We start from the raw sequence: 144,179 nt of genomic DNA, 5'->3' as shown, positions 1-144,179 counted from the left end.
ATAAAATGCCTTTCTAATGGAATGAGTATAAAGAGTTAATAAAGCTGTGACCGATTCTCACCCATCCAGTTGTAAGAGTTACATTATTGTATTGTCCATGAAAGGGGGGCGGTAGGGGGGCTGAGCGTCTGGGTTTGGTTGGGGGTCCCCACAGTCTGCCTAGGCTAGATTCATGTAAAAATTCTTATTAGATACACAGGCGGTGCAGCTTGCTTCGCAGCTGGGCTACTACGCCCAAAGTATTGCCTAGGCTAGATGCAGTTAAAAATTCTACGCTGACTAGCAGACACTGAAGATTTGGAGCAGACCTCTGAGTAAACAGCTCTTCAGACTCAACCATCTGTGTTACCCCAAGCCATAGTGTATGTAGTTTCTTACTGTTAAAAGGGGGGGGGGTGCGACCCAACCCACCTGGAATTGACGATGCCAACGTCACGTAAGACACAGCAAGGGGACTCCCAAAATTGTGGCACAGACACCACTTAACCCTAGAACGCATACCTGTGGCCTTGCAGGCCCGCCCAGTTAATTGTTTTCTATTTTCTGCAAGATTACTTTAGTTAGAATTTTGAAACTCTAGGTATTCTTCATGTATATAGTTGTTTGTCATTTGAGTTTGAGTTATTCCATGTTATTTGCACACGGGCTTAAAGGGCCCCAGGTATGTGAAAGTGTAGATTTTTATGGTCATGCGTTCTAGGGTTAAGTGGCATCAATTGCCCCACTGTTGCTTAAAACGGTTGGTGAGGTGATTTTACCAAATCCCCAAGCTTTTAGTCTCCCAAGGATGACACAGGAGTAGAAATGTCCTTGCGAATCCATGATTTGTTCATCTTTATGAACGTGAGTCTGTCTACATTCTCAGTGGACAGCCGCGTGCGCTTATCTGTCAGCACACCACCAGCAGCGCTGAACACACGTTCAGAGAGAACGCTGGCTGCATGGCATGACAAGATCTCCAAGGCGTGAGTGGCGAGCTCCGGCGATTATTCCTGATTGTAATACCAAAATGAGCAAGGGTCCAGTGACACAGTCATGGCTTCGATGTTCACTTGGAGATTCTCCTGTACCATCCTCTCTAGGCATTGACTATGTGTCAGACTTCTTGTCTCCTGTGGCCTTGCAAAGGATGGTCTAAAAAAGTGGTGAAACGATTTCACAAAATTGCTGTTACCAGCAGATACTGTGTTACTGTTACTGTTTGAGTGATGAAGACTCGACAGTCCCACCGTTGGCAAGTTAGAACTGTGAGATTCACTACGTGCACCACTGGTGTTTTGTGGAAAAGCACATGTAAGATTCTGCAACAGCGTCTGCAGATACTCCTGCATTCGTCAATACCTTTTTATGGCAGGAATTATTTCGGCAAATATACTTTTGTACCGGGGATCTAAGAGTGTGGCAACCCAGTAGTCGGGATTACTTCGAATTCTGACAATCCGGGGGTCATGTTGCAGGTAGTGCAGCAAGAAGGCACTCATGTGTCTTGCGCATCCAGAAGTACCAAGTCCTTGTTGTGTTGGTAGCGAGGTAAGAATCATGCTTCCTTTCTCTGCCCTCTCCCTCCAACCTCGCACAACAGAAATGTGATCAAGGTCTCCCTCATCTGATGAGTCTTCCATGCCCATCGCTAGTTCGTCCTCCACGTCTTCCTCGGCTCCTGCACCTTCCTCAACAGTTTGGCTGCTACCATGCGCCCTGGTTAATCCCTCTCCCCCACCCTCCCATGCCTGCCGCCTTGGTGCTGCCAACCGTCTGGACCTTGGAGATGTTATCCCTTCCGCATACGACTCCTCCTCTACTTCCTCCACCTCCTCTTGTCCCACCACCTGACTCTGAATTCTGTTTAATGTGTGCTCCAGCATGTAAATCACCGGAATAGTCATGCTGATAATGGCATCGTCGTCAGCACTAAACATCTTCGTCGCCATTTCAAAACTGTGGCGCCCCTGAGGGTTCAGTCGCCACAGAGTTACTGCATCTCACCCAGAGGTGTGGTATCTCACCCTCAGGTAAGGAAGGCATATGGCTCGGGACCCTGACTCCTGCATCCAACACATACCCGCAGTGGGGGTAGGGCGAGATTGCTCCTAAGGGAGAGCACAGTCCCAGGTCCCTAGCTGGTTTGAGGGTCCTATGTAGTGGGTGCTTAGGGGAGCAGCTTAGGGGAGCACATGACAAGGAGAGTATAAATAGGAAGCCATCTTAGAAAGAGCAAGCCAGACAGAGGACGAAAAGTGACAGGAGCAGAGACTAGGCATGAGCTCTGCTCCGGAGGCGGGCCTAGCCTGGGAGGCCCAGGACTGAAGGAGAGAAGAGAGGAGTGGGAGCTGGAAGGCTCCAGGAACCGAAGGGACCCTACGGCTACGGGCCGTGCAGAAGGCCACCCGTACTCCCGCTGCTACCAGGAGGTAGAGGGGTCAGGCCAGATAAGGGGAACCGGTCCCTCAACTAGCGGAGAAACAGCAAGGCTCAACTAGAAACCGGAGGCTGCTGCATTTCATGTACTGCAGGCCAAAGTCCACACCAGTCTCACTAAGAAGGTAGCCACATAGGACCCAGGGGACGGAACACACGTCACCCGCCAAGGCCTGAGGATACCGGATAGAAGTGTCACTGGGTGTGAGGTGCAGGGAGAAGGCCAGAGAAAGGACACACAGAAGGGGGTCCTGCTAAGTACTCCGGAGCTATCTGGGGGTGGACTGAGCCCCTCACTGAGTATGCACAGCACGACGGGGGAGATTGCTCTGGTACCTGTAATCTGGACTACAACAACTGTGAGTAATATCTTGAGACGGCATCACACGGACTCTGTGTTCATTACTGACTCCCTGCACTACAACCACCATCATCCACCCACACTGCCCTGAAGCTACACTCTTCCTGTGGTGAGTAATAATACCGTTGCTGCAAAACCACCAGCTTCAGAGGACTGTTCCGCAGCGACGGCCCCTTTGGCCGCACTCCACAGGTGGCGTAGTCAGACATTATAAAATCCATATATACAAATTACCCTTGGATTGACCGCCCTGGGTCACGGACTGGGTCACCGCCACAGTGACTACAAGCCCCAGCGTCTACCGGCCCGGCTCAGGGTACCCCATGGACCAGGGGGCGCGTCAACTTCATAGGTCCCTGATCTGAGACCACTCCTGCATCGTGATTTGCCCCACCTCTGGATCTCGTTGGCCCAGGCTATACGTCAGAACGTATTGCACCAGGGCTTGTCGGTGCTGCCACAGTCGCTGCAACATGTGCAGAGTTAAATTCCACCGTGTCGGCACATCGCATTTCAGCCGGTGAACTGGCAGGCCCAACGACTTCTGTAGAGATGTAAGTCGTTGAACTGCGGGATGCGAACGGCGGAAGTGAGCACACAGCGACCGTGCCCTCTGCAGAAGGCCATCTAGTCCAGGATAGTGGGCTAAAAATTGCTGGACAACCAGGTTCAACACGTGAGCCATACAAGGCACGTGTGTGACATTGCCCTGGCGAAGTGCCGCACCCAGGTTTGCAGCATTGTCGCACATGGCCTTCCCTGGTTGCAGGTCCAGTGGAGACAACCTTTCATGAAACTGGGTCTCCAGAGCTGACCACAACTCCTCAGCTGTGTGACTCACATTTCCCAGACATTTCAAAGTAAACACTGATGCCGTTGAGCCCTGCTGCCAGCATAGTAAGGAGGTGTGCAGGATTCCTTCTGCGCAGTTAGAAAGCAGGTGGCATTACCAGACAGGCTTTGGGTGCAGGTGGAGGACCGAGAGGAGGTTGAGGAGGTAGAAGCAGTGGAGGAACTTCGAAATAAAGAGGATTGACGCACAACTCGTGGGGACGGTAAGAGTTGGACAGCAGCCCCTTGTCCTGCTGTCACCATAGTTACCCAGTGCCCAGTCAGCGACATGTAACGCCCCTGTCCATGCCTTCTCGTCCAAGTGTCTGTGGTGAAGTGCACCCTGTCAAACACAGAGTTTCTCAAAGAAGCGGTGATGTTGTGTGTGACATGCTAGTGGAGCGCAGGCACACCTTTCTTTGAGAAGTAGTGCCGACTGGGCATCTGGTACTGGGGCACTGTGACGGACATAAGATCTTGAAAATCCTCTGTGTCCTCCAGGTGGAAAGGCAGCATTTCTGTAGCCAACAGCTTGCAGATGGTGAAATTCAACCTCTTAGCTTTCTCATGGCTAGGAGGAAATGGTCTTTTACTTTTCCACATCTGAGGGACCGAGGGCTGGCTGTTGTGCTTAGACGGTGTTGAGTAGGGTGTACCCGGCAAACTGCCGGTCTGTGAGGAAGATGCAGGCGGACATGTTAGGTTGCCTTGATCCAAAGGTGGTGATCTCGATGTCGGAGAGCGCTCAACACTAGCAGGTGTTTCCACTTCCCAATGAACTGACGACCTGCCAATCACACTGGCTGTTGCGGGTAAAGAGGTGGCAGGTCTGCGTCCAAAAATATGTGTGACTGCTGTCCCCCCAGTCACAGAGGATGAATAGGCTGCGGATGTACAAGATGGGGCAGACGGTGGTTGGCCCAGCCGGCTAGGCCGCATTGTAGCACAGTGAGCTTCCCACTGCAACTTATGCTTCATATCCATGTGACGGTACATGCATGAAGAACTCAAACTATGGATTTTTTGGCCTCTACTTAGCTTTTGCTGACAAATATTACAGATAACACGAGTTGGGTCATCCTTATCGATCTGAATAAATGCCCAGGCTATGCAAGGCTTAGAGCCCATGAGACCTGAAGAGCCACTACGACTTGTGGTCAGAGGCAGAGTTGTGGTTGAGGATGCAGTTGTTGACATGCTTCCAGTACTCCGTCTCTGTTCAGGAAGGCGCAACCTAACCTCGTCGTCAATAGCATCTGTGATGCCCCGCTGCACTTGGTATCACAGATCCTAGAAGAGTGCATTGATGGAATCCTCCACAAGAGGCCCCCATAAACATTCACACATCTCCACCTTCCACCTCAGACCAGCAGAGGGAGCCCGTTAGGGATATAAATAGGGAAGGTGGAGCTAGGCAGTTCAGTTCCTCTGAAGAGTTCCTGCAGTAGAGAAGCCTAAGAGAGGTCAGTCTGCAGTGGAGCTCAGTCTAGTCTAGAGAACGCAGTTAATAGTTCAGCAGTGGAGCACGAGGCTCCTGCTTGCTAGATTCAGGGAGCCAGATAGAGCTTAAGGTGTGCCGGTGCCGTAAGATCAATGAAGCGCGGCAAGCTGCCGTTAGTGTGTATAGCCTAGTGAGGGCCCGAGTAGGCCGAAGGCGAGTGGCGAGTTAGTACATAAGGGGCAGAGGAGCTTAACCAGCTCACCCCGAAGCATTTACCGGACACAGGATCCGAGCTTACCGGTATCTCTATGACCCACTAAGGCATAACCATAATCCCTGGAGAACTACAAGTCCCAGGATCGCTAAGGTACTGATATGTAACAGAGCCAGGAGACGCTTAGGCCCCGCATACTGGGAGCGTGAACTCCAAGAGAAAGCCCTACCACAAGGTCAGCCAGTGCAGGACAGAGACAAAGTTAGGCCTAGCTCCAGGCAGGTCAGAAACTTACTACGCAGAGGCAAGAAACAGGAGGCCCTACACCCGCTCATTGGGGAGGATCCTGATATGCACCCTTCACCCTACAGTGCTCCGGGATGTGCCTGAATTTCCACCAGTAAAAGGTACTGAAGTGACTACCGTGTCCGTTCCCGTTCTTGCTCTGACCCAGCTGGGTCTCGCCTGTCCTGCATTCCCCCTGCATACGCTGCCCTGAGACCTAGGTCCACCTGTGGGGAGCTATACCATCGAGCTGCCTTATCACCGGCCTCAGTGGACTGCTGCAGCGCTGGTGCTTGTCACCAGATACCACAGGTGGCGTCATGAACTCTTATAAAATTAACAATTATCCACCCTTTTAAAGAGAGACCCCAGGGTACGGGCCAGGGAGCCGACCACCGCGACATCCCCAAGGCCAGGCAAATGCCCGGGTACCGAGTCATCCCCATCCCCAGGGCTAGTCACATCCTCCTCCACCTCCTCTGCTGACCTCATCGACTGGCTGACTGTGGGTTGACAGTAAGTGGGATCTCCAACCTCGTCATCATCACCCTGTGTGTTATCACACCCGTCGTCCTCAGAGCCAACCTCTTCCTGCCCTGACCGAAAAGTCAAGTTGTCGCTCCAATCAGGTATTTGAGTCTCATCATCGTCTTCATCATTGTCTCCACCAACAGGAGTTACAGTTTGGGAACAAGGGTCTACATTATGCTCAGAACCTTCTTCATCTGGTCCTGGATCCGACTTATAAAGATTCTGGGCATCAGATCAGATCATTTCCTCATCTGGATTAACAGAAGCTCTGGAGCAGACCTCCGTTTCCCAGGCTATAGTATGAGTAAACAGCTGTGCAGACTCAACCATCTGTGCTACCCCATACTCAGACGGGCTGCTGGAGACTTGGGAGCTGTGAGGAAGCAAGTGCGATTGGGGTGACACCTCTGAGGACTGGAGTATTTGTGATGTTGAAATTGAGGTGATGGAGAGCCCACTTGAAGGAGCACTTGATATCCGTTGAAGCACCTGCTGTTTTTGTGCCTCATTTAGAATTTGTAGCGATGGGCATGTCCGTAAGAATGGGATCGTATCACATTGTCCACGAAAAGAAGTCGACATCTTAGTTTGGCTGGAAGATGGTCTTTCTTCTGCAGATGTTACCCCTCCCCCACCGTGGGGGGCCTCGACCCACCGGCGGACAGGCACCAGTATTGGGATAGGGGGGCTGGCTGTCAGGGTCCACCGCGGCTCTGGCACAAACCCGGCGACACAGAGGTGGCACGGGCAGGAACGGACTGGCCGTGTCGGCTTCTCACTTTTTGGATTTTAGAAGGGCATGACATGCCTATATCTGTGTCTCCCCCTCCTTTTACTCCTCCACCTCTTTTCTTTTCGCATGACTATATGTACTTGTCACTTTTCCATGTGTTAGTTGTGTCTTCTGAGCAGTTTGTCAGCTTTTGGACACCTTTGAAGGTGTTTTCTATGTGTTTCTATGTGTTTTTGTTTGCCTGCCATTGGTTTTAACGGTGTTCAAAGGTGTTCGACGAACAGTTCGACGAACAGTTCGGCGAACACACGGGTGTTCGACGAACCGAACCGAACACTACGGGGGTGGCTCAACACTAGTCATGATATCGATGACGTATCATGCTACATATTGAATGGTGCTATGCAGTGCAGCTCAATACATTCCGTACATCCAGCCACCAGCAGAACTGCTAGCTGCTGAATGGTGAAATGTCAGACTCCCACCGATCTGATACCGATGAACTATTCTGAGGATAGAAATAATAACAACATATTCTGAGTATAGGTCATGGATATAATATACCTGGATATGGATTAGCAGACCCGTTGTAGTTCAGGTTCTGGTACGCCATCCAAACTTTAGTCCAAAGTTTGGTTCAGGTACCAGAGCTGTACCCGAACTTGAACCAGAACTCTGAGCCCATTGGGAGCAATGGAGACCTGAACTTTGGATCTGGAGAAAATCTCTCTCTCTCTGCATTAGACTTCCCCCGGAACTCCGAACATTGCAACAGACTTCTGGGGGAAGTCTGTGTTCGGCGTTTAGCAGCGGACAGCAACTGTCCGGTATGCACCCCGGACTTGTGCGGTTTGCTCATCACTATACCTGGAGAACCCCTTTAAGGCATTTAAATATATTTATTCAGCAATATGTTATCTAATATTATCTAAATATTAATTTATAATTCTGTAGGTACTGTTTCTGAAACATTTGAAAAGCAATTTACATTCCGTAGATCTATTTTTAACGGCAAGTCATGATTTTTCAATTGCAACACATATATTACATTGGAATAGTTGATACACAATAGAATGAGCCATTATATGTAGCCACCATTTATTGTTGAAATGTGGCATTCCTGACACTATTGTACAGTACTTTATGCCAAATTTAGCAACTGCCAAGTCTAAATGGCAATTTGTAAATATCCATAGGTGTCCTAAGTTGTTAAAACCAGCAGTACGTCTTACAGCATTTATACAAAACGTCTTCTACGACTGAAATCATTCTTCATATTTCCTTCTTTACAATTCATTCAGTTCAGCAGGGAGCAATTCTTTAAATCTTATTGCACTTGAGACATAAAGTATATGTATTCCGTAAATAATCACATGACCGGAGAGTTATGGATATTGTGACTATACCGGTAAAGTGTTTCACATTTGTTTTTTAACTAGATCAAGTAAGAAAAAAAAATTGGAAGAAAGGAGAAAAAAAGATAAAAATAGTTTGGATGATCCCAGCTGTGATTAAATAATATTCTTTGTATTGGAACCCTAGATTTCCGTCTTTGATTTCTCTCTACAGTGAAGGATGCTATAAGTATTTAATCAGAGCAAAGAGAGTGACAGACCTGGTAACATCAAGAGGGCGAAGGTCAAAGCCATTTTCACACGCGTGATGCTGTTTTATCCTTTCGTGGAACAAAGATTAACGGGTCTTTTTTATATTTTTTTCCTTTCTGCTCACCAGAAAAGATGGTAACACTGTCCTATTTTTTTTATTATTATTATTTCTTTTTTTACAGGGATATAGCATGAAATTCTGTTGTTACAAGAAGGAAAGGAAAATAATTAGACACAATATTTGGCAAGTACATCAGATAGGAGAAAACAGTTAATGACATATCTGGGATTACATGTGCACTGTCATTAAATATTTTCCACATGTAAGCAGCAGCTCATCCATGTCACGTTAGGCCGTACTGGTATGAAGCTAAACAACTGTGTATGCTGCCAATGTGTATCCTCCTCGTGTCCCCGGTCTTCATAGCATCTTATCCTACATAGTTTCACATGATGAATATTTGTCTGACCTTTTAAATAAAGCTGCAGATTTATGATGAAAGGATGAAAGGCCATATTGTGAGCAGATAATAATAGGCCTTGTTTCTGTATGCTTTGAGATTAAAAGCACATTTGTTTTTATGTTATTTTTTTTCTCTTACATAGCAACATGAAGATTGCAATGGGTTTATAATATGATGGAATGGTACTTTCATTCCAACATATAACGGAATATTTCAGAAAATATATCTGCAATGTATCAAATGAAATAATTTTCTTAAACCTTCTGCCTTAATATGGTCAGTTATGGTATATATAATGTATTTATTATTTTGGATGGCTAATGATTGGAATTGAGGAAATCAATTCTAAAGTAATTGATTTCACTATAAACTTCCTCCAAACATTTGGGGTCTACAGAATCTGCACAATCCAAATTTTTGGGGACTTGATTTACTTGAATTCAGAAAAATGGCAGATAACTAACATTTTGCAGAATTCTGATGGCTGTATAGGGGTGGAGTTTACTCTTTTCTATATCCCCCCTTTCCCGACAAATTTGATTAGAATTTAATTTGTATAATGCAAATGGAATCTTACCCTCACACCCCAATTGAGCGAATCTGTCCAAATAAAATGTTGAGCGATTTGCTCAGCTCACTAATGATATTTAATGAATTAATAATGTTGGCTTATTACTGTGTTTTATAAGTGGACAATGGGGCAATTGTTTCAGGCCCAAAGAGGGATCTTGCTATTAAGTAAGTCTAAGTTTCTATACCTCAGTGGTGCCAGCTGATAAAAAGATGTGTACTTTATGCACCATTTTGGTGTCAATAGCCAGACCCAAAAAATCCTGGCAGCAACATTTCGGAATATCTACCATAGAAATCTATAGTATTCATTCTAGAATCAGTTTTCCTCCAGTTTTTCTGTACCATGCTATAGAAAGAAATACTGGGCAAATTAATAAATAGAAATATGGTATAATCAATCCTGGAGAAAATAGAATTAAACTGTTAAAGGTCATTAATTTTTGTTACTTTTTAGTTTAAGCTCTGATACCCAAGAGAAAGACTGTTTTGATGTTACAGACAAGTTTTAATTTTGTCATATAAATTTCAAAAATTGTCAAAAAGGTGAACTAGGATATAAAATATGAGTATCAGAAATTGAAAGAGAGGCCGCAAAGTCACTGTGTGGGATGAGAAGACTGAATTCTAAAGAGTTGAGAGCTAAAGATGAGTAAATCACCCACCACCTAACCGCGTGAGGATAATCTATCATTGGAATGGAACACTGGTAAAACCAAAGACCCTCACAGAGGGTAATGTAGAGGAAGCAGAGTCAGCGAAAATAAATGTAAAGGCCTAGGACATGTGAGTATAATGTATTTTATTATTTTAATCCCTTACAAGATCACAAAATAAAACAGAAAAATGGTTACCTCATGGAACCCATTTTGATGGATTCATTCCAATCAAATTTCAAAAACTTCAGATTTTTCACAGACATAGGTTAACTAGTATGCCAGCTGAGGTTCATAATAAAGAAGAACAAATCACTCCATAAAGAATCAAATAAGTTTAGAATTTTCACAAAATGTGTTACAAATTTTATTAGTAATGGATTTATTTGCTCATCTCTTCTGAAAATCTCAGTTGACAATCTAAATGACTAATTCTATGGCATCTCTAACAATATGTTGAGACAGTACTGTGCAAAAGTTTATTGGCAAGTGTGGTAAAAATGCTTCCAAGGCCGAATTCTTTCAACCATAGAAGTTTTAATAGTTTATTTTATCTATTAACCCAGCAGGAAGTATGGCGGCGTATAAAAATCATTAAAGTTTACAAATCCCCGGGCCAGGATGGGATACACCCGCAAGTACTGCAGGAATTAAGTAAAGTCATAGATAGACCATTACTTTTAATCTTTAAAGATTACATAATAACAGGGTCTGTACCACAGACCTGGCGTTGTTATGATCTGCTACAGGGACTAAGGAAAGACAGGAGAACTTTCCCTACAATAGAACTAAACCAGATCCCTACGATGTAACGGGGAACCTGATCATGCGATCAGACCCACTAAAGTCCTCGGCTAGTCTGTACGAAGACCTATAGATGTGAGGGAGGGATCCCTACAAGAACTAGGGACTGGGATAAGTTGGACACCTCCTAGCAGAAATAGTAGCAGTCAAAGTCAAACACACAACAAAAAGCATAGAGGTCAGAAGACCTAGCAAAACTAACAGAGAACGGCAACAGAGCACCAAGCTAGCTCAAGAGTAGTAAATACAATGAAGTCCAGCAAGACCAGGAGGGCGGAGCCGGATTAAATAGGCAAAAATGGTCATGTGACCAGCAAACTAAAAAAAAACTAACAGGAGAGTTCTAACAGTACCCCCTCTTCTAAGAGGATCCTCCGGATCCCCTAGGCCCAAACTTACCAGGAAACCTCCTGTGAAACGCTCTGACAACTCTGAAAGCAGAAACATCATCCGCCCTCACCCATGAGTTATCCTCAGGTCCGAAACCCTTCCAAGCGACGAGATACTGCAAACTCCCTCTATACAGTCTAGAATTTAGGATGCGGGAAATTTCATATTCCCCGTCCTCCACCACCGGAGGAACAGTGGCAGAGGCGTCACCATCCGACACATCAGCTTTTTTCAACAGAGAAACATGAAACACCGGGTTAATCTTCCAGGACGTAGGAACCTCCAACCTAACAGCAGATTGGTTAACTATCTGAAGCACCTTAAAGGGCCCTACGAACTTGGGACCCAATTTTTTAGAAGGAATCCTCAATTGCAGATTCTTAGAGGACAACCAAACCATGTCATCAACAGCAAAAAAACCTCTTGCCGTTTCCTATCAAAGTACCTCTTAGATTTTTTGTTAGCCTCCTGAAGATTACCACGCACATCCGTCCAAACTCTCTCCAAATCACCGGAAAAACTCTCCTCCTCAGGCACAGCCGAAACCAATTTCGAGAATGACCCAAAAGACGGATGTCTCCCAGAACAACAAAAAAAAGGCGAACACCCAGCAGAAGAGGATGTATGGTTGTTAAGAGCAAATTCAGCAAGTGGCAGAAACTCAGACCACCCCTCTTGATTGTCTGCCACAAAACAATGCAAGAACTGCTCAACATCCTAGTTCTTCCTTTCTGTCTGGTCATTAGACTCAGGATGATATCCTGATGAAAACGACAAATGAACTCTCAACCTGTCACAAAAGGCACGCCAAAAACGAGCCACGAACTGAGGTCCCCTATCAGAAACAATGTCAGTAGGAACACCATGTAGTCTGACAATTTCCTTGACAAAGGCCTTAGCGAGTGTCTTAGCGCAAGGCAGTTTGATGAAGGGAACCAAGTGACACATCTTGCTAAAACGGTCCACGACCACCCAGATGACCGTGAAACCTTCAGAGGGGGGAAGGTCAGTAATAAAGTCCATAGCCAGATGTGTCCAAGGTGCACTAGGAGCCTCCAGAGGGCAAAGCAACCCCGCAGCAGGAGCATGCGAAGACTTGGATCTAGCACACACAGTACATTGGCGCACCCACTTAATGACTTCCTTCTGCCATCCAGGCCACCAAAAACTGCGACCCACAAGTCTCTTGGTCTCAGAAATTCCTGGATGACCTGCCAACCGAGACTCATGACACTCAACAAACAAATCTCTCCTAAAGGTCCTAGGCACAAACAACCTCCCATGGGGAGTGCTAGATGGGGCATTCTCCTGAGCTTTAAGAATCTCATCCTCCAAAACGGAGTCCAAAGCAGCAATCACAACACCTTCTTGGAAAATGCTCTCCTCTTCCTCCACAACACCGACCATGGGAGAAAAGCTGCGAGACAAAGCATCCGCTTTAACATTCTTGGTAAAATTAAACCGCGAGAAAAAAAGTGCCCACCTAGCCTGACGGGCATTCAAGCGCTTGACAGCATCAAGGTAGATCAGATTTTTATGATCAGTGAAAACCTGAATGGGAAATTCAGCACCTTCCAAGAGGTGACGCCAGTGTTCAAATGCGAGTTTAATCGCCAGCAATTCCCGATTACCAATATCGTAATTAAGTTCAGTCTCAGAAAATTTTTTTGAAAAAAAGGCACAGGGATGTACTCCATCCTTGTTTTCCTGAGACAACACCGCACCGACCCCCACCGAAGAAGCATCAACCTCAACCAAAAACGGCTTAGTCACATCAGGCTGCATAAGGATGGGAGCAGAGGTGAACCTCTCCTTTAGAAACACAAAAGCTTCAATGGCCTCAGAAGTCCACTGAACCGCATCAGCACCTTTCCTGGTGCGATCGGTCAGCGGTTTGACAATAATAGAAAATTTTTTTATGAATTTTCTGTAATAATTGGCGAAACCCAAAAACCTCTGTATCGATTTCAAACCAATAGGCCTAGGCCATTCCTGCACAGCTTGAACTTTAACCGGGTCCATCTCAAAACCTTCACTGGAGATAATGTAGCCCAAAAAACTAATTCTCTGTACAGCGAACTCACATTTCTCCAGCTTAGCAAAAAGCGAATTGTCCATTAATAACTGTAATACCTCAAGTACGCTCCGCCAATGAGACTCCAGATCAGGCGAATAAATCAGAATGTCATCCAAATACACAACCACATTTTTGCCGATTACAGGTCTAAGGATGTCATTAATAAGATTCTGAAAAAATGCTGGAGCATTGGTAAGACCAAAAGGCATAACCAGATTCTCAAAATGACCCACAGGAGTGTTAAAAGCAGTCTTTCATTCATCACCCTCCTTCATGCGCAACAAATTGTATGCCCCCCGGAGATCAATTTTAGAGAACCACTTGGCCCCCACTAACTGGTTAAATAAATCAGGAATCAATGGCAGTGGGTAAGGATTGCGTACAGTAATTTTATTAATCTCACGAAAGTCCAGACAAGGACGTAAACCGCCATCTTTTTTTTTTACAAAAAAAAATCCAACAGCCACAGGAGACTTGGAAGGCCTAATGTGACCGGCGGCCAAGCTTGTCTGTATGTATTCCTCCAAAGCCTTTCTCTCAGGAATAGTAAGATTAAATAAACGACTTTTAGGAAGAGTCGCTCCAGGGACAAATTCAATGGTACAATCATAGTCTCTATGGGGAGGCAAAATTTGTGACTCCTCCTCAGAAAAAACTCTCCAAAAATCCTGAATAGGTACAGGCAATTCCCCTTTATCCACAGCAGCAATACGTCCGTTACAACACTTGTCATAACACTTAGGGCTCCAGGACTTAATTTCATTGGTAGACCAATCCAGTACAGGATTGTGCAATTTTAACCAGGGTAACCCCAATATTACTGGAGAAGGCAAATTATCCAATACCACCAAATCCAAATTTTCTTGGTGAATACCATTAATAGTGAGGGGAAATTCACAGACCTTATGAGTAACACTCTTCAAGGGAGAGCCATCAACAGAAACCACAGCAATAGGGTATGACAAAGTTTTTGGTTCTAATCTAAGTTTTTCCAAGAATCCCCCATCAATCACATTCAGAGTAGAACCACAATCCACAAATACCCGAAATTCAATTAATTCATCCTGAGCAGCAATAGTGGCAGATAGTAATACTCCCTTAGAATTTAAACAGGCAATACGGGCATAACTGACCATTTTTTTTTCTTTCTTCATACGAAGCACACAGTTCTTAATAAAATGACCAGAATTTCCGCAATAGAAGCACAAGCCTTCAGAAAGCCTGCGGTCTTTTTCCTGAGAGCGGGGTGTCATCGCCCCAATCTCCATCGGCTCTCCATTGTCAGCACAGACCCTCTCAGGACTCGGAGCTGACATAGCAGAGAATTTGCTCTCATTAACCCTTGCACGCAGTCTCCTGTCCACCCGTATAGCTAATTGCATTGCCTCCTGCAAGTTTCCAGGTGTGGGATAAGCAATCAGTAAATCCTTAACCCTTTCACCTAGCCCTGCAAGAAACAAGCTTTTCAAAGCTGAATCTTTCCACCCCATCTGGGCAGACCACCGACGGAAGTGAGAACAATATTTTTCCACATTACCTGATCCATGCCTCAAACGTCTCAATTCAGACTCAGCAGATGAGACACGATCAGGATCATCATACAACAAACCCAAAGCAGAAAAAAAACTATCCACTGATCTAAAGCACGGATCACTAGGTTGGAGAGAGCAGGCCCATCCCTGAGGATCTTTGCGCGAAAGTGACATTATGAACCCTATGCGCTGTGATTCATCACCAGAGGACCCGGGTCTCAAACGAAAATACAATAAACAAGCATTTTTAAAAGAAAAAAAATCTTGTTGTTCGCCAAAAAATAGATCAGGCAGACGTACCTTTGGTTCCACAAAATGCGCTCCAGAACAGCTACTCACGTGTTGTTGGAGCTCGGCCACCTCCAGAGAGAGTCCCTGCAAGCGTTGAGCCAAATCTTGAATCGAGACCATGATGGAAAACTGGAGGTCTTTCCTTAGAGAAAATTTTTTTTTTTTTCTTTTAGGGCTGGACTTACTGTTATGATCTGCTACAGGGACTAAGGAAAGACAGGAGAACTTTCCCTACAATAGAACTAAACTAGATCCCTACGATGTAACGGGGAACCTGATCCTGCGATCAGACCCGCTAAAGTCCTCGGCTAGTCTGTACGAAGACCTATAGATGTGAGGGAGGGATCCCTACAAGAACTAGGGACTGGGATAAGTTGGACACCTCCTAGCAGAAATAGTAGCAGTCAAAGACAAACACACAACAAAAAGCATAGAGGTCAGAAGACCTAGCAAAACTAACAGAGAACGGCAACAGAGCACCAAGCTAGCTCAAGAGTAGTAAATACAAAGAAGTCCAGCAAGACCAGGAGGGCGGAGCCGGATTAAATAGGCAAAAATGGTCATGTGACCAGCAAACTAAAAAAAAACTAACAGGAGAGTTCTAACAGGCGTATAGCAAATGTGGTGCTAATATTCATAAAGGGGACAAAAATCGAACTAGGAAATTATAGGCCAGTAAGCTTGACCTCTACTGTGGGTGAAATCCTGGAGGGTTTTCTAAGAGATGCCATACTAGAGTATCTGAAGAAGAATAACCTCATGACCCAATATCAACATGGGTTTACGAGCGACCGATCCTGTCAAACTAATCTGATCAGCTTTTATGAAGATGTAAGTTCTGGAATGGACCAAGGAAATGCAGTGGATGTTGTGTATATGGACTTTTCAAAAGCTTTTGATATGGTTCCACACAAAAGGTTGATACATAAAATGAGAACAATGGGGATAGGGGAAAATATATGTAAGTGGGTTAAGAACTGGCTCAGTGATAGGAAGCAAAGGGTGGTTATTAATAGAACACCCTCAGACTGGGTCACAGTTAACAGTGGGGTACCACAGGGGTCAGTATTGGGCCCCCCTTCTTTTTAACATATTTATTAATGACCTTGTAGGGGGCATACAGAGTAGTATTTCAATATTTACAGATGACACTAAACTCTGCAGGGTAATCAATACAGAGGAGGACAATTTTATATTACAGGAGTATCTATGTAAACTAGAAGCTTGGGCTGATAAATGGCAAATGAGCTTTAATGGGGATAAATGTAAGGTAATGCACATGGGCAGAGGAAATAAAATGTATAATTATATGCTTAATTGTAAAACACTGGTCAAAACTGTCGCTGAAAACGACTTGGGTTTATTGGTGGATGACAAGCTCACGTTTGGTGGCCAGTGTCAGGCAGCTGCTGCAAAGGCAAATAAAATAATGGGATGCATTAAAGAGGCATAGATGCTCATGATTTTACCTCTATACAAGTCACTAGTGCGACCACACTTAGAATACTGTGTACAGTTATGGTCTCCGTTGTATATGAAAGACATAGCTGAACTGCAGCAGGTGCAGAGAAAAGCGACCAAGGTTATTAGAGAACTGGGGGGTCTGCAATACCAAGACAGGTTATTACACTTGCGGCTATTTACTTTGGAAAAACGAAGGCTTAGGGGTGATCTTATTACTATATACAAATATATGAGGGGACAGTACAAAGACCTTTCTACTGATCTTTTTACTCTGAGGCCTGAAACGGGGACAAGGGGGCATCTTCTACGTCTGGAGGAAAGAAGGTTTAATCATAATAACAGGCGCGGATTCTTTACTGTAAGAGCAGTGAGACTATGGAACTCTTTGCCGCATGATATTGTAATGAGTGATTCACTACTAAAATTTAAGAAGGGCCTGGATGCCTTTCTTGAAAAGTATAATATTACAGGTTATATATACTAGGTTCCTTGATAGGGCATTGATCCAGGGAACTAGTCTGATTGCCGTATTTGGAGTCAGGAAGGAATTTTTTTCCCCAATGTGGAGCTTAGTGTTTGCCATATGTTTTTTTTGCCTTCCTCTGGATCAACATGTTAGGCTATGGGTTGAACTATATGGACTTAGTCTTCCTTCAACCCTAAAAACTATGTTTTACTATGTTACTATGTATTAACAAAATGGAAAGTGAATGACAAAATAAGAATAAAAATACCAAAAATTTTTGGTTTGAGCAACATTTGCCTTGAAAACTTCATTAATTCTTCTAGGTACACTTGCACACAATTTAAGGAATTCATGGAACTTGGCAGAAAAGTTGTTTCAAACATCCCAGAGAATTAACCACACATACAGTGGGTACGGAAAGTATTCAGACCCCTTTAAATTTTTCACTCTTTGTTTCATTGCAGTTAGGAGGATCACAAGGAAATGGACAACGTGTGACTTAAATATCAGTGTCTGAGCAAAGGGTCTGAATACTTATGACCATGTGATATTTCAGTTTTTCTTTTTTAATAAATTTGCAAAAATTTCCACATTTCTGCTTTTTTTCAATGAAGATGGGGTGCAGAGTGTACTTTCATGAGAAAAAAATGAACTTTTTAGAGTTTACCAAATGGCTGCAATGAAACAAAAAGTGAAAAATTTAAAGGGGTCTGAATACTTTCCGTACTCACTGTATGTGAATGTAGGCTTGTGCATTGTCTGTTGTGGATGTAGCCTCATCTCTGCATTTAATATAAACTTGATAATGTTGAGAACAAGGTTCTGTGGAGAACATATCATCTTTTCTGGGACTCATTGTTACTTTTTATGCAGATGATATTTCTTTATGACATTGGCTGTATGTTTAGGGTCGCTGTCTTGCTGCATAATAAATTTGTAGCCAGACACCTCCCTGATGGCATTACATTATGGATTAGAATCTATCTACCATTATTTCTCAGCATTAAAGGCACCATTTATTTTAACTTTACCCCCAACTCTGTTTGCTAAAATGCAGCCCCAAACTTTCAAGGTACCTCCACCCCGGTTCACTGTTAGCTGCAAACACTCACTATTGTATCGCTCTCTAGCATTTTGGTAAAAAAAAACTGCCTTCTGTTATAGCCAAATATTTCAAATTTAGATTCATCAGTCAAGTGCACCTGCTGTCATTTTTATGCACCCCACTCTCTATGTTTTCACGCATAGTTGAATCTCTTTGTCTTATTTCAATGTTGAAGGCATGGCTTTTTAAACACAATTTTTACATAAAAACCACTTCTGGACAGAATTCTCTGAACAATAGATGGATGTAGATGGATCCCACTGATTGCTGCTAGTTTTGAGCTGATGGCACTGCTTGATAGCTACCTATTTTAAAGGAAAACAAGCAGTATGTGTCTTTAATGTCCTGCATTCAGTTTCCTTGGTCCTCAATGTTACCCATTTCTGGGTGCTACTTCAAAAAAGCTCAAACATCTTATCTTGTAACCCAAATCTATTTTAAAATCTTTGCCTTGAAGAGACCTTACTTGTGCAGTATAACTACCATGTTTTTTGTTGCTGTGCTCAGACTTGGCATGGTGTATGACCTAGGACATGAAACTTCCCCAACATCACCTTTGTAGCAGAGTTAGGCTGTTCATCATGCAGTTTTAAGCATCCTACACACCAGATTCTGTTTCAATTAATGACTGTTTCAATATACATATGATTAAGAAGATCACCTGATTATAGTCCTATAAATTCTCTAACTTTGTGCCAGTTTACCAAGAAAAATGGAGGCTGCTTGACCTTAGTCATGCCAAATCGTGATTTGGTTCCTCTTTCATTCAATCATTTTGCATTTTCCTTTTGCTAATTGATAAAAATAAACTAGTAACAGTATTTTTTAACCTCTTCATGACATCTGCTGTACATTTACGTCATATGACATGTTCCTGACTTTGATGTGGGCTCACCAAGCCCACATCTTTCCTGGCAGATGATGTTTGGTTAAATCAGCCACCACGTGCCTCTAACTGCCGAAGTTGGAGCGGAGCTTTGCCCCCCAGCGGTTAACCTGTTGAATGACACTGCCAATCTCTGAAAGCAGAATTTTAAATGCACTGGCAGGAGGGCTTGTCATTCCATGCACCCATGATGTGATGGCAAGGCACCGATGGGTTGTCATGACAGCCAGGGGTTTGCTGAAGACCTCTGTGCTTGTCTTGAAGATTCTTCAGTGAAAGCCAGTGTTTGGCTGGCGTTTAAAGGAGATCGTGATTTTCACTATACATAGCAGTGTTGAAGTCCCCTAAGGGAATTATTAAATACAATAAAAAGTTAAGAAAAAATGTTTTTAAACATATTAAAAAAATACAAAAGTTAAAATCACCCCCCACACTTTTTGCCCCATTAAAAATATAACATTAAAAAATACACGTTTGGCAATGCTGCATTTGTAAAAGTCCAATTTATCAAAATATAAAATAAATTAATTTGATTAGTAAACGATGTAATGAGAAAAAAAGTCAAATTACTTTTTTTTTGGCCACCGCAACATTGCAAGAAAATGCAATAAGAGGCGATCAAAACATTGTATCCACCCAAAAATGGTATCAGTAAAAATATCTGCTCAGAGCGCCAAAATAAGCCATCACACAGCCCCATATTCTGAAGATTGAAAACATTATGGGTCTCAGAAAATGTAGACACAAGCAATTTTTTTTTCACCACTGAAAAAAAAACTATATGTTTGGTATCTGCGCAATTGTACATCAGCCTAAATCTTTAACACAGTACTGTATGTCTTTTATATCCCACTCAGTCAATAATGAAGATAAAGAGCAAAGAGTTATAGGGAGGTCTGGCCAACAATGAAATAGCTAACAGAGCGGCATATATCCACAATTAGAACTGACTTTATGTAACTCTAAAGCAGACAGGAAACAACTATAAAGAACAATATCTTGATAAAGAACACTTTACAAACAGAGACAAAGGACATTGATTTTCAGATACCTGTGTATTGTACTGAGCACTAGGGAATATTCAGAGAATCCTCAGGTATACTATCAGCAAGGATTAATTTCCTTTTCACTTGGCCCCATAGTAAAAGCTGAGGGAGATACTGGCTGTGAGCTTAACAAAGCAACCGGGGAACTGTGACACAAGGGAAACGTGTAAATGGCAGCTTATGGAAAATCTCCCTTTGGCCCTTTTAAAAGACCTTCTAATATGTGGGGATATCACCACAATATACAATTGAATGATTGATCAACCCAATGATAATTTCCTTGTAGAAAATCTAAATGAAATTAGAGAAAAATGAAGAGAAATATTCTAGTCAAAAACTATATCATGTCTTTGCTGAAGAGCCAGGTTTGGGGCTACTTTCTCTGCAGGAATCACTGGTAAAATACGAAGTTAGTGAAAAGCAGTAGGTGTCACACTCATAATATAGTGCCATGGATGATAAGGAAGAATATCTTGACCTGAAAGATGTCCAAAAAAAGGAAAACAACTTTAAAAGGCAGACAGAAAAAGAATCAGATCTGTTTTTTTTTCCGGTGTTTATTATTATTATTATTAATTTATATAGCACCATTGATTCCATGGCGCTGTACATAAGGGGTTACATACAAAATAAGAATATCACTACAGTAAACAAACTAACAATGATAGACTGGTACAGAGGGAAGAGGACCCTGCCCTTGCGGGCTTACATTCTACGGGAATGGGGAGGAGACAGTAGGTGGGGCTTAAGCACATTGTACTAATAAAATAAGCTTCATCATCCTTCTTTACATCAAGTGATTTTTTCTCCTTCAGTGCAGCCTTTTAAAGTAATTTTTCCTTTTTTTTGGACATTTTTACCTAGGACCTCTCCCCAGTCACAAGGCAGCAGCAGGTAGAATTTTAAATAAGAGAGGCTCCATACCATCCTCTAGGTGAACAGTACCAGTTTTTGTTTTTAACTTCCTCCTTAAAGAGGGTTACTCTATTGTGTGCGCTTTCCTCACAGCTCGTACTACTTATTGATCTAAAAGATGACATGTTACATCAAAGAGGAAGAGTTTTGTTCAGCAGCAGAGTTATGTCTCTCTGTTGGCATTCTGCATTTTTACCATTGTCCACCTGTATAAATGGAGTGGTCATACATATAACCATAAGGAGTATGGCCACAACCATAATGAGCCATATTCTAAAACTAACATGTTACTTATCCCATATGGTGAGCACCATTAACAAAAAGGAGGAATGCAAAAAAGAAAAAAGAAGAAAATCATCTCTCCCTATTAATGACCGCATGCACGGATCAACAGTGCCACATCGAAGTAAGACGAGCAGGCGAGATATCCAGCACAGGGGTCTTGAGTAAAAACATCACTTTATTATTCCATTTATAAACTTGTTTTGGATATTAATATTGAAATATTGCAATGAATAAGGATTAATATCCAAAACGTGTTTACTGCCAAACCACCTCCCTATGCTTGTCATGGTTGCGTTTTTGAATATTTATCTGGCTTGATGAAGAGTTTTTAAATGGATTAATAAAGTGATTTTTTACTCAAGACCTCTGTGCTGGATATCTCTCCTGCTTATCTTACTTCAAAAAGGAGGAATGGTATTTTTTTGATCAATCCTTAGTCACAGCCCCCCCCCCCCAAAAAAAAAACCAAAAACAAACAGAATTACAGAATTCAAGTTAATCCATAAGTCTTATATGCCAATGAAAACTATATTTCTTCCCAGAGAGTTGTGGCTCTCAGAATAGGATGATAGAAAACCAAAATGATATTATTTTTATTGAGCAGAAAAAAACTGTAGAACAAAGAAAAGATGATCAATTTTGTATCACCAGTATGATGATGAGTAGTGGTTAGGCAATATCATATACCACTAGAACCATACAAAATTATCATATCCAATTGTACCAGGTACTGTGCAGACCGACACAGTATATAGTGCATCAGTCTGTGTGTACTGTGTCTTTAAATCTATGGTGGTTACATGTCACATGACTTCCACATTATTAATGTCTTTCATGACCACAGTTGAGACACATTTTTGTTGGAGGGCCTCATTTTGCTGGGGGTTCCATTATATGCAATAAATACCACTCACGCTAGTTAGGTCAGTCCAATCTAGGCTGACCTAGCATTTGTATTTTTCCATTTAGTATACTGTGTGTCTTTTATGTGCTTTGTGTACATTTTTGTCCAGCACTAAGCTGTTTTAATTAAGGTTATAATAAAGAGACATTGTTTTTTCCTCTGCTAATCATATATAGTACAGACCAAAAGTTTGGACACACCTTCTCATTTATAGATTTTTCTGTATTTTCATGACTATGAAAATTGTACATTCACACTGAAGGCATCAAAACTATGAATTAACACATATGGAATTATATACTTAACAAAAATGTGTGAAACAACTGAAAATATGTGTTATATTCTAGGTTCTTCAAAGTAGCCACCTTTTGCTTTGATGACTGCTTTGCACACTCTTGGCATTCTCCTGATGAGCTTCAAAAGGTAGTCACCGGAAATGTTTTCACTTCACAGATGTGCCCTGTCAGGTTTAATAAGTGGGATTTCTTGCCTTATAAATGGGATTGGGACCATCAGTTGTGTTGTGCAGAAGTCTGGTGGATACACAGCTGATAGTCCTACTGAATAGACTGTTAGAATTTGTATTATGGCAAGAAAAAAACAGCTAAGTAAAGAAAAACGAGTGGCCATCATTATTTTAAGAAATGAAGGTCAGTCAGTCCGAAAAATTGGGAAAACTTTGAAAGTGCCCCCAAGTGCAGTTGCAAAGACCATCAAGCGCTACAAAGAAACTGGCTCACATGAAAGGAAGACCAAGAGTCACCTCTGCTTCTGAGGATAAGTTTAGCCGAGTCACCAGCCTCACAAATCGCAGGTTAACAGCAGCTCAGATTAGAGACCAGGTCAATGCCACAAGGAGTTCTAGCAGCAGACACATCTCTTCAAACACTGTTAAGAGGAGACTTTGTGCAGCAGGCCTTCATGGTAAAATAGCTGCTAGGAAACCACTACTAAGGACAGGCAACAAGCAGAAGAGACTTGTTTGGGCTAAAGAACACAAGGAATGGACATTAGACCAGTGGAAATCTGTGCTTTGGTCTCATGAGTCCAAATTTGAGATCTTTGTTTCCGTGTCTGTGTGCGACGCAGAAAAGGTGAACGGATGGACTCTACATGCCTGGTTCCCACCGTGAAGCATGGAGGAGGAGATGTGATGGTGTGGGGGTGCTTTGCTGGTGACACTGTTGAGGATTTATTCAAATTTGAAGGCATACTGAACCAGCATGGCTACCACAGCATCTTGCAGCGGCATGCTATTTCATCCGGTTTGCGTTTAGTTGGACCATCATTTATTTTTCAACAGGACAATGACCACAAACACACTTCCAGGCTGTGTAAGGGCTATTTGACCTAGAAGGAGAGTGATGGGGTGCTACGCCAGATGACCTGGCCTCCACAGTCATCAGACCTGAACCCAATCGATATGGTTTGGGGTGAGCTGGACCGCAGAGTGAAGGCAAAAGGGCCTACAAGTGCTAAGCATCTCTGAGAACTCCTTCAAGATTGTTGGAAGACCATTTCCGGTGACTACCTCTTGAAGCTCATCAAGAGAATGCCAAGAGTGTGCAAAGCAGTCATCAAAGCAAAAGGTGGCTACTTTGAAGAACCTAGAATATAAGACATATTTTCAGTTGTTTCACACTTTTTTGTTAAGTATATAATTCCACATGTGTTAATTCATAGTTTTGATGACTTCAGTGTGAATGTACTTGTTTGGATTAAGAAAAAGCCACCTCAGAGATTACCTTATTTCCATGTATAAATACATGTGTGGACAAAACTTGCACATGATTTTTTCCTTCCACAGAACATACAAAGGACTAGGGGACATTCATTCCCCATGGAGGAAAGCATATTCCAGGATCTAAATAGGATATAGTTCACATTTCAATTAGAGTAGTCAGACAAAGGCTAAATGTTTTTCTAATAACTAATGAAATTGTCGGTTATAAATAATCTAGGTATAAGTAATGTTTAATTGCATGAGATGATTGACTTTGATGGACCTGTGTTATTTTTAACTTATGTGACTATATAACTATGGAAAAATACCAATTAAAATACAGGAGGTGTCTTTATTTTATATGGATGTGCTAATATACTGTAGGTAGACCTTCTCTGCCCCGATTAGTTGAGACCTCAAATAAAGAACCCTCTTTATTACACAGAATGACCAAATAAGGCTTTGTAAAGTGGGATTTCTAAAATACATAGCCCTTCTTTTTGATTAATTGATTAATTATCAATTAATTTAATTGATAATTTGGCGCAGTGGTAAAAATAATTTCATTTCAGGTTTTATTTATAGAAGTTGGGAAATATTAAATAGAATATATTTGACTTTGCGAATCAAATCTACAAAGCTGAAACACAATACAGTCTGGATCAATACCATTTTACTATTCAATGTAATGAAATGCACTTGTAAGGGAAAGCATTGTGGCTATAGGTCAAGCTGCAAAACTTGTTCTCTTTTCACTAACATACTGCAGAAATCATTTTCCATATTCACATCATCTATTGTCTCGAATAAAGGAAAAACTAACATCTATGCTAACTCCATCAGAAATTAGTTCAATAAGTGGTTTCATGGGAAAATCAAAGCTGCTAGAAGAAAAAAAAGAAAGTAAATTAAAATCAATGTAAAAGTAATCAAGTGACAAATTAAACATAATTCTATAATAAGATTTTTTGGTAAACAAACTGTGAAAATTAAGTTTTTACATGATGAGCACCTATATGGTGTGATGTCATAAAAAATCTGATTATTTATGTAGAGAATTATTCTCTGTGATAAATACTATGATAGGACCCTACAAATGATGCATATATGCAAATAGACTGAGTGGTTTATTATGTCACTCACATAAGACACTGATGAATATACAAGTATCAGCAGAATTGGTAAGTCACAGAGCCACAGCATACAATGACAAAGTTTTTAACTTCAAAGGAGGAAATTAGGATACTTCCGTTTTTTTATAAATTGCTGAAATAATTTTTATGAAACACATTTTTTTGTGTTGTTAAGGCAAAAGTCACTTTCAAACATAGGTGGTGTGAGCCACACAGACTAATGTGATGTAGTTTTCCCTTTAGTGTTGCCTGTTAGTTTTACGGTTTTGACCCTGGTGCCTATTCTTTCCAAATTTCAGCCATTTGTGTTAGTGGGGCTTAAAATTCACATGTGGCTCATGAGTTTCTGGTTAAGGAGTATTGTTTTCATGATATATCAACAGTCCTGATTTTGTCTTGGCAGTCCTATGGCCATTCCTCAAATTTTAGGGATTTATAAAAACTACAAGCAAAAGTGGTTATTTTGAGGTGTTTCTAGGCTTTTGATTGAGAAGTTTCAGAAGTTCCTGGAGTTGAGGACATAAACATACTGACTTTTACAGTTCAATTATTGGCACTGTAAATGTAAAATTGTAATTAGCTGATTATTATTAGTTATTGGAGGATTGATGACAGTGTTAAGTGTGGTATGTGCCTTAAGCAATGCTCATGGCAGCTAGATTATTGAGATTCCGATGATGTCAGACTCACTTGCGCTAAAGTGTACTCTCCATTGTCATTCAGAGAAGATGGAAAGTGGTTACATTAAGAACTACCACAAGGTACAATAAGCAATGTATAACAAAAAGTAAATTAATAAGTGTAAATATTGTTTGTGATTGAAAATATTAATACACTATCTACAACAACTGAAATGTTCTTTTTAGGAAGCAAATTGCCTCTTTAGAGAAAAAGAGCACTTGAACTCTATTGCACCACCTATTGGAAGCAGCAATGATACAAGTCACAATCAACCCTTTAACGAGTAGTGCAATATGACTTAGGATAAAAGCCAAATCAGAATCTCAATTTGCAAACAGAGGAGCATTGCACGGCGAATAAGCCTTCTTACCTTGACGTGCCAGAGCCGGTAAGTCACTCTCCACAAGGAGAAACGTGACCCCTTAGACCTTTTTTAGGAAAAAAATTGACAAAATAAAAACCTCTTTGGATCCAGAAAATGGATTGATAAACTACCTTTTTTATTTGACTGAGTTTCCTTTGGCACATGGATAACTATAGTCTTTTCTATTTTGTCACCAGAGATGTGATAATAGTTGATTATTCAATGAAAATGTCTTTATTACATCCATAAAAATACCTAGGTTTTTGAGGAATGTTTGAATAAAATATTATGGAATGATTAAATTACATAGTCATAGCTGAATCCTGAAACACTGGCTCACTGTGTAGGAGCACTGTACAATTTTCATGTTCTAAAATTTCTATTGTTCTTCATTCGATATTTGAGTGCCACCCGACTCCAAAGTCTACTGCTTCTGACTCTAGCCACAGTAAGTGACCTCACTACGTTTTTCACCTACATGTGAGCTTGACTATGGCTTATTCTCTTTTATTCTAAGTTACAAGAACAATCTATCATATTATTGTCATTTCCACAATTAATCCTTAGAAGTATTTTGGAGGATTCGAGCATATTTGTTCCTCCATTAGAAGCATTGTAGTCTACATTGGTACTAGAGGTGAGTGAATATTTCAAGATTATAGTTTGCCGATTTAAACAATTTTTCCCCCAAAATTTGTTTTGTTGCAAATAAATTTGCCATTTCAATACTGTAATTGCCTGGAAAATACATGTGGGGAAGAGGAAATAGCGTGTGAACCTCGCTGATCATAAAACCTTACACTTTACAGATGAGAGAGTGATAGGACCTTTATGCCCATAGACCGCACACCTTACAGGTTAGAGAGAGACCTCTCTGAACTTTAGAACTTACACTTTACTGACAAGAGAGAGAGCGGACCCCACTAACCATAAGAAATTACACTCTCCAGATGAGAAAGAGAAACTATGCCACTGACCATAAGAGCTTACACTCTATAGGAGTGAGACTTACTCAGCCAAGCCATCAGATACAATCGGATATGTTCCAACCCTATGGATAGAGACAAACACCTTGATGACCTCAGGAAGACCTTTTTGAGTCAGTGCTACCCTCCAAGAACAATTGAGAACCAGATTACAAGAGCCACCAGAAAATCAAGGAATAATCTCCTACATTACAAAACCAAACAAGAAAGCAACCGGGTGCCTCTTGTAGTCACCTACAATCCAAATCTGAAGGTGCTAAGGAGAGCTGCATGGAAACTACAACCTTTACTACAAAAAGATGCCCAATTACTGTACATATTTCCAGAACCTCCACTTTTGTGTTTCAGGCAGCCCCCAAATCTGAGAAGCATCATTGTCAGAAGCTCCCTGTCATCTCCACCAGCTACAGGTACCTTTCCTTGCAACCAGAAAAAATGTAAAACCTGTCCATTTATAATGACCACAGACAAGATGAAGATCCCCAATTCACATCAGGACTATAAGATCCCAGGTACTTTCAGCTGTATCACATCTAATGTAGTATACTTAGTTATATGTACCAAATGTCCAGCTGGCAGTCTGTATGTAGGGGAGATGGGGCAAAACCTTAGGGCAAGGATGAATTCTCATCGCCACACAATAAAAGAATAAAAATTAGATCTACCAGTAGCCAAGCAATTTTGTTCCACTGATCACAGCATCAAAGACATGAAATTACTGGTATTAAAAGGTAACTTCAAATCTCAGAGAGAAAGGAGAGTCTCGGAATATAAACTAATGGTGACCTTTGACACTTTTATGCGGGAATGAATGTGTGGCATGGTTTATGTCATTCTACATGAACTGAGGAATGTGCCCATCAGACTTTTGGGGTCATCACAACATTGCACTAAACTATAAAACTTTCACAGTTCTTATCTATGAACTGCTAAAATATTTACAGCCAGAAAAATGTATCTCTCCCATAGTAATAGCTCTGCTTTTCATCACCTGTCTCATCTATTGCATTATTTCTGTGCCCTATTGTGTATAAATATGTGATTCTTCAGATGTTGGGTTATACTAGCCTGATGAAGAGACCTGAGTAGTCTCGAAAGCTTGCAATCTGTAACCATCTTTTCAGTTAGCCATTAAATGGTATCAACCACTGAGGACTCTCAAATCTAAATATTTTTCTATCACTGGCTAACACAGTAAAAAAAAAAATATATATATATATATATATATATATATATATATATACTGTATATATATTTTTTTTCTTTTTTCCCTGTATCAGTGACTTTGAAAATTGAAAATTCCTTGGGAGTACAAACTGTGCTCAGCTTGGAACTGTTGATCTGTGATGGCCCAGAAACTTTCCACCACTGTCATTGACCGTCACTCATAATGTTTGAATTCGCGTGAAACTAGGAATTTCAGGAAACTTGACTCAAATTCGATCCTCCTAGAATCGATCGGCTCATCTCTATTGGCTACCATTAGTAAAAGTTTCATGATAGGAATATTTTAGTCCAAGTCTCATGGCTTTATTATAACTGATCAAGGATCTAAAAATATAGTTGAGCTTACTTTACAGTAAGAAATGTATGGCTTTTATCTGATTGCTAGTTGGGAGTTGTGTTATACTCCATTCTAATGTTTCTCTAGAGTTAGCCCCTATCACCATATTTTTATGTGGACCCATTTGTTACAATGGCTAAACACAAGATAACAGATATGAGAATGATAAACAATAATATAGAAATCATATCAGTCATTAACTATTGAAAGAAATTGAATTATGTTTTAATCTCCATGGTTTGAAGTATTGTTTTCCTCCTGGTAGGTCCATAATTTATTATCTCTCAAATCTGTACACCTGATTTTCATTAAATCTCAGAATGAATCTGACTCATTTTACATCAGCAATACCGCACAATACACTAGCTCTACATTCATGTGGATTCAATTAGAGAATTACTGGTGCATTCCACTGCTTAAATACATTTGACACATTGCATAGAAAGTGTAACTCAAGTGGAAAGTATATTGTCCTCAATATTGAACAGAAGTGTCAATTTTTTCACCCAAGAGTCCTTATTTTAGCACTATGGTACTATTTAGTGCCATTGCATCAGTATTATGGAATTCAAGGAATTCTTGGTGTTGAATAATATGATATATCAGTATTTAAAATAAAAGATCATCGTAGTTAATCATCTTAAAATCTGAGCATTTATGTGTTATCAAAGATGTTTACCCCTGAGAAACAAACTACATTTATATCAATGTCTAAGCAAATTAAATTAACTGTCTTCTGTTTTATACCACTACTTTAAACATATTTTATCCAAGTATTATCTGAAAAAATTGAAAAATTAGGTCAGCTTCCAAAATGAGTTTATTATGCTACATATTTCAGCCATATTTACTAATATCTTGAGATACTTTTGTTTCTAGTTTCCCCATGCATCTCAGCCCACCTGTACCAGGCATTCAAAATATGCAGAATTGTGTTCACTTAAAAATATCAGTAGGTTTCTAAACATAATCAACTTTCATTAAGTTTACAAGAAATTATGTAAAAATGAGTCATTTTGAGTAGTGTTGAGCGAATTTGTTCGGCATTTCAAATTCGGGTTCATGTTCGGTATTCCGGCTTGGTCGCGCCAAAGAATCGGCTCCGCCCACAAACATCCCTGATTTGCCACGCTGTCACTCAACACTAATTTTAAGTTGGCAGCAGTTTTGAACTAATTTCTAATAGCCTATAATCCAATTTAATTGCAGTTATACTGGTTTCACACACAAACACCCGTATTTTATTGTCCGTGCTTGGACCATGATACAATGATGCACGGACGTGTGTCTCCAGACTGAACGCAACAGCTTCATATATGCCTCTAAGGTTATTGAGTTTGGATTCAGGAGTTGCGAGTCTAGTCCACACATTGTAGTTTATATTTATACCACGAAACACGGATGTGAAAAGATGGCTTTAGCAAATTATCTCCAAATGGAAAAAAAAAAGACACATCAAAATTTTCAGGAGAGGCAAGGCCAACAAAATGTATACAAAAGAGAGACCCAGCCATTTCCCGGTTAATAATATGCATAGTAAGGACTTTGTTTCAGTCTGAAAAGCATAGGATTTTTTCCTTAAAATTTTGTAGTTCCAGGATTGTCCATTTTTAACCTATTTTAGACAAAAAATAGATATGCACATCTGCATATTTTTGTCCAGTTTATGCTTTGATCTATCCTTTATATGCTGTTTCTCATCACACTAAAGCAGGAGAGGTGTTTATTCATACTTAGGATTGCTGGCTACTACAAACTCTGCGAGCTGGATTGTTCTTTTTACCCAACATAATGTGGCCAACTGTGGAATTCTTCAAAAAAAATATCTCAATGAACTACTGCACATGCTTTTCATATAATCTCCAATATAAAAGAGAGACTTACCCAAAAAATGAAATCATGGCAAATGTACAAACACTGATATTCAAAACAAGATCAATGCTTGTCCTAGTTTTGTGATATAGCGTGTTATTGCTTTTCTACTTCAAAACATTGACAAATTCTGCTGTCTATAAAATGGTTAGACGGTACCAAAATGAACATTTTGAATTGGCCTAGTAAGCATTTAGACTCACATAATAATGCCTGGAGCAGACTGGAATCAAGCAGAGGAAATAATAGTACCAAATTTTGTAATCCTTTCCTGTGGGGACACATAGGACCACATTTTTAAACAGAAGGTTACATGAACTTGACACTTTTACTCCTTTAACCACTTATGATAGAGGGTCCTGTTGCCTCCATCCTATTTTTAGGATATGAGCAACACTTCCTTGCTTGCAAAATTGCAGTACCTATTTAGGTTATCCACATCATCAGTAAATGAATCTCCTAAAATCTAATTTCAGCATATTTTTTACATTTTGGTGGGATGAGAGGGGGTAAAGGAGGGGTAATTCTATTAGCATTGAATACATTTGGTGCGAATTGAATTTGCCAGGAAGGTGTTAAAAAAAATTGACTTTAATACCTCTCCTTAGCCCTTCCCATACCAGTCCTGCCGCCACTTCCCCCAAGTCCAGTCCTACCTTAAACTCCTCTCTGATCTTCTCCCTTTTAGACATTAGGCAAGCTCCACCTTTGACTAGTCCACACAAATTCACATGGGACATTGTGCACATTATTAACATAAATGAAGTGAGTTGCACTCCACATTATTGCTCACTAAAGGGCCCTGAGGGATAATGATCCAGTAGAGGACCTTTTTTACTTTTTTAATCCTTCCCTAGCCCTCAAAATTCCACAAAATGTTTGCTGCCATTTTGCTTGAATCAAGTTGAGCCCACAAAAATTCAGATTGTTTAGAATTCAAATTTTGTGGAAATTTATAGTGAATTTGAATAATTTGGATCACCCATTATAAATAGGCTTAAAACCTTCCATTATTCAACTTCATGTGGGTCCATAGGTCTGATAACTGCTGCTGCTGTGAGATGAGCAAGTTGACCATGCCATTTCTCCATATTTTTCAACTTTTTTAACTTTCCACACTTGTTTACATGAGTTATGGCTCACTTGATGAGCAGCATAAAACAGAGGCGTTAGTGAAGCAAGGTACAAAGGAGTTGGAAATATTTGACATCACATGGAACAGAAGATACGTGTGCTGGTCAGTACCTTGTACTGACAGAGTCGAGTTGCAGTATAGTAGACATAAGTTTTTGGAGAAGTGGAACAATGTCCAGCACAGTTACCACCATGGGAATCCGAAGCGCATGGAAGCAGAAAAGTTAGCTGCTGAAGAAGGTCATGTGAAAAAAAATAAATTATATTTATGTTTTTGGCAGAAATCTAACACAGACTACTTGCCATATTAGAGCTAACTGTAATAGAAGTAGTATTATTAGAAGTAAGCATTTTCAGAAATATACCTAATTCTCCCATTTTTATTTCTACCAATTCTAACTGCTCGTGCTTTGTAGAAATTTAATATCGCTGTAGTAGTATTATTTTAAAAATATTTCAATACAATTATTTAATCTACATACAGACGTTTTGGGATAAAGTCTCTTTATTTAAACAGGAAATTTTGCCCTTTTGCGTTATATCACAAGCTGTATTGTAATTACACTAAAAAAGAATTTGAAAGAAATTGAGGTTGGATTCAAATCCCTGTTCTCATGTAGGAAAAACAAGTGCTGTGTTAAGGAAACTCATTCTGCTTCATCATGGTTTCCGCATTTGTTAAACAGCTAAGTCTCATTCAATGCTGGTTCCCCTTCTTTGTGTTACTTGTGAATGACATAGTGGCCTGAGGGGTTAGGTAGCTAATTTGGAATGCCCTAAAGATTTAGACCACTGGGGATAATGTGATTTACTGGATTTTTGAGAGTTAATTATTAAGTGCTTCTAAAGCACCTTAGAAAAGTGTTCACATAAAAGGCAGTCGCAAAGAAGTGTATTGCGCTTCCAGTATACATATTTTAATCAGGAAGGTTAATAGCAGCTGATGTATTAACAGAAGATGCATAATTACTTCAAAATGAAGTGCTACTTTGACCTACAGAGCAAATGTTGAATGATTCCTTGTTTTGCAGGTAGCACCTAAATAAGCATTATGTAACACTGTAGTTTATTCAACATGAATAGGCTTTTTTTTTATTTAAGATCCTTTTTAAAAAAGCTGATCCAGTACCCAATGCAACTGCTTGTGCAGCAGATCACGTGGTAAGATAAAAAATATCCTTTTAAATCTCATGTTCTCATGTGAAAATGTCCTAAACCGATTGAGTTTCCAACCCCTCTTTCCCATACTATCACTTATTTCGACCTATAAGCACAAATTTTGTAATATTAAATCATAAAATATAAATACACAGTAAAGATGTTAAAGAGAAGAACCTGCCAACTCAAATTTAGAATCTAAAGTAAAGACATGGCTGTAATGGTGCTGTAATACACATTAAATTGATAATTTTGTTGAAGGAATACGCTTTGTCATTTTTCTGAAATCACCATTTGAATTGTTATGCAAGTTAGGTTAAAGTGCATTGGGGCTGGACTTTACACTGGGTGCTTTGATGCCCGATCCTCTCTGTGTGCCTCTGGTCTTTGAATGACAGGTCTCTACTTTTTCACTGACCTGCCTCCGGTGTTTGTAAACTCATGCCTGTGCCGTCATTGAGCTCCAGGCAGTCATTGCCATGGACATTGCATGTGCTGTCATATCTAAAAGAAGTAATTGAGCCGGATACTCAATCTGCACATGCGCCACACATGGTAATGATGGTTCCAGCATGAGCTTTCAAACAAAGAAGCCAGGTCCCTAAAAAATAATGACCTATCATTCAAAGACCAGAGGGAAGCAGAGAGGATGGAGAATACACAAAGAGGCAGCAGAAGGTCCAGTGCACAGTTCAGCCCCGATGCACTTGAACTTAACTAGGGTAACACTTTAAATGGGGATTTCAGAAGAACAACAAAGCAGATTTCTTCAACAAAGGTATCAGTTTAATCTGTTTACAACACCATATCTTTACTTTAGATTCCAAATTTGTGCTGACAGGTCCTCCTTTTTAAACCAGACTGAGGTAACTATAAATTACAATTGCCTAATCTATGCAATATAGAGAAAAATGTCTTCACTTCCTTAACTTGTCCCATTGTTTCCCTACACAAATTGTGCCAATTACGTCTTCTCAAAAATAGTTAATTCTTTACCCCTTTTTTCTTTTGGAATTATTTATTTTTTATTCATATCAATAATCATCCTCAAATTTAAAGAATGGACAAATATCCTTACTGTTTGCTTCATAAACAAAATATACTTCAACATAATTTTTTGGATTAGTGCAATTATTACACTGTTCTACAGCAAAAATTGGTTCAGAGACGAAAACAGTTGAACCCAACTAATTTTGAGGTGCTGAAAATGAATATGATGTTTAAATTTGCTCATTGGCTCTAATTTTCAAGATCCAGAGGTGGTTGTAATTACTTATGACACCTTTCTTGCACATATATAGTAAAATAGTGTCTTTATTATTTCATAATCATTATTGCATTGTTAATAGCTAGTCTATTAGATCATCTATTTAGTCAATTGAGCCTTCAGTATTTTATCTTCTTAGGGTGACCAATCAAAAACCATCAGCTAAACTCCAATGATGTAATCCTAATTACAGTTGCATCACCTACTTTTATAAATGCTCTCTGAGTTATGTATACAGTTTTAGGATTTCTTAGCTTAGTTTCTTAGCATATAGACATGTTTCTTTAATTTTTTTTTACATGCCTCATTCTTGCATTAAAAAAGCAGATAGTTTTTGCCACATATGCGGAGAAGTTGCTCTTGCTTCACAAAGGTGAAACTTGACTACCATGATAAGGAAAGCCTACAACCTGTATTTTGGCTGCAGAATAGGAGATGAGGACAAGAGTTGGGCTCCACACATATGCTGTAATAGATGTGCATCACATCTTACCCAGTGATTGCATGGGAAGAGGCAATCTGTGTATTTTGTAGTCCCAATGATCACAAGAGACAACAATCTCACTACCTCTTGCTGTTTCTGCATAGTGCCCCCACATTAGGAAAGTAGTTTTGAAGAAGAAGTGGACTTTACAGTATCCAAAAATTCTATTGTCAATATGCCCACATACAGAAGAACTGATAGTTCCAAAAGTACTAGAAACATTTTCAGCAGAATCAAGTAGTGAGGAAAAAAAAGGGCGCTTGTTGTCATGAAGCATCCTCCTCTCACGACCCAGACACCATATAATACAAAGTGAACTAAATTATCTTGTTAGAGATTTGGATCTGACCAAGGGAAAGGCTAAGCTCTGAGATTCCAGGCTACAGCAGTGTAATCTCTTGCAGGGCGATGTTTGCATTTCTTTGTTCCGCAACCGTGATAAAGATCTTGTCCAATACATTTTCATGGAGGGCAATCTTGTATCATACAACAATATCAACATCTTAATAGAAGATCTGAAGATAAGTCATAATCCAGAGGAATCGAGGCTCTTCATCGATTCATCCAAAAGAAGCCTAAAAGCCGCCTTGCTGCATAATGGCAATGCGCTACTTTCAATTCCAGTTGGTTATGCAGTTCACATGAAAGCAACCTATGACAACATGAAACAGCTGTTGAGGTGCCTGAACTATGACCAATATTTGTGGCCTCTCTGTGGTGACGTATAGGTGGTTGCCCTCTTACTTGGTCTCCAGGGTGGATACACAAAGTACTGCTGCTTTTTGTGTTAGTGGGATAGTCGTGCAAGACAATATCACTACAATAAAAGAGACTGGCTTCTCTGACATTCACTTCAGCAATGGAAGAAAAAATGTCTTGCATCAAACACATGATGACCCACATAAGATTTTGTTACCATTGCATATGAAGTTGGGCCTAATGAAGAACTTTGTAAAGGCAATGGATAAAAATACAAAAGCATTCAAGATTCTCATTAATAAATTTCAAAGGTTGCGTGAAGTAAAGATAGAGGAAGGAGTCTTTATTGGACCGAAGATTTAAATACTTTTTCAAGATGAGGAGCCTCTCCATTTATTGCAGGGAAAAGAAAACACTGCATTGGAAGCATTCGCATTAGTGGCAGCAAATGTTTTGGGAAACTCATCAGTAGATAACTATGAAGAGTTGGTGGAAAATCTCCTCAAAACATATAAGGATTTTGGCTGTAACATATCCTTAAAGATTCATTTCTTACATTCGCACTTAGACTTTTTTCCACCAAACTGCAGAGCAGTGAGCGACGAGCACAGTGATAGATTTCACCAAGATATTGCGCTATAGGGAAATTACATCAAGGAAAACGGAATCCATCAATGATTGCAGATTACTGTTGGACAATTATAAGGCTAAGTGCCCACGATGCAGAAATGCTGCAGATTTTTTCTGCATCTCCCTGGCAGGAAAAAAGCATGCGGATTTTACATGCGTTTTTCCCGCCAGGTAGAAGCGTTTGTCAAGCGTTCTTCTCATGCATTTCTGCATGCGGGTTATCAAGCGCTTTTCCAAGTGATTTTAGCATCACTTGGAAAATTGCTTGACAACTTGTTCACACTATATAAATCCATGAAGTCGGCATGGATTTATAGTAGTGTCACCAAGTTAGTTAAAAAAAAAAGAAGAATGGTAAAGAATAAAAAAAAAGATTATACTTACCTTCCGGACTCTTGCACTGCTCGCGGTGGTGTGAAGGACCTGCGGTGATGTCATTGAGTCATGTGACAGGTCACAAGACTCAATGACGTCATGGCAGGTCCTTCACAACACCGCGACCCATAGAGCAGACCAGACGGAGCAGAGAAAACACAGGGAGGACAACGGAAGGTAAGTATATTCTTTATTTTTTATTTTAAATTCTTTTTTTTATAGTTTCTATGGTACACAGGTCTGGAAGAGAATCTCCTCTCCTCCAGACCTGGGTACCATCTGCACATTGATCCGTGTGATATCCGCTTGTGCACATGCAGTGATGCGGATGTCATGCTGTCCAATGCAAGTCAATGGCCGAGATTACGCTGCGTGTTCGCAAAATTAATGGACATGCTGCGGAAAAATACGCAGTATGGGCATTGACATTTTGGCTTGTCATTGAGGACCATGGGGGACGGATTACCAAGCATTTCCCAAGCCTTTATGCAGCATAAACGCTTGGAAAATGATTCGTGTGCATCCAGCCTCAAGCCCAGCTACTTAACTGGGCTGTTGATCCCAGACCTCTGCCAGACTTCAGCTAGGTATGGCTGGTTTACTCTGTGCCTAGTGTTTTGCTTGATGATCTTTTCTTGCCTGACTTTGAACCTTGTTCTTACCGTCTGTTTGTTTAACCCCTTTGTTCTAATCCACTATCTTACTGGTATTTTTCTCTCAGACTGTTACCTGACTATGCCTTTGTCTCTTCCCTCTGTTTATGACGTACCCTCCTGGCTTTTGTCCTCAGACTCCTTGGCTATCCCGATCCGTGTGAGTGACTCAGAGTCACAGCAACTGAAAATTTACATTGGCACATTTGAATTCAGGAGGTCAAAATCATGAAGAAATGTCTCATTTCATAACTGAACTTGATAACTTTTGAAAATAGGTAGAACAGTGTTATTTGCCTTTAACATATTTTTCTCACCTGTTTTTAAAAACTTGCTGTAACCACATGAAACTTTAGTGATTTTAACTCCTTCACAACCAATGACATATAGGTAACTCATCAGTCATGCCCCTGCCTTTGATGCGTGTTCCAGAGCTAAGCCCACCTCTTGCCTTGCACATGACAGATGATCTGATCAGCTGTCATTTACCTCTAACAGCCGCTTGTGGATCAGCGATTCACCCACAGCTGTTAACAAGTTAAATGCTGCTATCAATCTCTGACAGCGACATTTAATATGCATTGGTTGGAATTACGTCACAAGGTCTGCCCATTGGCCCCCCTGTTATGAGATCGTGGGGCACTGATGGGTTTTCATAGCAGTTGGAGGTCTGTAGAAGACCTACGCGCCCATCATTGCATATCTCCTATAACCGCCAGCAATCGTATGATCGCAGCTTCAAGTCTCCTAAGGGGACTATTGAAGCCAGTAGAAAGTAAAAAAAAAAAGAAAAGTTTTTAAAAATATAAAAAAAGAAAAAAAAACAAAAATTCAAATCACCCCCCTTTGTCACATTCAAAATAAAATAATGCAAAAAATATACATATATTTGGTATCGCTGTGTTCAGAAATGTCTGATCTATTGAAATATAAAGTAAACTAATCTGATCAGTAAATGGCGTAATGATAAAAAGTCAAATCTTTTTTTGGCTGCCACTACATTGTAATAAAATGCAATAACATGCAATCAAAACATCATATCTACCCAAAAATGGTATCAATAAAAATGTCAGCTCAGGGCGCAAAAAATAGTCCATCACCTGGCCCCAGATACCGATAAATGGAGATGCTACAGGTCTCGGAAAATGGTGACACAAGCAATTTTTTTTTTCTGACAAATTTCGGAATTTTCGGAACCTACACGTGTTTGGTATCTGCATTGTTGTAATGACCTGGAGAATCATAATGGCAGGTCAGTTTTAGCAGTTAGTGAACAAGCAAAATAAAAACCCCAAAAAAACAATTGTGCAATTGCATTTTTTTCAAAATTTCACCCTACTTGGATTTTTTTTTCCAGTTTTCCAGAAAGCTATATAATAAAATCAATGGTGTCATTCCAAAGTACAGTTTGTCCAGCAAAAAACAAGCACTCATTTGGCTATATTGACAGGAATATAAAAAGTTATGGCTCTTGTAAGAAGGGGAGGAAAAGATAAAAACAAAAAACAGAAAATCGCCCATGGGTGAAGGGGTTAAATAAGCTCTGCAAAAATACACCCATGTTGGCACATAACAGTTATATGCACATTTGAAACACATTGTAAGTTATTTTATTTTTATTTATATTTTGCATTTTGTTTGCTGATTAGCACCTTGCAAAATGAGGATGCAGATAGCAAGGGATGTTGTTTGTGGTGCAAAGGCTAGAGAAAAGCTGTTTGTGGTTTTTCCAATTCACATACAGTATTTTTTAAATTATCCTATTTTTTGCCATTTAAAATAAAACATTTGATATATTGGTGGTTATTTAAGTGTGTATTATTTAAAATACAGTACCAAAATGAGAAATTTACAGACCATCAAGTCAGCTAACTTGTAATTTTCTAGCATAGGCTGATCAATCCAAATCTTGGAAAGCCTTTGATGTTCAGTATATCAGGCAGTAACTACATGGAGAGCAGTGTTAGGCTGGGATAATATAGAACAGTTTTATCATGCTCAGATTTTTAGCCTGATATAATTCAACCAGATCACAACTAATATAAAGCTGATGCAAAAATGCGCTGGCCATTTCATGCACAGATGCACCTCTCAGCCGAATCATGGATCACAATGATGATGTTGATTCTTTGTTGGAAAAAGCCTGAGAACCAGACAGGGGTGACAACAAGTTGCGGTCATCAAAGCAGGAGGTTGCTGGCATAGGTAATATACAGCACAATCAGCGGGGGTCAAAAGCATCCTCCGGGGCTTCATCAGCTTTTCTTGCGGTACGCTCTGGAGCAAGTATTGCTGCATGTGCTGTTGGTGATGGACGCTCTATACGGCCTAAAAGGTTTGTGTTTCCTTAAATCATGAAGCTTTTGCACAGTGAACTATATGATTGACCAGGAGAACCCTTTTCAATATCTGCAAAGTCAATAATTCCCCACATGTGCAGCACCTGCATATGAGTTTTTTAGAAAGAGTAAATTAGTCAGGAAGGGTAAAATTGTTTACAATTATCAAACCATAATTTATTACTTTCATGACTGGAATTTTCTTTACCAAAATTATAATTTATTTCCAAACTTGTTACTACATTTTTGAAGTGGGAGAAATGAAATATAGACACAAAATGGGGATTATTTCTGGATGGCTTGCTAAAAATTTGTAATTGTCTAATCATTTTGTGATCATTGGCAAACCAGTTGTGTATTTCAAAAAAGGGATAATATTTTAACTGCTATTTGAGAGGTCATTACTTCTTCACATTCAAAACAGTACACCTTTTTTGTTTCCTAACTAAAGGTTTCATTTTTGGACAGCTTGTGAAAACCTTTTGCTTCTGTCATTTATCAAAGTGCAAAGGGCTTAATACTCCCCAAACAGGGCTTCTTCTATTTGCACAGCTGGTCTATAAACAATGAAAATGCACATATCTCCTGCTCCAAGGGATAATTTTTAGACAATTTATTCAACTTAGGTTACGTGAAAAGTCTGATACTGTAGTGTGTTGTTAAGTAGGCTTTTGTTTACCTCTAGGGGAAACCATCAGTTTTCCCTTAGCTGGATGGATTGAAGTGATTTGGACATAAAAATGGCTATGCTTGCATTACAGGGCTCAAAATGTGTTCAATTGACTCCAAGAGAAACTCACAGGATCCTACACATATTTTCCAAACAATTAGAAGTTTTAATTATGCAGTTAGCATGAATTTATTTGCTGCACATCAATATTGGGGGAAAATTCAGTGAACCCTGAGAATTAGAATTTTAAACAATTCACTCATCTCTACGTGTTGCATCAAATCAAGAACATTGTAGGTTCTTTTTCCATTGCAATAAAGTCATATTAATGAAATTGGCACTAATATTTATTTTCAGTCATTTCAAACATTTATGGAAAATAAATAATACAGGTTTGAATAGGTTCATTAATAATAAGCACAGAAAAATATTACAGAAAATATTTCTCTTGGCCCTGATTTTTATTATACAGCATATAATAAGTGTAAGGCAGCGGTGTTCGCACTGTGCAGTAACTGAGGCAGTGACCCAAGCAAGTCCAACATAAACAGCTTTATTCAGCAACTCACGGGTAAACAGGACAGTTCTCCGGTTCGCAGCCGGGTTAACACGAGTCTTTAAACAACGGTTGCCGTGGGCAACGGACGCGCCAGGGCCGCTCAGAGCCTGACAGGTGCAGAGCCTTCCCAAGCGTGAGTTCAGCCACCCTCAATGCTGCTGAGCTTTCCTGCTATGCTCCTAGCAGATTCCAACATAGAACAACACTAATCCTTAGTGCAGGGTTTTTAAAGGACCTGTGGCAGGAGCCACTGGAAAACCCGGGTTGGAGGGAGGAGGCCAGACCACTGCCTTCCTGTAACCTCCCCCAAGAAATGAAGGCCCTGCCGGGTTTTACTTAATCTGCCATAGCTAGATAGCCTGACCAGGTCAATGCTCACCTTCATTCCTGCATTGCAGCCGCAGGTGAGTTTGTGACTGCAATGCACTCCAATGGGTTTAATACGTCTCTGTACACATTCTCGGGAATATATACCGTCCCTCATATAAGATCCCGGTCACTGCCTCACATACGCCCCCCTCTATTGAAACTTGTGGGGTTGAACATTTGACACCATACAAGGTGCCCGGGACAAGGCATCCGCGTTTGCCTGCGACTTCCCAGGGTGATGTTCTACAGAGAAACTGAAATTTTGCAGTGACAGGAACCACCTGGTGACTCGCGCATTCCTCTCCTTGACATTTCTCATCCATACCAAGGGTGAGTGGTCTGTCACCAAGCGGAACTGACGACCGAGTAAATAATAACGTAGTGGTTCCAAGGACCACTTAATAGCCAAACACTCTTTCTCTACCACGCTATAGTTTTTCTCTGCCGGGACAAGTTTTCTACTCAAGTAGGTAACCGAGTGCTCTTCACCATTCACTTGTGAAAATACCGCCCCTAGGCCTACCTCTGAGGCATCTGTCTATACAATGAATGTTTCCTTGAAGTTGGGGCTGATGAGGACCGGCTGTCCACACAGGGCCAACTTCATGGACTGAAAGGCTTCTTCTGCCTGAGGGTTCCACCAAACCATTACCAATTTTTTCCCTTTCAAGAGATTGGTCAGGGCCGCCGTTCTCCCAGCAAAATTAGGTACAAACCGGTGGTAATACCCAAGGATGCCAAGGAACGCCCTCACCAGCTTTGTACTTGACAGTTTAGGCCAGTTTTTTATGGCCTCAACTTTATTGATTTGGGGCTTGATAACTCCTCGGCCAATGACATACCCCAAATATCGGGCTTCCTCCAGTCCTATCGCACATTTTTTGGGGTTTGCCGTTAACCCTGTGGCTCTGAGAGAATCCAGCACCACTTGTACCTGTGATAGGTGCGTATGCCAGTCGATGCTAAAGATGATAATATCATTTAGATACGCGGACGTGTACTCCTGATGAGGCTTGAGCACTATGTCCATCAACCTCTGAAATATAGCCGGGACCCCATGTAACCCAAAAGGTAAGACCACATTGTAATATAGACCTTCCGGAGTTATGAAGGCGGTCTTTTCCTTCGCTTATTCTGTGAGAGGTACTGGCCAGAAACCCTTGGTGAGATTAAGCTTGGTAAAGTACTGGGCCTGCCCCAGTCTCTCAATCAGCTCATCCACCCTGGGCATCAGATAAAGGTGAAACTTCGACACTTCATTTAGTTTTCGGAAATCGATACAGAAGCGTAACGATCCGTCTGGTTTCGGAATCAGTATGATGGGGCTAGCCCACTCACTCCGTGATTCCTCGATGACGCCTAACTGGAGCATCTGTTTTACCTCAGCCGTGATGGCTTGCCTCCGGGCTTCGGGTACCCGGTACGGCCTCATACGCACCCTTAACCCCGGTTCGGTGACAATGTCTTGTTGAAGAACCGTAGTCCTACCCAGTAGCTCTGAAAACACGTCGGTATTCTGCTGCTCCAGTGAGCAAGCCTCCCGTCGCTGCTGTTTAGTGAGAGCATCACTTATCCTGACCTCTCCGGACGCATCCCTGGCTGAAGGTAGAGAACTCCCTGGCGATACGCCCGGAGTGACGTCTGTAACTAAACACTCTCGATCTTTCCAAGGTTTTAGCTGGTTTACATGGTAAAGCTGCTCAGGTTTCCTCCTTCCGGGCTGATACTCCCAGAAATTTACATCCCCCACCTTTTCTCGAAACTCATATGGCCCTTGCCACTTGGCCATGAGCCTACTCTAGGCTGTGTGTACCAGTACTAACACCCGTTCACCCTTGTTAAAAAACCTGACCGTGGCTCTTTTATTATATATGCGCCTCTGGGCTGCCTGGGCATCTAACAGATGTTCTTTCACGATGGGCATGACCGCCACGATCCGGTCCTGCATACTAGCCATGCGTTCAATTATACTCCTATGTGGAGTTGGCTTTTGTTCCCATGTCTCTTTGGCTACGTCCTACAGACCCCTAGGGTGTCTGCCATACAATAACTCAAAGGGAGAGAACCTTGTGGAAACCTGGGGTACCTCACGGATGGCAAACATCAAATAGGGTAGCAACATACCCCAATCCCTTCCATCCTTAGAAACCACCATTTTAACATGGACTTGAGGGTTTTATTGAACCGTTCTACTAGCCCGTCGGTTTGAGGGTGGTACACCGAGGTGCGCAATTGTTTAATTTTTAGCAGTTTGCACAGTTCCCTTGTCACTTTGGACATAAAAGGGGTCCCCTGATCTGTCAGGATCTCCTTAGGTAGTCCAAGGTGACAGAACATGGCAAACAGCTCCCGTCCAATTAGTTTTGCCGAGGTGTGGCGTAGCGGTATAGCCTCCGGGAACCGGGTGGTATAGTCGACGACCATCAGTATATGTTGGTGGCCACGAGTGGATTTTACAATGGGCCCTACCAAGTCCATTGCAATCCGTTCAAAAGGTACTTCTATCACTGGCAGGGGTACCAATGGTCTACGGAAACTTGTGGTGGGTATGGTCAACTGACATGCGGGTCAGGATTTTCAGTATTTTTGGACCTCCGCGGAAATCCCCGGACAAAAGAACCTCTGCAAGATATGCTCTTGCATCTTTTTAACCCCTAAGTGTCCACCTAGCAGATGTGTGTGTGCCAACTCCAGAACCGCCCGACGGTACGACTTAGGTACCACTAACTATTCCACTGCCTCATCCCTGATTTTGTCTACCCTATAAAGCAAATCACCATTGACTACCATGCATGTAAATACAGTATTTGCACCGGGCTGTTAAGCTACGCCATTTACCTCTACCACCCTTTCCTGTTCCCGAGTCAGGGTGGGATCCTGAAGCTGTCCCGGGACACTTCTAGCTTGGGGATCGATGGGGTCTCCTCGACCTCTCCTGCCAGCACCTCTAAGAGAAACCTATTGGGGTCACACTCTGTCCCTAGGTTGGACACCCCTCCGGCAGGTACCCCTGACTCGGGTTCGTCAGGTACAGCACCTGTAATACATTTTACCGGGGGAGAGTGGATTTTGTTTTTCCTCTGAGTCCAGAACAGGGGCAAGTCTCTTCCCAACACAGTTCCATAGGGAAGAGTTTTTACCACCTCCACCACATGTTTTATGTCTCCACATGGCGTGGACAAAACTACCTCCGCTGTTGGGTACTCTCGGAGATCCCCATGGATACACACAACCCCGACTGTCCGTCCACTGGGGTTGTCTCCTGCCACCAGCGACCCATGTACCAAAGTCACTAGGCTCCCCGAGTCTAGGAGGGTCTCTGTAGGGTACCCATTAACCAGTACCTGGCACAGTTGAAGTTCACTGTCCCGGGGGTCGGCACTCACCGTGCAGACGGTCTGGGCATACATTTAGATCAGGCAGACCACCTGGTCGAGTGTGCCGGGGTCCCCTTGCCCCACCCAAAGTTGGATAGCGGCTGGCAGAGTCCTCACCAGCCGGTCATCCACCACCCTCTCCACCTTCTGGGCTGGAGACAAAGTCTCAGGCTGGAGCCACCTCTTTACCAGCTGCAGGATGTCATAAGCCTGAGACCAGGCAGGCCGGGTCTCCACATAGGCCCATGAAAATACACGCTGAGCCCTCACGTATGTATTGACCCCCAGTCAGGCAAGAATCTCACCTTTGAGCTTCTGGTAGTCCTGGGCGTCCTCTCGACTGAGGTCGAAGTAGGCCTTTTGTGCATCGCTGACCAGAAACGGAGCCACCATTCTGCCCACTGGCAGGCCGGCCGGTTTTCCCGCTCTGCTGTGCACTTATAAATGGTCAGGTAGGCTTCCACGTCGTCCTCCGGTCCCATCTTCCTCAATGTTGAGCGAACCTTGTCCCGGGCCTCTCGACGTTCCGGGGCTGGTGCCGTTGGCGTCTCCCACAGGGCAGCAATCTGTTGCAGCAACAGTTCATTTGTTTTTTTGCTGCTGCTGGTATAGTAGCTGTTGCTGCTGATTATGCTGCTGATTATGCTGCTGGGCGAAGCAATCCAGCGTGGGCCATCGGAGGGTAAGTATAGATTTATTTTTTTATTTTTTGACATTCTCTCGGGTCACAGTAAATAAATCCATGCCATTTGCATGGATTTATATAGTGTGACCAAGTTGTCCAGCACTTTCCAAGTGATGATAAAATCGCTTGGGAAGCGCTTGTCAACCCGCAAGTGGAAATGCAAGTGAAGAACGCTTTACTTCCGCATGTCCCTGGCAGGAAAAAGCATGTATAATCTGCATGCGTTTTTTTCTGCCAGGGAGATGCAGAAACGCTCAGGAAAAAATCCTGAGCATTTCTGCATCGTGGGCACATAGCCTTACAGGTACTTTACTATGATGATGGTATTTTGGGGGTCTAAAATCACACTAACAGGTTCCTTACAGGTGAGATTTTTCTTTAAATCATACAAGCTAAATGTTGTCCTTAATATATGTCTTCAGTTTTGCTTTCAGCTCCTCACAGAGTTTTACAAGTGTTTTTAAGATCTGATAGCTGGGTTGAGAGTTAACTGATAGAAAAAAAAGCGTTGTTAATGTTCAGAGATTTTTTTTAAATACGTTTTTGGTGATTTACCAGTAATTATGATAAGATAATCCAAACTTAGGACAAATAACTTTTAAACAATACGAAATTGGAGGTCCCTTACGGAAATCATGATAAGGGCCTACCATTTTTACAGAACATGTGCACAGCTACTTTTTTTGTATATACATGAAGAGTATATACTGTATTAATAAGGTCTCATAGGTTATTTATTAATCAAGCAATCAATTGTTTTTTGACACAGCTCCTAATGGGTTTATCTTCTGCATAGACCATTGGGGTCCAATATTATTATACTCATATGGGAGAATCAGGTAAGCCATCATTAGTATTAGCTCCTTTCTTTCAAAATCCCATGGTGATCTCTAGTGCACATTTCTTTGTTTCACACATTTATTTTTGTTTCATTCTGTGGCTATCAGTTCTTGTAGTCAAACTTAATCACTTGATACTATGAAAGAGTACTTAGTACATTTTAGCTATGAAAAAATCCAAAGTAACTAAGGTTTTGATTTAAAATACCAAATGTTCCTGCAACAGCTTCATTTTTTAATCTTATAAAATGCACATATCTAAAGAAATGTCTTTTTGGAGTCCACATCAAAAGGCTTTTAGAAGTCATCAAAGCATGTGAATTCTGTAGAATAGCATATGCTCTACTAACGACATTTTCATTTCTTAAAACATTGAACGCAATAACACTACAAAAACCGCATATTTCTTTATATGAATCATAAATGCAAAAATATTTGACAGCAACTCTGCAGGACAGAGCCCACATGTTTATTATAATAAGCTTTGTACTGAGATAAATGGATAGCCAGGACGATCATAATATTTGATTGAATTTGTGTCAGAAGAGATAACATGGCTTTGTGGGATTTTCCTTTTATTAAAGGGGAGTACAAGGTACTGAAAGCAAATTGCTGTATTTTTACTGTTCGGTTAAAATTTGAAGGACATATTCTTTTGGACAAATTTCCATATAGCAACCAAATACTTATAATACTTTGGTTCTTGTCTTTTTACTTTACTGGATTTCACAAATCCTTAACTGACTTGACTAATTGAAAACAGTCAAGGTATATTTTTCATTACTCTTATCATTATATCTAGAGATGAGTGAATCCTTTGAAATTTAAATTTGGAGACTTTGCCAAATTTTCCCCAAAAATTTTATTCTCGGTGAACAAATTTGTGCAGATTTCAATACTGGAAAGCTTGTAATTACTCATAAAATACACGAGGGGGTGAGGAGAGAGAACCTTGCTGACCAAAAGAGCTTACACTTTACAGGAGAGAAAAAGAAAAGCTTATGCATTAGGAGTAGAGAGAAAGAGAAAACCATACTAGCTTACACTCTACAGGAGATAGACCACTGACCATAAGAACCTTATGCTCTACAAAAGAGTGAGACTTACCCATTGACTCTGGAGATGGAAAATGACTTGTACAAACTGTTCTCCACTGGGAACCACTGATTTCTGATGGCCCAGTTACTGACCACCACTGTACTAGGTATGGTAATACGTAAGATGTTATAGCAGTAAGGCACTATGGGGAAGCCCGCATGGCAATGCAAAATACATTTGCCTTCTCCGTGATGTTTCAGCAGTGTGGGAAATGGTGCTGGGCAAGTTTTTTTTGCGAACCGTCAATCAAATCTCAAGATGTTTGAATTCACGAGAGAACGAACTGCTGTGAATCGATCTGCTCATCTCTATTTATATCAGCAAATAAAGAGATTATAATTATAAACATTTGCAGAATTTTCAATATTGATCTTAAAGTTTATTAGATCTCTGCTTGTCGTCATACAATAAGAACCTTTATAGGCTACTTCCAAATTTAAAAAATGTGTCCCTGTCAAAAAATGGACGAACAGATGCAAATAGCCTTTATTTATTAGACTTTAGTATAAAACGTTTTTAAAATATACTGTAGGTCAGATGAGGTTAACTTTTAAATTTATTTTACATCCAAGAATTTGTGCTCAGGTTAGTTACCACTTTCCTTTGAGGTGCATATTTTATGTGAAATAGGGTTCTCAAGTGATTTACATATTAATACTTCACCTTCTTCTTCATTGTAAGCTCCAGGAGGAATTATCTTGCTGTATTAGATCAATGGATTGTAGAACTGTTTATTGGGCAAATTAGTGCGTAATAGATTTATTTTTTGAAGACATCTAAAATATTCTCTAAGTGTAACATCCCTGGCAGTGTGCTTGCATGGCCTACGACCTCTCAACATGCAAGACCGCAATCTTACCTATCAGGCCAGGCTACACACTTTGCTCCAGTACCTGCTGTTTGTATGTCTCTTGTCTGCTGGCTTAGGGCGGCGGAATTGTTACTTCTTGATTCTTAAAGCTACAGTGTGCGCAGTCCTAATGCGTCCCAAGCCTATTGCTGTGAGTCACTGGATATTTAAACCCCCTCCACTCAGTAGGAGGCGCCTGAGCAACACTTTCCATCTGTGTGTTCCTTGTAACTGAGTTGCCAGGTCCTGTCCTGTATCTAGTCTGTTTCTGTCACCCTGGGGGCTGTATACCCAGGCCTTTTGCCTGTACCTGTGACTTCTAGTCAGTTTCCGCCACCCTGGGGGCTGAGTTCCCAGGCTCGTTCCTGTATCTTGTTCCTGGTTCAGATACTGTCTGAACAGTGTCCTAGTCCATTACTTGTTTGTCTCTATGTCTGTATCTTCCCTTTTTCCTGCAGTATCTGAACCTGCACCTAACTCCAACTCGTTGTCTCTGTACTTCTGTTTGTGAGTTTTGTGTCCACTCGCTACTTCATTGCAAGTACCTTGTGTGTATCTGGTTCTGCTCGTTCTGTTTCCCTGCCTCTGTGTCTGACTTCTGTATTGCAACAATCTTCTTGTGTTTTCCAGTCTGTTCCATGTGAACATAGCCCTGTCCTGTCTACCGCATCTGTGGGTTTTGCTCTGCTCTGCTTGTTCATCGCATCTGTGTGTTTTGCTCTGCTCTGCTTGTTCACTGCATCTGTGGGTTTTGCTCTGCTCTGCTTGTTCACCGCATCTGCGGTTTTGCTCTGCCCTACTTGTTCACCGCATCTGCGGGTTTTGCTCTGCTCTGCTTGTTCACCGCATCTGCAGTTTTGCTCTTCTCTGCTTGTCTACTGCACTAGCGGGTTTTGCTCTGCTCTGCTTGTCTACCGCACTTGTGGGTTTTACTTTGCTCTGCTTGTCTACTGCACCTGCGGTTTTTGCTCCGCTCTGCTTGTTTACCGCACCTGCGGCTCCGTTCCTGTATCCCAGTCTGTACTGGTCCCTTTCCTGCCTACGTTCCTACCTTCCAGTACCCACCTGTCTGCATTTCAGCCGTGCCTCCCTGTGCCCACCTGTCTGCATGCCAGCCATGCCTGCCAGTGCCCACCTGTCTGCATACCAGCTGTGCCTGTCAATATCCACCTGTCTGCATACTAGCCGTGCCTGCCAGTACCCACCTGTCAATATGCCAGTGTAACCTGCCTGTTCCTGCATTCCCCTGTGTGGGTCAACAGCTGTTACCGGGGTCTGACCTGGAGTAGCACCTGGTCCCTCTGCTCGGTTCCTCCCTGGTTCACGGAATCGACTGAGCCGCTGTGCGACCTTGGTCGGACCGGGTTGATACTTAGTTACGCCCCTCCAGGCACTCCTCGGTTCATGGTCCAGTAGGATCACTAATCAAGCTCACGCCAGTCAGTCCGGGCGCGAGCGTAACACTAAGATTCAGTAATCTGCTAAAAAAATAGTTATGCTGATGGTAGCAAAACATATAACAAGAGATAGAAACTGCTGGGCACAATGTCATAGCAAATTTTCTTTGACTTGTGTTCCGAGGCCAATATTCTGACTGTTAGCTGATTCCTTAGGAAAAAAAGTTGATCACCAAGTATTAGGAAGCTGAAGCCATTGAGATTAGATGATAACAGGACAAATTTCATTAAAGGAGGGATTGCAGCATGAGATTGTCCTTTAACCCCTTTCTTCAAAATGGCACAACTGTACGTGAAGATTGCAGGTGATCTCACAGGGCATGTGCACATGTTGAGTATTTGGTGAGCTTTTTACCTCAGTATATGTAGGCCAAAACCAGGAGTGAAACAAACAGAGGAAAAGTATAAAAGAAATGCGTGCACTTCTGCATTCTTTACCCACTCCTGATTTTGGCTTACAAATGCTGAGGTAAAAAACTCATCAAATACTCATCGTGTGCATGTGTCCACACAGTTCAACATACAGTTACATCGAAAGAATGGCATGGGCTCAGCAGTTGTGGCCTTACCATCGACACCTGCACACCTGGAATCACCTGTTATACTCAGCCAGGCTCTTGCAGCATATGCTGACACTGAACATTGCATCAGGGGTGGACATACCATTGGTGCAACCTGTGCAGCCGCACAGGGACCCAAGAGGAAGAGTTAAGGGGGCCCAGTTTGACCTTCAAAGTAGGTTCAATAGTGCATTATTATGAGCTATTCGACAGGAAAGGACCCTGTGGAGTTTCTACTCACTTGGGTGCGTTGGGAGGCAAAATAGGAAGCGTTTTCATTTAAATGTCCATGTCGGTTTATTCCTTCATAAAGAAAAAAAAAAAGCAAAAGGAAAGTAAACAGCCTTCAGTGCAGGCAAAACAAAGAAAACAGTTCTTTAGACAAAGTCTCTGGTGAGCCAGTCCTGGTCACATAGACTGGATAGCGTCCAGTATTCTGACTCAGTTTGGAGATAACAACACACAGGAGGCCTTCTTCTTCCATAGACAGACCATGTGCCAAACAACAGCCTCCATTTTAACTTGTTATCCACACCCAGAGGTGAGTTATGCGGGCACCCAGACCCGCTCATCTCTCAGGCTACCCGTAAAACTTGGCCTAGGTGCACCAAACAATGCTCTTAGTGCTTATGTGCACAAGAGCAATATTCCAGGATTACATCACAGATGACAACAATCTCTGTGACATATACCTCCCATCAACTATGTGTCCGTGAGCTACCTTACATACCTCCTCCTCTGCCTAAACCTGTGGGACTTGGCACCTTCTTCTACTAGACAGGGGATTGTCGAGAGGACATCAGCATTACCATGTAGCTTCCTGGCTCTATATTCCACATGGAAGCTGAAATTCTGTAGGGCTAAAAAACAGTGGGTTACCCTAGCATTTTTCCCTTTTTTCTCCCTCATCCACCTTAGTGGGCCTTGATTTGATACCAATTTAAACGCTTGTCCTAACAGATAGTACCGTAACGTGTCCACCACCCACTTTATGGCCAAGCATTCCTTTTCTATGATGGAATAATTATTTTCACATGCGGATACCTTCCTACTTAGGTAGATAACAGGGAGCTCCTCCCTGTGTATCTCCTGAGAAAGGACTACTCCTAAACCAACATCTGAGGCGTCTGTCTGGAGAATAAATTCCCTCTTGAAGTTGCGGGCAACCAGAACAGGTTGCTTACACAAAGCCACTTTCAGTTCTTGAAAGGCTGTCTCCGCCTCTACAATCCATTTGGCCATTGCTGATTTTGTCCCCTTAAGTAGGTCAGTCAGGGTGCGGCCATCATGGCAAAGTTTGGGATGAACCTCCTGTAGTATCACACAATTCCTATAAAGGCTCTAACTTGCTTCATTGAGAATGGTCATGGCCAGTTTTGGATTGCATCCACTTTACTGATTTGGGGTTTGATCTTGCCTCTACCTACTACATAACTCAGGTATTTGGCCTCTTCCTTCCCCATGTCACATGTTTTTGGCTTTATTGAAAACCCTGCCTTCCTAAGTGCATCAAACACTGACTGGACCTTTTTCAGATGACTTCCCCAGTCTGGGCTGAAGATTAAAATATCATCCAGGTATGCTGTGGCATACTTTTATGTGGTGCGAGGATAAGGTCCATGGCCCTCTGGAAGGTGGCCTGGGCTCCATGCAATCAAAATGTCATCCGGACATATTGGAAGCATTCGTCTGGCATAAAAAAGCAGTCTTCTCCTTGGCTCCCTCTGACATTGGGATTTGCCAATATCCCTTCGTTAAATCCAAGGTGGTTATGTACGTTGCCCACCCAAGTCTCTCAATTAGCTCATCGACACGTGTCATCGTATGTGAGTCAAACTTGGAGACTTCATTCAACTTCCTATAATCATTGCAGAATCTCCACTCACCATCTGGTTTTGGAACCACGGCAATTGGGCTCGACCATTCGCTCTTGGATTCCTCCATGACTCTGAGTTTTAACATACAACTCACTTCCATGGAGATCAGCTCTCTTCAGCTTCTTTCCTCGGGAATTACATAGGGCTTCAAGTTCACTCCCCCATGGGGTTCCATCAGAACCTCGTGTTCTATGACCTTTGCACACTCAGGAAATTCCTGGAACAGGTCCCTGTTCTGCTGCAGCAATTCCTGACACTGCTGCTTTTGGGCCTTCGACAGCATCTCCGTTATTGTGACTCATTTAACCTCGGCTTCTGGCTTGAGCAGCAAACATGGAGTTTTCTCAGCCTCTCTGTCTTGCCATGGCTTGATGAAATTGACCTGGTAGTTCTGGTATGGTTTACGTCTTCCAGTTGATGAATCTTATAATTCACTTCACCAAGCTTTTTCACCACCTCATAAGCCCCTTGTCACTTGGCCAAGAATTTACTCTCTATAGTGGGAATAAGTACGAGGACTCGGTCCCCAGGATTGAACTGCCTCACTGTGGATGACCGGTTGTAGACCCTAGCTTGAGCCTCGTGCTTGTAGGATATGTCTGGAGATGTCCTTTTATATGAGTGTGCAAAGCAGTCATCAAAGCAAAAGGTGGCTACTTTGAAGAACTTAGAATATAAGACATATTTTCAGTTGTTTCACGCTTTTTTAAGTATATAATTCCACATGTGTTAATTCATAGTTTTGATGCCTTCAGTGTGAAATCTTAAAATGAGAAGGTGTGTCCAAACTTTTGGTCTGTAGTGTATAGTAGACTTCACCCAGGACATGCAGTATGTCTTGTAGCTGTCACGCATCTTGGCCAGGAATGCTGTCCACATTCTCCACCAATTGTGGGGTTTCTACTCACTTAGGTGTGTTGGGAGGCAAAACAGGAAGCGTTTTCAATTAAATGTCCATGTCGGTGTATTCCTTCATAAACCATCCACAAGCAAAAGGAAAATAAACAACCTTCAGTGCATGCTAAACAAAGAAAACAGTTCTTTAGCAAAATCTCTGGTTAGCCAGTCCTGGTCACTAGTGTTGAGCCACCCCCGTAGTGTTCGAGTTCGGTTCGGTTCGTCGAACACCCGTGTGTTCGCCGAACTGTTCGTCGAACTGTTCCTCGAACACCTTCGAACACCGTTAAAACCAATGGCAGGCAAACAAAAACACATAGAAACACATAGAAAACACCTTCAAAGGTGTCCAAAAGCTGACAAACTGCTCAGAAGACATAACTAACACATGGAAAAGTGACAAGTACATATAGTCATGCGAAAATAAAAGAGGTGGAGGAGTAAAAGGAGGGGGAGACACAGATATAGGCATGTCATGCCCTTCTAAAATCCAAAAAGTGAGAAGCCGACACGGCCAGTCCGCTCCTGCCCGTGCCACCTCCGTGTCGCCGGGTTTGTGCCAGAGCCGCGGTGAACCCTGACGGCCAGCCCCCCTCTCCCAATACTGGTGCCTGTCCGCTGGTGGGTCGAGCGAGCCCCCCTGTGGTGGAGGCAGCTCTAAGCTTTTTAATTTAAATTGTCTCTCTAATTTGAATGAATACACTTTAAATCCATTTACAAGGATCTATTGGAGGGCAAGTCTCATGCCAGCAGCCGCGGTAATTCCAGCTCCAGTAGCGTCCACTAAAGCTGCTGCAGTTAAAAAGCTTTTATAAGGATCGAGCTCGGCTGTCCACCGCAAGGCATCCTACTGCCAGTCCCAGCCCCTATGCCTTGGGGTGCCTCCTGATGCTCTTCACTAAGTATCCCATGGTCCCGAAGCATTTCCTTTGAAAAAATTAAGTGTCTAAACTACAGGTGGTGTAGCTTGCTTAACAGCCGGGATAATCCGCTGACTAGCAGACACTGCTACTAGGCACAAAGTATTTCCTGGGCTAGATGCAGTTAAAAATTTGTAATTAGATACTCTCGTTGGATGCTGAGAAAGCATTCCATAGAGTCTCCTGGCACGCCATATATGATTCTCTTAAAGAGCTTGGGGTAGGGGTCTAGGGGACCCTTTTATAGCCAAAATCACGGCCCTGTATCGCAATACGTCACCTAGGCTGAAGATAAATGGAACTGTAGCACCCTGAGGGCTCGGTTGCTACAGACGTATTGCACCTCACCCAGAGGTGTGATATCTCACTCTCAGGTAAGGATGGAGTGTGGATCAGGACCCGACACCTGCATGCATTACACCACATTGCCGTGGGGCAGGGCGACCAATATGCCCCTGAGATGGGCACGACAGTCCCTGTCCCTGGCTGGAGTGGGGGGAGGGAACACTGAGGAAGGGGAACCCTGTAGTGCAGGAGCAGGGAGGAAGCAGTTCCTGGGTGCATTGAGAAGGGAGTATAAAAGGTGGGCACCATCTTAGTTCAGTGCAGAGAAGTCTGAGCCGAAGTGGCAGGGAGCAGGGGCTCTGCATGAGCTCTGCTCCGGAGGCGGGCCTAGTAACAGAGGCCCAGGCCTGCAAGAGGGAGAAGGAAGGAAGAGGAGCGGAGAAGGCTCCAGGAACGAGGAATGAAGGGATCCCAGGGGTGCGGACGGGCGAGTCGCCACCGCACGCCCGAATCCACCTGCGTGGAGGGGTCAGGCCAAAGGGGGAGACCGGTCCCCGAACTAGTGGAGGCAGGAAACGACCCTCAGCTAGAAACCAGAGGCTCTGACATTTTATGTGGCACAGCCCCTTGCTCCACCCGCTAGGAAGGCACCACATAGGGTCAGGGAAACTGGCGCCAAGTTTACCAAGAGGAGGCCCGAGGCAGCCGGACAGAAGTGTTGGTAAGAAAGGCCAGACAAAGGACACACAAAGGGGGTCCTGTGAAGCGCTCCAAAGTTATCTGGGAGTTGTCTGAGCCCCTCACCTGGTGAGCACAGTACGACGTGGGCAGCCGTTACCTGCAGACGTGGTCTGGATAATAAGAACTGTGAGTAAAGGCCCTGAACTGCATCACTGACTCCGTGTCGTTACTGCTGCTGCCCTGCACCATCACCCCCATCCTCCGCATACACTGCCCTGAGGCTATACTCCTCCCGTGGGGAGTTATGCTACGCTCTGCTGCACCCACAACACCAGCCTTAGCGGTCTGCCCTGTAGCGGCGGTTCACTCTGACCGCAATCCACGGGTGGCGTAGTCGGACATTTAAACATCAAAACCACATAAATAGTTCCGCCACTGGTTTGACCGCCCTGAGCCACGGAACCGGATCGCCGCCACGAAGACTACAACCACCAGCATCCACCAAAAAGGGTCCGGCTCCGGGTGTCCCAAGGCCCAGGGGGTGCGTCAGAACATTTTCATCACCTTTCACAATCACCAATGGGACAAGGCAGGGATGTCCTCTGTCCCCTCTCTTATACATCCTAGTGACGGAGCACCTGCTCTCATCAATTCGCCATAACCCCAATATTAGGTGGATTGAGGTGGGAGGCACCGAGTACAAGTGCTCTCTATTTGCTGATGATGTCCTAGTATATATCACTCAATCACATATATCCATCCCTGCTGTTATGGCTGAAATAGATCACTTTGTTACATGGTAAAATTTTAAAATCAATGCAGCGAAGTCTGAGGCCCTCGATGTCTCCCTCCCTAAATCCATATAGGATTCCATCCAGTCCAACTTTCCCTTTGCCTGGCCCTCACAGGGTATCAAATACTTAGGAATTCCTATTCATAGAGACCTCTCCCATCTATGTTATCTTAATTTTGGGCCCTTTATTGAACAATTCCATACAGACCACGGTTGGCAAGTTAGAAATGTAAGATTCACTACGTGAACCACTGGTGTTTTGTGGAAAAGCACATGTACACTGTGTTCCAAATTATTATGCAAAAAGTGATTAGGAGTGATAAGGGAAGAATTTGTTTGTTTGTCAGTTAAACTCATTGATGGTGATGTGTGTCAGGGCTCTTTATATCACTGTAAGCAATTGCAGACACCTGTGCTAATTAGTTTGGCAGGTGTGTCCAATGAAAGGCAAGACTACTTAAGAAGGCTCTCTCACATTATTAAGCAGCCTACATTTTCTGCCAAAATGGGAAAGAAAAAGGATGTGTCGGCTGCTGAGAAGCAACAAATTGTGGAGTGTTTAGGTCAAGGCATGACTACAATCAACATTGTGCGATGATCAGGATGAAGTGTCTTGGCAATCAAGAAGTATGTAGCTGATTCACAGTACACACGTGTGCGTGCTGATAAGGGCAAATTGAGGACTCTTTCCTACAGGCAATTACGTCAGGTTGAAAGAGCAGCGGCAAAAAAGCCTTGTCATAGCAGCAGACAAGTTTTTGAAGCTGCTTGTGCATCCAACGTCCCCCGAACAACAAGATGCAGGGTCCTTCAGAGGTTTGCAGCTGTGCATACGCCATCCTGTCGACCTCCTCTATCCACTTCACACAAGCAGAAATGGCTCCAGTGGGCCAAACATTACATGAAGACTGATTTCAAAACTGTTTTGTTCACGGATGAGTGCCGTGCAGCGCTCGATGGTCCAGATGAATGGAGTGGAGGATGGCTGGTTGATGGACACCCCACGCAAACACGGCTACAGCGCCAACAAGGAGGAGGTGGAGTAATGTTTTGGGCTGGAATCATGGGGAGAGAGATTGTCGGCCCCTTTAGGATCCCTGAAGGCGCTAAAGATGAACTCCATAATGTATGTGGATTTTCTCAAACAGCACTTCCTGCCATGGTTCAAGAAGAAGAACCGTGTATTTCACAGCAAGATCATTTTTCTGCATGATAATGCACCATCTCATGCTGCACATAAAACATCTGCATCTCTGGCTGATATGGGCATAAAAGGGGACAAACTTATGGTGTGACACCCATGCTCCCCTGACCTCTACCCCATTCAGAACCTTTGGAGCATCATTAAAAGGAGTGTCTATGATGGCGGGAGGCAGTTCACATCTAAGCAACAGCTCTGGGAGGGTATTCTGTCCTCATGCAAAACAATTGAAGCAGAAACCATCCAAAACCTGACAAATTCAATGGACGAGAGAGTTCAGAAGCTCCTTTCGAACAAGGGGTCCTATGTGAAAATGTAACATCACCTAGAATAAAGTTTTGAGTTGAAAACTGTTTGATTTCAGTTTCTAACAACCTGCTAATGCTTATAATTTCAAAAATGACCATTTTTTTGGTCTTTATTAAAATGAAAAGGTTGATCGAAAAGTTTGGGGGATCTAAGAGTGTGGCAACCCAGTAGTCATGATTACTTCGAATTCTGACAATATGAGGGTCATGCTGCAGGTAGTGCAGCAAGAAGGCACTTATGTGTCTTGCGCATCTCGGAGCCCCAAAATTATTTTCCGGGCTAGATGCAGCTAAAAATTATTTTTAATTTTAAATCTGGTGAAGCTTATTATAGATGGCCTAATAGGATCAGTGCTGCACACTGCTACAAAGCCCAAATTATTTTCCAGTCAAGATACAGATAAACATGATTAGTAATTTGAAAGCTTAAAACGGTTGGTAGGGTGATTTTAACCAATCATCAAGCTTTTACTCTCCCCAGGATGACACAGGGGTAGAAAAGTCGTTTCGGATCCATGATTTGTTCATCTTTATGAACGTGAGTCTGTCTACATTATCAGTGGAGAGCCGCGTGCGCTTATCTGTCAGCACACCACCAGCAGCGCTGAACACACGTTCAGACAGAACGCTGGCTGCGGGGCATGACAAGATCTCCAAGGCGTAAGTGGCTAGCTCCGGCCATTTATCCAGATTGGAAGCCCAAAAAGAGCAAGGGTCCAGTGACACAGTCGTGGCTTCAATGTTTACTTGGAGATACTCCTGTACCATCGTCTCTAGGCGTTGACTATGTGTCAGACTTCTTGTCTCCTGTGGCCTTGCAAAGGATGAGCTAAAAAAGTGGTGAAATGATTCCGCAAAATTGATGTTACCAGCAGATACTGTGGTTCTGTTACGGTTTGAGTGCTGAACACTTGACGGTCCCACGGTTGGCAAGTTGGAACTGTGAGATTCACTACGTGCACCACTGGTATTTTGTGGAAAAGCACATGTAAGATTCTGCAACAGTCTCTGCTGATACTCCTGCATGCGTGCATCCCTTTCTATGGCAGGAATAATTTCTGCAAATTTACTTTTGTACCGGGGATCTAACAGTGTGGCAACCCAGTAGTCAGGATTATTTCTAATTCTCACAATTCGAGGGTCATGTTGCAGGTAGTGCAGCAAGAAGGCACTCATGTGTGTTGCGCATCCAGGAGCACCAAGTCCCTGTTGTGTTGGTGGCGAGGTAACAATCATGCTTCCTTCCTCTGTCCTCTCCCCCCAACCTCGCACAACAGAAATGTGATCAAGGTCTCCCTCATCTGATGAGTCTTCCATCAGTTCGTCCTCCACTTCTTCCTGGGCTCCTGCACCTTCCTCACTAGTTTGGCTGCTACCATGCGCCCTGGTAAAATCATCTCCCCCACCCTCACATGCCTGCCGCCTTGGTGCTGCCGACCGTCTGGACCTTGCAGATGTTAGCCCTTCCGCATACAACTCCTCCTCCTCTACTTCCTCCACCTCCTCTTGTGCCACCACCTGACTCCGAATTCTGTTTAACATGTGCTCCAGCATGTAAATCACCGGAATAGTCATGCTGATAATGGCATCGTCAGCACTAAACATCTTCGTCGCCATTTCAAAACTGTGCAGAAGGGTGCATAGGTCCCTGATCTGAGACCACTCCTCCAGCGTGATTTGCCCCACCTCTGAATCTCGTTGGCCCAGGCTATACGTCAGAACGTATTGCACCAGGGCTTGTCGGTGCTGCCACAGTCGCTGCAACATGTGCAGAGTTGAATTCCACCGGGTAGGCACATCGCATTTTAGCCGGTGAAGTGGCAGGCCCAACGACTTCTGTAGAGATGTAAGTCGCTGAGCTGCGGGATGCGAACGGCGGAAGTGAGCACACAGCGACCGTGCCCTCTGCAGAAGGCCATCTAGTCTGGGATAGTGGGCTAAAAATTGCTGGACAACCAGGTTCAACACGTGAGCCATACAAGGCACGTGTGTGACATTGCCCCGGCGAAGGGCCGCACCCAGGTTTGCAGCATTGTCGCACACGGCCTTCCCTGGTTTCAGGTCCAGTGGAGACAACCATTCATGAAATTGGTTCTCCAGAGCTGACCACAACTCCTCAGCTGTGTGACTCACATTTCCCAGACATTTCAATGTAAAAACCGCCTGATGACGTTGAGCCCTACTGCCAGCATAGTAAGGAGGTGTGCAGGATCCCTTCTGCGCAGTTAGAAAGCTTGTGGCATGACCAGACAGGCTTTGGGTGCAGGTGGAAGACCGAGAGGAGGTTGAGGAGGCAGAAGCAGTGGAGGAACTTTGACATAAAGAGGATTGACGCACAACTCGTGGGGACGGCAAGACTTGGACAGCAGCCCCTTGTCCTGCTGTCACCATAGTTACCCAGTGCCCAGTCAGCGACATGTAACGCCCCTGTCCATGCCTACTCGTCCAAGTGTCTGTGGTGAAATGCACCCTGTCACACACAGAGTTTCTCAAAGAAGTGGTGATGTTGTGTGCGACATGCTGGTGGAGCGCAGGCACACCTTTCTTTGAGAAGTAGTGCCGACTGGGCATCTGGTACTGGGGCACTGCGACGGACATAAGGTCTCGAAAATCCTCTGTGTCCACCAGGCGGAAAGGCAGCATTTCTGTAGCCAAGAGCTTGCAGATGGTGAAATTCAACCTCTTAGCTTTCTCATGGCTAGGAGGAAATGGTCTTTTACTTGTCCACATCTGAGGGACCGAGGGCTGGCTATTGGTCTTAGACGGGGTTGATAAGGGTGTCCCCGGCAAACTGCCGGTCTGTGAGGAAGATGCAGGCGGACATGTTAGGTTGCCTTGATCCAAAGGTGGTGCTATCGATGTCGGACAGCGCTCAAGACCAGCTGGTGTTACCACCTCCAAAGAAAATGATGACCTGCCAATCACGCTGGCTGTTGCGGGTAAAGAGGTGGCAGGTCTGCGCCTCAAAACAGGTGTGACTGCTGTCCCCCCAGTCACAGAGGATGAAGAGGCCGCGGATGCACAAGATATGGCAGACGGTGGTTGGCCCGGCCGGCTAGGCCGCATTGTAGCACACTGAGCTTCCCACTGCAACTTATGCTTCATGTCCATGTGCCGGTTCATGCATGAAGTACTCAAACTATGTATTTTTTGGCCTCTACTTAGCTTTTGCTGACAAATGTTACAGATAACACAAGTTGGGTCATCTTTATCGATCTGAAAAAATGCCCAGGCTATGCAAGGCTTAGCACCCATGCGACCTGAAGAGCCACCACGACTTGTGGTGAGAGGCAGAGTTGTGTTTGAGGATGCAGTTGTTGACGTGCTTCCAGTACTACGTCTCTGTCCAGGAAGGCGCAACCTGACCTCGTCGTCACTAGCATCTTCCTCCACCTCCTCTGCTGACCTCATCTCTTGGCTGACTGTGGGTTGACAGTAAGTGGGATCTCCGACCTCATCATCATCACCCTGTGCGTTATCACACCCGTCGTCCTCAGAGCCAACCTGTTCCTGCCCTGACAAAAGACTAAAGTTGTCGCTCCAATCAGGTATTTGAGTCTTATCATTGTCTTCCTCATTGTCTCCACCAACAGGAGTTACAGTTTGGGAATGAGGGTCTACATTATGGTCAGAACCTTCTGCGTCTGGTCCTGGATCCGACTCATAAAGATTCTGGGCATCAGTGCAGATCATTTCCTCGTCTGGATTCACAGAAGCGCTGGAGTCGACCTCTGATTCCCAGGCTATAGTATGAGTAAACAGCTCTGCAGACTCAACCATCTGTTCTACCTCATACTCAGACGGGCAGCTGGAGATTTGGGAGCTGTGAGGAAGCAAGTGCGATTTGGGTGACACCTTTGAGGACTGGAGTATTTGTGATGTTGAAGTTGATGTGGAGGAGAGCCCACTTAAAGGAGCACTTGATATCCGTTGAAGCACCTGCTGTTTTTGTGCCTCATCTGGAATTTGTAGCGATTGGCGTGGCCGTAAGAAAGGGATCTTATCACATTGTCCGCTAAAAGAAGTAGACATTTTAGTTTGGCTGGAAGATGGTCTTTCTTCTGCACCTACCCCACGGACACAACCTTTTTTCCCCTTCCCAACACGCCTATTCCCCTTTCCACCAGCAGCAGGCCTTTTTCCACTCATTTTGGTGGTTAACTAATTCACAACTCTGGAGTTGTTTGCACAAAAAAACAATGGATGGTAACCGAGCAGAGCTGAGTGGCCAAACTGTGGTATTAGGCCAAAACTATTGGCTGGGTTAGATGCAGAAAAAAATTATTTTTAATTTGCAACCTGATGGAGGTCAGTATAGATGGACTAATAGACCAAGTCCCACACACCGCTAGAAGCCCAAATATTTTTTCAGAGCTAGATGCAGAAATTTTTTTTATTCAATTTGCAACCTGATGGAGGTCAGTATAGATGGACTAATAGACCAAGTCCCACACACTGCTAGAAGCCCAAATATTTTTTCAGAGCTAGATGCAGAAAAAAATTATTTTTAATTTGCAACCTGATGGAGGTCAGTATAGATGGACTAATAGACCAAGTCCCACACACTGCTAGAAGCCCAAATATTTTTTCAGAGCTAGATGCAGAAAAAAATAATTTTTAATTTGCAACCTGATGGAGGTCAGTATAGATGGACTAATAGACCAAGTCCCACACACCGCTAGAAGCCCAAATATGTTTTCAGAGCTAGATGCAGAAAAAAATTATATTCAATTTGCAACCTGCTGGAGGTCAGTATAGAAGGACTAATAGAAAAAGTCCCACACACTGCTAGAAGCCCAAATATTTTTTCAGAGCTAAATGAAGAAAAAAATTATTTTTAATTTGCAACCTGATGGAGGTCAGTATAGATGGACTAATAGACCAAGTCCCACACACTGCTAGAAGCCCAAATATTTTTTCAGAGCTAGATGCAGAAAAAAATTATTTTTAATTTGCAACCTGATGGAGGTCAGTATAGATGGACTAATAGACCAAGTCCCACACACCGCTAGAAGCCCAAATATTTTTTCAGAGCTAGATGCAGAAAATTTTTTTATTCAATTTGCAACCTGATGGAGGTCAGTATGGATGGACTAATAGACCAAGCCCCACACACTGCTAGAAGCCCAAATATTTTTTCAGAGCTAGATGCAGAAAAAAATTATTTTTAATTTGCAACCTGATGGAGGTCAGTATAGATGGACTAATAGACCAAGTCCCACACACTGCTAGAAGCCCAAATATTTTTTCAGAGCTAGATGCAGAAAAAAATTATTTTTAATTTGCAACCTGATGGAGGTCAGTATAGATGGACTAATAGACCAAGTCCCACACACTGCTAGAAGCCCAAATATTTTTTCAGAGCTAGATGCAGAAAAAAATTATTTTTAATTTGCAACCTGATGGAGGTCAGTATAGATGGACTAATAGAACAAGTCCCACACTCTGCTAGAAGCCCAAATATTTTTTCAGAGATAAATGAAGAAAAAAATTATTTTTAATTTGCAACCTGATGGAGGTCAGTATAGATGGACTAATAGACCAAGTCCCACACACTGCTAGAAGCCCAAATATTTTTTCAGAGCTAGATGCAGAAAAAAATTATTTTTAATTTGCAACCTGCTGGAGGTCAGTATAGAAGGACTAATAGAACAAGTCCCACACACTGATAGAAGCCCAAATATTTTTTCAGAGCTAAATGAAGAAAAAAATTATTTTTAATTTGCAACCTGATGGAGGTCAGTATAGATGGACTAATAGACCAAGTCCCACACACTGCTAGAAGCCCAAATATTTTTTCAGAGCTAGATGCAGAAAAAAATTATATTCAGTTTGCAACCTGATGGAGGTCAGTATAGATGGACTAATAGAATGATGCTATGCCCAAAAGATTTTACTTCACTAGGTGCAGTAAAAAAATTGGTATTCTATACACAGGTGGTATATCTTGCAACACAGATAGGCTACTCCACTGACTAACACACTCTGCAATAGGCCAAAAAGGATTAGCTTTGCTAGATTCAGCCAAATGCTGTGAAAAAAACTTGCACAGCACTGGCACAGACCTGCCTGGCAAAAACTGATAGGAACTGATGTAACCTAGTCCTGAAAAGGACTCCAATTACAATTAGTCTTTACTCCCACAATCTATCTATTTAAGAGCACAGACCTGCTTGATAAAAGTCGTAGGAAATGCTGTAACCTAGTCCTTAAAAGGACTGCAATCACAACTATTCCCTACTCCCAAGCTATCTGTATATTTGTGCGAAAATTGGCTTGAAATTAACAAGGTATAGCGCACACAGCAACAGCGGTGCCGTCTAACACGCAGCTGCAGCAGTGAGAAAATGGTGGCGACGGGGAAAATGGCTTGGTCTTATAGGGCAAGGACATGTGACATACACTGCCAATCACACATGCCCTTGCTTGTGTGAAAAAAAGCACTTCGCTCCGTGTGTGCGCTGCTGATAGGCTGACAGATTGCACCTCCCCACTGCAAATGCGGGAAAGAGAAAAAAAAATGGAGATCTTCATTGTTCCTGCAGAGATCCATCCCCTGCCCCTCCCCCCGCCCCGCTGTACACTCAAACTGCGTATTAACATTAATTTTCATCATTACTGAGAAAAAATCCAGTTATGATTTTGGTGCACGAACAGTTATCGAACATAACCTCGAACAGCCGAATTTTTCTCAAATTGTTCGTGTTCGCCGACCGGCTCGAACACCGCCCAAAACAGCTCGAATTTGAGATTGGCGAACAGTTCGAGTAGAACAACGCTCATCTCTACTGGTCACATAGGCTGTATACCGGCTCAGTCTAGAGATAACAGCACACGGGGGGGGTTGTCTCCCTCCAACATAGACTATGTGCCAAACAATGGTCTCCATTGTAACCACACCCAGAGGTGAGGTATATGGGCAGCCAGACTCGCCCATCTCTCAGGCTGCCTGTAAAACCTGACCTAGATGCACCAAACAATCCTCTTAGTGCTTATGAGCACTAGAGCAATATTCCAGGATTACATCACAGATGACAACCATGCCTGAGACACATGTATGTGTCCGTGAGCTAACTTACAGCCCATATACTTTTCTTACGCAGGGGCCCTCTTCTGTCTGTGTCCACTAGTGCATCACACCGATCCCAGCACTTTAACCTCTCAAATGCTGCTGTCAGTAATGGAGATCGCTCCTTTTGTCAGCCTATCAGGTGGAGCCTGATAGGCTGTCAGTAAAACACTGAAAGGAAAGATACTGCAATTTAGTACATAAGTGCTACAGTGTATTATCAATGCAATCAAATGATCGCCAATTCAAGTCCCCTTGTGAGACCAGTAAGTATAGTATAAAAATAGACATATATTTTTAAAGTATAAAAATTAAAATTTTTATAAAAATGGTTTAATTCTACAAAAGAACCCACAAAATAACACATATTTGACATATCAACGTTCGCAACAACTCATGCTATAAACTTATCGTATATGTATTGTTCACAGTAAATGCCTTAAAAATATGAAAATTTTTGCCAGAACTGCTGTTTCTGTTCATTTTGCTTCCCTATAATTTATATAAATAGTGATAAAAAATGTGTGCATCCCAAAGTGTTTCCAATGAAAACTATAGCTCGTTGCGAAAAAAAATTAGCCTGCACTCAGCTCTGTTTTACCAAAAATCAAATTAAAAAACATTAATGAAATTTAAAAACATTTTTTAAACAAAAGTGGAAAAACATTAAAAAGTATATATAAATTTCATTGTATCAATCCACAGAACAAATACAACATGGCAATTATACTGTGTAAGGCGGCGGTGTTCACACCATGCAGTAACTGAGGCAGTGACCCAAGCAAATCCAACATAAGCAGCTTTTATTCAGCAAACTCACAGGTAAAATAGAAAGTCCTCCGGTTCGCAGCCGGGTTAACACAAGTCCATAAACAACGGTTGCCGGGGGCAACGGCCTCGACGGGCCCCTCAGAGCTCGACAAGTGCAGAGCCTTCCCAGGCGTGGGTTCAGCTATAAACAGTCCTGCCATGCTCCTAGCAGGTCCCAATACTGAACACACCTAATCCTTAGTGCAGGGTTTTTAAAGGACCTGTGGCAAGAGCCACTGGAAAACCCAGGTTAGAGGGAGGAGGCCGCCCCACTGCCTTCCTGTAACCTCCCCCAAGAAATGAAGGCCCTGCCGGGTTTTACTTAATCTGCCTTAGCCAGATAGCCTGACCAGGTCAATGCTCACCTTCATTCCTGCATTGCAGCCGCAGGTGAGTTTGTGACTGCAATGCACTCCAATGGATTTAATAGGTCTCTGTACACATTCTGGAGGATATATAACATCCCTCGTATACGATCCCGGACACTGCTTCACAACTGTATAGGGATTAAAAAAAATAAAATAATTTAAAAATTTATTTTGTCTTTGTTCATTTAGACTACCAAAAGAATGTAATAAAAAGTGATAAAAAAGTTGCTTGTACCACAAAATTGTACCAATAAACACTATAGTTTTTTGTGTAAAAATAAGCTCTCAACAGCTCTCCTAGTGAAAAAATGTAAAACTTATTGCTCTCAGAATATATCGACCTAAAAACAAGTGATCTTTGAAATATGCATTTATTGTACAAAATAATGAAACATATAACTATATTAATTTGAAATTGCCATATTCATACTAACTTACAAAATAAAAGATAATTATTTATTTGTGCAGCAAGATGAATAGCATAAAATGTAAAAAGTAAAAAAAAAGAGTGTCAGAATTTGCTTTTATATTCCTTCCAATAAAGAGTTAATAAAAGTTTGTTAATAAATTATATGTAATATAATGATTCTGCTGACAAATGCAACTCATTGCTAAAAAAAACAGACACGTATATGCTGCCAAAAACATAAAAGTAATGGCTCCTGAAATGCGACAATAGAAAATGTAAAAAAAAATAATCATGCATAAAGGTCAAAATTAGTTGTGAGGTTGAAGAGTTAATAGAGGATGCAGTTAAAAGGAAATACAGGAATCATGTATGTTTGGTCAAATTATCACTTCATCTTGTTCAAGATGCAAGATGAATGCACTAAAACCTCATATATTATGTTATTAGACTCAAACCCCTATAGTTGTGGTCAAAGATATTTAAGCCCTTTACGACTTCATCAGTAATAGAACATAGCTGCACCCTGGGCCTTATGGACAGCGACTTACTATTACGCGAGCGGCGATAGCGCCCGCACACAAGCGGTGCGGGGAGATCGCCGCCGGGTGTCAACTGATTGTTACAGCTGACACCCGATGCTATGTGTCAGGAGCAGTCCCACACCGCTCCCGGCACATTAATCCCTGCAATGCTGCGATCGACTTCTACTGTGGAGGTAAGCGCGATACTCACCTCCTCCCCCGGTGTCCCGCGGCATCTGAGTCAGATCCCGGGTGTTGTCATGATGACCCAATGTCGTCATGACAACATCTGGGTCACCAGGAGGCAGGAAGTTACTTTGGTCATGCGCAGTGCATAATCAAATTAACTTCTCCCTGTGCAGCTGTGACAGCCTGTATAACACAGGGATAGTGCTGCATTCCTGTGCTATACAGGCGATCTGAAAGTTAAAAGTGAAAGTCTCATAGTGGGACATAGTGTAAAAGTAAAAAAAGAATCATAAAGTGAAAATTTTTTTAAAAAAAAAATTGTAAAAATATTTAAAAAAAAATGAAAAAAAATAATCCCCCAAAAATAAAAATATAATCTACCCATCAATAAATATTATTATGATAAAAACAACAACAAAATAATAAAAGTACACATATATGGTATCTCCGTGTCCGGAATGACCTGACCTATAAAACTGTCCCACTAGTTAACCCCTTTAGTGAACACGGTAAACAAAAAAAAAAAAACCGAAGCAAAAAACGATGCTTTATCCTCATACCGCCATACAAAAAATGGAATAAAACACAATAAAAATGAATGTAAATAAAAATGGTACCGCTGAAAAGTCATCTTGTCTCGCAAAAAAAAAAGCTGCCATACAGCTCCATCAGCCAAAAAATAAAAAAGTTATAGCTCTCAGAGTAAAGCAATGCAAAAACAATTTTATTTTCTATAAAATAGTTTTTATTGTGCAAAAGCGCCAAAACATTAAAAAAAATATAAATGTGGTACCGCTGTAAACGCACAGACCTGAAGAATAACGCTGCATTATCAATTTCACCACACGCGGAACGGCATAAAAAAAACCTCAAAAAAACAATTCCTGAATTGTTGGTTTTTGCTTATTCTGCCTCCCAAAAATCGGAAATCGGAATAGAAAGCGATCAAAAAATGTCACATGCATGAAAATGGTACCAATAAAAACGTCAACTTGTCCCACAAAACAAAAGCTGTCACATGACTCTGTCGGCCGAAATATGGAAAAATTATAGCTCTCAAAATATGGAGATGTAAAAACTAGTCTTTACAAAAAAAAGCGTCTTTTAGTGTGTGACAGCTGTCAATCATAAAATCCTGATATGAATCTGGTATCTCTGTAATCACCCGCTCCCGAAGAATAAAGTCGTCTAATCACTTATGCCGCACGAGGAACGGCATAAAAAATAAACTCTAGGGTTAGGGTTGTGCTAGGGTTAGGGTTGTGCTAGGGATAGCGTTGTGCTAGGGTCAGCGTTGTGTTAGGGTTATGGTTAGGGTTTTGCTAGGCTTAGGGTTGTGCCAGGATTGGGATTTTTTCAAAAGTAAAAAAAAAAAAAATGATGATGATGATGATATGACAACTAGTGTTGAGCGCAAGTACTCGCTACTTGAGTTTGCATTGGGTGCTTGGGTATGCACTGAGTATCGCGGGTGCTTGAGTGACATGCTCGAGTCTCCACCCCATATGCTTTGCAGCCCCAAAATACTCACGGGGATTGCCTGCCATGCACGAGCGATCCCCGCATGTATTTTTGGGGTGTCTAATAACCATGAAACAAGCGGGGTGGGGACTCGAGCATGTCACTCGAGCAGCCGCTATACATGGTGCATATCTGAGTACTCGATGCAAACTCAAATAGCGAGCACTTGAGCTCAAGACTAATGACAACTCCAAAATGGGGTCTCTTGTGGGGGGTTTCCACTATTTAGGCACATCAGGGACTCTCCAAACGTGACATGGTGTCTGCTCTCAATTCCAACCAATTTTGCGTTCAAAAAGTCACGCAGTGCTCTTTCCCTTCTGAACCCTGCCGTGTGCCCAAACACTGTATTTTCCCCACATATGGGGTATCGGCATACTCAGTACAAATTGCACAAAAGTTTTGGGGTCCATTTTCTCCTCTTACCCTTATGAAAATAAAAAAATTGGGGCTAAAACATAATTTTTGTGGAAAAAGTTTGATTTTTTTTATTTTTATGGCTCCATGTTATAAACTTCTGTGAAGCACTTGGGGGTTACGGGTGCTCACCACACATCTACATAAGTTCCCTGAGGGGTCTAATTTCCAAAATGGTTTCACTTGTGGGCGGTTTAAACTGTTTAGGCACATCAGGGGCTCCCCAAACGCAACATGGCGTCCGCTAATTATTCAAGCAAATTTTACAATCAAAAAGTCAAATGGCACTCCTTCCCTGCCAAACCCTGCCGTGCGCCCAAACAGTGGTTTTCTCCAACATATGAGGTATTGGCTTACTCAGGAGAAATGGAACAACAAATGGTATGGTGCAATTTCTCCTGTTGCCCTTATAAAAATGCAAAATTGGGGGCTGAAAAACAATTTTGTGGGAAAAATGGGAAAATTTTATTTTTACGGCTCAATTTTATAAACTTCTGTGAAGCACCTGGGGGTTCGAGGTGCTCACCACACATCTGGATAAGTTTCCTGATGGGTCTAGTTTCCAAAATGGTGTCATTTGTGGGGGTTTCCATTGTTTAGGCACATCAGGGGCTCTCCAAATGCAACATGGTGTCCATTAATTATTCAAGAAAATTTTGCATTCAAAAAGTCAAATGGCGCTCCTTCCCTTCCAAACCCATGCCGTGCACCCAAACAGTGTTTTTCCCCACATATAGGGTATCTGCTTGCTCAGGGGAAATTGCACAACAAATTTTGTAGTCCATTTTTTCCTGTTACCCCTGCAAAAAGAAAAAAATTGGGTCTAAAGTAACATTTTTATGAAAAAAGTTAAATGTTCATTTTTTTCTTCCACATTCCAGAAATTCCTGTGAAGCACCTGAAGGGTTAATAAACTTCTTAAATGTGGTTTAGAGCACCTTTAGAATGGTGTCACTTTTGGGTATTTTCTGTGATAGAGGCCCCTGAAAGTCACTTCAAATCTGATGTGGTCCCTAAAAAAATGGTTTTGTCAATTTTGTTGGAAAATGAGAAATCACTGATCAACTTTTAACCCTTATAGCTCCCTAATAAAAAAAATGTTACTTCCAAAATTGTGCTGATGTAAAGTAGACATGTGGGAAATGTTATTTATTAACTATTTTGTGTGACATATCTCTCTGACTTAGGGGCATAAACATTAAAATTTTCAAAATTTCCGATTTTTTCACAAATAAACGCAAGTGATATTGAAGAAATTTTACCACTATCATGAAGTACAGGAAAAAACAATCTCAGAATCAGGGGGATCCGTTGAAGCATTCCAGAGTAATTACCTCATAAAATGACAGTGGTCAGAATTGTAAAAATTGGCCTGGTCATTAACATGCAAACCACCCTGGGGGGTAAAGGGGTTAAAAATTAGCAAGAATAATTGAAAAGTTTATAAACCTGGATTAATTTTTAACTATCTGATAGCTCTGGTAGTTAGGACAGTGTCTGGTCTTCTAATTGCCAACTTGTAAAACCTGACAAGTAAGATTTAAAATTTGCAATAGAAACTTCTTAAACATGGGCGTCTTACAAGAGTGATACACAACAATTACAGCACAATTTACATTACAATGAAAGTGAGAAATGCAGGAAATTACACATGTGCCCAGGCTTCAATATCTGCTATACACATCTGCTGAGATATTGCGAAAAGGCTTGCTGATGTATATCAGGCTGGTGCCCCAGAAGATAAAACATCTGGCCCATCACGTCATATATACTATAGTTAACTGTAATAGAGGGTGTGCCCTGGTTATTTGTTATAGCTGCAGTCCTGGCACACATTGGGGAGTGTTGACTCTGCAGGGCTTATATAGTGGTCTCATGTGGTCAGTAGCCATCTGCTGTGCAAAAGCTTCACCAAGTGGGGAACACATATTATCCTGGTAATGCATCAAGTGAAATTGAAGAACTATTGTTTGATAATTGAAAATTTGATGCAATCTAAAAATGGAACCCAGTAGCTTATTATATGTTCCAACTGTATTTTACACTCAGAAGGGTAAACATTACTTTACAAAATTTGAATGTTGGATAGTATCTGTATTGGGGTAAAACAGCTCTGGTGCTGAAGTGTATCATATGTACTAATAGCATTTAAAAATATCACAAGAATCCTAAATATACTGTAAAGTTGTCAATATAGCCAAAGGTACACAAAACTAAATCAGTATAATTCAGTTTTTAAAAAATATATATATAAAAGTTTAATTAAAATGTACCAACTGTATATTAAAAAATAATTCCTGTTAGTGTACAGAATGTTTAATTATATTTTACATGTGCAGTTTAATCTAGAAAAAAACAATGAGTATATACCCTGCAGCAATTAAATAAATAAATAGTAAATGTAAATAGCGTACTGTACTTAGATTACTCTATTTTGATCAAAATAGCCTAAAAGCCATCACACCATGACAAGGTGCACCCAATCAGGAGGGTCCCGTCACTAGTATCTCACCCTGCTACATGCCAGCAGGCATCAAATAGATTGGAGCAGATCCAGACCAGCCCCAGACTGTTTTGCACCTGCTGGTGGAAAGCTAAGTAGATATGATACACAGCCCAGAAGAGAGTGGCCGCTCCATCAATTGTGCCAAGTACAATAAACTAAAACTACAATACAGTCAAGTTTAGTTCAAGCTCTGTACCTTTCTATTTTGAGGCCTGCTGGGACATAGCAAGGTGAGATGCTGGAGTTAGGAACCATCCTGATTGGGTACACCTTGACACGGTGGGATGGCTTTTACACTCTTTTGATGAATATGTTGTCAACTAAGTAAACAATGATATTTACATGTATGACTACTTTTTATTTGCTTATTTACTACAGGGTATCCACTCATTGTTTATATGAAAAAAGAGAGAACCACCGAATGATAGGTACAATTAGACAAAGGAATTTAATAAATAGCCTTTATTAGTGTTATGGTAAAAAGTGGCACTACATGCAGAAGGAGGGCCGCACTGTAGTATCCAAACACAATGATATACAACATCATAGTAGTTATATTTTGTGCTGCACTAAGAAATGTATACAAAATAATGGGACGACAGGTACATATACATAGCAGTATTAATGGATATATATCACATATGGTGAAGGTCACCTGAAAGTCCAGTATACATGGCAGACGAATGGCCAGCTAATATAAATAAAGAAAAAAGAATAATGCCATGTGCACAATGAAAATGACCATTCGTGTGCCAAGCACACCTGGACCGCTGGTGCTGTATGCCAAGAGTGACAACAAACAGTCAATCAGTAGATGAATTGCATACCTGTGTACTAAGCAACATAAGTGAGTGGCACCACGCGGCCAACCCTGACGAGCGTTTCGGACATGCGTCCTTCGCGTTTCTCATTGTTTATATGTACAGTACAGACCAAAAGTTTGGACTCACCTTCTCATTTAAAGATTTTTCTGTATTTTCATGACTATGAAAATTGTACATTCACACTGAAGGCATCAAAACTATGAATTAATACATGTGGAATTATATACTTAACAAAAAAGTGTGAAACAACTGAAAATGTCTTATATTCTAGGTTCTTCAAAGTAGCCACCTTTTGCTTTGATAACTGCTTTGCACACTCTTGGCATTCTCTTGATGAGCTTCAAGAGGTAGTCACTGGAAATGGTCTTCCAGCAATCTTGAAGGAGTTCCCAGAGATGCTTAGCACTTGTTGGCCCTTTTGCCTTCACTCTGCGGTCCAGCTCACCCCAAACCATCTCGATTGGGTTCAGGTCTGGTGACTGTGGAGGCCAGGTCATCTGGCGTAGCACCCCATCACTCTCCCTCTTGGACAAATAGCCCTTACACAGCCTGGAGGTGTGTTGGGGTCATTGTCCTGTTGAAAAATAAATGATGGTCCAACTAAACACAAACTGGATGGAATAGCATGCCGCTGCAAGATGCTGTGGTAGCCATGTTGGTTGAGTATGCCTTCAATTTTGAATAAATCCCCAACAGTGTCACCAGCAAAGCACCCCCACACCATCACACCTCCTCCTCCATGCTTCACGGTGGGAACCAGGCATGTAGAGTCCATCCAGTCACCTTTTCTGCGTCGCACAAAGACACAGTGGTTGAACCAAAGATCTCACATTTGGTCTCATCAGACCAAAGCACAGATTTCCACTGGTCTAATGTCCATTCCTTTTGTTCTTTAGCCCAAACAAGTCTCTTCTGCTTGTTGCCTGTCCTTAGCAGTGGTTTCCTAGCAGCTATTTTACTATGAAGGCCTGCTGCACAAAGTCTCCTCTTAACAGTTGTTGAAGAGATGTGTCTGCTGCTAGAACTCTGTGTGGCATTGATCTGGTCTCTAATCTGATCTGCGATTTCTGAGGCTGGTGACTCAGATAAACTTATCCTCAGAAGCAGAGGTGACTCTTGGTCTTCCTTTCCTGGGGCGGTCCTCATGGGAGCCCTTTTCTTTGTAGCGCTTGATAGTTTTTGCAACTGCACTTGGGGACACTTTCAAAGTTTTCCCAATTTTTCACACTGACTGACCTTCATTTCTTAAAGTAATGATGGCCACTCATTTTTCTTTACTTAGCTGCTTTTTTCTTGCCATAATACAAATTCTAACAGTCTATTCAGTAGGACTATCAGCTGTGCATCCACCTGACTACTGCACAACACAACTGATGGTCCCAACCCCATTTATAAGGCAAGAAATGCCACTTATTAAACCTGACAGGGCACACCGGTGAAGTGAAAACCATTTCCGGTGACTACCTCTTGAAGCTCATCAAGAGAATGCCAAGAGTGTGCAAAGCAGTCATCAAAGCAAAAGGTGGCTACTTTGAAGAACCTAGAATATAAGACATATTTTCAGTTGTTTCACACTTTTTTGTTAAGTATATAATTCCACATGTGTTAATTCATAGTTTTGATGCCTTCAGTGTGAATGTACTATTTTCATAGTTATGAAAATACAGAAAAATCTTTAAATGAGAAGGTGTGTCCAAACTTTTGGTCTGTACTGTAGCTTAATGTAACTTATTCCAATATTTTCAAGACTTTTAGATAATCATGTAATCCTGCAACCTTCAATAATTTATTTACATATTTCTTCTGCTTATCATGTAATCCCAAAGATCATTAAATATTGGTGATATGACTATTTGGACTTTGGTGCCCAGTGTTTGTATTCCTTGTTGTACTCTGACTCAATCAATGCTATTTTCATAAATACAATACAAAATTTGCAAAGAATTTCTGTTGCCCTTCACTTTTAGCTGTGGATAATCAGCCATATGGCTTTCCTATTTATGCCCCATTCATGAAGATAGTGACGAGATGCAAAAACCATGTGAGGCATGAAGAATACTTCACTGTTTCAAAGTTTTTTATATACTGTACATAGATATCATCCATGCATTTAGCTGAATATGAATTAATGTACAGTATATTTTTCTGCATATTCATAATAGCTGTAAAATGAATACACCCAACGGTTGCGTTAGTTTCATATTGTTCTTCAGTTTGCTTCCAACTTTACATGCAAAAACATTTTTTTTTGTACTGAATCCAAAAAATTGTGGCATTAAATGCTTTATTGTGGAGATATTCCTCTAGATAAAATACTTGTAGCAAACAATTGAGTGCTTTATACAGTAGATACAAAATTTGGCTGTACAAGCAATGCCTAGGAGTTCATATGACAGATCCATTTTCACCTCTACAGTCATGGCCAAAAGTTTTGAGAATGACACCAAAATTATATTTTCACATGATCTGCTGGCCTGTGGCTTTTATTAGTGTTTGTCTGATGTTTATATCACATACAGAAATATAATTGCAATCATATTATGAGTACCAATAGGTTATATTGACAGTTAGAATGAGTTAATGCAGCAAGTCAATATTTGCAGTGTTGCCCCTTATTCTTCAAGACCTCTGTAATTCTCCCAGGTATGCTCTCAATCAACTTTTAGACCAAATCCTGACTGATAGCAGTCCATTCTTGCATAATCAATGCTTGCATTTTGCCAGAATTTGTTGGTTTTTGTTTGTCCACCCGTCTCTTGATGATTGACCACAAGTTCTCAATGGGATTAAGATCTGGGGAGTTTCCAGGCCATGGACCCAAAATCTCTTATGTTTTGTTCCATGAGCCATTTAGTTATCTCCTTTGCTTTATGGCAAGGTGCTCCATCATGCTGGAAAAGGCATTGTTGGGCGCCAAACTGCTCTTGGAATGTTGGGAGAAGTTGCTCTTGGAGGACATTCTGGTACCATTCTTTATTCATGGCTGTGTTTTTAGGCAAGACTGTGAGTGAGCCGATTCCCTTGGCTCAGAAGCAACCCCACACATGAATGGTTTCAGGATGCTTTACAGTTGGCATGAGACAAGATTGGTGGTAGCGCTCACCTCTTCTTCTCCGAATAAGCTGTTTTCCAGATGTCCCAAACAATCGAAAAGGGGATTTATCAGAGAAAATGACTTTGTCCCAGTCCTCAGCAGTCCACTCCCTGTACCTTTTGCAGAATATCAGTCGGTCCCTAATGTTTTTTCTGGAGAGAAGTGGCTTCTTTGCTGCCCTCCTTGAAACAAGCCCTTGCTCAAATAGTCTCCACCTCACAGTGCGTGCAGAAGCACTCACACCAGCCTGCTGCCATTCCTGAGCAAGCTCGGCACTGCTGGTAGTCCGATCCCGCAGCTGAAACAGTTTTAAGATACGGTCCTGGTGCTTGCTGGTCTTTCTTGGGCGCCCTGGAGCCTTTTTGACAACAATGGAAGCTCTCTCCTTGAAGTTCTTGATGATGCGATAGATTGTTGACTGAGGTGCAATCATTGTAGCTGCGATACTCTTCCCTGTTAGGCAATTTTTGTGCAGTGCAATGATGGCTGCACGTGTTTCTTTAGAGATAACCATGGTTAACTGAAGAGAAACAATGATACCAAGAACCAGCCTCCTTTTAAAGTGTCCAGTGATGTCATTCTTACTTAATCATGACTGATTGATCGCCAGCCCTGTCCTCATCAACACCCACACCTGTGTTAATGGATCAATCACTAAAACGATGTTAGGTGCTCCTTTTAAGGCAGGACTGCAATGATGTTGAAATGTGTTTTGGGGGTTAAAGTTAATTTTCTGGGCAAATATTGACTTTGCAAGTACAGTAATTGCTGTTAAGCTGATCACTCTTTGACATTCAGGAGTATATGCAAATTGCCATTACAATAAATGAAGCAGTAAACTTTGGAAAAATTACTATTTGTCTCATTCTCAATACTTTTGGCCATGACTGTAGTTTAACTGTAATGGCATTAGTAATGATAAACCTCTAAATCTTAGCATTTATTCATTTAATTCTGACCGAATCATCAGCACAAAGGACACAATGTTACATTGTTATTATTATTACACTCCAACATTGAAATTGCAACAAGAAGGAAAAGTTGAAGAATTATGGAAATCACAGGATCAATAGATATGTTAATGAAATGCAAATGTTAAAAAAGGGTACAGAATTGTATTAATTTCTCAGTTTATTAGTTTTCAGTAAAATGCCAAACAGTATGTTTCTCTTGCTTTTGTGAGCATAAGGTGCCCCAGCGAGGTAGTCGTGGGCAAGTTGTAGCCCCTGCTCGCTTTGACACCCTACAGACAATTTGTGTCCTCCTTCTGATGTGTGGCTGGGTATGTGACATTCTTCACTTTATTCAAACCATCTGATCACGGCTGTCTCCAGGCATTTCTCTTCTGGGACCAGAGCAGCATTAAATTCAGAGGACACAAAGTTCTTAACCATAACTGGGATTTTACTTGGGGGAGAGGAGTGTATACAGTATTTACAGTCAGGTACATTGGATAAGGCCCAACAGGTTTTCATCTCCTGTATAGGTTCTAGAAACATCTTCAGCCCTGATGCCCTCTTTAGGTGAAGCATCTCTATCTCTATTCTCTAGCTTAAGAAAAGTTTCCTCACCAGCGACAGTGTATCCGGATCCTATATCTCCCTCACGCTTAGCCTGGAGTCCTGTCTTCCTCTGCTACCTGCAGACTATAAGTGCCCCGGGGTCCTCAATACCTCTGTTGAGTTTCTCCGGCCTGCTAATGGGACTCCAGTATGAGGAGATATTTACACTGCTTATCCACTGTCTGAGAGTAGGGAGCCCCCGTCTACCTTAGCAGCCAATTTCCCTGGCTGTCCACCGGTAAGGCTTCCTGTCACAACTCTGACAGGACTCCAACTGACACTTTCTGGAAAATTCTCCAGATGTTACCTAGGATGGCCCGCCCCCTGCGGCAGTTAATTCCTCACTGTCATTCTGGTAGCAGGCTCTCACTAACAGCTGCACCCGACAGAGGCATCTTGTGGCCGATTAAAAGTACTACAGCCCAACAAGGAAATATATCAAGAACTAGCTTTATACTAAATTTATGCTTGATCATGACACTAAGTTTCCCCTCTACTCTACTGGCTGGATCATCAAAGCTAACCCCTTAACTGGACCTAAAGGCACCTCAGTGAGATCTAACTATAGGAACGTGCTCTTTTAACTCTTTCAGTGCCAAAGGCAGACTACGTCCTTCCCCACTACTACATGAGCACCTTTATAGCCGTAATGTGCTGCCTGGCCTTCAGCATCTCTGGACTGGTCTACCATCGAGCACAACTGAGACATCATCTGTGGGCTACTGTAAAGTGAGCTGCCAGTTGTGGATCTTGATGATTTGATGAAGTACATTCATCATGGCAGAACATTTCTCAGACAATCATTAATATCCTGATTAGTAGCATGCCAAGGTGTGCAAGTGTGTGTATTTCTGCACATAGTGCTCAGACTCGATAAATAAATTAAGATTTTTTGAAAATGTTGTTTCCATTTTTTCGTCATTTGCATATTATTAATTTGTATTTATTCTGTCATTTTCAGAGCTCTTAGACTTGTCCTTCTTGGTGTTGCAATTTCAATGTTGATAAGTTTAATGAAATTATTATGCATGATAACAGTGTTTCTCCGATCTCAAAAGAAAAGCCTGCATTCACTCTGACTGAAGATTGCTAAATTTTGACAGTGTGTGATGCACACAATGTCATTAATTACCTGTAGAAAAAGTGTGTGGGTGGTCATGTAACTGCATTTATGTGATTTAGATACCTGTGGTCACATGCCTACTAGTCTCACCAAGTTTTTAACAATAAAAGAAGATTGAGAGAAGCAGCATGAGACTAGTCAGGATGTGACCACAAGTATGCAAATGTAATACATGCAATCAAGTTACCAGCCAGTCAGTACCTGGGCCATCACAGATCAGCGATTCCCAGTGGAGCACAGTTAGTATGGTAGAGTCATTTTCTATGTTCAGAGTCACTGGGTACGTCTCTTGTGTAGAGTATAATCACTTATGCTTAAATGTCTCCTTTCTTTTTCCTGTAGAGTGGAAGCTTTTATGGTCAGCTGGGTCCTCTCTCTCCTCTCCCTCAAATGTATTTTCCGAGCAGTTGCAAGCTTTCCAGTATTGAGCTTCACACAAATTTATTTTGGTGTGTTCTTATTTCTAAAGATCAAATCATCTCTAGTGTTCAGCCAATATATTGACTTCTAGTTCATTTAGAGGAATAAGATGAAAAAGGGAAAGAAGATGAAACTGCATGTGCCTTACATGAGATCTAACATAAACTACATAGGAAATACATTTTCTCATGTAATAAACTTGATACAGTGGATAGAAAATCATCATTTAAACAACATTTAGGCAAAAATGTATAAAAAAATATTTCACGGCAATTTAAGCTAGAGTTGCACTATAAAAAAGTAATTTCCATTAATTAAAAACATGGCACAGTTAGCAAAATATGCTGACTCCTGAAACACAATTAGTTGTTTCACAAAAATTATGTTGAAAAGGTGGTATGTGTTACATTGCTGAGCAAACACAACAAACTATTCAGCTGCTGGAAAGAAGGAAAATGTGCTAAATAAACTGACATGTTTGGCTGAGAGACATCTGTACAAATATCCATGTCAAGATTTGTAGAATGAATAAATGAAATCCAGGCAGAAATATAGGTTCTTCAAATGATAATTGAAAATGGTCTGGGAGTTCTATCTGGTTATTTAATCTGTTGCTTCAAAACAATTAGAAACTATGCAGTCAAAAATTTCCCACGTCCAACAGTTGTTTACTTTTTCACTTTAAAGTTGTGTTTACTTTAATGTGTAGCATAAAACTTGATGTTAAAGGTAATATGACTATTACATAAAAATAAGAAATGGTGCATCAACTAGAGATGGCAAAACAATGGTGGAAAGTGGTAATCTCTGCTCCACATTTTCCAAGAAATATGCTAGTGTATCTTTCAATAGCTATTCGGAGGAGGAGACTTATCAAGATATATGAGACAAAATTCTGGCATAATTTGTGCCAAAGAATGATCTTCGTGATTTGTACCATATTTATTATGTGTTTTAAGACTAGAGAAGAGCGAATGGTTTGAAATTCATATTCAACGGCTTCAACAAATTTTCCTGAAATATTAGATTCATGGTGAATACATTTGTGCAAATTGCATAAATAAAAAGCCTCTAATTGCTTGGAAAATATGTGTAGAACACCATGAGTTCCCCTTGGAGTCAAACGAACATGTTTTCAGCTCTGTAGTGCAAACACATACTTTTTAATGTCCAAATAACTTCAATCTATATGGCTAGGGGGAATGGATGGTAACCAGAGGTAACTAACAGCATATTTAACAACATACTGTATTACCAAACATTTTAGGTTTTAAATTGTATATATGGTCTTAAAATTATCTCTTTTGGAGGAGCAGATGCATGCAATGCTGTTGTTTATAGACAGTTCGTGAAAAAGCAGAAATCCGTGGTTGGATGCAATAATTATCCCTGTGTGTGGAGTATAAAGAGATTTGCACTTTACTAAATGAAGAAGCAATAACTTTTTCAAACAGACATCCCAAAATTATCCCTTTAATTAGAGAAACAAAATAGGTACACTACTTCAAATGTGAAGAAGTAATGACCTGTCAACTAGAAGTAAAATTCTTATCCTTTTTTGTCAGTTCGAAACTGGTTTGCTGATCACAAAATGAATAGACAATTACAAAGCGTTATACCAAGCCGTTAAAATTATTAACCCTTTTCTGGAGATAAAACAGCTGCACAGTTTTGAATCTGAATAAAATATGGCTTATTGTCACACAGCCTTTTCAAAAATTGGCCACATTTTGAGAACTGTTATTTGAGTGTACACAAACATGATAATACGTTTGCCACCTTAATTAGTACTGTCTAGCACTGTAAATCACAGTGTGAGACTGGTGTGGCTGTGCAGTGGCTGTGTCAGGAGTAACCCGGTGTAAAGTTTGAATGGGGTAGGCAAGGAGATGAGTATCAAGTTAGGAACAGCAATGGCAAACATTGTTATGATCTGCAACATGTATTAAGGAAAGATAGGGGAAAGCTGTCCCTACAGTAAGACTAAGCTGAATCCCTACGATGTAGTGGGCTGCCTGTTCCTAGTGAACAGACCCGCCTTAGTCCTCGGCTAGTCAGAACGAAGACCTATAGATTTAAGGGAGGGATCCCTAAAAGAACTAAGGACTGGGACTAAAATGGGACACCTCCTAAACAGAAGTTGTTGCAGAACACAAAAAGACAAACTGTCAAAAAGTACCAGAGGTCCCAGAGAAAGGCACAGACGCACCAGGCTAGAGAAAGAGTAAAACACTGAAGTCCAGCACAGCCAGAAGGGCGGAGCTGGAATATAAAGGCAGATGGTCGCGTGACCAAAAACCACAAGATAGAAAAAACAAACAGGAGGGTTCTAACAGTACCCCCTCTTTTATGAGGATCCTCCGGATCCTCCAGGCCCAGGCCTATCTGGAAACCTCCTGTGGAAAGCTTTAACAAGCCTAGGAGCAGAGACATCATCCGTTCTTACTCAGGAGTTGTCTTCGGGACCGAAACCCTTCCAGGAGACAAGATACTGTAATCTCCCTCTATGCCATCTAGAATTCAAGATACGAGAAATTTCATATTCGCCGTCTTCCACCACAGGAGGAACTGTGACAGTGGCGTCCCTATCAAATACGTCAGCCTTTTTCAACAAGGAAACATGAAACACAGGATTAATCTTCCAGGAAGTAGGGACATCCAACCTAACAGCAGACAGGATAACAACCTGAAGCACCTAAAATGGACCCACAAACTTAGGACTCAGTTTTTTAGAGGGAATCCTCAACCGCAGGTTATTCGAGGACAACCAAACCATGTCACCCACAGTAAACAAAACCTCTTTATGTTTCCTGTCAAAATACTTCTTGGACTTCTTGTTAGCCTCCTGAAGGTTACAACGTACATTAGTCCAGACTCTCTCCAAATCACCAGAAAAATTCTCCTCCTCCGGCACCGCCGACCCCAATTTGGAGAACGAACCAAAAGACGGATGTCTCCCAGTACAACAAAAAAAAGGAGAACACCCAGCAGAGGAGGATGTATGATTGTTAAGAGCAAATTCTGCGAGAGGCAGAAACTCAGACCACACCTCTTGCTGGTCCGCCACAAAACAATGCACAAAAAGTACTAGAGGTCCCAGAGGACCAAGCAAACTTGACAGAGAAAGGCACAGAAGCACCAGGCTAGAGAAACAGTAAAACACTGAAGTCCAGCACAGCCAGAAGGGCGGAGCTGGAATATAAAGGCAGATGGTCACGTGACCGAAAACTACATGATAGAAAAAACAAACAGGAGGGTTCTAAAAAACATAGCAGCAGCACAGTCTAGCACTACGAGACACTCTGCAGTGGCTGTGGAAGGAGCAGCACAAAAGAGTTAGGTAGGGGTAGGCAACAATATGCTTGCCAGTTTAGAGCCTGAAATGGGAGCAATGGCAGCATCAGAACTACAGTACACATAACATGATTGACAGGGAGAAAATGCGCAGCAGAGTGTTATACATAGACACTAACAGCAGCAGAATGGTGTAGATGACAGATGGTATGGCCGATTTAATCATTGGCATCAGATATTGGTGCATGAAAGTCTGCACTGATCAATGCACAGAGTGAAATTCCACATCTGGTCTTCGAGTCTTCACTAAAATTGCACCAGAGTTGGAACATGTGCAGATCGAGATCTGAACCGAAGACCAGATGTGGAATCTCACACTGTGCACGCGCCACCCACCCAATGATGGTGGTGGCACAAAATTTCAAAATGGAGGCAGGTCACTGAATAATCAGTGAAATGTATAAACACAGGAGGCAGACGGAGGGGCTGGAGCAGAAGAAGACCCAACCTCTCCAGGCCTGCCCTGAAAGATATCATCAGAAAAAAACTTAAAATCATAATCAAAAAAGAACCACTGGTCAGATTACTTCAACAAAAGTATTAATTTAATCAGTGTAATAGCGCCATTATGGCCATGCCTTTACTTTATAGTGATAAATCCTGCTGACAGGTTGTCTTTAAATGATCAATATGTGTCAATCACAGTGTACTTAGCTGAAAACTGTATATTTTTTCTTGTATACATTTATAAGAACTTTCAGTGCTCATCAGTGATCTGGCAGAGTATGGAGAGCTGCTGCTGAGTCAGGGAGAGATTTGCTTGTTTAGAGTCAGCATAGGTATTCCACAACATATATCTATATAACCATCTGAACTAACAGTCCTTCTGAGGACTAATCCAGGTGCATATTTTCAGTGGTGAAGGTGATAGCAGGAGTTAGGCAGGCAGGCAGTTTATGTGGCAGGCTGCAGTGCAAATAGTTCAAGAGGGTCCATAGTATGTTCCTGCTGCTACTGTTCTTACAGATATTTGTAGACATAGTCCCAGGTATCAGGGGCCAGGGACAATATTATTTAATCTTAATCCTGGTTATTTGCTTAAAAACTAAGACAGGCAGGGTATGTGACATACTGCAGTGCATGATACAGCACAAGAAGGTCCATTGCATGTTCAACTTCTGAGTGATCCTGCTGTGACAAATATTTGAAGACATAGCCCCAGGTATCAGGGTCAAGGGCTAATTTTTTTTATCTTAATCCTGGTTATTTGATTAAAAATCAATCCAGAGTACACCATTTTTCTGCTCCATTTGCTTGTTAGCACTGCAGAGTACAGCGAAAAAAATCCAGAAATTTGAACTGAACATGGAAAATATTGGCCTCCTTTTCCATTCTGTTGCAGTGTGCTGGTCAAGCTGTTCACACTAGGAGTCTGTGAATAGTAAGAGTAAATTACAGGCCTGCTATTTAAAACCGTGGTTCTTTGTCAGACATATCACCTATAATAGTGTTCCAAAATCAGCCATTTCTGCCTTCCATTTCATTGCAGTGTGTTGGTCAAGGTATTCACACTAGGTCTCTGTGTAGAATAATATTAGTAAATTACAGGCCTGCTATTTAAAACCGTGGTTCTCTGTCAGACGTATCACCTATAACAGTATTCCAAAATCAGCCATTTCTTCCATTTTCATTTCGTTGCAGTGTGTCTGTCAAGCTATTCACACTAGGTCTCTGTGTAGAATAATATTAGTAAATTACAGGCCTGCTATTTAATCCCTTTAAAGCCCAAGACGTACTAATACGTATCTGTGCCCTGGGACTTAAGAGCCTGATACGTATTAGTACGTCATATCATTAATGCGGCATATCTCTGGGTAGATGGCGCCATCATCCCGGGGGGTGTCACCCCCCCCCCGCCCCAGCGATCGTTGTGATTGGCTGTTCAAATCAGAACAGCCAATCACAGCATTTCTCACTGTTTCCGGCAATGTGATTGTCAGAAACAGTGATCTGCAGCCTAGGATCGGTGCTTACCAACCAGATGGCTGGGGCACAGCATGCACCACAGGGGGTCACAGGGAGGTGACACTTCCCTGTGACCGCCCGGTCACCTGTATTCAGGTACTCTCCTGGTCTCCGTCTCCTGCTCCGTGCTCCCGGTCTCCTGATCTCCTGCTCCGGGCTTCCGGTCACCAGCGCCGGGCTCCTGCTCCGGGCTCCAGGTCACCAGCACCGAGCTCCTGCTCCGGGCTCCCGGTCACCAGCGCCGGGCTCCCGCTCCAGTTTCTCGGTCACCAGCGCCAGGCTCCCGGTCACCAGCGCCGAGCTCTCGGTCTCCTGCTCCGGGCTCCGTCTCTTGTCTGGGTCTTCTGTTCCGGTCCTGCTGCTGATCCTGCGATTTGTCCATCTCTGATCTCCCTCATCCACCCCAATCCCCCTCTCCCCACTCCCCCGTCTTTTTACCCCCCTTTTTACCCCCCTTCCTACACCAATCCCCGTCACCACAGTGTCCCTGTTGATTCTCTTGGTTCTGGTTTCCAGCTCCAGTACCGATCTCCTGCTCTGGGCTCCTGGTCTCCAGCATCGGGCTCCCAGTCTCCTGCTCCGGGTCTTCTGTTCAGGTCCTGCTGCTGATACTGCTGACCCTTTGGTAAGTCCATCTCTGATCTCCCCTCATCCACCCCAATCCCCCTCTCCCCATTCCCCTGTCTTTTTACCCCCCTTCCCACCCCAATCCCCTAACCTCAATGTTCCTGTTAATTCTCTAGGTTCTGATCTCCAGCTCTGGGCTCCCAATCTCCTGCTCCGGGCTCCCGGTCTCCTGCTTCAGGTTCCTGGTCTCCTGCTCCGGGCTCCATCTCCTGGTCTCCGTCTCCTGCTCCGGGCTCCCGGTCTCCTGCTCCGGGCTTCTGGTCAACAGTGCCGGGCTCCCGGTCTCCTGCTCCAGGCTCCCGGTCACCAGCGCTGGGCTCCCAGTCACCAGCGCTGGGCTCATGGTCACCAGCGCCGGGCTCCTGGTCACCAGTGCCAGGCTTCTGGTCACCAGCGCCGGGCTCCCGGTCACCAGCGGCGGTCCTGCTTCTGAAAGAAGAACAGAGAAGGCTTTGGTAAGTCCATCTCTGATCTTCCCTCATCCACCCCAATTCTCCTCTTCCCACACATCCGTGCGCACATCCAGCAGCCGCCGATTGTTGATCGGTGACATAGTTCATTAATCCACACTCGTGCTCGCTGTTTGCACCACATACAGTATTTCATTTTTCCACACACTCTAAATAAAGTACAAACAAACACACACTCTAAATAAAAGTACTGACACACACGCACCACATACATAACAAAAAATGTCCCACTCATCCCAAAATCGCTATTCAGCGGAGGAGGCTTATGCTTTTCTTGCCTCCGACACTGTCAGCGAGGGTGAGGATCCCATATTTCTTTGTTTTTCCGACTCCTCGTCGTCTTCCTCCTCCTCCTCTTCTTCCTCCTCTTCCTCCTCAGGTGCTGCTGGACCGCCCCGTAGTCGTCACAGGAGAGAAGATGATCCAGCGCTCCCCACTACTGCTCCCATATGGACCTCGCCCCTCGAAAATTATGAGACACTGATTCCTGATTTCGTGGCGGAATCAGGAATCAAGTTTGACACCACCGGCCTCACAGAACTAGACTTTTTCAAAGTCTTTTTCTCTGAGGATTTGGTAAATCTCATGGTGGGCCAAACTAATTTATACGCTCATCAATTTTTGGAACAAAACCCCTCTTCATCATTTTCTAACTGGTCTGTAGACGCAGTAGAAATGATGAAGTTTTGCAGCCTGGTCATTTTTATGGGGATCCTGAAAAGCCAGAAGTTCAGCAATACTGGAGTTTTGACGTTTTGTATAACACTTCAGTGTTCTGAATGGTCATGATCCGGAAACGTTTTCAGGCCATACACAAGTTCTTGCATTACCAAGATAATGCGTGGTGTCCTGCACGCGATGACCCGAACTTTGATCATGTTTTCAAAGTTCGGCCGGTCATCGAACACTTCAACAACAAGTTTGCTGAAGTGTACCTGCCCGAAAGGGACATCTGTGTGGATGAGTCCTTAATTGTTTTTAGAGGGCGGCTTGGATTCCAGCAGTACCTGCCCAGTAAGAGGGCCAGGTATGGAATAAAGCTGTATAAACTTTGCGAGAGTACCTCAGGGTACACTCACAAGTTTAGAGTTTACGAAGGCAAAGACTCCCAGATTGAACCCCCTAAACACTCCCCTGTTCTGGGAGTGAGTGGGAAAATTATGCGGGACTTGGTGCACCCACTGCTGGATAAAGGTTATCACCTGTACGTGGAAAACTTTTATACAAGTATCCCACTCTTCAAGTCCCTCTCTGTGCAAGGTACCGCAGCCTGTGGTACTGTCCACAAAAATCAGAGAGGCCTCCCAAAGACGCTAATTGGGCAGCTGTTCAGAAGGGGTGAGAGCAGAGCCCAATGTAGTGACCACCTGCTGGTGGTCAAGTACAAGGGCAAGAGGGATGTCCTTTTCTTGACCACCATACATGGTGATGGCAGCACCCTCAACACTGTACGAGATTCCACTACACAGGTCGCCAAACCAGACTGTGTAGTGGGGTACAACAAGTACATGGGGGAGTTGATCTCTCTGATTAAGTCTTCCAGCTGTACAGTGCTTTGAGAAAGGCCAAGGTATGATATAAGAAGATGACCGTGCACATTGTACACATGGCAATGTACAACGCTTTCCTTCTGTCACAATGTGAAGGCCAGACTTCTGCGTCGTACCTTCACTTCCAGGAGACAGTTATCAAAGCCCTGATATTTGGCAGTGGTGATGGAGCGTGCCCCAGTACTTCCGGAACTGAAGGACCTCGATTTGTACCAGGCCAGAATTTCCCAGGGGAGATCCCTCACAGCGGAAAAAAAGGTAAGTCACAAAAGAGGTACCGAGTGTGTTATAAAAGGGGGAATACGCAAGGACACCATTTATCAATGTGACACCTGCCCGACAAACCTGGCCTGTGCATGAAAGACTGCTTCAAAAAGTACCATACTTCCATGAGCTATTAAATTAATTTCTGACGTATGACAACTAGAGATGAGCGTTGTTCTACTCGAACTGTTCGCCAATCTCAAATTCGAGCTGTTTTGGGCGGTGTTCGAGCCGTTCGGCAAACACGAACGATTTGAGAAAAGTTCGGCTGTTCGAGGTTATGTTCGATAACTGTTCGTGCACCAAAGTCATAACTGGATTTTTTCTCAGTAATGATGAAAATTAATGTTAATACGCAGTTTGAGTGTACAGCGGGGTGGGGGGAGGGGCAGGGGATGGATCTCTGCAGGAATAATGAAGATCTCCATTTTTTTTTCTCTTTCCCGCATTTGCAGTGGGGAGGTGCAGTCTGTCAGCCTATCAGCAGCACACACACGGAGCGAACTGCTGTTTTTCACACAAGCAAGGGCATATGTCATTGGCAGTGTATGTCACATGTCCTTGCCCTATAAGACCAAGCCATTTTCCCCGTCGCCACCATTTTCTCACTGCTGCAGCTGCGTGTTAGACGACACCGCTGTTGCTGTGTGCGCTATACCTAGTTAATTTCAAGCCAATTTTCGCACAAATCTACAGATAGCTTGGGAGTAGGGAATAGTTGTGATTGCAGTCCTTTTAAGGACTAGGTTACAGCATTTCCTATGACTTTTATCAGGCAGGTCTGTGCTCTTAAATAGATAGATTGTGGGAGTAAAGACTAATTGTAATTGCATTCCTTTTCAGGACTAGGTTACATCAGTTCCTATCAGTTTTTGCCAGGCAGGTCTGTGCCAGTGCTGTGCAAGTTTTTTTCACAGCATTTGGCTGAATCTAGCAAAGCTAATCCTTTTTGGCCTATTGCAGAGTGTGTTAGTCAGTGGAGTAGCCTATCTGTGTTGCAAGATATACCACCTGTGTATAGAATACCAATTTTTTTAATGCACCTAGTGAAGTAAAATCTTTTGGGCATAGCATCATTCTATTAGTCCATCTATACTGACCTCCATCAGGTTGCAAATTCAATATAATTTTTTTCTGCATCTAGCTCTGAAAAAATATTTGGGCTTCTAGCAGTGTGTGGGACTTGTTCTATTAGTCCATCTATACTGACCTCCATCAGGTTGCAAACTGAATATAATTTTTTTCTGCATCTAGCTCTGAAAAAATATTTGGCCTTCTAGCAGTGTGTGGGACTTTCTCTATTAGTCCATCTATACTGACCTCCATCAGGTTGCAAATTAAAAATAATTTTTATCTGCATCTAGATCTGAAAAAATATTTGGCCTTCTAGCAGTGTGTGGGACTTTCTCTATTAGTCCATCTATACTGACCTCCATCAGGTTGCAAATTAAAAATAATTTTTTTCTGCATCTAGCTCTGAAAAAATATTTGGCCTTCTAGCAGTGTGTGGGACTTTCTCTATTAGTCCATCTATACTGACCTCCATCAGGTTGCAAACTGAATATATTTTTTTTCTGCATCTACCTTTGAAAAAATATTGGGCTTCTAGCTGTGTGTGGGACTTGTTCTATTAATCCATCTATACAGACCTCCATCAGGTTGCAAACTGAATATATTTTTTTCTGCATCTACCTCTGAAAAAATATTGGGCTTCTAGCTGTGTGTGGGACTTGTTCTATTAATCCATCTATACAGACCTACATCAGGTTGCAAACTAAATATAATTTTTTTCTGCATCTAGCTCTGAAAAAATAGTTGGCCTTCTAGCAGTGTGTGGGACTTTCTCTATTAGTCCATCTATACTGACCTCCATCAGGTTGCAAATTAAAAATAATTTTTATCTGCATCTAGCTCTGAAAAATTATTTGGCCTTCTAGCAGTGTGTGGGACTTTCTCTATTAGTCCATCTATACTGACCTCCATCAGGTTGCAAATTAAAAATAATTCTTATCTGCATCTACCTCTGAAAAAATATTTGGGCTTCTAGCTGTGTGTGGGACTTGTTCTATTAGTCCATCTATACTGACCTCCATCAGGTCGCAAACTGAATATAATTTTTTTCTGCATCTAGCTCTGAAAAAATATTTGGCCTTCTAGTAGTGTGTGGGACTTTCTCTATTAGTCCATCTATACTGACCTCCATCAGGTTGCAAATTAAAAATAATTTTTATCTGCATCTAGCTCTGAAAAAATATTTGGCCTTCTAGCAGTGTGTGGGACTTTCTCTATTAGTCCATCTATACTGACCTCCATCAGGTTGCAAATTAAAAATAATTTTTATCTGCATCTACCTCTGAAAAAATATTTGGGCTTCTAGCTGTGTGTGGGACTTGTTCTATTAGTCCATCTATACTGACCTCCATCAGGTTGCAAACTGAATATAATTTTTTTCTGCATCTAGCTCTGAAAAAATATTTGGCCTTCTAGCAGTGTGTGGGACTTTCTCTATTAGTCCATCTATACTGACCTCCATCAGGTTGCAAATTAAAAATAATTTTTATCTGCATCTAGCTCTGAAAAAATATTTGGCCTTCTAGCAGTGTGTGGGACTTTCTCTATTAGTCCATCTATACTGACCTCCATCAGGTTGGAAATTAAAAATAATTTTTTTCTGCATCTAGCTCTGAAAAAATATTTGGCCTTCTAGCAGTGTGTGAGACTTTCTCTATTAGTCCATCTATACTGACCTCCATCAGGTTGCAAATTAAAAATAATTTTTATCTGCATCTACCTCTGAAAAAATATTTGGGCTTCTAGCTGTGTGTGGGACTTGTTCTATTAGTCCATCTATACTGACCTCCATCAGGTTGCAAACTGAATATAATTTTTTTCTGCATCTAGCTCTGAAAAAATATTTGGCCTACTAGTAGTGTGTGGGACTTTCTCTATTAGTCCATCTATACTGACCTCCATCAGGTTGCAAATTAAAAATAATTTTTATCTGCATCTACCTCTGAAAAAATATTTGGGCTTCTAGCTGTGTGTGGGACTTGTTCCATTAGTCCATCTATACTGACCTCCATCAGGTTGCAAACTGAATATAATTTTTTTCTGCATCTAGCTCTGAAAAAATATTTGGCCTTCTAGCAGTGTGTGGGACTTTCTCTATTAGTCCATCTATACTGACCTCCATCAGGTTGCAAATTAAAAATAATTTTTATCTGCATCTAGCTCTGAAAAAATATTTGGCCTTCTAGCAGTGTGTGGGACTTTCTCTATTAGTCCATCTATACTGACCTCCATCAGGTTGCAAATTAAAAATAATTTTTATCTGCATCTAGCTCTGAAAAAATATTTGGCCTTCTAGCAGTGTGTGGGACTTTCTCTATTAGTCCATCTATACTGACATCCATCAGGTTGCAAATTAAAAATAATTTTTATCTGCATCTACCTCTGAAAAGATATTTGGGCTTCTAGCTGTGTGTGGGACTTGTTCTATTAGTCCATCTATACTGACCTCCATCAGGTTGCAAACTGAATATAATTTTTTTCTGCATCTAGCTCTGAAAAAATATTTGGCCTTCTAACAGTGTGTGGGACTTGTTCTATTAGTCCACCTATACTGACCTCCATCAGGTTGCAAATTCAAAATAATTTTTTGTCTGCATCTAGCTCTGAAAAAATATTTGGCCTTCTTTCAGTGTGTGGGACTTTCTCTATTAGTCCATCTATACTGACCTCCATCAGGTTGCAAACTGAATATATTTTTTTTCTGCATCTACCTCTGAAAAAATATTTGGGCTTCTAGCTGTGTGTGGGACTTGTTCTATTAGTCCATCTATACTGACCTCCATCAGGTTGCAAATCGAATATAATTTTTTTCTCCATCTAACCCAGCCAATAGTTTTGGCCTAATACCACAGTTTGGCCACTCAGCTCTGCTCGGTTCCCATCCATTGCTTTTTTGTGCAAACAACTCCAGAGTTGTGAATTAGTTAACCACCAAAATGAGTGGAAAAAGGCCTGCTGCTGGTGGAAAGGGGAATAGGCGTGTTGGGAAGGGGAAAAAAGGTTGTGTCCGTGGGGTAGGTGTTAAAGCAACAGTAACATCTGCAGAAGAAAGACCATCTTCCAGCCAGACTAAAATGTCTACTTCTTTTAGCGGACAATGTGATAAGATCCCTTTCTTACGGCCACGCCAATCGCTACAAATTCCAGATGAGGCACAAAAACAGCAGGTGCTTCAACAGATATCAAGTGCTCCTTTAAGTGGGCTCTCCTCCACATCAACTTCAACATCACAAATACTCCAGCCCTCAAAGGTGTCACCCCAATCGCACTTGCTTCCTCACAGCTCCCAAATCTCCAGCTGCCCGTCTGAGTATGAGGTAGAACAGATGGTTGAGTCTGCAGAGCTGTTTACTCATACTATAGCCTGGGAATCAGAGGTCGACTCCAGCGCTTCTGTGAATCCAGACGAGGAAATGATCTGCACTGATGCCCAGAATCTTTATGAGTCGGATCCAGGACCAGACGCAGAAGATTCTGACCATAATGTAGACCCTCATTCCCAAACTGTAACTCCTGTTGGTGGAGACAATGATGAAGACGATGATGAGACTCAAATACCTGATTGGAGCGACAACTTGAGTTTTTTGTCAGGGCAGGAAGAGGTTGGCTCTGAGGACGACGGGTGTGATAACGCACAGGGTGATGATGATGAGGTTGGAGATCCCACTTACTGTCAACACACAGTCAGCCAAGAGATGAGGTCAGCAGAGGAGGTGGAGGAAGATGCTAGTGACGACGAGGTCAGGTTGCGCCTTCCTGGACAGAGACGTAGTACTGGAAGCACGTCAACAACTGAATCCTCAAACACAACTCTGCCTCTCACCACAAGTCGTGGTGGCTCTTCAGGTCGCATGGGTGCTAAGCCTTGCATAGCCTGGGCATTTTTTCAGATCGATAAAGATGACCCAACTCGTGTTATCTGTAACATTTGTCAGCAAAAGCTAAGTAGAGGCCAAAAAATACATAGTTTGAGTACTTCATGCATGAACCGGCACATGGACATGAAGCATAAGTTGCAGTGGGAAGCTCAGTGTGCTACAATGCGGCCTAGCCGGCCGGGCCAACCACCGTCTGCCATATCTTGTGCATCCGCGGCCTCTTCATCCTCTGTGACTGGGGGGACAGCAGTCACACCTGTTTTGGGGCACAGACCTGCCACCTCTTTACCCGCAACAGCCAGCGTGATTGGCAGGTCATCATTTTCTTTGGAGGTGGTAACACCAGCTGGTGTTGAGCGCTGTCCGACATCGATAGCACCACCTTTGGATGAAGGCAACCTAACATGTCTGCCTGCATCTTCCTCACAGACCGGCAGTTTGCCGGGGACACCCTTATCAACCCCGTCTAAGCACAATAGCCAGCCCTCGGTCCCTCAGATGTGGACAAGTAAAAGACCATTTCCTCCTAGCCATGAGAAAGCTAAGAGGTTGAATTCCACCATCTGCAAGCTCTTGGCTACAGAAATGCTGCCTTTCCGCCTGGTGGACACAGAGGATTTTCGAGACCTTATGTCCGTCGCAGTGCCCCAGTACCAGATGCCCAGTCGGCACTACTTCTCAAAGAAAGGTGTGCCTGCGCTCCACCAGCATGTCGCACACAACATCACCGCTTCTTTGAGAAACTCTGTGTGTGACAGGGTGCATTTCACCACAGACACTTGGACGGGTAGGCATGGACAGGGGCGTTACATGTCGCTGACTGGGCACTGGGTAACTATGGTGACAGCAGGACAAGGGGCTGCTGTCCAAGTCTTGCCGTCCCCACAAGTTGTGCGTCAATCCTCTTTATGTCAAAGTTCCTCCACTGCTTCTGCCTCCTCAACCTTCTCTCGGTCTTCCACCTGCACCCAAAGCCTGTCTGGTCATGCCACAAGCTTTCTAACTGCGCAGAAGGGATCCTGCACACCTCCTTACTATGCTGGCAGTAGGGCTCAACGTCATCAGGCGGTTTTTACTTTGAAATGTCTGGGAAATGTGAGTCACACAGCTGAGGAGTTGTGGTCAGCTCTGGAGAACCAATTTCATGAATGGTTGTCTCCACTGGACCTGAAACCAGGGAAGGCCGTGTGCGACAATGCTGCAAACCTGGGTGCGGTCCTTCGCCGGGGCAATGTCACACACGTGCCTTGTATGGCTCACGTGTTGAACCTGGTTGTCCAGCAATTTTTAGCCCACTATCCCAGACTAGATAGCCTTCTGCAGAGGGCACGGTCGCTGTGTGCTCACTTCCGCCGTTCGCATCCCGCAGCTCAGCGACTTACATCTCTACAGAAGTCGTTGGGCCTGCCACTTCACCGGCTAAAATGCGATGTGCCTACCCGGTGGAATTCAACTCTGCACATGTTGCAGCGACTGTGGCAGCACCGACAAGCCCTGGTGCAATATGTTCTGACGTATAGCCTGGGCCAACGAGATCCAGAGGTGGGGCAAATCACGCTGGAGGAGTGGTCTCAGATCAGGGACCTATGCACCCTTCTGCACAGTTTTGAAATGGCGACGAAGATGTTTAGTGCTGACGATGCCATTATCAGCATGACTTTTCCGGTGATTTACATGCTGGAGCACATGTTAAACAGAATTCGGAGTCAGGTGGTGGCACAAGAGGAGGTGGAGGAAGTAGAGGAGGAGGAGTTGTATGCGGAAGGGCTAACATCTGCAAGGTCCAGACGGTCGGCAGCACCAAGGCGGCAGGCATGTGAGGGTGGGGGAGATAGTTTTACCAGGGTGCATGGTAGCAGCCAAACTAGTGAGGAAGGTGCAGGAGCCCAGGAAGAAGTGGAGGACGAACTGATGGAAGACTCATCAGATGAGGGAGACCTTGATCACATTTCTGTTGTGCGAGGTTGGGGGGAGAGGACAGAGGAAGGAAGCATGATTGTTACCTCGCCACCAACACAACAGGGACTTGGTGCTCCTGGATGCGCAACACACATGAGTGCCTTCTTGCTGCACTACCTGCAACATGACCCTCGAATTGTGAGAATTAGAAATAATCCTGACTACTGGGTTGCCACACTGTTAGATCCCCGGTACAAAAGTAAATTTGCCGAAATTATTCCTGCCATAGAAAGGGATGCACGCATGCAGGAGTATCAGCAGAGACTGTTGCAGAATCTTACATGTGCTTTTCCACAAAACACCAGTGGTGCACGTAGTGAATCTCACAGTTCCAACTTGCCAACCGTGGGACCGTCAAGTGTTCAGCACTCAAACCGTAACAGAACCACAGTATCTGCTGGTAACATCAATTTTGCGGAATCATTTCACCACTTTTTTAGCCCATCCTTTGCAAGGCCACAGGAGACAAGAAGTCTGACACATAGTCAACGCCTAGAGACGATGGTACAGGAGTATCTCCAAGTAAACATTGAAGCCATGACTGTGTCACTGGACCCTTGCTCTTTTTGGGCTTCCAATCTGGATAAATGGCCGGAGCTAGCCACTTACGCCTTGGAGATCTTGTCATGCCCCGCAGCCAGCGTTCTGTCTGAACGTGTGTTCAGCGCTGCTGGTGGTGTGCTGACAGATAAGCGCACGCGGCTCTCCACTGATAATGTAGACAGACTCACGTTCATAAAGATGAACAAATCATGGATCCGAAACGACTTTTCTACCCCTGTGTCATCCTGGGGAGAGTAAAAGCTTGATGATTGGTTAAAATCACCCTAACAACCGTTTTAAGCTTTCAAATTACTAATCATGTTTATCTGTATCTTGGCTGGAAAATAATTTGGGCTTTGTAGCAGTGTGCAGCACTGATTCTATTAGGCCATCTATACTAAGCTCCACCAGATTTAAAATTAATAATAATTTTTAGCTGCATCTAGCCCGGAAAATAATTTTGGGGCTCCGAGATGCGCAAGACACATAAGTGCCTTCTTGCTACACTACCTGCACCATGACCCTCATATTGTCAGAATTCGAAGTAATCATGACTACTGGTTTGCCATACTCTTAGATCCCCCAAACTTTTCGATCAACCTTTTCATTTTAATAAAGACCAAAAAAATGGTAATTTTTGAAATTATAAGCATTAGCAGGTTATTACTGAAATCAAACAGTTTTCAACTCAAAACTTTATTCTAGGTGATGTTACATTTTAACATAGGACCCCTTGTTCGAAAGGAGCTTCTGAACTCTCTCGTCCATTGAATTTGTCAGGTTTGGATGGTTTCTGCTTCAATTGTTTTGCATGAGGACAGAATACCCTCCCAGAGGTGTTGCTTAGATGTGAACTGCCTCCCGCCATCATAGACACTCCTTTTGTTGATGCTCCAGAGGTTCTGAATGGGGTAGAGGTCAGGGGAGCATGGGGGTCACACCATAAGTTTGTCGTCTTTTATGCCCATATCAGCCAGAGATGCAGATGTTTTATGTGCAGCATGAGATGGTGCATCATCATGCAAAAAAATGATCTTGCTGTGAAATACACGGTTCTTCTTCTTGAACCATGGCAGGAAGTGCTGTTTGAGAAAATCCACATACATTAAGGAGTTCATCTTTAGCGCCTTCAGGGATCCTAAAGGGGCCGACAATCTCTCTCCCCATGATTCCAGCCCAAAACATTACTCCACCTCCTCCTTGTTGGCGCTGTAGCCGTGTATGCGTGGGGTGTCCATCAACCAGCCATCCTCCACTCCATCCATCTGGACCATCGAGCGCTGCACGGCACTCATCCGTGAACAAAACAGTTTTGAAATCAGTCTTCATGTAATGTTTAGCCCACTGGAGCTGTTTCTGCTTGTGTGAAGTGGATAGAGGAGGTCGACAGGATGGCGTATGCACAGCTGCAAACCTCTGAAGGACCCTGCATCTTGTTGTTCGGGGACGTTGGAGGCACCAGAAGCTTCAAAAACTTGTCTGCTACTATGACAAGGCTTTTTTGCCGCTGCTCTTTTAACCTGACGTAATTGCCTGTAGGAAAGAGTCCTCAATTTGCCCTTATCAGCACGCACACGTGTGTACTGTGAATCAGCTACATACTTCTTGATTGCCAAGACACTTCATCCTGATCATCGCACAATGTTGATTGTAGTCATGCCTTGACCTAAACACTCCACAATTTGTTGCTTCTCAGCAGCCGACACATCCTTTTTCTTTCCCATTTTGGCAGAAAATGTAGGCTGCTTAATAATGTGAGACAGCCTTCTTAAGTAGTCTTGCCTTTCATTGGACACACCTGCCAAACTAATTTGCACAGGTGTCTGCAATTGCTTACAGTGATATAAAGAGCCCTGACACACATCACCATCAATGAGTTTAACTGACAAACAAACAAATTCTTCCCTTATCACTCCTAAACACTTTTTGCATAATAATTTGGAACACAGTGTACATGTGCTTTTCCACAAAACACCAGTGGTTCACGTAGTGAATCTTACAGTTCTAACTTGCCAACCGTGGTCTGTATGGAGTTGTTCAATAAAGGGCCCAAAATTAAGATAACATAGATGGGAGAGGTCTCTATGAATAGGAATTCCTAAGTATTTGATACCCTGTGAGGGCCAGGCAAAGGGAAAGTTGGACTGGATGGAATCCTATATGGATTTGGGGAGGGAGACATCGAGGGCCTCAGACTTCGCTGCATTGATTTTAAAATTTGACCATGTAACAAAGTGATCTATTTCAGCCATAACAGCATGGATGGATATATGTGATTGAGTGATATATACTAGGACATCATCAGCAAATAGAGAGCACTTGTAGTCGGTGCCTCCCACCTCAATCCACCTAATATTGGGGTTATGGCGAATTGATGAGAGCAGGTGCTCCGTCACTAGGATGTATAAGAGAGGGGACAGAGGACATCCCTGCCTTGTCCCATTGGTGATTGTGAAAGGTGATGAAAATGTTCTGATGCACCCCCTGGGCCTTGGGACACCCGGAGCCGGACCCTTTTTGGTGGATGCTGGTGGTTGTAGTCTTCGTGGCGGCGACCCGGTTCCTTGGCTCAGGGTGGCCAAACCAGTGGCGGAACAATTTATGTGGTTTTGATGTTTAAATGTCCGACTACGCCACCCGTGTATTGCGGTCAGAGTGAACCGCCGCTGCAGGGCAGACCGCTGAGGCTGGTGTTGTGGGTGCAGCAGAGCGTAGCATAACTCCCCACGGGAGGAGTATAGCCTCAGGGCAGTGTATGCGTAGGATGGGGGTGATGGTGCAGGGCAGCAGCAGTAATGACACGGAGTCAGTGATGCAGTCCATGGCCTTTACTCACAGTTCTTATTATCCAGACCACGTCTGCAGGTAACGGCTGCCCACTTCGTACTGTGCTCACCAGGTGAGGGGCTCAGACAACTCCCAGATAACTATGGAGCGCTTCACAGGACCCCCTTTGTGTGTCCTTTGTCTGGCCTTTCTTACCAACCCTTCTGTCCGGCTGCCTCAGGCCTCCTCTTGGTAAACTTGGCGCCAGTTTCCCTGACCCTATGTGGTGCCTTCCTAGCGGGTGTAGAGAGGGGCTGCACCACATAAAATGTCAGAGCCTCCGGTTTCTAGCTGAGGGTCGTTTCCTGCCTCCACTAGTTTCGGGGACCGGTCTCCCCCTTTGGCCTGACCCCTCCACGCAGGTGGATTCGGGCGTGCGGTGGCGACTCGCCCGTCCGCACCCCTGGGATCCCTTCATTCCTCGTTCCTGGAGCCTTCTCCGCTCCTCTTCCTTCCTTCTCCCTCTTCCAGCCCTGGGCCTCTGTTACTAGGCCCGCCTCCGGAGCAGAGCTCATGCAGAGCCCCTGCTCCCTGCCACTTCTGCTCAGACTTCTCTGCACTGAACTAAGATGGTGCCCACCTTTTATACTCCCTTCTCAATGCACCCAGGAAATGCTTCCTCCCTGCTCCTGCACTACAGGGTTCCCCTTCCTCAGTGTTCCCTCCCCCCACTCCAGCCAGGGACAGGGACTGTCGTGCCTATCTCAGAGGCATATTGGTCGCCCTGCCCCACGTCAATGTGGTGTAATGCATGCAGGTGTCGGGTCCTGATCCACACTCCATCCTTACCTGAGAGTGAGATATCACACCTCTGGGTGAGGTGCAATACCTCTGTAGCAACCGAGCCCTCAGGGTGCTACATTTCCATTTATCTTCAGCCTAGGTGACGTATTGTGATACAGGGCCGTGATTTTGGCTATAAAAGGGTCCCCTAGACCCCTACCCCAAGCTTTTTAAGAGAATCATATATGGTGTGCCAGGAGACTCTATGGAATGCTTTCTCAGCATCCAACGAGAGTATCTAATTACAAATTTTTAACTGCATCTAGCCCAGGAAATACTTTGTGCCCAGTAGCAGTGTCTGCTAGTCAGCGGATTATCCTGGCTGTTAAGCAAGCTACACCACCTGTAGTTTGGACACTTAATTTTTTCAAAGAAAATGCTTCGGGACCACGGGATACTCAGTGAAGAGCATCAGGAGGCACCCCAAGGCATAGGGGCTGGGACTGGCAGTAGGATGCCTTGCGGTGGACAGCCGAGCTCGATCCTTATAAAAGCTTTTTAACTGCAGCAGCTTTAGTGGACGCTACTGGAGCTGGAATTACGCGGCTGCTGGCATGAGACTTGCCCTCCAATAGATCCTTGTGAATGGATTTAAAGTGTATTCATTCAAATTAGAGAAACAATTTAAATTAAAAAGCTTAGAGCTGCCTCCACCACAGGGGGGCTCGCTCGACCCACCAGCGGACAGGCACCAGTATTGGGAGAGGGGGGCTGGCCGTCAGGGTTCACCGCGGCTCTGGCACAAACCCGGCGACACGGAGGTGGCACGGGCAGGAGCGGACTGAACGTGTCGGCTTCTCACTTTTTGGATTTTAGAAGGGCATGACATGCCTATATTTGTGTCTCCCCCTCCTTTTACTCCTCCACCTCTTTTCTTTTCGCATGACTATATGTACTTGTCACTTTTCCATGTGTTAGTTGTGTCTTCTGAGCAGTTTGTCAGCTTTTGGACTTTAGGTGTTTTCTATGTGTTTCTATGTGTTTTTGTTTGCCTGCCATTGGTTTTAACGGTGTTCGAAGGTGTTCAACGAACAGTTTGATGAACAGTTCGGCGAACACACGGGTGTTCGACGAACCGAACCGAACTCGAACACTACGGGGGTGGCTCAACACTAATGACAACCTGACGAACACTACACAGCTGACGTAGCGTTCGTCAGGTTGTCATACGTCAGTTGTGTAGTGTTCATCAGGTTGTCCTACACAACTGACGTATGACACTACATAATACAATTCAAAAATCAGCTACCACTTCCAAAAAGGGGGCACTTGTTGGGAATTTCCACTGTTTAGGCACATATGGGGCTCTGAGAACGTGACATGACGCTCGCAGACCGTTCCATCAAAATCTGTATTCAAAAGCGTCACTCCTTCCCTCCTGATCCCTGACATGCGCCCAAACAGTAGTTTTGTCCAACACATGGGGTATGAGCATACTCAGGAGAAATTGCACAACAACATTTGGAGTCCAATTTCTAATAATACCCTTGTGAAAATAAAAATATTGCGGCTAAAAGATTGTTTTTGAGGAAAAAATGTTTTTTTTTCATGGCTCTACTTCATAAACCTTTGCAAAAAACTTGGGGTTCAAAGTGCTCACCACACATCTAAATAATTTCCCTGAGGGGTCTATTTTTCAAAATGGGGTCACTTGTGGGGGGTTTCCACTGTTTAAGCACATCAGGGGCTCTCCAAAGGCAACATGGGGCCCGCTGTCAATTCCAGCGAGTTTTACATTGAAAACGTCAATTGGCGCTCCTTCCCTTCCGAGCCCTGCGGTGCGCCCAAACAATGGCTTACCCCCACATATGAATTATTGGCGTACTAAGGAAAAATTGCACAACAACATTTGAGGTCCAATTTCTCCTAGTACCCTCAAGAAAATAAAAATATTGCAGCTAAAATATTGTTTTTGTGGAAAAAAAATATTATTTTTTTAAGGGCTCTACATCATAAATCTTTTAAAAACACTTGGGGGTTGAAAGTGCTCACCACACATCTAAATAAGTTCCCTGAGGGGTCTAGTTTCCAAAATGGGGTCACTTATGGGGGGTTTCCACTGTTTAAGCACATCAAGGGCTCTCCAAACGCGACATGGAGTCCGCTGTCAATTCCAGTGAATTTTACATTGAAAACGTCAATTGGCGCTCCTTCCCTTCCAAGCCCTGCTGTGTGCCCAAGCAATGGTTTAACCCCACATATGAGGTATCAGCATACTCAGTAGAAATTGTTCAACAACGATTGGTGTCCAATTTCTCCTATTACCCTAGTGAAAATAAAAATATTGTGGTAAAATATCGTTTTCGTGAAAAAAAAATATTTTTTTTTTTCACGGCTCTACGTCATAAACCTTTGAAAAACACTTAGGGGTTCAAAGTGCTCACAACACAGCTAAATAAGTTCCCTGAGATGTCTACTTTTCAAAGTGGGGTCACTTGTTGGGGGTTTCTTCTGTTTAGGCACAACAGGGGCTTTCCAAAGGCGACATGGGGTCCACTGTCAATTCCAGTGAGTTTTACATTGAAAACGTCAAATGGCTCTCCATCCCTTCTGAGCCCTGCAGTGCGCCCAAACAATGGCTTACACCCACATATGAGGTATTGGCATACTCAGTAGAAATTGCACAACAACTTTGGTGTCCAATTTCTCCTAGTACCCTCGTAAAAATAAAAATATTGCAGCTAAAAGATCTTTTTTTCTGGGAAAAAAATGATTTTTTTTTTCACGGCTCTACGTCATAATCCTTTGGAAAAGACTTGGGGGTTCAAAGTGCTCACCACACATCTAAATAAGTTCCCTGAGGGGTCTAGTTTACAAAATGGTGTCACTTGTGGGGGGTTTCCACTGTTTAGGTACATCAGGGGCTCTCCTAAGGCGACATGGGGTCCTCTGTCAATTCCAGCGAGTTTTACATTGAAAACGTCAATTGGCGCTCAATCCCTTCCGAGCCCTGCCGTGCGCCCAAACAATGGCTTACCCCCACATATGAGGTATCAGCTTACTCAGTAGAAATTGCACAACAAACTTTGGTGTCCAATTTCTCCTAGTACCCTCATAAAAATAAAAATATTGCGGCTAACATATCATTTTTGTGGAAAAAAAATGATTTTGGCTCTACGTCATAAGCTTTTGCAAAACATTTGGGAGTTCAAAGTGCTCACCACACATCTAAATAATTTACCTGAGGGGTCTAGTTTCCAAAATGGGGTCACTTGTGGGGGGTTTCCACTGTTTACGCACATCAGGGGCTCTCCAAACGCAACATGGGGTCCGCTGTCAATTCCAGCGAGTTTTGCATTGAAAACGTCAAATGGCGCTCCTTCGCTTCCGAGCCCTGCCGTGCGCCCAAACAATGGCTTTCCCCCACATATGAGGTATCAGCATACTCAGGAGAAATTTCAAAACAACTTTTGGTGTTCATTTTTTCCTAGTGCCCTTGTGAAAATAAAAATATTGCGGCTAAAATATCATTTTTGTGGAAAAAAAATGATTTTGGCTCTATGTCATAATCTTTTGCAAAAGACTTGGGGCTTCAAAGTGCTCACCATACATCTAAATAAGTTCCTTAAGGGGTATAGTTTCCAAAATGGGGTCACTTTTGGGGGGTTTCCACTGTTTAAGCACATCAGGGGCTCTCCAAAGGCGACATGTGGTCCGCTGTCAATTCCAGTGACTTTTACATTGAAAACGTCAATTGGCGCTCCGTCCCTTCCAAGCCCTGCTGTGCGCCCCAACAATGGCTTTCCCCCACATATGAGATATCAACATACTCAGTAGAAATTGCACAACAACTTTTGGGGTCCAATTTCTCCTGGTACTCTTGGTGTCTAAAATAACATTTTAGTGAAAAAAAGTTAAATGTTCATTTTTTCCTTTCACGTTCAATTAATTGGTGTGAAGCACGTGAAGGGTGAATAAACCTCTTGAATGTGATTTTGAGCACCTTGAGGGGTGCAGTTTTTAGAATGGTGTCACTTTTGGGTATTTTCTGTCATAAAGACCCATCAAAGTGACTTCAAATGTCCCTAAAAAAAATGGTTTTGTAAATTTTGTTGGAAAAATGAGAAATCGCTGGTCAAATTTTAACCCTTATAGCTCCTAATAAAACAAAAATTTGGTTCCAAAATTGTGCTGATGTAAAATAGACATATGGGAAATATTATTTATTAACTATTTTGTGTGACATATCTCTCTGATTTAAGGGCATAAAAATTCAAATTTTGAAAATTGCAAAATTTTCAAAATTTTTGCCAAATTTCCATCTTTTTCACAAATAAACGCAAGTGATATCGATTTTTTTTTACCACAGTCATGAAGTATAATATATCATCAAAAAACATTCTCAGAATCATGGGTATCCGTTGAATCGTTCCAGAGTAATTACCTCACAAATTGACAGTGGTCAGAATTGTAAAAATTGGCCTGGTCATTAACGTGCAAACCACCTTATTTTGTAAAGGGGTTAAAACCGTGGTTCTTTGTCAGACATATCACCTATAACAGTGTTTCAAAATCAGCCATTTCTTTCATTTTCATTTCGTTGCAGTGTGTCAGTCAAGCTATTCACACTAGGTCTCTGTGTAGAATAATATTAGTAAATTACAGGCCTGCTATTTAAAACCGTGATTCTCTGTCAGACGTATCACATATAACTGCAGTCCAAAATCAGCCGTTTCTAGTGAACGTGGAAAATATTGTCCTCCATTTAAAATGGGCAAGGTGCGTGACAAGGAAAGGGGAAGTGGACGTGATGGTGATGGTGCATGCAGAGGCCAAGGCTATATACGTGGTCAAGGTAAAATTGTGCCACAAGAAACACCCACATCTTGTCGTCCGACCTTCCAGTCCCAATTGCTAGGGGACTGCAGCACACCATTATTGTGGAAATAATTTAAACCTCTCCATTTTCATATAACCCCGACTATATACAGGATAATAAGGGGTCTATAGTCTTATATTCTGCAGAGGGCAAAGTGCAATAATAATTCCATGTTCCCCCTGTGGAAATAACTGATATTCGTCTAAGGGTTGGCAATTTAGGATAGAGATATATTGAGAGTAGTCTAGAAATCAGTTTATTACACATTGGGTGATTGGTTTTAGGGAATATTAATATCCTGAGTATGACCCGTGTGAGAAAAGAGGGGACATACAGGATAGACTGCATTTAGTACGGTGGTTTTGTTCATCATATTTTAATATTTAGAATAAAGTATCATTTTTTAATTATTGCTATTCCACCTCAGTCAGTGATTTTTGTGTATGTTTGTGGTTATAATATATTTTGAGTTATTGGTCCTCAGTCAGTGAATCCACACCATTATTGAACCCAGAGCAATGTCAAAAGGTTGTTGGTTTGATAGCAGATAATGCTTCCAGTCACTTTGCCACCACCACTACCACGCTGTCTTCCAAACGATCAAGTCTCAGTTGCCATGAGTCTGGACCACATATTCCTCACCCCGATCCTCTTTCCTCCCACCATACCGAGTGCCTAGAGACAACTGATCCCACACTTGGACACTCCAAAGAGATGTTCACTTTTCCATTTTGTAGATTTGGTCCTCTCGCCCAGCCAGCTTCAAGCGAGTCAATAGGAGAACGCATGTAGCGATTCCCAAATATTGGAGCAGCCACGGTCAGACAAAGGCAATGGTGTGGAAAGTGCAATTACTGTCGCAAGAGGTGGATGATGATGATGAGACACAACTGCCAGAAAGTCAGGAGGAAGACCAGGGAGCGGAAGTGGAAGACGAGGTGGTGGATGATATAGTAACTGACCCAACCTGGCAGGGGGACATGCAGAGCAAGGAAAGCAGCACACAGGGAGAGGGAGGCATAGCACCACAACAGGCAGGAAGAAGCAGCGTGGTAGCCACAGACACAAGGCGGGAAAGCGTTCCTCGTAACACCAACACGGCAGAAGTTGCCAAAACTGTTAGGTATTCCCGAGTCTAGTTGTTTTTTTAAGACTCTCTGCAGCCAACCCCAAAAAGGCCATTTGCACTACCTGACAGGCAAGCATCAGCAGGGGTAACAAAACTAGCAGCCTAACCAACACCAGCATGATCAGGCACATGGCAGCAAAGCACCCCACTAAATGGGCCGAACCCCAGGATACAGCAGTGTCTGCGGGTGACACCACTGCTTCTTCTGCTGTTGTGTGTGCATGCCAATCCCCTACCCATGGCACATGCTAAGATATCTCCCGCCCTGCACTGTCGTTGCACAATCTCAACTAGCACCATCAGCAAGCAGGTCCACTTCCTTGTCCCAGCGCATCGTTCAGTTTTCCCTACCCCAGTGCTTGGAACGCAAGAGCAAATACACAGCCAATGCCCCACAGGCCACACTACTAAATTCACACATTTTGCGACTGCTTGTGCGCGAAATGTTGCCTTTTAGGCTTGTGGAGACGGAAGCTTTCCGCAACATGATGGCGGCGGCCATCCCTCGGTACTCGGTCCCCAGCCGCCACTATTTCTCCCAGTGTGAAGTTACCGCATTACACGAGCATGTGTACCAAAACATTAGCCGTGCCCTCAACAACGCAGTTGCTGGGAAAGTCCACCTAACCACGGAGACGTGGACAAGTGTTTGTGAGCCGGGACGGTACATCTTGCTGATGGCATACTGGGTTAATATAGTTGAAGCCGGGACCCAGTAGGACCCTGGGACAGAACACGTTCTCCAAACACTGAGGATTGCAAGCCCTGGGTGAATCAGGGTTGCCCTCACATTCTACAGCATGCGGACCTCCTCCACCTCCTCTTCAGCCTCCATCTCTGAAATGAGCACATCAGTCTGAAGCTGGAAGCACTGCAGCACTGTCTTGGCCAAGCGGCAACTGGCTGTGATAAAGCTAATATGCTTTGGTGACAAACCGCACATCGCAGAAAGAGCAGGTAGATCTGTGGCTGACACCACTGAACCTACAGCCAGGCATGGTCATGTGTGACAACGGCCGGAACATCTGCTTGTCAAAGTATGCCACATGGGTGCCCATTCTAGAAAGTCAACTACAGCTTCCCTCGCCCTTGCCGTGCTTCAGCAGCATTTGCAGCTTCCAGCTCACCGACTGGTGTGCGATGTCCCCACACATTGAAACTTTACATTGCAGAAGTTGGGAAGGATTTGTGAGCAGAAGAGGGCAGTTGTTGACTACCAGCATCAACACGGCCATTGATATTCAAGTCAGACTCCACACATAAGACCTCAGGAGTGTACATGGATGTCAGACATCTGTACCATACTCCAAAACTTTGAGGAGTCCACCAAGATGCTGAGCGGCGATGACGCCATAATTAGCGTCACCTTCCTGCTTCTCAGTCTTCGGAAATGCTCAATGCTCACAATTCAAGAGGATTCATTGCAGGCGGAGCACGATGAGATGGAGCAAGGAACGATAAAGGGTAATTCCACACAGCCCAGCCTCATGTCATCCCAATGTGGATTGGGTGACAATCAGGAGGAGGAAGAACAGGAGCTAGTTTCCTGTGCAATAGATGATACTACCTGCACAGCTGTCATACCGTCTGTTCAGCGTGGATGGCCTGAGAACAGGGAGGAGGAGGAAGAGGAGGAAAGCATGGTCAGTCATCCTCTTGGTGAGGACACAGAAGTCTTGCCTCTTTGCAGTCAGGCACACATGGCTGAGCTTATGTTACACTGCCTTTCCAGTGACCCGTGCGTTGTCCAAATTTTGGGTGACAGTCACTACTGGTTGGTGACACTTCTAGACCCATGCTTAAAGGAAAACTTTCTGTCTCTTATACCCCAAAAAATTCCCATCTGAAAACGCTGGTGGCTAAGGTCACAGTTCATTGGCTAACCAAAGGAGTACAGGTGAGAGAGACACAAATGCAATCCAGCAGAGGCAGGGGAACACTGTCAAAGTTGCACAGGCCCTGAGGCACGGGGTACTCTCCCAAGGAGGAAAAGTTTCGGAAAATGCTGAGGGAGTACCTTGCCGACCATACCAATGTCCTCCGTGATTCCTCTGTGCCTTATAATTATTGGGTATCCAAGATAGACACATGGCATGAACTGGCTCTCTACGCCTTGGAGGTTCTGACCTGCCCTGCTGCTAGTGTTTTGTCAGAGCGTGTTTATAGTGCTGCTGGTGGAATTATAACCGATAAACGCATCCGCCTGTCAACTGAAAATGCTGACAGGCTGACTCTTATAAAAATGAACAAGGACTGGATTGAGCCAAACTTCTCAACACCACCGAATGATAGCAGCATAACACAAACTCAAATATAGTGTCTTTTTTTTTGTGAGATCCAACTCTATTCTCATGCACCTCTGTCTTCAAACTCAGACATGGGAAAAGGGCTCCCTGATTTTGTCTATTTGCTCTTGTCCTCCTCCTTCTCCTCATCCTCATCCTCCACTACAATATCATCAACATATGTACCATATCAACATATCTACATTTCTTGCAAAGGGACTTTGGAGTTCCTCCAAAATTTTGGCAGCCGTTGCATTCACTGCATAGTCAAAGAGTATGGGAGACCCACTCCTTTCTAATGGGAACATGTCATTACTGTGGCCCTGCTCTATGTGTCTTTAAATTGATATTGTTTTTTTTCTCAAATTTTGGCAGCTGTTGGATTCACTGCATACCCTATAACTGCATAGCAGACTCGCTCCTTTCTAATGGTAACATGTCATTACTGTGGCCCGGCTCTATGTGTCTTTAGATTGGTATTGGGGTTTTTCTCAAATTTTGGCAGCTGTTGGACTCACTGCATACCCTATAACTGTACAAAACACTACTCCAATAGCATAGATAATGCATGCTGGCTAGAGAAAGAATATATCATATCTTCCCATCTGATCAAAATGGACAACAATATGCAGTGGGTCCCCCAATCATAATACCTAAGCTTGGAAAAAATTCCAAATACTACTTGCAATTATAAAATACCAATTCTTTATTAGCAACAAATAGTAACTAAAAGATCATTAGCAAATAGTCACAGAAATTTTTTTTAAAAATCATTTTCAAGAGGAAAAGGATGAGACAAAGAATCAGGCACGCAGGGACAGAATTGAGTGTCAATTTTCTAGTTATAATAGATGGTGACAATGAAACCTCCTATACTTGATAGAAACTGGTCATATAAGGAAATTCAAGACTTAATAGATAACCAGAAGTGTCCATGAGTCAAATAGAATATGGCACAGAAATATTGTAGGCTAGTTTGGAGATTATAAATACTAACATTGTTGCAGGCACCAATCTAAATCATTATGCTTACCCATCAGGAGTGTAGCTCAGTTCTGTCCCGTACCACCGATGACGCCCCGACGCGCGTTTCACACACCCAGTGCTTTCTCAAGGGGAGTGTGTGATATAAGAAAGTATGCCTCGCCATATTTATATGCGGCCCCATCCGGTACACGCCAATAGATGCGCCGCATGTCAGCGCTGCACAGAAGATCCGGAAGTGCGGGCTCCGGCGCTCCTTTCCGGCACGCACTAGGGAAATCCCAGTTTGACGTCATATGTGCATGCTGGAAATGACGGAGGCCTTTACCCGACACTGGACAGGCTGTCGCTGTGCGACCACCGGCGCCATTTTTAAGGAGCCCCATATATGTCCATAAGCACGGACAAAGAGGGATAAAGTGGCTATCCACTCGTGGAACCACGAGACAAACCATCAGAGGTATAACCTCCATATGTGTATGTATAAAGAGGAGGGTATATGAAGCCCCAAATCGTGAATCATGGATAAGTATTCCACGGAGGAGTGATCTCCTCACATTAATCCCCCAAGAACATTAATCACAACAATATACATAACACACAGAGGGAAGAAAGAAGGAAAAAGGAAAAGGAACAGAGATTGGAGAGACATACTAATTGGAGTGTATCACATAACACCAATAATGGGTGGACATTAGTGTTGAGCGAGCACTAAAATGCTCGGGTGCTCGAAGCTCGGGCCGAGCTCGCCGTGATACTCGGGTGCTCGACCCGAGCAACGAGCCCAATGTTAGTCTATGGGAGACTCGAGCATTTTTGCGGTGGCACCCCCGGCAATCTTTTAAAAGCCTAACAAGTGCCCAAAACGATAGTGACAGTGCTCAAATGACATGGGGACAGCACGGGGATCGCCCCAGGAAGCATTTCTGACCCCCAGGTGACTGCTGTCAACAACGTGGTCAGAGGTATTAAGCCACTTTTACGGGCTCACAATAAAACGTTCAAAAACGAAAGTGAAACTTTTTTCCTGTGAAATATGTTAAGGAACATCCTTTCCAGGGAAAAGACTTGTGTATGAGTTAAAATAAATGACCAAAAACAAAAATACTCCTCCACACCTTCGGCTATGTTCACAAGTAGCATTTTTTATGCGTTTTTGCACTTTTGTATTGCTTTCAACTATGACAAATGCTTTCACCGGGAAATGTCATTTTAACATTTTACAACCTTATCTGGCCATGTGCTGTGTGACACATGCATAAAGTGCTGAAAAGACATGGTAACAGCATGGGGAAGACCCCTGGAAGCATCTCTGACTCCCAGGTCACTGTCTAAAAGTGTGCCCATCATAAGTGATTCTTGCCGCATCAGAAGATGCAGACTTGCAACTGTCCCCATGCAAGTTCTAGTCCCAGGGCAGTGTTCAATTGTACCTCCCCCATTCCTTGCAATACAAGCGCAAGTATGCAGCCTGACACCCACCCACCCCCAGGCTGCAATTCCATACTGCTTGCTTGCTTGAACTTGAAATTGGGCCTTTTAGGCAGGTGGAGGCGGAATCTGGCCACCACATCATGGCTGTGTTGGCGGCCTGGAATCCATACTCAGTCCCCAGCTGCCCGGCGGCCGGGTGTCCATACTCGGTCCCCAGCCGCCCCGCGGCCGGGTGTCCACACACGGTCCCCAGCCGCCTGGGGGCAGCCGGGTGTCCATAAACGGTCCCCAGCCGCCCCTATTTTTCCTTGGAACATCCCCCCACACACTTTTCTTAGCCCCGCCTGCTTTAGGCGGCATTGGACGAGCCCACGAGACTCCTCCGGTGGGCCCTGACTTCTCCATCGGTGGAGTTGAGAGTGCCAAGGTGAGGAGCATGATGATGATGACAGAAGTTAGCATCTGCTATGTTTTCTTTTAATGCAAGTGTAAGTGTTCAGCCTGCCACCCACTCACCCCCAGACTGCAATTCCATACTGCTAGCTTGCATTTGAAATGGGGCCTTTTAGTTTGGAGGAGGCCGAAGCTGGCCACTACCTCATGGCTGCTTCGGCAGCGAGGTATCCATACTCAGTCCCCAGCCTCCCCTATTTGTCCTGGTGTGCCTTATACATAAGATTAAGCACGTATACCAAAACATTACCTGTGCCCTACCCAGTGCATTTAGTGGGAAGGAGAGCCTATTCCGCTGTAGTGTGTGCATGCCAAACCCCTGTTCATGGTACATGCGAAGATGCCTCCCACCTTGCACCTGTCATTGCAGACTTGCAACTATCCCCATTCAAGTCCTTGTCCCAGGGCAGTGTTCAATTGTACCTCTCCCATTCCTTGCAATGCAAGCGCAAGTATGCAGCCTGCCACCCAGCCACCCCCAGGCTGCAATACAATACTGCTTGCTTGCTTGCACTTTAAATTGGGCCTTTTAGGCATGTGGAGGTGGAATCTGGCCACCACGCCGTGGCTGTGTCGGCAGCCTGGTATCCATACTCAGTCCCCAGCCGCCGGGTGGCTGGGTGTCCCCGCTTGCTACCCAGCCTCCAGGGGGTGGCCGGGTGTCCATACTCGGTCCCCAGCCACCCCTTTTTGTCCCGGTAACCTTTCCCACACTTTTCTTAGCCTGGCCTACTTTAGGACAGCATTGGCTGAGCCCACCGAACTATCAGACTCCTCCGGTGGGCCCTGGCTTCTCCATCTGGGGAGTTGAGAGTGCCAAGGTGAGGAGCATGATGAGGATGATAGAAGTTAGCATCTGCTTTGTTTTGTTGTAATGCAAGCGCATGTATGTAGTAGCGGCTAGGCCTGAGGTGGTCAGTGTTTTGGCGCATATCCTACCTCCTCCGAGGATTTCTGGATGTTTTCCTGCTACTATCCAAGTTCTATGACTCCCGTTAAAACAAAGCTTCAGGTGATAAATGATGGATGAGGTAGTGGCAAAGGAGAAAGAGCAGGAGGAACTGGGACCATTCACATCAATATCAGGCCAGTCAACCACATATGTCTTGTAGGATATGTTTCTGTAACAAATGGAGCGGTTCGGCTACACAGTTATAGGGCATACAGTGAGTGCAATGCCTACCAAAAATTTCGAGGCACTCCAATGCCCCTTGGAAATGACATGGAGGTCAGAGGGCATTAACTAAACCTTTTTTTCCATTTATAGCAACTGGGTCTCCTGTGCACTGTTGGCCTAAGCAGTGAATGAAAGGCTTTCCAAAAATTATGAGGAACTGCAATGCCCCTTACAAGAGCCATGTGTGTCACCCCAGGGGTCTGGTCACCACAGTAATAGAGATATTACGTCGGAGAGCAAGTGGGAGGTTTCCTGGTCAGGATGCCTTAAACATGCAACATCCTCCTGCCCCAGTCCTGGGAGGGGAGAATTCTGCCCTTATAAACTGGATCTGGGGGGGGTTGAGTGAGTCAGAGAACAGAGAACAGTCAGAGTCAGACTGAGAGCAGGGAAAGTAACAGCAAGGAGCTCTCTAGGAGCTAGGAGCTAAAGACCTGGGGCTGGAAGCTGAGCAGAGCTCGCCCTGGCAGAAGACAATAGGAACCGGACACAGGAGTCTGAAGCAGAAACCAGCCGGCAGGGGATTTCAGGTCCTCTGGCCATAGAAGCCCGGAGGCTCAGTCACAAGCAAGGGACCAGCACCGCCGTCGTGGAGCAGAGGCTAACAGAAGGCCCCATGTCACCAGCCATACGGGTGAGCACTACACGGTACACTCAGGGACGTGGGCTACTTCTACCCGCTTACAGCAAGGTAGCCAGGAAGAGTGCAGACAGACGGGGAGGCCTACAACTCCACCTGGCCAGGGGAACTCCTGCATGCTCACAGACTGACCAGGCCTCTTATGCTAGCCAGTACTCCCGGGAGGGTCTACATTATAATCATCAGTAAAGACCCTGAACTGCACTGCAAAGACTCTGAGTCATTCCTGCTGCGCTTGTGCACATCACACCGATCATCTACACTTACTGCCCTGAGGCTATACTCCTTCCGTGGGGAGTTATCCCAATCTCTGCTGCGCACACAACACCAGCCTCAGCGGTCTGCCTCGCAGCGGTGGTACTCCCTGACCGCAATCCACGGTTGGCGCAGTCGGACAATTAACCTCAAAACCTAAGAAAGACTGCCACTGGTTTGACCAGCCTGAGCCACGGGACCGGGTCACCACCACGGAGACTACAGACCCCAGAGACCCGGCACCGGGTATCCCACACACGTGTACACACGGCCCAGGGGGCGCGTCACATGCAGTACAGCATATTACAAACATAAGTCCCATTATTGGGGAGTGGGTGTCCCATAGTATTTGCTTATGTCTTGCAAGCAAAAGCTGCCAAAAATTAGGATGGAGCAACTTGCAATGCCCCTTACAAGAGCAATGCAGTACAGCATATTACAAACATAAGTCCCATTATTGGGGAATGGGTCTCCCATAGTATTTGCTTATGCCTTGCAAGCAAAAGCTGCCAAAAATTAGGACGGAACAACTTGCAATGCCCCTTACAAGAGCCATGCAGTACAGCATATTACAAACATAAGTCCCATTATTGGGGAGTGGGTGTCCCACAGTATTTGCTTATGCCTTGCAAGCAAAAGCTGCCAAAAATAAGGACGGAGGAACTTTCCATGCTGGCACCCTGGTGGTATAGTGGTGGTGGAGGCTGAGGATAAGGAGAAGAAGATAAAACAGCCGAAACGAGGAAGCGTATACCCATGTGTGGGTGTGAAGCGGTGCATGTGAATACACTGAATACACCTGCCGAAATAACACAGTGGATTTGACTTTATGTTACTCTGCTGTCATTTGGTGGTGATGAGTAGTCTGGCCCAATCCAGCCCTTGTTCATTTTGATAAGGGTCAGCTTGTCAGCATTGTCAGTTGACAGGCTATTGCGCTTATCAGTTATAATTCCCCCAGCGGCACTAAAAACATGCTCCGATAACACGCTAGCGGCAGGGCAGGCCAGGACCTCCAAGGCGTACAGAGCGAGTTCATTCCAAGTGTCCAGCTTGGATACCCAATAATTAAAAGGCACAGAGGAATCACGGAGGACGCTGGTACGGTCGGCAAGGTACTCCCTCACCATTTTTTGAAACTTTCCACTCCTTGTGAGAGTACCCCGCGCCTCAGGGCCTGTAAGCTGGGCGGGTGTCAGAAAACTGTCCCAGAACGTTCACAGTGTTCCCCTGCCTCTGCTGGATTGGAGTTGCATCTCTCTCGCCTGTACGCCTTGGTTGGGCAACGAACTGTGACCTCTGCCGCTAGCGTGTTCAGATGGGAATTTATTTAAGAGTTCTGCAGCAAGGGCCTTCTGGTACTGCCCCATTTTTGTAGACCTCTCCACCTCAGGAATAAGAGAGTGAAAGTTCTCCTTGTAGCGGGGGTCTACAAGTGTCACCAACCAGTAATGACTGTCACCCAACATTTTGACAACGCGAGGGTCATGGTTAAGGCAGCGTAACATAGAGTCAGCCATGCGTGCCAGACTGGTAACGGGCAAGATTTTCGTGTCCTCACCAAGATGACGACTGACCATGCTCTCCTCCTCCTCCTCCTCTTCCTCCTCCCCCCTGTCCTCAGGCCACCCACGCTGAACCGACCGTATGACACTTGTACAGGTACTACCGTCTACAACGCAAGATAGCAGCTCCTGTTCTTCCTCCTCCTCCTCCTCCTCTCCCTCATTGTCCCCCAATGCACGTTGTGATGAGATGAGGCTGGGCTGTGTGTAATCGCCCGCTACGGCTTCTTGATCCATCTCATCATACACTGGCTGCAATGCCTCCTCTTTAATTCTCTGCAGAGAGCATTGCAAAAGACAGACAAGTGAGATGCTGACACTAATGATGGCGTCATCGCCACTCACCATCTTGGTGGCCTCCTCAAAGTTTGTCAGGATGGTACATATGTCAGACATCCAGGTCCACTCCTGAGGTCTTATGTGTGGAGTCTGACCTGAATATCGACGGCCTTGTTGCAGCTGGTACTCCACAACTGCTCTCTTCTGCTCACAAATCCTTTGCAACTTGTGGAGGGTAGAGTTCCAATGTGTGGGGACATCACACACCAGTCGGTGTGCCGGAAGCTGCAAACGCTGCTGCAACACAGCAAGGGCGGCGGAAGCTGTAGCCGACTTGCGAAAATGAGCTGACAGGCGGCGTACTTTCACGAGCAGATCTGGCAACTCGGGGTACAATTTAAGAAACTGCTGAACCACGAGGTTAAGCACATGAGCCAGGCATGGTACGTGTGTGATCTCACCTCGCCTCAGAGCCGCCACCAGTTTACGGCCATCGTCACACACGACCATGCCGGGATGTAGGTTCAGCGGTCTCAGCCACAGATCTCCCTGCTCTTTCACAGCTGTCCACAACTCACAAGCAGTGTGAGGTTTATCACCTAAGCTTATGAGTTTCAGCACAGCCTGTTGCCGCTTGGCGGAGGCAGTACTGCAATGCTTCCAGCTTGTAACTGATGTGGTGATATCTGAGATGGAGGCTGAACATGAGGAGGAGGAGGATGCGCAGGAGCTGTACACTGTGGGGGCAACTCTGACTGACAAAGGGCCCGCAATCCTCGGTGTGGGGAGGATGTGTTCCGTCTGAAAACGCAAGAAGTCGTGAAATGTGCAAATTTAGGACTGTGGCCTGTGGGGCGTTAGCTGCGAATTTCCGCTTTCATTCAAAGTTCTGGGATATGGACAATTGAATGCTGCGGCGGGACGTGGACGTGGACGTTGATGCAGTTTCTTGAGAAACTGCCATAACAAATGAAGACTGAGAGGAGGGGGCATCTTTACATGCAGTATGGACAGGGGATTGCCTTGCACACACAACAGGGGGTTCTATTGCACGCACAACAGTGGAAGAAGCAGTGGTGACACCCGCTGACACTGGTCGTGGACCCTGGGTTTCGCCCCACAAAGTCGGGTGCTTTGCTGCCATGTGCCTGATCATGCTGGTCGTGGTCAGGCTGGTAGTTTTGTGACCCCTGCTGATGCTGGCATGGCAGGTGGAACATATGGCCTTTTTGGGGTTATCAGGAGAGTATTTAAAAAAATTCCACACTCTGGAAGACCTACCGCTTGTACTGGCAATGTCCCTCGTGTTGGTGTTACGGGGAACGGTTGCCTGCCTTCTGTCTGCGGCCACCACACTGCTTCTTCTTGCCTGTTGGGGTACTCTGCCTCCCTCCCCCTGTGTGCTGCTGGCCTCACTCTGCATGTCCTCCTTCCATGTTGGGTCAGTTACAAGATCATCCACCACCTCCTCCTCTTCCACTTGTGCACCATGATCCTCCTCCTCACTTCCTGGCAATTGTGTCTCGTCATCGTCCACCTCTTGTGACAGATTGCTAATGCAGACTTCCTGTGGCCGTGGCTGTTCAAATATTTGGGCATCGCAACATGGGATCTCCTCTTCCACCACTTCAAGTGTATCAGGCGAGGGGCCCAAATATGGAAATGGACCAGTGAACAGCTCTTCAGAGTGTCCAAGCGGGATCACTTGCTGTCTGACGACATTCGGCATGGTGGGAGGAAGGAGCATCAGGGTGAGGAGGAGTATGCGGTCGAGACTCTCGGCTACTAAGAGTTGATCGTGTGGAAGACAGACCGGAGGTGGTGGTGCCCATGTAACTGGACGTATTATCTGCTATCCAATTAATAACCTGTTCACACTGATCAGTTCTCAATACTGGTGTTGTTCTGTGCTTCTCTAGTAATTCGGTCAAGAAGTGGGAGCGAGAAAATGTGGCTGTTGGTTGTGGCACATTTTCACCTTGGCCACGGCCCCGTCCTCTGCACGAACCATCACCAGAACGCCCACTTCCACGTACCTTGCCACGCGCCTTGCCCATTGTAAATGAAGTAAAATAGCTTACACTTGCACTATCAATGGAAAAAGGGTAATAAAGAGTAGATTAGAACCGTGGAAGAGGAAAACCACAGTTGTTGTTTACTGGGGTATACCACACTTTTTTAAATAGAGATATTTGCGGCTGAACAGTGAGCGACACACTCAAACTGTTTTTTTTTAGATACCAAAGGCCCAAAACTTGATAGTACAGCAATTTGACCCGTGGAACTGCGAAACCACACTGGGATGTCGGACCTACACAAGACTATTTTCAACAGATATATTTTTGTGTCACAACAGTCAGGAGACACTACTGTTTTTCTTTACGGAAAATATACCAAAAGCTGAATAATAGAGATTTTTTACCGTGGGATGGCAAAACCACAGTTATTGTTTACTGGGGTATGCCACACTTTTTTAAATAGAGATATTTGCGGCTGAACAGTGAGCGACACACTCAAACTGCTTTTTTTTTTAGATACCAAAGGCCCAAAACTGGATAGTATAGCGATTTGACCCTTGGAACTGCGAAACCACACTGGGATGTCGGGCCAACACAACACTATTTTCAACAGATATATTTTTGTGTCACAACAGTCAGGAGACACTACTATTTTTCTTTACAGAAAAAACTACCAAAAGCTGAATAATAGAGATTTTTTACCGTGGGATGGCAAAACCACAGTTATTGTTTACTGGTGTATACCACACTTTTTTAAATAGAGATATTTGCGGCTGAACAGTGAGCGACACACTCAAACTGCTTTTTTTTTAGATACCAAAGGCCCAAAGCTGGATAGTACAGCGATTTCACCCGTGGAACTGCGAAACCACACTGGGATGTCGGGCCTACACAAGACTATTTTCAACAGATATATTTTTGTGTCACAACAGTCATGAGACACTACTGTTTTTCTTTACGGAAAAAACTACCAAAAGCTGAATAATAGAGATTTTTTACCGTGGGATGGCAAAACCACAGTTATTGTTTACTGGGGTATACCACACTATTTTAAATACAGATATTTGCGGCTGAACAGTGAGCAACACACTCAAACTGCTTTTTTTTTAGATACCGAAGGCCCAAAACTGGATAGTACAGCGATTTGACCTGTGGAACTGCGAAACCACACTGGGATGTCGGGCCTACACAAGACTATTTTCAACAGATATATTTTTGTGTCACAACAGTCAGGAGACACTACTGTTTTTCTTTACGGAAAAAAACTACCAAAAGCTGAATAATAGAGATTTTTTACCGTGGGATGGCAAAACCACAGTTATTGTTTACTGGGGTATACCACACTTTTTTAAATAGAGATATTTGTGGCTGAACAGTGAGCGACGCACTCAAACTGCTTTTTTTTTAGATACCAAATTCCCAAAACTGGATAGTACAGCGATTTGACCCGTGGAACTGCGAAACCACACTGGGATGTCGGGCCTCCACAAGACTATTTTCAACAGATATATTTTTGTGTCACAACAGTCAGGAGACACTACTGTTTTTCTTCCGGAAAATATACCAAAACCTGAGTAATAGAGATTTTTTACCGTGGGATGGCAAAACCACAGTTATTGTTTACTGGGGTATGCTAGACTTTTTTAAATATATAGATTTGCGGCTGAACAGTGTGCGACACACTCAAACTGTTTTTTTTTTTAGATACAAATGGCCCAAAATGGATAATACAGAGGTTTGAACCGTGGAAGTCCAAAACAACACTTCTGTTTCTCTAGCCTACACCAGACTATTTTCAACAGTTATATTTTGTCTGAAAAATCAGAGACACGCTTTTTTTTGGGGGGGTGGTGGGGACACACCAAGAGGTTAATAAGACTGGTATTTGTACAGTGTGAAGGAGGAAAAAAAGGAGGATTTAGATGAAAAAAAATGATTTTTCCTGGCCCCCGACACTTGGTGCTAAGTCCAGCAATTTCAGCAGCAGGAGCACACAGGACTGTAATGCAGCGTTTGCTGGTATAACCACTGTGTCTCCTATACAGCCTGCCTGCCTGGTATCTGGGATGGATATTAGTCCTGAAAAGGACTGTTTGTTTGTTCTGGAAGCCTTTACAGACCCTACACTAACTATTTCGCAGTTTACATCTCTCCCTAAATTAGCAGCGCTGTCCCTACACTGTCTAATCCGGAGCGACTGTGTCCAAGATGGCGGCGCCCGGTTTTAAATACTCGAGGTGACGCTGTGCGGCCAGCCAATCACTGTAATGCCCACAACCAACATGGATGCAGCATTACAGTGACTGGCTGGCAATCCCTGCATGTTCATTGGCTCTGTAAAGAGCGCCAAACATGCAGGGCGGAGAACCGAGCTCCCGCCCGAGTGACCCGGAAATGCTCGGTGCTCGCCGAACATCCCGAGTAGCGTGATGCTCGGGCGAGTACCGAGCAGTGTCGAGCATGTTCGCTCAACACTAGTGGACATACATTAGTGGATTTGCAATAAGACACGGGGCTTTATGGAGATATTGATACAGTTGGATGATAAAATCCTTAATGATGTTGAAAAGGAAATTGAGATGATCCAAAGCACTATGAAAAGGGATCTCTCCGATAAGGCCCTTGAAGAAATTAATAAAGAGTTGGAACTTAATTTTGTCAAATGGGAGAGTGAAGTGTGTACAGCAAAAACCAAGAAGTTCCAGAGAGACATGACAGATTACCAAAATAATACCATGTATCATTGGAGGAATAGGGGATCCAGAAAGGGATCTATCATCAGTTCACGTTCTGGTTCGGTCTCATCCTATACCTCCATGGATGAGGTACGTCCTACCACCAGTGATTCTCAAACCGAAAATATTACGAGCGTGGGGAATACAAGGGAATTGAGAAACAGGACTAAATCCTATTCTAAACAAAAAATCACCCCACCATATCAATACACCAAGAAAACAAGGAGTAATAATATGGAGGTAATTAATCTCTCCACACATGTTCTGTCTCCCATACACTGTGAACTCTTGAAATTGGGCCTATCCTTCTCACCAACCAGTGGATTTGACTATTTTCGGCGGTCAGGGACCTCCACCTCTTTTATCGCAAACTAACCCTGAAGAGGTTACATTATAAACCTGAATATGAGTCAGGTCTTACTAGTGATAGGGAATTGGAGGCATTAGGTATATTAGAAGATCTTTTACAAGAACAAGGCCTGAGTATTGACTTTCCCAGCACAGTCATGCCCAGATCAACCACCTTTCCCCCCCTGTTGGTTTGCTCACCAATTGAAATCTTTGCTAAAATGGTTGTGGAAAATTGTAAAAAAATCCCACGTGGGATTAGGAGAGACAACTTACACCCACTACAGAGGAAAGCCCTTAAAGAGCTAAAGACTATGGATGATGTGGTTATAAAGGCAGCCGACAAATGTTGTGATCTGGCCGACTGAACAATATGAGAGAGAAGCATATAGACAGCTCAGGAACAAAGAAAACTATTCCACCCTTCAAAATAATCCAACACCCCAATTTAGCTGTGAACTCCAGAGAATCTTGGTTAGGGCATATGAGGCAGGTATAATTCCGAAGAAAATATTGGAAGGCCTAACAGTCAGATTCCCTAAACTACCCACCCTATACTTGCTCCCTAAGATCCACAAAGATCCGGTGGATCCTCCGGGACGTCCAATAGTCTCTGGCATGGGAGGACTATGCGAACCAACCTGCAAGTTCATTGACCATTATTTGAAACCTCTGGTTGAAACGCTGCCCTCCTATATCAGGGACTCTTCGGATGTCCTGGGAAAACTGGACGGTATCTCCTTGGATGAGGATATGTGGCTGGTAACCGCCGATGTGGAGTCCCTTTATACCTGTATATATCATGGGGATGGCATCAAAGCCACTCGCTTTTTCTTAGAGATAAGTGGTCTGGACAGGCCCATGGTCAATCTGATTTTGGACTTATTAGATTTCATTTTCAAACACAACTTTTTTATTTTCAAAGACCGCTTCTATCTACAGAGATGCGATACTGCCATGGGCGCGGCATGTGCCCCGTCGTACGCAAATCTCTTCCTCGGCCTTTGGGAGAGGGAGATTTTTTGCAACGATGGGGCGTGTGCCTTCGGCCATGTGCAGTACTGGCTCAGGTACATAGATGATATCCTGATCATTTGGCAGGGGACCATGTTTGAGCTAAACACTTTTTTTGAGAAATTAAATACGAACAACTATAACATTAAACTTACACATAAATTTAGCAGAAAAGAGATTGATTTCTTGGATATTGCCATGTCGGTTGACCAGATGGGCCTGATTCAGACTAGCATTCATCGCAAGACTACATCTGTAAACTCTGTACTACATGCCTCATCTGCTCATCTACCCTCAACCATCAGGGCTATTCCTATTGGACAATTTTTAAGAGCTAAGAGAACATGCTCTACAATTACGACTTTTGAACAACAGGCTCGTGATTTGCGGGACCGCTTTTTGGACATGGGCTATAGCCACAGAATGATTAAGAAAGGATTTAACAGGGCAAGGACAGTGCCGCTGGAGAAACTCCTCATGACTGCAAAAAAGAAACCAACAGATTATTCAAAGGTGCGATTCATTTCCTCCTTTAATTGTCAATGGAATTCTATGAAAAACATTGTGGTTAAGCACTGGCCTATCTTACTTACTGACCCGGTCCTGGGGAAGGAGATCCCTGAGGTTCCACTGATTGAGGCGAGACGCGGTAAGAACCTCCGGGATCACCTAGTTAAAAGCCTCTACGTGGCAAAAGTAAAAAACTATTTTGGGACCAATAAGCAGAGATGGGGATGTTTCCCCTGTGGTGACTGCCTTGCCTGTACAAAGGGTATCATAATCAGAGCCACTTCCTTTGACACAGCAGATGGGACTCACACCTTCGCGGTCACCAGCTGCATATCCTGTAGCACATCCTTTGTGATTTATTATGGGATGCGCCCATGTGAGAAAATTTATGTCGGACTTACATCTAGGGAGCTATGGATTCGGATTCGTGAGCACGATAGGGATATTGTTGCGCCAAGAGAGGTGGAGGACCTAATGACCATGAAGACTATTCCCAAACACTTTAAAATTTACCACAATTCTGACCCTCGTGGTTTTAAGGTAAGGGGGATTGATCGAATCCACTGTGGTGTGAGGGGTGATGACATTAAAAAAGCATTAGCTCAACTTGAACTTAAGTGGATTGTTAATCTGAGGACTATGTCACCATCCGGTCTAAATGAGAAACTTAGTTTCTCACCCTTCCTGTAATCTCTACGGTTTTTAATTTTATTCTGTTTTTATTTGTTTGGTCTGTTGTGGTTTTTAATTCTTTTTTCATGCCTCTAATTCTAGTAAGAATGATTTGCCATTATCATTACTTGAAGTTATTGACATATTGGAAGCATATATAAATCCAACTAGCACTGGACTTGCCTCTATTTGGAACCTCCATGTATTTAAGCCTCAATAAGGAATAACAGAGAATGGAAGCGTCACTTTTGCATCAATGGATATCCCTCTTGGAGACGTGTCTATTCACATGAACGTTGTTATATTATTTCATTATGTCTTATTGCAAATCCACTAATCTATGTCCACCCATTATTGGTGTTATGTGATACACTCCAATGAGTATGTCTCTCCAATGTCTGTTCCTTTTCCTTTTTCCTTCTTTCTTCCCTCTGTGTGTTATGTATATTGTAGTGATTAATATTCTTAATGTGACGAGATCACTCCTCCGTGGAATACTTATCCATGATTCACGATTTGGGGCTTCATATAACCTCCTCTTTATACATACACATATGGAGGTTATACCTCTGATGGCATGTCTCGTGGTTCCACGAGTGGATAGGCACTATATCCCTCTTTGTCCGTGCTTATGGACATATATGCGACAGTCTGTCCAGTGTCGGCTAAAGGCCACCGTCATTTCCGGCACGCACATATGACGTCAAACTGGGATTTCCCTAGTGCATGCCGGAAAGGAGCGCCGGAGCCCGCACTTCCGGATCTTCTGTGCAGCGCTGACATGCGGCGCATCTATTGGCGTGTACCGGATGGGGCCGCATATAAATATGGCGAGGCATACTTTCTTATATCACACACTCCCCTTGAGAAAGCACTGGGTGTGCGAAACGCGCGTCGGGGCGTCATCGGTCGTACGGGAAAGAACTGAGCTACACTCCTGATGGGTAAGCATAATGATTTAGATTGGTGCCTGAAACAATGTTAGTATTTCTAATCTCCATACTAGCCTACAATATTTCTGTGCCATATTCTATTTGACTCATTGACACTTCTGGCTATCTATTAAGTCTTGAATTTCCTTATATGACCAGTTTCAATCAAGTATAGGAAGTTTCATTGTCACCATCTATTATAACTAGAAAATTGACACTCAATTCTGTCCCTGCGTGCCTGATTCTTTGTCTCATCCTTTTCCTCTTGAAAATGATTTTTAAAAAAAATTTCTGTGACTTTTTGCTAATGATCTTTTAATTACTATTTGTTGCTAATAAAGAATTGGTATTTTATAATTGCAAGTGGTATTTGGAATTTTTTCCAAGCTTAGGTATTATACCCTATAACTGTATAGCAGGCTCGCTCCTTTCTAATGGGAAAATGTTGTTACTGTGGCCCAGCTCTATGTGTCTTTAAATTGGTATTGGGGTTTTTCCTAAATTTTGGCAGCTATTGGACTTACTACATACCCTATAACTGTATAGCAGACCCGCTCCTTTCCAATGGGAAGATGTTGCTACTGTGGCCCAGCTCTATGTGTTTTTAAATTGGCATTGGGGTTTTTCCCAAATTTTGGCAGCCCTTGCAGTCACTGCATGGACATTACCACTATAGAAGACCCACTCCTTTATAATGGGAAAAAAAATTTATGGAGACCCTCCTCTATGTCTCTTCAAAGGGGTATTCGCGTGCGTCCAAATTTTTGGCAGCCCTTGCAGTCACTGCATACCCAATAATAGTATAGGAGACACATGCTTTAATAAAGGGAACAACAAGCATAGCTGACTGCTGGCTCTTTATGAATAGTAAGGGCCGCCTGATGGTCCTATAAAAATAATGTTTGTGACTTTCAGAGTCCCTCCTTCATAAATGAAACAGGATGTGTCTGATGATGTCTCACACACCACATGGCCAGATAAGGCAGTAAAATGTTTGAGTAGCATTTTCTGGTAAATGCATTTTTCACCGTTGAAAGCAATGTAAAAGTGCAAAAACACATCAAAAACGCTATGTGTAAACATAGCCCAAGATGTGGAGGAGCATTTTTGCTTTTGGTTATTTATTTTGCCTTATATACAAGTCATTACCCTGGAAAGGATGTTCCTTAACATTTTTCCCAGGAAAATCCATTTTGGTCTCGTTTTTGTATGTTTTATTGTGAGCCCATAAAAGTGGCGTAATAATATGAAAACATAGTTCACGGCAGTGACCTGGGAGCCAGAGATGCTTCCAGGGGTCTTCCCCATGCTGTTCCCATGTCATTTGAGCACTGTTCCCATCTATTTGGGCAATTTTTAGGCCCTCTGCAGACTGCCAGGGGGAAGGGGGGCGCCGAAAACATGCTCGAATTTCCCATAAACTTACATTGGGCTCGTTACTTGGACCAAGCACCCGAGTATTCCAATTTGCTCGATCCGAGCTACGAGTACCTGAGCATTTTAGCGCTTACTCATCACTACTAAATAGCATATATTAAAAGATATAGCACAGCTGCTGGCTGTCTGGCAGAACTTAAATTCTTAGAGATATTTAAGGCTTATAAGAGAACATAGATTACAACTAGGAATATTCACTGGAAAAAAAATCCTAATAATATTCATTTTCCTGTAGTTAATATCTTCATAGAATCTTTCACTGATAATGTATTCTATACAATCGATAATAGCATTAAAATGGTATTTATTCCTCATCTATGAAAATAATCCTTCAGCTGCACATGAATGGGTTAGTATTAATATAAAGTATAAAAAAGAAAAGTTGGTACTAAATGTAAGTCATGGCCTGTATGACTTGGACATTTGGTCCTGATGAAGCACGCAACAGCCCAAAATGGCCGTTGCTTGTATGCACCAGCATCTTCTCAAATAATGCAAGTTGCGTTTTTGTTAACCAACATACTTACAGTGAGCGCCACTTTTTTTTTTCATTTATACATCGCATTCATAAACTTTACCTGTTGCCGATGAGCACCACCATTATGTGATACATAAAGAGGTCCATAGCGATCATTGGTGTGTGTCATAAACCACTGAGACATTATAGTACTAGCCAGCTCATTCTTTTATGTTTTATAATTTTAGTATGAATAAAAGAATTCAAATACACATCCACTTGGAATATAAAATGTGTGTGTAACGGTTTCCACAGTCAATTTTAAGTTTTATGTTTGTATTTTGACTTGTAGTTTTAAATGACACATTCTATTTTAATCTACAATGTGATTACAAAAATAGGAAAAAACTTGGATGTGGAAGTTGGATGTCCATTTATAACCTCTTTCTTGTACTGTCTAATGCTGGCTGCATAACTGAGAATCTGTCAATGAGTTCATTCTGATGAGAAAGTTTATAAGTAGTATACACTGTGTGCAGAATTATTAGGCAAGTTGTATTTTAGAGGATTATTTTTTATTATTGATCAACAACTATGTTCTCAATCATCCCAAAAGACTCATAAATATCCAAGCTTAATATTTTTGGAAGTTGGAGTGGGATTTTTTTAGATTTGGCTATTTTAGGAGGATATCTGTTTGTGCAGGTAACTATTACTGTGCAGAATTATTAGGCAACTTAATAAAAACCAAATATAATCCCTTCTCACTTGTTTATTTTCACCAGGTAAACCAATATCAGACCACAAAATTTAGAAATAAACATTTCTGACATGCAAAAACAAACAAACAAAAAAAAAGTAGTGATCAGTATAGCCACCTTTCTTTATGATGACACTCAACAGCCTTCCATCCATAGATTCTGTCAGTTGCTTGATCTGTTTTCGATCAACATTGCGTGCAGCAGCCACCACAGCCTCCCAGACACTGTTCCGAGCAGTGTACTGTTTTCCCTCCCTGTAGATCTCACATTTTATGATGGACCACAGGTTCTCTATGGGGGTCAGATTGTTAGAACCTTGCTCTTAGGTTTTTTCTATTACTGGTCATATGACCTTGTGGGCCTATTTAATCCTGCTCCGCCCTTCTGGCTTTGCTGGACTTCATTGTATAACTACTTTCTAGCTAGCCTGTGCTCTGTATCTAACTCTGTTAGTTTGCTTGGTCTACGGACCTCTATGTTCTATATATTTTTTTTGTTCGTCTGTCTGCTACTATTTCTGTTAGGAGGTGTCCCATTTTCCTCCCAGTCCTTAGTACTTGTAGGGATTCCTTCCCCACATCTATAGGTCTCCGTACAGACTAGCTTAGGACTTTAGCAGGTCTGATCGCAGGATCAGGTTCCCTGTTACATCGTAGGGATTCAGCTGAGTTCTATCGTAGGGACAGATCTCCACTCTTTCCTTAGCTCTGGTAGCAGAACATAACAGTAAGTCCAGCCTGCAAATTCTCTTAGGAAAGATTTTTCTGTTCCATCATGGTGTCGGTTCAGGATTTGGCTCATCGCCTGCAGGGACTCTCTCTGGAGGTGGCCGAGCTCCGTCATCACGTGAGTAACTGTCCTGGAGCACATTTCTTGGAGCCTAAGGTATGTTTGCCGGATTTATTTTTTGGTGAACACCGAGAATTTTTTTCATTTAAAAATGCTTGCTTATTGTATTTTCGTTTGAGACCCAAGTCCTCTGGGGATGAATCCCAGCGCATAGGGTTCATAATGTCACTTTTGCGCAAAGAGCCTCAGGAGTGGACCTTTTCTTTGCAACCTAGTGATACATGCTTCAGATCAGTGGATAGTTTTTTTTCTGCTTTGGGGCTATTATATGATGATCCTGACCGTGTCGCATCAGCTGAGACTGAGTTAAGACGTTTGAGACAGGGATCAGGTAATGTGGAAAAATATTGTACTCATTTCCGTCGTTGGTCTACTCAAACAGGGTGGAACGATTCTGCTCTGAAAAGTCTATTTCTTGCTGGGCTCAATGAAAGGGTTAAAGACCTGCTAATTGCTTATCCTACACCTGAAGATTTGCAACAGGCTATGCAATTAGCTATACGGGTGGATAGGAGACTATGTGCAAGGGTTAATGAGAGCAAATCCTCTGCTATGTCAGTTTCTGGTTATGAGAATGTGTGTACTAACAGTGGTGAACCGATGGAGATTGGATCGGTGGCACCTCGCTCTCAAGAAAAAGACCGTAGATTTTCTGAAGGCTTGTGTTTCTATTGCGGAAAATCTGGTCATTTGATTAAAGTCTGTGAGCTTCGTATGAAGAAAGAAAAAAAAATGGTCAGTCATGCCCGTATTGCCTGTTTAAATTCCAAGGGTATATTTTTAGCTGCTTCCACGATTGCTCAGGAAAAATTAATGGAATTTCGGGTGTTTGTTGATTGTGGGTCTACTCTGAATGTAATTGATGGGGGATTATTGGAAAGACTCAATTTAAAACCCGAACCTTTATCATCCCCCATTGCTGTGGTTTCTGTGGATGGTTCCCCTTTGAAGAATATTACTCTCAAGGTCTGTGAAATTCCTCTCACTATTAATGGTGTTCACCATGAGAAATTGGATTTGGTAGTTTTGAATAACTTGCCTTCTCCAGTAATATTGGGATTGCCCTGGTTAAAATTTCACAATCCTGTACTGGATTGGTCTACTAGTGAAATTAAATCCTGGAGCCATAAATGTTATGACAAGTGTTGTAACGGGCGTATTGCAGCTTTGGATAGGGGAGAATTGCCTGTTCCTATTCAGGATTTTTGGAGAGTTTTTTCTGAGAAGGAATCGCAGGTTTTGCCTCCCCATAGAGACTATGATTGTTCTATTGAATTTGTCCCTGGAGCGACTCTTCCTAAAAGTCGTTTATTTAACCTTACTATTCCTGAGAGGAAGGCTTTGGAGGAATACATACAGACAAGTTTGGCCGCCGGTCACATTAGGCCCTCTAAGTCTCCTGTGGCGGTTGGATTATTTTTTGTAAAAAAAAAGGACGGCGGTTTACGTCCTTGTCTGGATTTTCGTGAGATTAACAAAATTACTGTACGCAATCCTTACCCACTGCCATTGATTCCTGATCTGTTTAACCAGTTAATGGGGGCCAAGTGGTTCTCTAAAATTGACCTTAAGGGGGCATACAATCTGTTGCGCATGAAGGAGGGTGACGAATGGAAGACTGCTTTTAACACTCCTGTGGGTCATTTTGAGAATCTGGTTATGCCTTTTGGTCTTACTAATGCTCCTGCATTTTTTCAGAATCTTATTAGTGACATCGTTAGACCTTTGATCGGCAAAAATGTGGTTGTGTATTTGGATGACATTTTGATTTATTCGCCGGATCTGGAGTCTCATTGGCGGAGCGTACGTGAGGTATTACAGTTATTAATGGACAATTCGCTTTTTGCTAAGCTGGAGAAATGTGAGTTCGCTGTACAGAGAATTAGTTTTTTGGGTTACATTATCTCCAGCGAAGGTTTTGAGATGGACCCGGTTAAAGTTCAAGCTGTACAGGAATGGCCTAGGCCTATTGGTTTGAAATCGATACAGAAGTTTTTAGGTTTCGCCAATTATTACAGAAAATTCATAAAAAATTTTTCTAGTATTGTCAAACCTCTGACCGATCTCACCAGGAAAGGTGTTGATGCGGTTCAGTGGTCTTCTGAGGCCATTGAAGCTTTTGTGTATCTCAAGGAGAGGTTCACCTCTGCTCCCATCCTTATGCAGCCTGATGTGACTAAGCCGTTTTTGGTTGAGGTTGATGCTTCCTCTGTGGGGGTTGGCGCAGTATTGTCTCAGGATAACGGGGATGGATTACATCCCTGTGCCTTTTTTTCAAAAAAATTTTCGGAGACTGAACTGAATTACGATATTGGTAATCGGGAATTATTGGCTATTAAACTCGCATTTGAACACTGGCGCCACTTCTTGGAAGGTGCGGAATTTCCCGTTCAGGTTCTTACGGATCATAAAAATCTGATATATCTTGATGCTGCCAAGCGCCTGAATGCCCGTCAGGCTAGGTGGGCACTGTTTTTCTCGCGGTTTAATTTCTCCGTTACTTACATCCCTCGTACTAAGAATGTTAAGGCGGATGCCTTGTCTCGCAGTTTTTCTCCCATAGTCGGTGCTGAGAAAGAGGAGAACATTTTACAAGAAGGTGTTGTGATAGCTGCTTTGGACTCCGTTTTGGAAGATGAGATTCTTAAAGCACAGGAGAATGCCCCATCTAACACTCCTCAAGGGAGGTTGTTTGTGCCTGGGACCTTTAGGAGAGATTTGTTTGTTGAGTGTCACGAATCTCGGTTGGCAGGTCATCCCGGAATCTCTGAGACCAAGAGACTGGTGGGTCGCAGTTTTTGGTGGCCTGGATGGCAGAAGGAAGTCATTAAGTGGGTGCGTCAATGTACTATATGTGCTAGATCTAAGTCCTCACATACTCCTGCTGCGGGGTTGCTTTGTCCTTTGGAGGTTCCCAGTGCTCCTTGGACACATTTGGCTATGGACTTTATAACTGACCTTCCCCCCTCTGAGGGTTTTACTGTCATCTGGGTGGTAGTGGACCGTTTTAGCAAGATGTGTCACTTGGTTCCCTTCGTCAAACTGCCCTGCGCTAAAACTTTCGCTAAGGCCTTTGTCAAGGAAATTGTCAGACTTCATGGCGTTCCTACTGACATTGTTTCTGATAGGGGTCCTCAGTTCGTGGCTCGTTTTTGGCGTGCCTTTTGTGACAGGTTGGGAGTTCATTTGTCGTTCTCGTCCGGATATCATCCTGAATCTAATGGCCAGACAGAAAGGAAAAACCAGGATGTTGAGCAGTTCTTGCGTTGTTTTGTGGCAGACAATCAAGAGGGGTGGTCTGAGTTTCTGCCACTTGCTGAATTTGCTCTGAACAATCATACATCTTCTTCTGCTGGTTGTTCGCCTTTTTTTTTGTTGTTCTGGGAGACATCCGTCGTTTGGGTCGTTCTCCAAGTTGGGATCTGCCGTGCCTGAGGAGGAGAATTTTTCCGGTGATTTGGAGAGAGTTTGGACGGATGTGCGTGGTAATCTTCAGGAGGCCAACAGAAAATCTAAAGACTACTTTGATAGGAAACGACAGGAGGTTTTGTTCGCTGTTGGTGACATGGTTTGGTTGTCCTCTAGGAATCTGCGGTTGAGGATTCCTTCTAAGAAATTGGGTCCCAAGTTTGTAGGGCCCTTTAAGGTGCTTCAGGTTGTCAACCAATCTGCTGTTAGGTTGGAGGTTCCTACCTCCTGGAGAATTAATCCGGTATTTCATGTCTCTCTGTTAAAAAAAGCTGTTGTGTCGGATGGTGACGCCTCTGCCTCTGTTCCTCCGGTGGTGGAGGACGGGGAATATGAAATTTCTCGCATCCTTAACTCTAGACGGTATAGAGGTAGTTTGCAGTATCTTGTGGCCTGGAAAGGTTTCGGACCCGAGGATAACTCTTGGGTGAGGTCAGATGATGTTTCTGCGTCCAGACTTATCAGAGCGTTTCACAGGAGATTTCCTGATAAGCCTGGTCCTAGGGTATCCGGAGGATCCTCTTAGAAGGGGGGGTACTGTTAGAACCTTGCTCTTAGGTTTTTTCTATTACTGGTCACATGACCTTGTTGGCCTATTTAATCCTGCTCCGCCCTTCTGGCTTTGCTGGACTTCATTGTATAACTACTTTCTAGCTAGCCTGTGCTCTGTATCTAACTCTGTTAGTTTGCTTGGTCTACGGACCTCTATGTTCTATATATTTTTTTTGTTCGTCTGTCTGCTACTATTTCTGTTAGGAGGTGTCCCATTTTCCTCCCAGTCCTTAGTACTTGTAGGGATTCCTTCCCCACATCTATAGGTCTCCGTACAGACTAGCTTAGGACTTTAGCAGGTCTGATCGCAGGATCAGGTTCCCTGTTACATCGTAGGGATTCAGCTGAGTTCTATCATAGGGACAGATCTCCTCTCTTTCCTTAGCTCTGGTAGCAGAACATAACACAGATCAGGTGAACAAGGTGGCCATGTCATTATATTTTCTTCTTTTAGACCTTTACTGGCCAGCCACGCTGTGGAGTAGTTGGATGCATGTGATGGAGCGTTGTCCTGCATGAAAATCATGTTTTTCTTGAACGATACCGACTTCTTCCTGTACCACTGCTTGAAGAAGTTGTCTTCCAGAAACTGTCAGTAGGTCTGGGAGTTGAGCTCCACTCCATCCTCAACCCGAAAAGGTCCCACAAGTTCATCTTTGATGATACCAGCCCATACCAGTACCCCACCTCCACCTTGCTGGCATCTAAGTCGGAGTGGAGCTCTCTGCCCTTCATTGATCCAACCTCTTGCCCATCAAGAGTCACTCTCAATTCATCAGTCCATAAAACCTTTGAAAAATCAGTCTTAAGATATTTCTTGGCCCATGCTTGATGTTTTATCTTATGCTTCTTGTTCAAAGGTGGTCGTTTTTCAGCCTTCCTTACCTTCGCCATGTCCCTGAGTATCGCACACTTTGTGCTTTTTGATACCCCAGTAACGTTGCAGCTCTGAAATATGGCAAAACTAGTGACGAATGGCATCTTGGCAGCTTCACGCTTGATTTTCCTCAATTCATGGGCAGTTATTTTGTGCCTTTTTTGGCCAACATGCTTCTTGTGACCCTGTTGGCTATTTGCCATGAAACGCTTGATTGTTCGGTGATCACGCTTCAAAAGTTTGGAAATTTCAAGACTGCTGCATCCCTCTGCAAGACATCTCACAATTTTGGACTTTTCAGAGACCGTCAAATCTCTCTTCTGACCCATTTTGCCAAAGGAAAGGAAGTTGCCTAATAATTAAGCACACCTTATATAGGATGTTAATGTCATTAGACAACACCCCTCCTCATTACAGAGATGCACATCACCAGATTTACTTAATTGGTAGTTGGCTCTCAAGCCTATGGAGCTTGGAGTAGGACAACATGTATGAAAAGTATCGAAGTGATCAAAATACGCATTTGCCTAATAATTCTGCACGCGGTGTATTCCTTCTTTCTGAGCACCTTATGATCCAAGCTGAACTTCGTGGCCATTAGTGATGAGTGAGTATGTTCTGTTAACCCTTTCTGTGAGCATGCTCTAGTGCTCGCCGAGTATCTTCAGCGTGCTCGGGTGTTATGTTTTAGTCACGCGGTGCGCATGATTTGCAACTGTTTTCCTAAGAAACACACATTCCTCACATGTATTAAAGCTAGGGGAAACTCGAGCATTTTTCCGACGGAGCCCCCCTAAGGTCTGCAGGGGGCCTAGAAATTGCAGAAATCGATGGGAGCAGAGCTGAAATGACATGGGAACAGCATGGAGATGACCCCTGGAAGCAACTCTGACTCCCAGGTCACTGCTGTGAACAATGTTGTCAGAGTATTACGCCACTTTTACGGACTCACAATAAAACATACAAAAACGAAACCAAAATTAATTTCCTGGGAAAAATGTTAAGGAACAACCTTTCCGGGATAATGACTTGCCTATATAAGGCAAAATAAATAACCAGAAACAAAAATGCTCCTCCACAACTTGGGCTATGTTCACACGTAACATTTTTGATGCGTTTTTGATCATATGCACTGCATTCAATGGTGAAAAATACATTTACCGGTTAATGTCATTTTAACATTTTACTACTTTTTCTTCCCATGTGGTGTGCGAGACCTGATCAGATAAATCATGTTTCATTTATGAAGGAGGGACTGTGAAAGTAACAAAGTCTTTTTCTATAGGGCCAGTAAGCAGCCCTTACTATTCTTAAATGGCCAGCAGCCGGCCCTCACTATAGTAAGAGAATCATCAGCCGGCTATGCTTTGTTGTTCCCATTATTAAAGAGTGGGTCTCCTATACTGTTATTGCGTATGCAGTGATTGCAAGGGCTGCTGAAAATTTGGACGTACCCCAATACCCCTCTGAAGAGATGTAGGGGAGTGCCTCATGAAAAGAATGTTCCCTTTATTAGGAAGTGGGTCTCCCATACTGTTATTGTCTATGCAGTGAATGCAAGGGCTGCCAAAAATTTGGAGGCACTCCAATGCCCCTTGCAAGAGACGTAGATAGGATGATATGGTAGATATGGTGGTGATATGGTGGTGGAGGATGAGGATGAGGAGAAGGAGGAGGGCAACAGCAAATGGACAAAATCAGGAAGCGTATACCCATGTTTCGGTGTGAAGAGGTGCATGGGAATAGACCTCCTAAAAAAAAGACACTGGATTTGAGTTTATGTTACGCTGCTATCATTTAGTTGTGTTGAGAAGTCTGGCCCAATCCAGCCCTTGTTCATTTTTATAAGAGTCAGCCTGTCAGCATTATCAGTTATAATTCCCTCAGCGGCACTTAAAACCCACTCTGACAAAATGCTAGCTGCAGAGCAGGCCAGGACCTCCAAGGCGCAGAGAGCCAGTTCATGTCATGTGTCCAGCTTGGATACCCAATAATTATGAGGCACAAAGGAGTCATGGAGGACGTTGGTAAGGTTGGCAAGGTACTCCTTTAGCATCTTCGTAAAATTATCCCTCCTTGTGAGACTACCCCACGCATCAGGGCCTGTGCGATGGGAGGGTCAGAGTAAACTCTCCCAGAACCTTGACAGTGTTCCCCTGCCTCTGCTTGATTGTATTCATGCCACTCTCGCCAGTACTCCTTTGTTGTCCAAGGAAGTGCAATCACTGCTGCCAGCGTTTTCAGATGGGAATTTTTTTAATAATTCTGCAACAAGGGCCTGCTGGTACTGCCCCATTTTAGTAGACCTGTTCGCCCCAAGAATAAGAGATAGACCGTTCTCTTTGTAGCGTGGGTCTAGAAATGTCACCAACCAGTAATGACTGTCACCCAAAATTTGGGTAACATGAGGGTCACGGGAAAGGCAGCGTAACATAAACTCAGCCATGTGTGCCAGACTGCTAACAGGCAAGACTTCCATGTCCTTACCAAGGGGACAACTGACCATGCTCTCTTCCTCATCCTCCCTCTTCTCCCTCTCCTCAGGCCATTCACACTGAACAGATGGTATGACAGTTGTGCAGGTAGTACCGTCTACAGTGCAGGAAACTAGTTCCTGTTCTTCCTCCTCCTCCTCTTCCTCATTGTCAGCCAATCCACATTGGGATGAGATGAGGCTGGGCTGTGTGGATTCACCCTGTATAGCTCCTTGCTCCATCTCATCGTGCTTCACTTGCAATGCCTCCTCTTTAATTGTGAGAAGCGATCATTTCAGAAGACAGAGAAGCGGGATGGTGATGCTAATTATGGCGTCATCACCGCTCACCATATTGGTGGAGTCCTCAAAGTTTTGGAGGATGGCACAGATGTCTGACATCCATGCCCACTTCTCAGCTCTTATGTGTAGAGGCTGACCTGAATACCGACAGACGTTTTGAAGCTGGCACTGAACAACTGCCCTGTGCTGCTCACAAATTCTTCCCATTATATGCAAGTTTCCAACACGAAGGGGCATCGCACACCAGTTGGTAAACAGGAAGCTGCAAGTGCTGCAAGTGCTGCTGAATCACGGCAAGGGCGGCAGAAGCTGGAGCTGGCGTTCTAAAATGGGCACACACGCGGCGTACTTTGACAAGCAGATCCGGTATTCCTGGGTAGGTTTTGAGAAACCACTGAACCACGAGGTTAAGTGCATGGCCAGGCATGATACGTGTGTGAGCCCACCTCATTTCAGAGCCGGCGACAGGTTCCTGCCACTATCACACACGACCATGCCTGGCTGTAGGTTCAGCGGTGACAGCCACAGATCTGCCTGCTCTTTCAGAGCTGTTCACAACTCTTCAGCAGGATATGGTTTGTCACCTAAGCATATTAGCTTCAGCACAGCCTGTTGCCACTTGGCCGAGACAGTGCTGCAGTGCTTCCAGCTTCAGACTGATGTTGACATTTTGTACATGGAGGCTGAAGAGGAGGAGGAGGTGGTGCAAGAGCTGTAGAATGTGGGGCCAGCCCTGATTGACCCTGGGCCCACAATCCTCGGCGTTGGGAGGACGTGTTCTGACCCAGGGTCTGACTGGGTCCTGGCTTCCACTATATTAACCCAGTGTGCCATCAGCAAGACGTACCATCCTTGCCCACAAGCATTTGTCCATGTGTCTGTGGATAGGTGGACATTCCCAGTAACTATGTTGTTGAGGGCAAGGATAATGTTTTGGGACATGTGCTTGTGGAATGCGAGGATATCACTAAAGGAGAAATAGTTGCAGCTGGGGACTGAGTACCAAGGGATTGCCACCGCAACAGGTTGCAGAAAACTTCTGTCTCCACGAGCCTTAAAGGCAACATTTCAAATGCAAGCATTCACAAAATGTGTGAATTTAGTAGCGTGGCCTGTGGAGCATTGGCTGCGTATTTGTGCTTGTGTTCTAAGGACTGAGGCAGGGACAACTGAACACTGTGCTGGGACAAGGAAGTGACCGTGGTTGCCGATGGTGCTACTTGAGAGTGTGTAACGACAGGTGTAGGGCAGGAGGCATCTTCGCATGTGCCACGGACAGGGAATTGGTGTGCATGCACAACAGCAGAACTAGCAGTGGTGTCACCCGCAGACACTGTTTCTGGCGTTCGGCCCACTTAGTCAGGTGCTTTGCTTTTATGTGCATGATCATACTGGTGGTGATCAGACTGCTAGTTTTGCTACCCCTGCTGATGCTGGCTTGGTAGATGGTGCAAATGGCCTTTTTGAGGTTATCTGCAGAGTCTTTAAAAAAGAATCAGACTCGAGAAGACCTAACAGTTGTACTGGCTACTTCTGTCGTGGAACGGTTGCCCGCCTTGTGTCTGTGGCCACCACACGGCTTGTTCCTGCCTGTTGTGGTGCTAGGCCTCCCTCCCCCTGTGTGCTGCTGTCCTCGCTCTGCATGTTGATGTCACCTTGCCAGGTTGAGTCAATGATTTCATTGTCCACCACCTCGTCTTACAATTCCGCACCCTGGTCCTCCTCCTGACTTTCTGGCAATTGTGTCTCATCATCATCCACCTCTTGCGACAGTAATTGCACTTTCCCACCGTTGCCTTCATGTGACCATGTCTGCTCAAATATTTGGGCATTGCTACATGCGTTCTCCTCTTGCCCCGCTTGAAGCTGGATGGGCGAGAGACCCAAATCTATAAATGGAAAATTGAACAGCTCTTTGGAATGTGCAAGTGTGGGATCAGTTGACTCCGGGCACTCGGCATGGTGAGAGCGACTGGAAGCATTATCTGCTATCCATCCAACAACCTTTTGATACTGCTCTGAGTTCAATAGTGGCGTGCTGCAGTCTCCTAGCAATTGGAACAGGAAGGTCGGGCAACAAGATGTGGGTGTTTGTTGAGGCACAATTTCAGCTTGCCCACGGCCTCAGCCTCTGCCTGCACCATCAGCAGTAGGTCCACTACCCTGTCCCTTGCCACGAGCATTGCCCATTTTAAATGGAAGACAATATTTTCCACGGTCGCTACAAATGGGTGGATTTGTACTGCAGTTTTATGTGATACATCTGACTAACGCCAATGGTTTTAAATTGTAGTTTCTTATTATTAACAGTGACCTCGTGTGAATAGCTTAACACACACTGCTACAAACTGTAAATAGAAGACAATATTTTCCATGTTCACTACAAATTTCTGTATTTTTCTCGCTGTAATATGGGATCACGTCTGATGATTGAAAAGATCTGGCTGTATTCTGCAGTGCTAACAAGAAAATGGAGCAATAAAATGGTGTTCTCTGGATTGCTTTTTAAGAAAGAATAATGATTAAGATAAAAAAAAATTAGCCCTGGCCCCTGATATCTGGGGCTATGTAACAGCAGGAGCAGACATAACGTGCAATGGACCCTTTTTTGCTGTATACACTGCCACAAACTCTGCCTGCCTGCCATCAAGATTAATATATGCAGCTGAATTAGTCCTCAGAAGGACTGTTAGTTCAGATGGATATACAGTCATATGAAAAAGTTTGGGCACCCCTATTAACCTTAAGCTTAATGTTTTATAAAAATTGGTGTTTTTGCAACAGCTATTTCAGTTTGATATATGTAATAACTGTTGGACACAGTAATGTTTCTGCCTTGAAATGAGGTTTATTGTACTAACAGAAAATGTGCAATCTGCATTCAAACAAAATTTGACAGGTGCATAAGTATGGGCACCCTTATCATTTTCTTGTTTTAAATACTCCTACCTACTTTTTACTGACTTACTAAAGCACTTTATTTGGTTTTGTAACCTCATTGAGCTTTGAACTTCATAGCCAGGTGTATGCAATCATGAGAAAAGCTACTTAAAGTGGCCACTTGCAAGTTGTTCTCCTGTTTGAATCTCATCTGAAGAGTGGCATCATGGGCTCCTCAAAACAACTGTCAAATGATCTGAAAACAAAGATTATTCAACATAGTTGTTCAGGGGAAGGATACAAAAAGCTGTCTCAGCGATATAACCTGTCAGTTTCCACTGTGAGGAACATAGTAAGGAAATGGAAGAACACAAGGACAGTTCTTGTTAAGGCCAGAAGTGGCAGGCCAAGAAAAACATCAGAAAGGCAGAGAAGAAGAATGGTGAGATCAGTCAAGGACAATCCTCAGACCACCTCCAGAGAGCTGCAGCATCAACTTGCTGCAGATGGTGACACTGTGCATCGGTCAACTATACAACGCATTTTGCACAAGGAAAAACTGTATGGGAGAGTGATGCGAAAGAAGCCGTTTCTGCAAGCACGCCACAAACAGACTCGGCTGAGGTATGCAAAAGCACATTTGGAGAAGCCAATTTCTTTTTGGAAGAAGGTCCTGTGGACTGATGAAACCAAGATTGAGTTGTTTGGTCATACAAAAAGGCGTTATGCATGGCGGCAAAAACACACAGCATTCCAAGAAAAACACTTGCTACCCACAGTAAAATTTGGTGGAGGTTCAATCATGCTTTGGGGCTGTGTGGCCAATGCCGGCACCGGGAATCTTGTTAAAGTTGAGGGACACATGGATTCCACTCAGTATCAGCAGATTCTTGACAATAATGTTCAAGAATCAGTGACAAAGTTGAAGTTACGCAGGGGATGGATCTTTCAGCAAGACAATGATCCAAAACACCGCTCCAAATCTACTCTGGCATTCATGCAGAGGAACAATTACAATGTTCTGGAATGGCCATCCCAGTCCCCAGACCTGAATATCATTGAACATCTGTGGGATCATTTGAAGAGGGCTGTCCATGCTCGGCGACCATCAAACTTAACTGAACTGGAATTGTTTTGTAAAGAGGAATGGTCAAAAATACCTTCATCCAGGATCCAGGAAATCATTAAAAGCTACAGGAAGCGACCAGAGGCTGTTATTTTTGCAAAAGGAGGATCTACTAAATATTAATGTCACTTTTCTGGTGAGGTGCCCATACTTATGCACCTGTCAAATTTTGTTTGAATGCAGATTGCACATTTTCTTTTAGTACAATAAACCTAATTTCAAGGCAGAAACATTACTGTGTCCAACAGTTATTGCATATATCAAACTGAAATAGCTGTTGCAAAAACACTAATTTTTATAAAACATTAAGCTTAAGATTAATAGGGGTGCCCAAACTTTTTCATATAACTGTATATATATACTCCTGGAGTACCATTACCTATATCTAGCTATTACACCACCAATTGTATTCCCTCACACAGCAGCACCTCTCCCTACCCTGCCGTTTTCCGGGATAGACTGTGACGAGACTAGTGTCACTAGGTCTTATATTTATTTGATGACGCTATGCAGCCAGCCAATCACTGCAATGCTCACAATCAATATGGCTACGGCATTACAGTGCATGGCAAGCAATCCCTGCATCTTCATCAGCTCTCCAAAGAGTGCCAAACATGCAGGGCGGGGACCCGAGCTCCCGGAAATACTCACCGAGCACCAAGCATGTCGAGCAGGGTGATGCTCAAGTGAGTACCGAGCAGTGGCGAGCACACTAATAAAAATTCAAATCTCCCCCCTTTTGCCCCATTCAATATAAAACAATAAAAAACATAAAAATACACATATTTGGTATTGCTGAGATTAGAAATTTCAGATTTATCAAAATATAAAAGAAATTAATCCAATCGTTAAATGGAATAACGAGAAAAAAAATCAAACGTCAGTATTACGTTTGTTTGTTCACCACAACACTGCATTAAATGCAATAACAGGCGATCAACACATCTTTTCTACCCCAATATGGTATCAATAAAATCAGCATCATCTTGGCGTGCAAAAAATAAGCCCCTACCCAGCCCCATATCCCAAAAAATGGAGATGCTAAGGGTCTCGGAAAATGGTGCCATTTTTTTCATTACAAATTTTGGATTTTTTTTCACCACTTAATTAAAAAGAACATATACATGTTTGGTATCTGAAAACTCATAATGAACTGGAGAACCATATTGGCAGGTCAGTTTTAGCATTTAGTGAACATGGTAAATAAAGAAAAAAAAACAATTGTGGAATTGCACTTTTTTGCAATTTCACCGCACTTGGAATTTTTTTGCTGTTTTCCAGTGCACGATATGTTAAAAGCAATGGTGTCTTTCAAAAGTACAACTCGTCTCACAAAATAACAAGCCCTCACATGGCCATATTGACGGAAAAATAGAAAAAATTGTGGGAAGAAGGGGAGCAAAAAGCAAAAACGCAAAAACGGAAAACTGCAAGGTAGTGAAGGGGTTTATTGTTCATATTCTTTTAGAACACTGTCCTTTCTGAGGGCAATGATTAGTCTATATTATATGAATACAGTAACAAAATTAACTGTAATGATTGTCTACTGTACTGCAATAAAATGTGCTTTGTACACATGGCACAAAAAAGACTGTCATAATTCTAGCACTGCATGAAGGGAAGCAGAAATACAAGTGTTTCTCACTAAATTAGAATATCATCAAAAAGTTAATTTATTTCAGTTCTTCAATACAAAAAGTGAAACTCATATATTATATAGAGTCATTACAAACAGAGTGATATAATTCAAGTGTTTATTTCTATTAATATTGATGATTATGGCTTACAGACAATGAAAACACAAATTTCATTATCTCAGTAAATTAGAATAATTAACAAAAAACACCTGCAAAGGTTTCTGATGCATCTAAAAAGGTTCATTAGTCTGTTTCAGTAGGCTCCACAATCATGAGGAAGACTGCTGACTTGACAGATGTCCAGAAGGCAGTAATTGACACATTCCACAGTTTCTTGGAAGGTGGATTGGTTGTCGTGGGCCAGTTGAATGGCCACCAAAGTCTCCTGATCTGACCCCCTTAGACTTTTATCTTTGGGGTCATCTGAAGGCAATTGTCTATGCTGTGAAAATACGAGATGTAAAGCATCTGAAACAACGGATGCTGGAAGCCTGTGCTAGCAAGTCTTCTGCGGTGTTGCTATGAGTGTATCAAGAGTGGGAGAAGAGGGTTGCATTGACAATCCAACACAATGGGCAGCACTTTGAAAACATTTTATAAGTGGTCATAAACTTGTAAAAAACTCATGAAAGAATAAAGTTACGTTAAAACCAAGCACACCATTGTTTTTCTTATGAAATTCTCGATAAGTTTGATGTGTCACATGACCCTCTTCCCATTGAAAAAAATAAAATTGGATCCAAAATGGCCAACTTCAAAATGGCCGCCATGGTCACCACCCATCTGGAAAAGTTTTCCCCCTCCCATATACTAATCTGCCACAAACAGGAAGTTGCTATCACCTGCCATTCCCATTTAATTTAGGTGTATCCATATAAATGGCCCGCCCTGTAGATTAGCCTCTATTGACACTGAAAGTTTTATTAGTGTTATTAAAATGTTTCTTCATGATTAACATTTTTTTTTATTCCCCAAACTTGACTTATTTAAAAATAGGAAAATTAGCTTTACTTATTGATCACTGCAGCAATACTGCCTCTCTGCTTGTTTACTTTGTTGACATTGATGAAGTGGGGATGTTATGACTCGAGTATGAGACTGCTGCTGCTAATCACTAGGCTCATTAGTTTTGTGCTGTCTAGATCAGCATGTCACGCACTGTGTTTAATAAAAAACTTATTATTCTTAAAATAATATATATTTGTAGGACAGTCACTATGTGCCTGTCTGTTTATCTATCTGTGTATATATCTATTAAAGATGAATGAATCAATTTGATGCTAGTCAAATTTTATGAAATTCTAAGTTCTGGTGAATTTTAACAAATTGCGATTATATTTGAGCAAATTTCCCCAAAAATAGCTACTGCCTCTTTACACATTATAAAACTTTTCATCAGTCACAGAATACTGAAATAACTTCAGGTGTTCCTTATATGCTTTCAGCTATCACATCACTTGGCATAATGCAGCCAATCAGGAGAGACTATCATAGCCATATAAATCAGAGGCAGGGAATGCAGCAGCCATTTTAGGATTAGTATATATCAAAGCTCACAGCACAGCAACATACAGTGCTGGCCAAAAGTATTGGCACCCCTGCAATTCTGTTAGATAATACTCAGTTTCTTCCTGAAAATGACTGCAATCACAAATTCTTTGGTATTATTATCTTCATTTAATTTGTCTTCAATGAAAAAAACACAAAAAGAATTGTCCTAAAGTCAAATTGGATATAATTCCACACCAAGCCTAAAAAAAGGGGTGGACAAAAGTATTGGCACTGTTTGAAAAATCATGTGATGCTTCTCTAATTCGTGTAATTAACAGCACCTGTAACTTACCTGTGGCACCTAACAGGTGTTGGCAATAACTAAATCACACTTGCAGCCAGTTAACATGGATTAAAGTTGACTCAACCTCTGTCCTGTGTCCTTTGTGTCCTTGTGTGTACCACATTGAGCATGGAGAAAAGAAAGAAGACCAAAGAACTATCTGAGGACTTGAGAAACCAAATTGTGAGGAAGCATGAGCAATCTCAAGGCTACAAGTCCATCTCCAAAGACCTGAATGTTCCTGTGTCTTCCGTGCGCAGTGTCATAAAGAAGTTTAAAGCCCATGGCACTGTGGCTAACCTTCCTAGATGTGGACGGAAAAGAAAAATTGACATGAGATTTCAATGCAAGATTGTGCGGATGGTGGATAAAGAACCTCGACTAACATCCAAACAAGTTCAAGCTGCCCTGCAGTCCGAGGGTACAACAGTGTCTACCCGTACTATCCATCGATGTCTGAATGAAAAGGGACTGTATGGTAGGTACCCAGGAAGACCCCACTTCTTACCCCGAGACATAAAAAAGCCAGGCTGGAGTTTGCCAAAACTTACCTGAGAAAGCCTAAAACATTTTGGAAGAATGTTCTCTGGTCAGATGAGACAAAAGTAGAACTTTTTGGGAAAAAGCATCAACATAGAGTGTACAGGGAAATAAAAGAGGCATTCAAAGAAAAGAACACGGTCCCTACAGTCAAACATGGCGCAGGTTTCCTGATGTTTTGGGGCTGCTTTGCTGCCTCTGGCACTGGACTGCTTGACCGTGTGCATGGCATTATGAAGTCTGAAGACTACCAACAAATTTTGCAGCAAAATGTAGGGCCCAGTGTGAGAAAGCTGGGTCTCCCTCAGAGTTCATGGGTCTTCCAGCAGGGCAATGACCCAAAACACACTTCCAATAGCACTATAAAATGGTTTGAGAGAAAGCACTGGAAACTTCTAAGGTGGCCAGCAATGAGTCCAGACCTGAATCCCATAGAACACCTGTGGAGAGATCTCAAAATGGCAGTTTGGAGAAGGCACCCTTCAAATATCAGGGACCTGGAGCAGTTTGCCAAAGAAGAATGGTCTACAATTCCAGCAGAGCATTGTAAGAAACTCATTGATGGTTACCGGAAGCGGTTGTTCGCAGTTATTTTGGCTAAAGGTTGTGCAACCAAGTATTAGGCTGAGGGTGCCAATACTTTTGTCCGGTCCTTTTTTGGAGTTTTGTGTGAAATGATCAATGATTTGATTTTTGCTTCATTCTCTTTTGTGTTTTTTCCTTGCAAGCAAATTAAATGAAGAGAATAATACCAAAGAATTTGTGATTGCAATCATTTTCAGGAAGAAACTGAGTATTATCTGACAAAATTGCAGGGGTGCCCATACTTTTGGCCAGCACTGTAGATAGGAAGATAAAGCCGTAAGACATTGGACAGATATTCAAGTCAGTAATGTGTTGTAAAATTGCAGCACTGAAGATGATGAGTTAGAGTAGAATTAGAGGGCCATATAACTCAGATGAGGATCGCAACGTAATGCTCACATTGGCCGTCGGCTCTCCTGATCTGAGCGTGACAGCTGCATAGAAATACATGCTGTCATGCTCAGGTCAGGAGAGATGATGGCCAGTCCAAGCATTGTGTTGCAGTCCTCATCTGAGTCATATGGCTAGTAGTGATGAGCAAGCACTAAAATGCTCGGGTACTCGTTGCTCGAGTAGAGCAAATTGGAATTTTTGGGTGCTCGACCCGAGCAACGAGCCCAATGTAAGTCTATGGGAAACTCAAGCATTTTTCAGGCGGCTCTCCCCGGCGGTCCGCAGAGGGCCTAAAAATTGCCCAAATCAATGGGAACAGTGCTCAAATGACATGGAAACAGCATGGGGAAGACCCCTGGAAGCATTTCTGACTCCCAGGTCACTGCTGTCAACAACGTTGTCAGAGGATTACGTCACTTTTACGGACTCACAATAAAACATACAAAAACAAAACCAAAATGGATTTTCCAGGGGAATATATTAAGGAACATTCTTTCCAGGGACTTGTATATAAGGCAAAATAAATAACCAAAACCAAAAATACTCTTCCACAACTTGGGCTATGTTCACACGTAGCATTTTTAATGCGTTTTTTCACTTTTGCATTCCGTGACAAATGCATTCACTGGGAAATGTCATTTTAACATTTTACAACCTTATCTGGCCATGTGGTGTGTGACACATCATCAGACACATGCATACGGTGCTGAAAAGACATGGGAACAGCATGGGGAAAACATCTGGAAGCATTTCTGACTCCCAGGTCACTGCCTAAAAGTGTGTCCATAATAAGTGATCCTTGGCGCATGCAAAGATGCCTCCCGCCATGCACCCGTCATTGCAGACTTGCAACAATCACCGTCCAAGTCCTTGTCCCTGTGCAGCGTTCAATTGTCCCTACCCATTCCTTGGAATGCAAGCGCAAGTATGTAGCCACCCACCCACAAGCTGCAATACTATACTGCCAAATTTTTGACAGCTGCTTGCACTTGAAATGTGGCCCTTTAGGCTCATGGAGGCGGAAGTTTTTCACAACCTCATGCCGGCGGCGACCGGGTTCCATACTCGGTCCCCAGCTGCCACTGTTTCTCCTGATGTCGTCTCCGTCTTCCACAAGCATGGGTCCCGCAACATTACCCATGCCCTCCCCAGTGCACTTACTGGGAAGGACTGCCTAACCACAAACACGTGAATAGGTGAATGTGGCCAGGGACGGTATGGAGCCAGTCCACAGGTTTTTTTGCTGAGAGTTGTATTTAACTCGGTGAAAGGACTGGCATAGAGGGAAACCGTATCTACCCTGGGTGTCATTTCTCCCAGGAAGTCCTCTAATGCAGCTTGTTGCAGAAGCAATGGCAGCCCGTCCAACATCATCTCGCACTTGTCGGTGGTGCTTTGACACACAAACATCTTTCTTTGCACATTTAATTTCTTGAATATAGAGTTGGACAATGGCCTGATCTGCAATGTGATTTAAGAAATAACATGCATAAGCAAGTCCGATCCACATTAAAAAAGCAGCCATAGAGTGTCCGGGAACTTTTCCCTACACTTTTCTTAGCCAGGGCTGCTTCTCGGCAGGGTTGGACGGGCCCATCAGAGAACCGGAGACTCCTCCGGTGGGCCCTGGCTTCTCCTTCAGGAGAGTTCATAGTGCCGAGGTGAGGTGATGATGATGACAGAGGCCACCATCTGCTTAGTTTTCTGTTACTTGGAATGCAAGCGCAAGTATGCAGCCAGCCACCCACCCACCCACAGGCTGTAACACTAAACTGCCAGATTTCTGGGCAGCTGCTTGCACTTGAAATATGGCCTTTTAAGCTCGTGGAGGCGGAAGATTTTCACAACCTCATGCCGGTGGCGGCCGGGTGTCCATACTCGGTCCCTAGCCGCCACTGTTTCATCCGGCATCACCTCCGCTTTTCACAAGTACGGGTCCCACAACATTACCCATGCCCTTCCCAGTGCACTTACTGGGAAGGACCGCCTAACCACAAACACATGGACAGGTGAATGTGGCCAGGGACGGTACGGAGCCAGTCCACAGCTTTTTTTTTATGAGAGTTGCATTTAGCTCGGTGAAAGGACTGGCATAGAAGGAAACAGTATCTACTCTGGGTGTCATTTCTTCGTCACCGGGGTCCGCTCATTGTCACACATGACCATGCCTGGCGATATGTTCAGCGGTGAGAGCCACATATCAGGCTGCTATGTTACAGCTTTCAACAACTCTGCAGCACTGGGTAGTTTGTCAATTAAGCATTAAGCATGTTATCTTCAGCACAGCCTGTTGCCGCTTGGCCAAGACAGTGCTGCAGTGCTGTTAGCTTGTGACTGATGTGGTCATTTCGGAGATGGAGGAGTAGGTGCAGGAGCTGAACAATGTGATAACATTGAGGTTAAATTGGTGACGCTGTTTTTTATACTAAAGAAAGATCCTATTATTTTGTTTTTTTACCTTATTTTTTAAGACAAATGCATTCACCAAGAAATGTCATTTTATCATTTTACAACCTTATCTGGCGATGTGGTGTGTGACACATCATCAGACACATCTTGTTTTATTTATGATGGAGGGACACTGAAAGTCATAAAGCCTATTTTTATACGGCTATGAGACGGCCCTTACTATTCTTAAAAGGCCAGCAGTTGGCCCTCGCTATTGTTAGAGAGCCATCAGCCGGCTATGCTTTGTTGTTCCCATTATTAACAAGTGGGTATCCTATATTGTTATTGCATGTCCAGTGACTGCAAGGGCTGCCAAAAATTGGGACGCAAACCAATACCCCTTTGAAGAGACACAGAGGAGGGTCTCAGTAAGAAAAATTTTCCCATTATAAAGGAGCGGGTCTCCTATAGTGGTAATGCCCATGCTGTGACTGCAAGGGCTGCCAAAATTTGGGAAAATCCCCACTAAGAATTTAAAGACACATAGAGCAGGGCCACAGTAATGACAAATTCCCATTAGGAAGTAGAGAGTCTGCTATACAGTTATAGGGTATGCAGTGAGTCCAAAGGCTGACAAATTTTAGGAAAAACCCCACTAAGAATTTAAAGACACATAGAGCAATGCCACAGTAATAAGTAAGACATGTTCCCATAAGAAAGGAGAGAGTCTGCTATACAGTTATAGGGTATGCAGTGAGTCCAAAGGCTGACCAATTTTAGGAAAAGCTCCACTAAGAATTTAAAGACACATAGAGCAGGGCCACAGTAATTACAAATTCCCATAAAAACGGAGAGAGTCTGCTATACAGTAATAGAGTATGCAGTGAGTCCAAAGGCTGACCAATTTTACAAAAAACCCCAATAAGAATATAAAGACACACAGAGCAGGGCCACAATAACAAGTATGACATGTTCCCATTAGAAAGGAGAGAGTCTGCTATAAAGTTATAGTTTATGCAGTGAGTCCAAAGGCTGAACAATTTTAGGAAAAGCCCCACTAAGAATTTAAAGACACGCATAGCAGGGCCACAGTAACAAGCACGTCTTGTTCCCATTAGAAAGGAGAGTCTGCTATACAGTTATAGGGTATACAGTGAGTCCAATGGCTGACCAGTTTTAGGAAAAAACCCACTAAGAATTTAAAAACACACAGAGCAAGGCAACAGTAACAAGTACGACATGTTTTAATTAGAATGGAGAGGGTCTGCTATACAGTTATAGGGTATGCAGTGAGTCCAACGGCTGAACAATTTTTAGGAAAAGCACCACTAAGAATTTAAAGACACATAGAGCAGGGCCACAGTAATGACAAATTCCCATAAGAAAGGAGAGGGTCTGCTATACAGTTATAGGGTATGCAGTGATTTCAAAGGCTGACCAATTTTAGGAAAAACCCCACTAAGAATTTAAAGACACATAGAGC

The sequence above is a fragment of the Phyllobates terribilis genome, unplaced genomic scaffold, assembly GCF_046119375.1.
Source record: "Phyllobates terribilis strain yellow unplaced genomic scaffold, ASM4611937v1 Scaffold_3__8_contigs__length_932513732, whole genome shotgun sequence".
Lineage (NCBI taxonomy): Eukaryota > Metazoa > Chordata > Amphibia > Anura > Dendrobatidae > Phyllobates > Phyllobates terribilis.
Note: the sequence above shows the minus strand (reverse complement) of the source record.